The 144,179-nt window shown below is 35.6% G+C and overlaps 1 protein-coding gene and 1 non-coding gene across 2 annotated transcripts; one reads left to right on the forward strand and one right to left on the reverse strand.

The window, feature by feature from the left end:
- Positions 1-29,848: 29,848 nt before the first annotated feature.
- LOC138711770 (glucose dehydrogenase [FAD, quinone]-like) lies at positions 29,849-95,604 on the reverse strand. The gene is made up of 5 exons (XM_069842963.1): positions 95,484-95,604; positions 50,500-50,913; positions 41,175-41,503; positions 37,414-37,852; positions 29,849-31,260 (listed from the first exon to the last, which is right to left on the reverse strand). Exons 1-5 carry the CDS (start codon positions 95,496-95,498, stop codon positions 30,007-30,009), a joined length of 2,451 nt encoding a protein of 816 aa, XP_069699064.1. The 5' UTR covers positions 95,499-95,604; the 3' UTR covers positions 29,849-30,006.
- Positions 95,605-142,155: 46,551 nt separating this feature from the next.
- TRNAY-GUA (transfer RNA tyrosine (anticodon GUA)) lies at positions 142,156-142,227 on the forward strand. Its single transcript has one exon. It is a non-coding gene; the product is annotated as a tRNA-Tyr (tRNA).
- The last annotated feature ends 1,952 nt before the right edge of the window (positions 142,228-144,179 follow it).

Raw genomic sequence — 144,179 nt, forward strand, 5'->3', positions numbered from 1 at the left:
CTCTCTTAAACTGACTGAATATACTGGGAATTAAATCAATGTATTTTCCAAAACGCACTACGAAATGTATCTTATAAAACAATTTTATCTCGAAAAGGAAGCAAAAACGAGGAAAAATTGTATTACACTTTTTCGTTTGAAATATTTTAAGGAATAACCTCCTGAAATTATGTTACCTAGGGTTCCCCTCTCAATAATAATAATAATAATAATAATAATAATAATAATAATAATAATAGTATTTTATTCCTGGTAAATTTTAATTAGTTATTTTACAACGATTTCTCAACTGCTATGGTTATCTATCGTATGAATGAGATGAATGTGAAAATGCCAGCGAAATGAGCCCAGATTTCATCGCCGAAAGTTACCCAGCATTTGCGTTTAATGGGTTGAATCTGGCCTGCAGAACTGTAGCTCTTGAGAGCGACTGCCTTCCTCCCCTCTTTTACCCCACCCACCTTTTCTACCTGTGCGGTCACCGAGTTCTAGTTACGCTCGGCTGCATCAACATTCATTCTCGGGGCGGAAGTCGATCATCCTCAATAGAAGTGGAGTGAGGCTGACGTCATAGTTTCCCTACTTTGCGAGTTTCGCAGGCCTGGTTGAAGGAATACCCCCGAAAAACGTAAACAAGCTAACTTGCCCAACCAGGATTTGACATGTTAACAGTCACTCCACGACGGTGAACATTACTAGTAATCAACTGGACAGTAGGGAAATTGAAGAAAATCATTGGTATAGATTAATACCGACCAGCCCAGCTGAACAGAGTTTAAGCGAAGATCGGAATTCGAACTGGGACAAAGTATATGTGACAGGTGATGGACAATCTGTTCAATTAGCAATTGTGGTGGAAAGTATCTATCATAACAAGATCGTTGATCAGGTACGTGTAGACGACGGAGAATTGGCAGAATTGCAGATCGCACCGGAGGAAGCGAGACAGAACCTGGAAATGCTAGATCAAGAATACAGAAGTAGAAAATTTATGTGAAGAAATCAGATAAGAGCGGCTTAAGTACCACAAATGCAATGAAGTTTAGTGACACGAGTAAAAATTCAAGTGATTTGGGAAGTGATTTAACTAGATTAGTGGGAAAGAAGGTCAGTGGCGAGAGGAGAAGTGAAATTGTTTCTGTGAGTGCAAGAGCTGAAATGGTGAGAAGTGAAGAGAAGAAAAAGAATAAGGAGTTTATAACAGAAAAGTGTGAAGTGGATATTTCTGTCCAGAGACGGCTAAGGACGTAGTAAGTAAAAAAAATGAATTAATTATAGGAGTATAATAGGAAGTTAAGTAAGATGATAGAGATAATGAAAATAGGTGAGGAGTATGGTGAGGAGGCTAGCTAGGATAGCGAAGTATAATACGTAGAAAATTAGTGAGATCTGAAAATGAAATGTACACAAGAAACAGACACAATAACGAACATTATTGGACAATGTTGTAGTATGTTTTAGTAACAAGTATTATTAGAAACAGCGTGTGTTCGATATAAGTGAACTGGAAATCAAGAAAGGACTTGTAAAAGTGTCAAATTTGAGTAATCTAAATTAAATTGTTAGGTATTAAAGGTGGGAATACTGATCAATTTAAATTGAATCGAAAGTTAAATTATAAGAGCGTAAATAAAGGTGTAGACTACAGTGGACTCTCCGAAGTTTCACAGAATAGAATTAAAGTTCTGACCAATAAGGGTAGTGGGTGTGGCAGGTGAAATGAATACAAATTCTTATTGGTTACCCATCAACGAATACAGTACTGTACTTGCATTTCCTGCCCGCCCCGAGACTTGTGTATGCGCTTCTAGTACCACAGTGGGTTTCGACAGTTCCGTCTCACAAACGGCACAATTCTCAAATAGAGAAAGAAGAGTTCATTAATTTAAATCAGTGATCAATACGGATGTCCTAATCAATAAAATATTCTGTTTTCCTTTAACAAAGTATCACTACAAGACACAGGATCAATTTCCATTCAAATGGCAAACCCATTTCTTACTGCCCGTATAGGGGCGTGTCTACGTAAGCAGTCGAACTATAGAATGTCGAACTTGATTTCTATCGAACTTGAGAGCTTCCACTGTATATCTGTAATGAATGTAATTTTATTGTTGCACCGGATACAAAATTGTGAGGTCCACGTTACATGGATGTAAATGTTGACACAGAATATATATCATATCATATCATATCATATCATATCATATCATATCATATCATATCATATCATATCATATCATATCATATCATATGTCGTGTCATATCATATCACATATCATATCATATCACATCATATCATATATCATATCATATCATGTCAACATTACTGGTAATCTAGTACTGAATGTTGCTATTTTTAGTTGTAACTGGATTACGGTTCGATAGCAAAAGAAAATTGGTAAGGTGAAAAGAATTTTCATACAAAGTTGTACAGTCTCACTTTACACACGTTTAATTTATATTGCTTTATTAATTTAGGGGAGAGTCGGGTAGTATCGGACATCGGGTAGTATCGGACAGTGCGTTTCTTTCATCTACCACCATATGGTAGTACCTGAATGACATGGTTACGTTTCTCTATGCGACATCACAGAAACGTAAACCATGTCAATCAGGTACTATCACCGTGTGGTAGATGAGAGAAACTCACTGTCCGATACTACCCGATGTCCGATACTACCCGAATTTCCCCTATATTTTCTTCAGTCGAAAATAATATATCACCTGAATTGGAAGCTGCATATCTTTCGAAAATTATAAACGGTTTACAGATTATTTCAGAATTTTAAGAAAATTAAGATAATTTGTATGCCTTTCTTGACAAACTATATACTAAATGGAGTACTATGGGCCGGTGCTATTCCTTTTTAATCTAACGAGGTTGCCATATTTCCGTAAAATATATAGTATTCGATTAAAACATACAAATATATAGTTACGTAGAGAATTTGAAGCTCCATCTGTTGGCATTAATGAAACATGTCTCTCAAAGTAATTAAGGGTTAAAACGTCAATATAATGAAAATTAACCCCAAATGCAAAATCTTTGCTATACCAAATATATCGTGTCATAACTCCTGTAGTAAATTCGTTAGAAACTTTTCCTTTTTACTGTTGCTAAGACACATTCACTTTCCATGTACGTGAGTTTAAATCTAAATTTGAATGTCAATAAAATGCAGAATGGCTCTTTCTTTTCAGTTTATACTCAGAAAGTTTTACACAAAGCACGAAAAAGTCAGCCAGCGGAAAGCTTTTTTCGGTGTTGTCTATACATGGGGTCAAAAAGCGAGAGAAATGTCCTTCGGAAATGGAAGTTGTTTTTAAAACAATCTCAAGTTTGTAGCTTATCTAGTTCCAGATTTATAATTTAGGAAAGGTGGATATCTGTTGTGTTTCGTTTTGATACGCTGAGATAGATCTTGCAGCTATCGTACTACATACACACATTCGAATTTTGCCTCATGGAGATCACGGAGTTACATATATTTCAATCTTGAGACGATCACGTGCATCGACGATCATATGTAATTTTATGCTCGACCATGCCCAAACGTAGTAATTATACACCTGGTAGCAGATCTTTAATGCATGTCATTAAAGTACACCTACTCATTAAAGGTCAGGTCTTTCAGCCAATGACGACTCATGTTACAACTGTTCAGCCAATGACAGGTCAGCTTTCTACCGTTATAAAACCGCAAGTATCGATTATTCTCGGATATGCAATCGAAAGAGAATTAGCGAAAAGTCGCGGAGGCTGGAAATCCAATACTGTCGCAGAAGGTTATGTTCTGTTACTATAATAATTAGCGCTAATTGTAAATAATATTCAAATAAATTCAATTTGTCATCTCGTTTTTCAATGTCTAATTTAATTTCAATGTTATCTCTGTAGGTTCTTATGGCCTAGCAAGGTCAATATGGATATCTGTTCCTCGGGAAAAATCAATACTTTCGCGTCTGAGCACATCTCACAACATACGGAACATTGCTGAAGGTCAGATACAATTAAAATTAATAATTTCAAGTTAGAAATATGGTCGAGCATAAAAAGTCGTATGAAACTCGCCTATAATGGTAATTAAGAAGCTCGTATGAAAATGATGAAACTCGCTTGCGCTCGTTTCATAAATATCCATACTCACTTCTTAATTACCTTCATTATAGGCTCGTTGCATAATGTACTATTATAGCATATTCAGCAGTGCTTGGGAAAAGTGGCATAAGTCAGTTTCCACAAACATTTTTTATTGATATATTGACAACTTACGAAACATCTGCTCTCTTGGGAAAAGAGACATAAGTATTTCTCCCATTACAATAATTCTTACAGAAGAAAATCAAATCGACATAAACCTGTGTCGAGACAGGTTTTTCCTTCTTCCGTAAAATTAACATTTTTGACTTGTGCCACTTTTCCCGAGCACTACAGAATGTCCAATTTTGTAGAAGTAAGGAAAGTAATTTTATGTGTGTGTGCGTGTGTGTGTTAGTGCTTGTGCATAGAGTTTCTTAAAGTAAAACTTGTACAAGATAAAATGAGATACAGGCTTATAAGATATCAGAGTGTAAAATGTATTCACAAATTAAGAAGAAACGTTTCATAGATAAGATTTATGTAGTTGTGACATTTCACTTAAGCTACTCTTCTGCAGTTGACGTCGCAACAACGCACTCCATAAGCGCTATACTGCAATTTTAGGTCCGATTACTCTATAATTTCGGAGAGTACCATGACATATGTTGGAGAAGCTTGGGCACTAATAGCAAGACAGAAGAACCGCATTAAAGCTGAGGAAATGGATGAGCTACGCCGAAGTCTACGCTTGTCCCGCCTTCAGAAGGTACGAAACGACTCCATAATGCAGAAACTTGACATCAAAGAAAAATTGGTTGATCGTCTGCAATGTCGGAAGCTTCGATGGTTTGGGCATGTCCAACGGATGCCAGAAATACGATGGCCCAACAAGATATTAAATTAGCCTCCTCCAGGATGAAGAAAGAAAGGACGCCCTAGGTTTACATTGAGAGGAGGAGTTGTTGAGGGCATACGAGCCAGAGGACATGAAGATGGTTCCTGGGATGATAGAGATGGATGAGGAATGGGAATCGAAGGCAGCCGCTGAAAGTGCAAAGTCGTTTAAATTAAACACGGAATATACTGCAACGAGATTGAAACCTTAGCACACGTCCTAGGATCCTGTCAGCATGGAGAACTCGTGAGAAATTCACGCCATCATAACATCCGAAAACTAATAGCACAAGCCCTTAGAAAAAGATCCTTCGAGGTCCATAAAGAGGTGGACTGCGTTGCGTCTGAAGGCGGCGGAATTAGAAGAGCGGACATCGTGGCTCTAGACAAGACTAATAGTAAAGGCTTTATACTGGACCCAACTGTTAGATTTGAGATGAGCCAGACCCAACCATCTGAGGTCAACAAAGAGAAACAACAAATTTATTAGCTTACTATTCCGTATTTTCGAGAAAAATATCAGATGAAAGGCACCTGGGAAGTACATGGTTTAATGATCAGAGCGAGGGGCACCATCCCACTATCAACTGTAAACACTGTCAAAACATTTGGAATCCATGACATCATTCCAAAAATAATTACTTCTAGCATTAAAGGGTCTGTGGCAATTCTGAAAAGTCATTTATACAGAATATCATACTCCCCCTCCCTTTCTATTCTTTAGTGTGTGATTGTTGTAATATATGTACAAATTTATTATTTCTTAAATTTTAGCTCCTAGTTCACGTTTCAATTTGACTCATCTATTTTACTGTAATCGCTATTATTCTTATATTTGTGTTATTCTGTGTTTTTGGCAACCCAGGATGCCTGGGCAGACTATTTCTTGGAAATAAATTATATATACGTTTAATTAATTTTGTGCGAGATCGTGCGTGTTTGCTTGTTTTCCGCACAGAACCAATACGCGGTAAGTATGAAATACCACATTCAGTATTCCCGACGTAACACACATAACAATTTCCCTCTTCTTACCGCTTAAGCGCGACATTCATTTTACTGCTTTAGGCTTTTAACATATTATTTTTAGAGACGTTTAACATAGTAACAATTATAAATTGGAAACTTACCACTGCAATTTCACCTAAATTGCAATGTTAATTATTGTTTTTAAATATTTGCAAAAATTAAGTAAAGTCTACTACTCCACGAAATTTATTGCATTCCTGATACAAGTAACATTAAGGAAGCCGTGAAAAAATCAACGAGATTCCAGATGCCGATGTTATTACTGCAATATGTTATATACATAATATTGTTAAAATATTAAAATGAAAAATAAATCATTACATAACCTTACCGTTTGTTTTAAGTTCGCATTTATAGACTGGGGGAAAAAAAAAGACAGACGTATATCACAGCCTGCTGGAGTATAGTAAACACAGAAAACATTTTACAGCAACAATGTTGAAGAAAGATATTTTGGTGTTCCGAAGTTGGCGTCATTAAACAGAAACCAACATGGAGATTTCATTGCAACTAATTATAAATTCGTCTTTCAGGTATGTAATAAACGATCTTCGCACAAAATAATGTACGATACATGAGCGGTATGTTTGTTTTCATGTTCTCGGAAATTAAAAAAGCTCAACTACGTTTCGCTTTTTCAATCTTTTCCTCGACCATGAAAACGTCAACATACCGCTCTTGTAACGTATATTACTATTACGACCTCTTAGTTCGGCGTAATTTTCCTCTTTTTTTTTTTTCAATGTTTCATTTCTTGTTTTCTTAACATTATTGCTCTAAGGGCAACAGCACGCCAGTGACTTGTCTTCACGCCGTTCTGTCTGCCCACGAAAAAGCCTAACGTGTCGCTGCAGAGTAAGAGTAGAATTATGAAGCCTGCGCAAGCTTAAATCTGCAAATGCCTGCGGCATGGAACAATGTGACTCTCTTTGACGGCAGACTGACTATGAGAGAGCTTCGTAACCATTATAGACATTTTTGTCTGTTCTCTATTGTGCGATATCATGTATCCCTTGACTCGTACTCTCGGCGTGGACCTGGCGGGAATTCAGTGGCGTGGAGTCAGCACGACAGTCTTTTCGTGTAAGAGAATGCAGGGCATTATATTGCCAAGAAACATAATGCAATCAATTCCTGTCCATTGGTCCACATCAGGTCTACAATTAAACGGAGATGATGGGTCCACAGTTCTGGAGTAATGATTAGAGTGTTTGATCGTGAAACTAGCGGGCCCGGCTTAAGATCCTATTTTGGACAAGTTACCTGGTTGGGATTATTTCCGACGTTTTTCCCTCCCAACCACTTGAAGTAAAAGAGCTGGGTAAATTCGTTAATCTTCGATGCTACTTACCCATTAGAGTTCTACGACATGTTTATTTGGCCATTTTTCAGTCTATCATTCAATATGGTATAATTGTTTGGGGTGGAAGTACAAAAATTAATCTTAGTCCGTTAAATTTACTACAAAAACGAATAATTAAAATTTGTTTGAAGAAAAAGTTCGATTATGCAACTAAATTAATTTATTCTGAATTTAATGTATTTAATATTGAACAAATTTACAAGTTACGCTGTTAAAATTTTATCATAAAAATCGTAATAAGTTTGTACTACAGACACATAATTTTGACACAAGACGAAATATCAATTCAACATTAGTAGAACATAAATGTCTCACATCTGCTGGTCTAAAGCATAGCATTAATTTTGGCCCTCGGTTGTACAATGTTTTAACTAAATTACACCCAGGTCTTCTAACATGTAACCCACTAACATATAACAAGAAAATTAGAAACGTGTTAATGTCTTCAATTTGATAAAATAAATTTATAGCCTATGTGTATGAATTAATCAACCTATATTATATTTGTATTCCATAATTTTGAAATATATAGTCCTACTTTTCACGTGCGATATTATTCTTCTCTAGTGTTAATATTATATTATATAATTCCGTTGCCGCCGTAATTTAAATTTTAGTTCCTATTTTATTTTACTTATTTATTTTTATTATTTTTTTATTTTCTATATTTATCTTATATTAATATTGTATTATATAATTTCTGTAACTGTAAATTTAATTCTATTTCCTATTTTATTTTATTTTATTTTATTTTATATTCTCTTATAGGCCTATTAATATTATATCTGAACTGCGACCGAACACGAGCGCTGCTCATTCGGTCTCAAATTTTGTTAATACTACTGTATCTCCATTTTATATTGTTTGTATTATTTTTATTTCTATTTCTCTTGTTTGTTTGTAATTATATTCTTTATTCTGTATATTTAAATTTAAATTTAAATACAAACTGGTATTAAATAAAAAAAACTTTCGGCATTTGACCCCGGAAACATTTCGCCTTCATTAACATTTTAACTTCATCTATCAGTTAATATTTGAGGAGAAAAAGTCGCCCCGGGGCCAGGGATCGAACGGGGCATTAGTTCTACGCACCAAGCGCTCTGACCATTGGGTTACGCCGAATTCAATCCACAGCACCGGACCGAACTCTCCTCCTTCAATGTTTCCCTTTGTGGCCTGACTCCAAGTTAGGCATATATGTTGTTTTATGTCCAAGTCAACTGCCATTATACAAGGGGCGCACTCAACTGAGTGACTGTTTGGCCGGGATTCCGCAGTTAAGTGCACAGTAATCTGTACAGAAATATGCACTGCTAGCTATGAGAATATCAAAGAAGCAAGGACCCAGTTTCGATTTCCGATGCCGGATCAAATTTTTCTCCTCAAATATTAATTGTCAATATTACAGGTATTATTCTGTAGGACAAATTAATAAAATATTTAATATTCATCTATCAGGTTCGTACACACTAATCTAGCGAAACTGCTTTAAACTGAAAATTTTGCTTAAAGCATAAACGTTTTGCTGTAAACGAAAACAATTTTGTTTTCCCAAAATGCATTTTGCTTTAAAACCAGAGGTCTGCATCGGAAGTTTTCGCTCGAGCGCCAAATAGTTCATAGCATAATCCGATAGGTAGCGCACATGCATGATGGGTAAAATTGTCACAAGCGATAAATCCTCGAATGGTATAAGCCGAGCGTTAGGAATTCGTTCTTGTTACAGTGATGAACTGTGGAGTAACATCATAGTTGTTTATCATTTCAAAACTTTGCAGTGTTTAACTAACCTCTCCATAGTACAACTACAAAACTTGCTTTAAAATGTAATATAAATGTTGTAGGTAAATGTTTTTTTTTCTCCACACAGGAGTGATTTTAATTTTGCCACAACTGATAGATGTTATTGGATGTAAATGTAATTATTATAAACGGAGAACACAATCACGATAATGCAAGAACTGTATCAAGTTTTCTAATAATAATAATAATAATGATAATAATAATAATAATAATAATAATAGTAATTACTGGCTTTAAAGGAACCCGGAGGTTCATTGCCGCCCTCACATAAGCCCGCCATTGGTCCCTATTGTTTTTAGTAATAATAATAATAATAATAATAATACTTACTTACTTACTTACTGGGTTTTAAGTAACCCGGAGGTTCATTGCCGCCCTCACATAAGCCCGCGTATTTGAAGGATTCGTAACAAGCTGTTTTTTACGGTGATGGGTTGTTAGCCCTTCGCCCTACCCCCAAGCTGGAGGACCACCCCTCATCGGCTGTCCGCGACTGCTTATTCAATATATTCACAGCTACCCTCCATATCTGGAGGCCGTCTCCTCGATCCGCAACCTGAGGACGCCCCATGCCGTGGTGATAGGTACCCACAATACATAGTAATAATAATAATAATAATAATAATAATAATAATAATAATAATAATAATAATCTCTAATAATTAGTGTATCAATCTTTGCGTCTGTAACAGTTGTGCAGCATGATTATTCGTTTTATTATATTTTCTGTGATTTTATCTCTGTACTAATATTGTTATTAAACTACTGCTCTATCAATAATATTTTGTAAAACGTTTCTATATTGTCGCAGTATATAGGTGGAACACTATGTATGGACGTATCATATTATATATGTGGTAAATCAAATATTGAATAATTATTAATTAGCAATAATAACTGTATATCGAAGTTTTTCATACTATTTTGTTTATAAATTCATGTTCCTGTTTTGGTACGTTCCATTGACTGTTCCATTAAACATTTGTCATAAACGCAGAATATGAAGCCTTATTTTTACCGTGCGAGCAAAACATATGTGTATCTTATCTATCGCCTTCCACACAAGATAAGACATGTCGGTGAGTTGACTTTGTACTGTGTTTATATTTATTACGAGCGTATCACGTCCGATCGTATCTCACTCGAGGGTGCGACACTCGACCGAGTCCAAGCGAGCGATTTAACTCTAATGCAGCACTCTGATTCGCAATATTCTTAAAAAATATTAAGTTGGCACATAGGTTCGTAGCGTTCTTTCATGAGCTTTTTTAAGCATATTAGGTACACATAAGAGAAAAGTTAATGATCAACAATATATTCTCCTTCACTATTTACAACAGTCTGTGAATGATGGAGTAGTTTTTCGATTCCACATCTGTAGAAATCACGTGGTTTTCAGTTAAAGAAGTCTTCAACCAATGTTCGGAGCACATTTTCATCCAGAAAGGCTGTTCGATAAAAAGCGGAAAAGGTGAAAATCTGAGGGCGCAAGATCAGGTGAATAAGGTGGGTGCAGAATAACTTCCCAACCCAACTCCTGGATAGTGTTTTGTGTCAGGTTAGCAGAGTGCGGACAGGCGTTATCGTGGAGTATCATCGCTTCACGCAGGCTTGTTGGTCGTTTTTCTTGGATTTCGTGTGCAAGACGTTTCAGTTGCTGGCATAAATGATGCACAATCGTGGAATGGTCACAGTTCATCACATTTGGCTGTTCTCGGGTACACTGACATGGTCCTTGTGAATTAATGTGTTTAACAGTCTTCATCAAAACCTAAAGGTATTTCTGAACGTGAAGTGTCACTAATGTCAAAACGATCCTCCTTAAAACAAGAAAACCATTTTCTTGCCGTGCTCTCTCCGATAGCATCGTCCCCATACACAGTGCAAATGTTTCTGGTCGCCTCCTCTGCTTTCCCCTCTCTATTGAACACAAAAAGAAGCATATGTCGGAAATGTTCCAATTTCTCCACTTGACACTTTATTTTTCTAGCGTCCACGGCTCCATTCACTATCTGCAAAAATGAAAACTTCAATATGTAAACTCAAGCACAACAATTAAACTTCAAATAAAAAATGGCAATCGGTAATAAATCCATGGGAACCGGAGTAGCAACATGCGAAACAAAAAAGGTACGAACTTATGCGCCTATCCAATAAATTGTGAACGTTCTTGCAGTATCTGTAGCAGGTATGCTCATTCTCTGACTCCCGATTACGTTCTGTAATCACAACCTTCCAATGTAGGGCGTGCTGTTCCTCGTTCGAAGCTCGACGGATGACTGCGGAAGGCAGTTCAAGTACTTGGTGACGTACGAACAGTGCTGGACAAAGACAGAGTCAAAACCTTCTGTAAGCAAACGATCATTCCTTACAGTGTGGGAGGAAGATTATTTTTGTTGTACGTTCGGTGAAAACGGAAAGTGATTACTATATTGTAAGGTACTGTCAGGAATACTACTGAGCAACATAAAACTACATTATAGGCTCTGCTACCCAGAACATGCCGAATTGACAGGGAAGCTGTTTTCTGTAATATAGCCTATTTCCATATACCAACGTTATTATTATTATTATTATTATTATTATTATTATTATTATTATTATTATTATTGTGGTGATATTATTCCAGCAGAAATAGATATTTTGATAAAATAATTTTTCAGGGATGCAACGTGCACTACAGCTTCAAGAATTGAAAGCACTTTATGAAAGGCCAAACATTGAAGAGAGTCGAACAATTCAGAGTCTATGTTTTGGAGCAAGTTAGCCTATGTAGTATGTTGGGAATTAGCTAAGGCACTAAAACCCTTCACGGATGGTGAACTTGTAAAGAGATGTATGGTGCCTGAACAAAATATAGTTAATTATGTCTCTGTACTGCAACAGTTCAAATGTGAATTCACAGAACATAGATTTAGTGATTTTAGACGTATGAGAGTATTTTTGTTAATCTTTTCATAAATTTAGTACAATCCGTGAGAGTGCAGTTCCAGGACGAGTTAATTGATTTACTAAGTAACGTAGAATTCAGAACTAAATGCAGAGAATATGACTTGACAAGCATAGAATTATTTAAAAAATGAACAAAACTAAATATTACAAGATGAGCTTATTCGTTGCCACTATGTTAGCTACCTTCGTCTCGACATATGTGTGCGAACAATTATTTTCGAGAATGAAGGTTATTAAATCCAAACATAGGTCCCGATTAACAGATGAGCATCTTCAGCGCATTGCAGTAAATTCGTTGGAAATAGATTCCCGATTACTTGCAGAAAAGAATGCACATGTTGAATAGACCGCAAAGTAGACTATATGGTGGAAAATGAAAATGATATTATCTATGATATTATTATATCATAACTATGTTAAATATAATAAATAATGTAATAACTGAATATTACAGTGTATACTCTTTTCTTTTTAAAATTCAGTTTATTATCCGTATGTGTAAGAGTGTGAGAACTATGCCACAGGCGGTGCTGCAATGTACTTGCGGAGCCCAGTCCGTACACTGTGTGTGTTATGCAGTGCAGCATCATCCGTGTAATCGGGGCTTTTACAATTTTGAGCATACCTGATCTATAGTAAACAAATCTCGTCTAGTGTGGTTTATGTGATGATTTTTAGATTATGAAAGGAATTAGTATATTGATAAAGGACTAATATACATAGTATTACAACGCATAGACGCTGTGAGCACTTCAAAACTAAATTCGAGCTAGTGGGCCCTGTGGCAGGTGTGGTCAGACTTCCTACTTTTGTATAAGAAATGCATTCACATAGGTTTGATTTGTAATGAGAAACTTTACAGGACCTCATAGGACCGATAAATTTTAACCTCCATTAATCCCTGCTTTCATATTTTTAACCACAATCAACGTGATTATATTATTTAATATCTAAATTCAGTTAGTAAATCAGGTAATTAATTAAAACTATGTTCAAATAATCTACATACCTCCAGGAATCGAATCCACGCTTCAGCTTTAAATCTCACACTTATATCACTTAGGGGAGAGTTGGGTAGTATCGGACATCGGGTAATATCGGATAGTGAGTTTCTTTCTTCCACCACCAGATGATAGTACCTGAATGGCATGGTTATGTTTCTGTGATGTCTGTATTAAAAAGAATTAACTACAAGTGAATTATTTTGAATATCAAAATGAAAATTTGTGTATTGCATATCCATGTTGTGCAGAGTTCGTATAGGTCAGTTTCTATCTGATGCTTTTTACAATTCACTGCGGGCTAAAGTAGGGAAATGCACTATCACCTTTACTTTTTAACTTCGCTCTAGAATATGCCACTAGGAAAGTTCAGGATAACAGGCAGGGTTTGGAATTGAACGGGTTACATCAGCTTCTTGTCTATGCGGATGACGTGAATATGTTAGGAGAAAATACACAAACGATTAGGGAAAACACGGACATTTTACTTGAAGCATGTAAAGCGATCGGTTTGGAAGTAAATCCCGCAAAGACAAAGTATATGATTATGTCTCGTGACCAGAATATTGTACGAAATGTAAATATAAAAATTGGAGATTTATCCTTCGAAGAAGTGCAAGAATTCAAATATCTTGGAGCAACAGTAACAAATATCATCCAGTCTGCTGTCCAAAAATCTGAAAGTTACAATTTATAAAACAGTTATATTACCGGTTGTTCTGTATGGCTGTGAAACTTGGACTCTCACTCTGAGAGCGGAACATAGGTTAAGGGTGTTTGAGAATAAGGTGCTTAGGAAAGTATTTGGGGCTAAGCGGGATGAAGTTACAGGAGAATAGAGAAAGTTACACAACACAGAACTGCACGCATTGTATTGTTCACCTGACATAGTTAGGAACATTAAGTCCAGACGTTTGAGATGGGCAGGGCATGTAGCACGTATGGGCTAATCCAGAAATGCATATAGAGTGTTAGTTGGGAGACCGGAGGGAAAAAGACCTTTAGGGAGGCCGAGACGTAGATGGGAGGATAATATTAAAATGGATTTGAGGGAGGTGGGGTATGATGATAGAGACTGGATCAATCTTGCACAGGATAGGGACCGCTGGCGGGCTTATGTGAGGGCGGAAATGAACCTTCGGGTTCCTTAAAAGCCATTTGTAAGTAAGTAAGTATGTACATGTTGTAAGAAAAATGCGATAAAAGTTTCAGATTATTTGCTGTAAAAATGTAGAAATTAGAAATTTCATAGGTCCATTGCCTTAAGACAACAAGCAATCCTCGCCTGCTAAGTTTCAGTTTTGTAGATTAGGCCAGGAAATCAGGTAGAATTACGTCAATTAATGTTTTTAATTCCTACATCCAAGAAGTAAAGAGTTGTGTTTCTTTCAATATTTCTCAGCGGTGTTCATAAGTAAAATGAATTAAAATCAAATGTATACTTTATTACATTATACATCACGGCGATATGATTAACCCATAACATGCTCTGAAGGAAAATAAATGATATTGTTTCAGCTGAAAGTGAATAACTTTAACACAGGCTGAAGCTAAAAGGATAAAAAATCAAGTTAACCCGTTGACAAAAGCAAAGGGGAAAAGATGAAGTTAGTTCTGGTGAGTGTGCACCATGCCTTACAGACTAACAGGCACGCAAAGTTACAGCATCGCTCAAGTTATGGAGATGAGTGGTGACATTTAAGGCCAGGTCCTCTTTGCTCCCTGGGAAACTGGGGGAAGGGGGAGCAAAAAGAATGAACGAAAAAGGAACATATGGCTGCAGACGCGGGGAAAGGCGGGGCAGAGCAAACTAATATAAAAGAGAATATTAAAATGGATTACAGTCGCGTTGTACAGTCGTTATAGCAACAGACTGGAAGCGACGCTGGCTTCCCACAAATTGAGATATTCGACACCAAAAACGGTTAGATAGTGAAGTTAGCTAAAATTTGGGACTCAACCTGTTATAGAGTGATGGAATATGGCCACGTTTCGTTATAATTTACCGTTATTTACAATTTTCGGTGAGAATTTGTCTTCGTGTAACATTTATCAGAGAGATAACTTTAAACAATTTCGTTTCTAACCCTTAGAACTCGGGAGACTTATGCCACTATTGCACGAAAATGCCTAACTCTTCACCAGGGGTTCGTATACCTGAATAATCGGGTAAATTCGTGTTGAGTTCGTTAGCCGACCGGTTTAAGGCGCACAGGATATGTCCGGTCAGCATATCGTGCCTAAGATCGCAGTCAATAGGGATATCTTATGCGAAGTTTTACCGCTAGATGGCAGGAGCGTTCCATGCGGCGCAACATGTTGTAGGGCTATGTTATGTCATATGCTACAGTTGATTACGTTTTCCCGCTTGTTGGTTTTCTGTGCGTGTGAAAATTATATTTACAATTATTTTGTATAACCTAGTATAATTTAATATAATTCAATATCGTCTTACCTCATAATTTAATTTAATTTACAATGAATAATAACGTAAACCTGTATAATATTGAGCGATTGCCAGAGATGGTTGGGAAATCTGCAGTATGCAGAATATAGATACGAGTAAATTGAATGTTCATGAACCTAAACGAGAACTTTGAGAACGAGATGCACGAATAAAAAAATAGGAACTATGTCGTAGGTGAATATTACCCTCTTTAATCATTGGTATTTAAGTAGCATACGTACTCTAACAACAAGATATGCAGCCACCAATGTTTTTTTTATAGGGAAGGGACTATCGAGATTGAATTCCTCGTATTTTTTTCTATGTTGCAGTAAGCTGAAGTACAATGTTCGATAGGTTGATGTGATATGATCGCAGTAATATCACGATTATTCATGTATTTTGTAGGTTAAGGACATGCAGTTTTGAATACTATGTAGGATGATTTTGAAAATTTGAAGTTAAACATGGTTTTAATAATTAGTCTACAGCACATTAAAAACATTATTCACGAAATGGATTTCACTACGGATCGTCCTAGATAATAAACATCCCTGTTTATAGAGAGTTTACTGCAGGCGTAAACTTCGGAGACTCCTACAACTACTGCATATAATTTAAGCTAACATAGCTCGCTGTCGAGATTGCATATGTTTTTATTGATTTTTCTTTTCTCTTCTCCAAAACGAAACTATAGCCAGCAATTCATCACTTGAAGTAGTTACTTTTGTTTAATAGGTAGCACTTTCGAGGCGCAATTTAATTCGTTATTTTTTAAAGTTTAAAGCATACATTCAGAATATTTCGGGACCTGAATGAAGACAAAAAGCTTTCCCTGGTTTTTACATGTAGGAATATAACAAAATTGTGGCATTTTGGGGTGTTTTTTTAAGAGTGTTTAATATACTAATACACTACGTATATCCTCAATGTTTATATACCGAAAAACAAATGCACACGCAAAGCGCATCCCTCAAAGTACACGTGCGCTATCTGTTGGTGCTAGTTCAGGATATTCCTATTCGTGTTGGGTTCGTTACAGAGGTCTGCATCGGACGTTTTCGCTCGAGCGCCAAGTAGTTCATAGCATAATCCGATAGGTAGCGCACATGCATGATGGGTAAAATTGTCACGAGCGATAAATCCTCGAACGGTATAAGCCGAGCGTTAGACATTCGTTCTTGTTACAGTGATGAACTGTGGAGTAACATCATAGTTGTTTATCATTTCAAAACTTTGCAGTGTTTAACTAACCTCTCCATAGTACAACTACAAAACTTGCTTTAAAATGTAATATAAATGTTGTAGGTAAATGTTTTTTTTTCTCCACACAGGAGTGATTTTAATTTTGCCACAACTGATAGATGTTATTGGATGTAAATGTAATTATTAAAAACTGAGAAAACAATCACGATAATGCAAGAACTGAATCAAGTTTTTTAGTAATAATAATAATAATAATAATAATAATTATTATTATTATTATTATTATTATTATTATTATTATTATTATTATTATTATTATTATTATTGCATCAATCTGTACAGCATGATTATTCGTTTTATTATATTTTCTGTGACGTTATCTCTGTACTAATGTTGTTATTAATCTACTGCTGTATCAATAATATTTTGTAAAACGTTTCTACAGGGACATCATTTTATTTTTACTCCAATTCTTATTGTACCTGAGTTTTTGAATGTACTTCACTCCCACCCCTTCTACTAATGAAGTTCAACCGTCTTCCACGCAGATCCAAGATCGCATATACAGTCATACTAGCCTTACCGTCACAGTACGTTCCAAAAATATGTTCGCGTTTTCCAATGACGAAAGAGCTTTCAATATTGCATCATTTTCGCACAGGTACTGTCGTCCATTTGCCTACGTCGCATCCCGGTTTTCCCTCTCTGTAAAGGCTAGTGGCTAGGCTGCCTTAGCTCTTTTCTGAGAACATTAATTCCTGTTAGGAATTGGACATCTACGTAAAATTATACCCATACAACTGTTTAAAACAACTTAAATTAAAGGGCCTCGTTAAGTAATTAACTGTCACGTGATTTCAATCCTTTCTACGACCCTGCGACATAACCACTTGGACGGACAGTAGATAGCATGTCTGAGTAATTTTATCTTTTCGGATCGAGCAGAAGTGAAGATTGAATTTACAGTACGTAAGGTACTCTTTTACAGAGTAGGTACAGAATTATTTCAACATGAGTTACTAGTACGAAGGATGAAACTGGTAATTGGAATTACATACATTAGAACTGAAGCCTGTATCGAAATGAACCGCCACCATTTTCAAAAATGTGTTCAAATATCCATATTATGATTATTTTTCAATTTAACTTCATTCTCTATATTGTACGCTAATGTGCTGTAGACAGTATAATATACTCTTGCATAATGAATACGTCCGTATGGATAGCTCAGTTCGTGAGTAGAAACACTCATTGTTAATACTGTACTGTATTCTGATTAAACAAAAACCTAATGAAAATTATCAAACTCAAAAGCGTGATATTTCATAGTTTACGTAAATGGATGAATTACTTTTGTTCCCTCCTATACCTAGTAAAGTGATTTGTTTGTATATTACGCCATGGAACTCCAGTCGTGGAAGGGGATAGCAACCGTTGATTGAAAGGTATAGCCAGGTTAATATCAGAAATGTTAGTAAAAATAAAATCATGTCCCTGTATGTTGTCGCCGTATATAGGCGGGACACTATGTATGGATCTATCACATTATATATGTGGTAAATCAAATGAGTAGCTTAATATCAAAGACGGACATCTGACCTCAATCGAAATTTAGGTAGCTGTGGTTGCAAACTTTAACACTACATTTATAACATAAATTGTGTTAAATATTACGAAGAACACTGTGAATTAAAACATTGCTTCTAGATCAAAACTATGGAGACGACAGATGTCCGTCTTTGATATTATATATCTATTATGCAAAAACACTGGAGGAGGAGATTTCGACGCGGTGCTGTGGATTGGATTTTGGCGTAGCTGAATGGTGAGAGCCCTTGGTACATAGAAGCAAGGACCCAGGTTCGATCTCCGGCGCCGGAGCGAATTTTTATACTTTAATATTAATTGTTACCATAATAGATATATCCTGTAGGACCAAAAAATAATATTCTTTAGTAAAAAAATAACATGTTAATAGAGACTTTACTACAGCAGGGACTTAGAAATGAAAGTATCTCAAGGATTGAGTTGATCTACTGCCCCAATTACTTGAATCTATGTTGAATTTGGTTCAATTTAAGGATATCTGTGATTCAATTTTAAGAAACCGTAGCTACGTCATAAAATCTTGCGGAACGAGTTTGAAATTAACATATTCAACTTTTATTGGAAAAGTTGAGCTTTATAATTCCCGAATTTTGAAGCGAGTCAGAGAAATCGTTTTCTTTACAGTAGCGGAGATGATGCTCTCGACTTATTATGTACAATTTGAACTCATATATTTTCCTGCTCCTTGAAGCTTCTCTTTCCTTCGCGCTTTTCTTCTGCATTACTTTTTCATCAAAACTAGCACTTTCCACATCTACACCTGGCTCTCATACTTTTTCTGAGAGCGGGAGTTTCGCTACTGATGGTTTGTGTAAGAGGGTGGGCAGGTCTGTGTGCTTATTTGTGAAGGGTGGAAGGGAGTTCTTGGCACAAGTAGAATGGTAAATGACTCAAAGTAAAGCCTAGAGAAGATTGCAGGAGGATGTGGAACGTTAGGTGCTCTCCTTGCGCTGTTTTGCATGGAAATGGGTGTTGCTATGTTGGGGGAAAAGATAAGTGGGCTCCGTGGGCCACCCCCTCTCTCTCCAAGGGGCTACAACAAGTCGGATTGGGGTGGGTTCACATGATGTGTGTATCCCCAATGGTACTACCAGTGAAATAGCTCAGAGAATGGAGGTATTACGCAAAATTGGGAATTCCTTGTTGGGTCGGGAGATGTTTCTCCTTATTTTTATTTTGAAGCTAATATACTGGGTATGTATTCTACAGGGCTTATTTAAAAAGAGATACAAACGCGTTGAAAGCATATGAACGCATCCCCCGAGTGGCTCGATGACACTTCATTTGAGTAGACAGGCGCTTCTCCGCCCCACTCGCTTGCAACAAGAGCTCATGAGTTCGTGCGTGCTATTTTCGCCGTTCTGAGCTGAAGACATTCTCATAATTAATTTTATTATTTTTTTTCTTCTCCTTTAGCCTTAAAGCACTTTAGGCACATAATCATTTCCATTTTGCACTCACGTGAAAGCCAGGAACAAAATTTCATGAATTGACTAGTTTAATATGTTTCAGTGTATGTGAATAAATTTGGCTATTATTAAAAAAACAAAGAAAATTCTCTCGCCAATTAACCATTGAGCAATTTTATTCCACTCATTTCTTTAATGAAACTCCACATTTCTCATTAATAGACTAATAATAATTATTAACAGCATCCAACCACGTTCCCCAACGTGTGAAGACTGGCTGCGGGGGTAAGGGTATTCCAGGCGCAATTATTTGGAATAGCAACACTCTCATTGTAGTATGTTTGATTGAATTCTTGTCTGCACTGAACAAATGTTAAGCTTTGACTATTCCAATCACAGTAATGCAAAAACAAGTGCTTACATAGGTGTACAGTGTTTAATTAATAGTTCATAGTATTTTGTTGTTTAACTCGTAAATAACTCTTGTATACATGTAACTCTCATCTAAATCAAATTGTTGAATTCTTTGTAAGTTCATGCATATGTATATACACTTTTTGCTGGTTGAGTGGAAGAGAAGGCCTTACGGCCTTAACTCTGCCAGCTAAAATAAATCATTATTATTATTATTATTATTATTATTATTATTATTATTATATTATACATTAGCTGTAGCTGCTCTATCTATTTGGACCGGTCACAACTCTTAACATGAACTGCTTATACTACGAGACCGGGCGGTCGCTCACCTCCTCTATACTACCGTACATCGGCAACCTGATTGCATGCTGCGTGTGGCAATTCAACGAAGTCTACTCATTAACAAAATGATCACAGAATTCTTGCCTACTTTTAGCAGCTGTTGAATTATTGAATTCATAGTCATTAAATTAGCGGAGAGTTGGGTAGTATCGGACATCGGGTAATATCTGACAGAGCGTTTTTCTCATCTACCACCAGATGGTAGTACCTGAATGACATGGTTACGTTTCTGTATGCGACATCACAGAAACGTAACCATCTGGTGGTAGATGAAAGAAACTCACTGTCCGATATTACCCACTCTCCCCAAATTTAAGTACATAATATTATATTTGAATCGATTATTTCTAAAACATCACAAGTGATAGACACAAAACTTTTGGGATACTAATAAAAACTGTTTAGTTTCATTACTTTTATTTTTATTGTCAAAATGTATTTAAAAAGTGATATTAGTTGCTAAATATGAGGTTTCTTCACCATTAGTTGTTTTACAATGTATATAAAGTTCCCAAAAATTAAATTCATTCATTCATTCATTCATTCATTCATTCATTCATTCATTCATTCATTCATTCAGTAGATCTTACATGAGCAATGAAGCTTTAAGATGTGGAACAAGTCAAAATTTGACAATATTGCAATTACAATTTTTACAAAATTTTACAATATTTTACAATTTTTACAGTTTTACAATTTAGTAATTTTCTACAATGATGAGGTGACGTCCGAGAATTCGCCAAAAGATTACCCGGCATTTGCCTTTTGGTTGGGGAAAACTTCGAAAAAACCCAACCAGGTAATCAAATTAAAAAAGGATGAAATGAAGTGATGCCGAGGACTCGCCATTAACCATCCGGCTTCAGTCCCACGGCTGGGGAAAACCTCGGAAGAAACCATTCAATGAGACCAAAGGGGGATCCAACCCAAGCCCGAACGCAGCTCCGGATCAGCAGCTCAGCGAGTATACCGACTGAGCTACATCGATGACTCTACTAAAAATATACCATACATAGCCAATCAGATTATTAAATTTACAAACGCAAACGATCATTCATCAGTTGAGCTATATGTATAATACAAAACAAGTAAGTTAATCAAATTCAAGGCATAAATAATTCAATCAATTGTGATGTACAAAAATTGATAATACATATCATGCAAACTACTTCAAATTACAAACACAAACAACTTATCAATAGAGCTATACAAATTGCTATTCAATTTAATGCATATACAATTCATCGGCCAAAACTATACAAACATATACAATACAAAGTAAGCAGATTAATTCAATTTACAAGCATACTTTCATTAAGCTATGCAAATTTGTACAATTAATATCAAGTAGATTAATTCAATTTATAATCATAAACAATTATTCATCAGTTGAGCTATACAGACTACTATACAATTTACAGCATATACAATTCATCAATTGAGCTATACAGACTACCATTCAATTTACAGCACGTACAATTCATCAGTTATGCTAAACAAGAGATTAATTCAATATTTATTTATTTATTTATTTTGCTAATAATTGTAACATAAAATATAATATATACAGAAAAAACTTTAGCTCGCCCCTGAAAGAGTAGAACTCGTGCTCAGGGGCGGATTCCTGAATTGAAATTAATAATTATACAATACAATTTGTCTTATATCTACTGTGCAATTATAGTATATAAATTTAAATTTACAGTTCTTCAATTTTTATAACATCCATACATAACTTTTTTAATTTAATACTAGAACTATTAGAATTGACAAGATTAGGATATTTAAATATAAATTTGTTATATATTCTCGGGCCTAAATTACTACTATGATTAAATACTGTAACAGTGTTGCATTTTGGTTCAAACAATCTTAAAGAATTCATACCTTTTGTTTCATAACTATGAGAACACAATTCAAAATTATTTCGATTTTTATGTATGAATTTTATTAATACAATATAATAAATTTGTCTTACGTTAAGCACATTAAAGTCTAGAAAGAAATTTTGAGATGGAAAATCAATAGGTTTGTGAAGACATATTTTAATTATTTTCTTCTGTAATAAATAAAGTGGATTAAAATTGGATTTAAATGAGCTAGCCCATCCTATAATTCCATACATAATTACCGACTGAAATAAAGTTAAATATATTGTACGTAATAAACTTATTGACAAGTAATTCCTCAATAAAACAAAACAATATATTATTTTACGTAATTTATTACAAAGGTAAAATTATTAGGATGTTATGGGGATTTTCCAACAGACAAACTGAAACTAAGCAAAGCATTGCCTTTTTCCGAGTATCAGAGTGAATGAAAGTAAGTATGAACAAACTTTATAATCTATGTAAAAACTATAGTATAAAATCACAAAAAAATAAACCTTTTTCTGCCGCAACAGATATTTTTCTTATCAGGACTTATTATTTTTCTAGTCTTCTCTTCCACTGCCATTACTATCTTTGTTGGTCGCAGGCCATTTGTAACTACAGTTCTGTGTAGAATCCTTTCACTTCATCCGGTATGTACTGCAAAATCTTCTTAAGGTCCTCCATTTTTTGTAACATTGATTGGTAGCCTCGAGCTGTTATAAGCTAGGTCTTCTAGCAGTTCAAACGGTAAATTTTCAGCACAAATACTTTCCTCAGGAATTCGAATGGTGAATACTTCTGCCGGTACAATGCTATCAATGAATTCTTTACGAAGAACTTTACCTTTTTGTTCATTGCAGTGATAAAACTCATTCACCTTCGAAATTTTAAAATGTATCTTTTTATCCTTTAGTACACCACGGCCATAAAATGAATCAGACATGCTACATAGCTTATAAAATTTTCACCATCAAGCTTTGAAGTTATCCACATCATTAGCTGTGACTCGTTTTACCCTGAACTTAGACGAGTTCTCAACAATCCTCATTAGCAACGTTTCCATCACTTGAACTAACCATCTTGTAACACGATACTCAAAACAGATAATAATAGTAAGGATAACACTTAATCAGCTATAGACAGAACAAAACACTGATCCGGCTGTGACTGAAATTAGCTGTTGGTGCGACAGTGCTGCTCTCAGCTGCTGCTGGCAGACTAGTTTACTTGAAAAAAAAAAACCATATGTGATGTTAGTTGTGGGTTTTTACAATAAATGCATATTTATTGTCCAATTTTTTACATATTACAGTCAAGCTAGATACAAGTTTTTTATATCAAAAGATGCGCATATATATGCTGGCAATCAAAATCCACAAAAAAAACGCATTTTGTAAAAAATATCGGTTGTGGTGGTTTTACAATAAACGATTCATTTCCGTCTGATTGAGGTTCTAGCAGATATGCATATCTATTCATTCATTTACAGTGGTTCTCCCAAGGGCAGGTCTTTCACTTCAAACCGAACATTCTTCAGTCTTTTCTATTTTCTGCTTTCTTCTTTGTCTCCTCATATGATCCATATAATATCTTAATGTCGTCTATCATCTGTTATATTTTTCTGCCCCGAACTGTTCTCCCGCTCACTGTTCCTTCCAGTGCATCCTTCAGTAGACAGTTTCTTCTCAACCAGTGACCCAGCCAATTCCTTTTCCTCTTTATGATCAGTTTCAGCATCATTCTTTCTTCATCCACTTTTTCAAACACAGCTTCTTTTCTTACTCTGTCTGTCCATTTCACACGCTCCATCCTTCTCCATATCCACATTTCAAATGCTTCTCTTCACTTCGTCGTAACATCCATGTTTCTGCCCCATAGAATATAACACTCCACACAAAGCACTTCAGTAGCCTCTTCCTTAATTCTTTCTCCAGAGGTCCACAGAAGATGCTCCTTTTTCTATTAAAAGCTTCCTTTGCCATTGCTATCCTCCTTTTGACTTCCTGGCAGCAGCCCATGTTACTGCTTATAGTACACTCGAAGTATTTGAATCTGTCCACTTGCTCTACTGCCTCATTTAAAATTCGTAAATTTACCGCCTTTGCTTTTCTTCCTATGACCATGGTCTTCGTCTTGTAGGCATTTATCTTCATCCCATACTGCTCGCAGCTGTCATTTAGCTCCAGTAGTATATCCATTACTAACAACTCCTCTTCTGCTAACAACGCCATATCATCAGCAACTCTTACACACTTTATTCTTCTTCCTCCTACTATCACTCCTCCTATATTCTGAAATCAGTTCTTCACTAAATCCTCCAAGTAGATGCTGAAGAATTAGGTGATAAAGGGCATGCTTGTCGTACTCCTCTCTTTATTTCACTTGCTTCTGTCAATTTTTCTACTATCCTGAGTTTTACTGGTTTCATATAAAGAATACTAAACAGCCTCCGCTATTTCCAATCCACGGCAATTTTCTTTAGGTTCCCCATCAGTTTATTCGAAGCACTTCTATTATCAGGCAGTAAATTTATTTGACGATATGTGTCCGGGGAGGAACAAAATTGAAGATTGTGATCCCAAAGCGTGATTAGTCTATTTTTATGAATGGAGAGGTCTACTTATTTTTATCCACCGATCTTCGATCTGACCGAGTTTTCAAGTGACATGTACAATAACACTAACTGTTAGACAAGGATTGGCGTTCTTTTGAAAGAAAATAAATTTTAAATGTAATGATAGAGGCCTAGATAATTTTCCGATTTTTATATTTCCATTTCGTACAATATTCTCGTCACGAGACATAGTCATATACTTTGTCTTTTCGGGATTTACTTCCAAACCTATCTCTTTCAAGTAAAATTCCCGTGTTTTCCCTAATTGTTTGTGGATTTTCTCCGAATAATAATAATAATAATAGTTTCGGTGCTATTTTATGCAGTAATAAAAACGTATTTAAAAACCTCTGTTATACCTGGGTACACTAACAACATTTACAAGCAGAGAAAGGTCCTCTTCTTATAATGAGCAGTACGGAAGCTATAACTGAAACTGAGAACAAACGGGGCACTTGTTCAGGCACAATGAATGGAGTAATTTTGAATTTCCATGCCAGGAATATGTAGCTATAAATGCTACCGCGAGACCATCACGCTAACCTCATTTTTAATCAAGCTAATTATTTACTCCTCGTAGCAGAGTATGTATGAAGTAATGTATGATACACCGTTACAAGTCTGGTTTGCACATTGAGAGCCTAATGAAGTCTTGCAAACCAGACAGGTAGCTGGTATTCAAGAAGAGGAATGCATATAAAGATTATAAAGTATGATTAATGTCAGATTATGCCATACTACCATTATAAACAGGTTGTCACTATATCTAAAATACTGCGTAATTAGCTTATTATAGCACACGTGTTAATAAAAGCAATGACGTAATTGCTATGACGTAATACCGGAACGCTTGCTATCTTGGTTTTCGCTTCTACGCTCGACGTAACAAGAAAAAAATGCAGGACAGAAGGTAATGTATCATTTGTTTCTAGTCTTCAACAATATTGTATCATTTTTGTAATATCACATAAAACAGTTCTGTGGTTCATAGAAACTAATTTAACAAAATAATAGTACATTATACAACAAGCCTATAATGGTAGTAATTAAGACGCGAATATGTTTGTTTATGAAACGAGTGCAAGCGAGTTTCATAATTTTCATATGAGCGTCTTAATTACCATTATAGGCAAGTTCCATAAGACTTTTTATGCTTGACCATATTTCTAACTTGAAATTATGCATAAGTATTCATGTTATGATTATGTGAGGCGCAGAACTGACCTTCTAAATTGTGAGATGTGCGCAGACGCGAAAGTATTGATTTTTTTCCGAGGAACGAATGTCATTGATCTTCATATAATCTAGAGAATAACATGAACATTAGTGTTGATATAACTTTGAAATTGATTTAGAATTGAAAAACGGGATGACAAATTGAATTTATTTGAATATTATTTACTGTTAACGCTAGTAACAGAACATAACCTTATGCGACAGTATTGGATTTCCAGCCTCCGTGACTTTTCGCTAGTTGTTTGTCGATTGCATATCCGAGAATCATCGATACTTGCGGTTTTATAATGGTACAAAGGTGATTTCTCATTGGCTGAACAACTGAATTACAATGTATAGGTGTACTTTAATGAAGTGCATTAAAGGGCTACTACCAGGTGTATAATTACTACATTTCGGCATGGTCGAGCATAAATAACTATTAAGTATTGACATTGAATTGTACTTTAACTTCCTGAAATTATTTATAATCTCAAGGGTGTGATATTTTGCATTTAATAAATATTTTAAATTCTTCGAGAGAAACAGAAGTGGTATTGCCTCTATCCTGAATGAGATTCGGGGGCATTATGTAAATACTTAACACTTTAAAGTGTCCGCCCGCTTGTTTTGATATCTGACTCGAAGAGTTGCTGCAGGTTGACGAGGTTGAACTGCACTGCGCACCAAGAGAGCGGCTTCAATATCACATGAGACGACGGCCAGGCGCTGCATATTGAAGCGGACGACTGCTAACAAGGGGTGTGAAACAGAGCGTAGGAAGCGCTACAGATAGGAGCCTGCTCACCACAGCGAACACAATTCTTGTAGCGGGTAATTCAGGTGAAGAATCCGTTACAAATATGAAATACTACCTGCGTAACTTCTTAATGGGAGAGATTAATCTATGAAAAAGAGTCCATACAATAATATGTACAGTACGTACACAATAACATATATAGGCTAGCTGTATATGAAGTGAGTTTTTTTTAATGGCATAAGTAGGGAGCGGATTTTTATGTAATATCAAGTTGAAAAATATGTACATATTTACGAAAGAAAAATAAGCTGAATATGTACCAAAATATTTAAAATCATAAAAATATTTAATATCAATATCTGGCAGGTATAGGATACGATGAAAGAGTAATGGAACGGAGAAAAATTCTCTCCGGCGCCGGGATTTGAACCCGGGTTTTCAGCTCTACGTGCTGACGCTTTATCCACTAAGCCACACCGGATTCCACCACGTCGTCGGAAGAATCGTCTCAGTTTTAAGTTCCAACTCTTGGGTTCCCTCTAGTGGCCGCCCTCTGCACTACGTCATAGATGTCTATGAACGTAGGACAGAAGTCCACACATGTGCTGAGATGCACTCGTAATGAGTGACTAGTTGGCCGGGATCCGACGGAATAAGCGCCGTCTTAAATCACGAAGTGATTTACGCATATCATATATATTATTTTAATGCACCGAAGTACATATGATATTTCCATGCAGATATTTCCGTCGGATCCCGGCAAACTAGTCACTCATAACGAGTGCACCTCAGCACATGTGTGGACTTCGGTCCTACGTTCATAGATATCTATGAAGTAGTGCAGAGGGCGGCCACTAGAGGGAACCCAAGAGTTGGAACTTAAAACTGAGACGATTCTTCGGACGCCTGGGTGGAATGCGGTGTGGCTTAGTGGATAAAGCGTCAGCACGTAGAGCTGAAAACCCGGGTTCAAATCCCGGCGCCTGAGAGAATTTTTCTCCGTTCCATTACTCTTTCATCGTATGATGACGCAGAATATCTGGATGGAAATATCATATATACTTCGGTACATTATAATAATATATAGGTATAGAATAGGTAAGACTCTCCAGTTGTGATTTCATAGAAAACCTTACTTTTTTACCGCACATTGACACATTACAATTTTCCATCTGTAGCGAAAGCTTCGTCCATCGCAATCCATAATTTTATTTTTGTCGTTAGGGTTGAAGATACAGGGGCAATTTTAGTTAGTTAAAAGCAGTAGATAAACTCACTTGCACTTTATACTGTAAGGACTAAAACTAGAGAACTGAGTGAAATGAATGACACAACAGTACTGCAAGCACTGTTTCGCTTTACTGGATTAGGAGAAAATAAGAGGAGTTGTGGGGCACATGCAATTTAGCTGCTCCCTGTAAGAAACAAAGTACCTACTAAAACCTCAAAGTATAGGCATGTACAAACTGTTGTTTAAAAAGTGACATTCCTGTCTCATTCAGAAGAGTAGGATTATTCCAGCCGAGAACCATACTTTCTAATTGCTCGGAAAATGCCATTTCCGTATAGGTCTACTAAATTTAAAGTAAAGAGGTCAAGCAATGACCTGAATAGCTATTTATTTTAATCTTTCAACATATTTCCAGTTTGTTTCTTTACTCCAGCTTCTGTTCAAAAGTCGGCTACTTTATTGCGGCTCATGCCAGACTTGACTAGGGTTATCCCTGGAAGGATTAGGAAGAGGATGGGTAAGGTTGCAAATTGAATGGGAACGGCTTGTTAAGACATGTGCAAAACAATTATAGTTCGAGACAAATCATGTCCTCGTCCCACTCCACTTCATGGAGGCAACGCTACTTTCTGAGTGATTTTTACAATAGAAGGTAGTTGTATGAGAGAGGTAGCCTTTTGTTCACTCATATTTACAGTGAGCGGTATGGGATGGGTGCCTCTATTATTTTCTGGAACTAAGGACGTTTATGTTTCGTTCCGAAATATATCCTTTCTTGGGTAGATAGAAAGGCTTCTTAAATCTGTATATTTCAAATTGTAAACTTCCCCAGCAGAAGATTTGTTTTTCCTTTTAGAGAAGTAAAAATGAATAAAACCCCTAAATATGTAGATTTATGTAATACCAAGCCATAATATGTAATGTGGGGTAACTATGTAAAAATATGTATATTATCAAATTTTAATATATTAATGGTAATTACAAGGTTCGCAAAGATTTGTTATTTGTATACGGTTAGGTTGAAACGAACATAATAAGTAATTACAAAAAAATCCGGTCCCTAGGCATAAGTCATCATTTTTTACAATTTCATTTTTATCGCTGTTTCGAAAGTACATTGATAAACCCATCGTTTTTTTTTTTTCTTGAAAGGACGACAATAACATTGTTCGTTGGCTAGTTATAGTCAAGTAAAAATCATAAATTGTTTTAAATGGGCCATAATCAATTATATGTATCGTTTTAAAACTAAATTGGCAGTAGTGATTGAGTGGGAACAGCTGAAAACAGAAGTATTATTACAAAACTACTGCTGTTTCTGAATAAAGAAGGAACAAAGAAATAAGATAATCAATTTTGCTATGTGTACTCTATTACACTTTGAGTAAACACATGACAGAGTATCAAAGTATCTGGTAGTATCAATGAATTAGTAACCCACGCATTCTTATTTTGGAACAGCTTCGTTCATGAAACTGTAACAGTCGAAACTGTTTCTTAAAAAGAACAGTCTATCCCATCTCTAGTAGGAACTAAAATACTCTATAATAACATAGCAAATTCCTAGATTTCCAATAATAATTTGTCACGCTTTCAAAAATTAATATTTAATTAATAATATATCACTAATACAAATTAAATATCTTAAAAACAATAATGGGTGTACACAAAATGTAACTTAATATTAACTTTAACTTTAGTCTCTTATGTAGTTGTACTATAAAATATTCGACGCACACACACGCAACGTTACAATTTGTTTCGAGTCTGTGGGTTTGCAACCCAGTAGTTCTGATGTCCATTTTGGTTCATATACCCACTCCAGCTACTGCCACTATGAACAACTGGGGAAGGTGTTTGTGTATTTGACTGTTTGTAATCGAATGGATTTCTTGTATTGCTATTGTAAGTATTACCGTTACACCCACTGCCTGAATAAGATCCATCTGCATTGTAGGTGCACCTATCAGGATATTGGTCATTGTTACTGTATCCTGTTCTGGTATTGTATCCTCCATTGTTGTATGGGCCAGTGTTCTGGTATCTACCATCGCTACCCTCGGGTACTGCGTCAGCATAATAGCCGTTGTTTCCATGTGTGCCTTGGGAGCCGACATACCCTTGATTGTGAGTGGGATGCGATGCAGGATTGTAAGAAGGGTAAGTGTTACCTCTACCAGTGTCGTGTACGGAGTTGTAGCCCCCCTGTCCATGACCTGCACCATAACCGCCGTGTCCTTGATATCCGCCGTATCCCGAATGTCCTTGATTTCCACCATAACCACCTCCGGACTGTGCTGGAGCAGTTACAGTTCCTCCAGAACTGGAACCTCCTCCAAATCGATTGTTTACATCTTCCGACAGCCATCGTTTCTTGATCATATCCGCTCCTTTCTCACCTATCATCATGGCAGGAGCGTTTGTATTCCCTGAAATAACAGCCGGCATAATGGCCGCGTCCATTACTCTTAAATTTTTAATACCGTAAACCTTTAGTTCAGGATCTACCACTGCCATCGGGTCGTTTGAAGGTCCCATTTTGCAGGATCCAGCTTGGTGATTTTCAGGGCCTGTAGCTGTTCTTGCAAAACACTCCCAGTACCCGTCAGTGCCAAAAGAGTATCTCTGAGCACAAGAAGGTAACGGAGTCATATCGAGCTTGAAACCGAAGCGTTCTCTAAGAACTTTGGTTTGACCCAGTCTTAGAGTGATGTTGATTGCATCCAACAAGGTAGCCATATCTGCAGGATCCGACAAGTAGTTGGCGTACATCCTAGGTGGGTCCATGGGATTTGAACTCTTGAGCGTGAGGTACCCACGGCTCTTCGGGTGAAGAACTACTGGAGACACACTTATGCGTCGCTTTTTGTCTGCGTCTGAGTCGTCGAATTCTGCGACGGTTCCACTTTTAGCACAGTTGGCTAGGTAACCTCCGAAGAATAATTGAACGTCAGGATGATCTCCAGAAGCATCCGCGTATTTTGAGTTCAGCTTGGCTGTGACCTGTTAAAATACAGAACATGATTCATTACAAAGAGTGTACTGGATACTCAAAATTATGACGCAATTTTGTGAGAAGTATCCTGTAAGTGAGTAACCCATTAGTAAATAATAATGAAAATCACAGTATAACAATACATTTCCGTAATATAGAAAAATTACTTCATCGAAAAGCTACAGTTTCTCCTTATTCAAACACTCTACAATTTGTTACAGTCAGAGTTAAATCATATGTTTACACTTCCCAACTGGGATCTGTAAGCATGAGTGACTTAACGCGGTGGGTAGAAGCAGTACTATGGTAGATGCTCGCACATGCGCACTCTCTGTTTTTTTACAGACGACATGTCCGCTATGCTTTCAGATTCCAGACGATTACTGTACATGTACGTAGTCTTAATTGACTAGACTAGTTGTCATTTCGGAAGGCGGTTAGCTTCTATATGCGCCATAGCATTTCTGGTATGTGACGTAACAAGCCTGTACAGTAGAACCAATCAGAATCAGTCTATAACAAGCACTTCCTGAGTTCCTTTGTTCACGTGCGATTGTTTCAATACATTCAATAAGTAAAACTAACATTTACTATGTGTATGTAAGGTAAATAAATGGAAGAAGAGACTGTAAAAACACAAGTATTACACAAGCAGGAGCGGAAAATAGTGTTTAAGGTGTATAATTATTATAAAAACGTTAACGAGCAGAACGCTGCCGGCCATCTTGATGCTGGCAGCAAAGTTGCCAACGCACAAGAAACGACTGCAGAAGCATGTGGTGTGGGATTGAGAAACGCGCAAAGAATATTGTTAGTGAAGGAAAGAGGGTTTGTTTGGTGTCATGCTTACAGTAATCAACGGCTAAGGTCATTGTTGTCTTTTGATAATTTAAATTCTCTCCTGCGATATTTGTATTGCACGTGCGTGAAGTACGATGTGGCAATGTTGTACGCTGCCTTGCTCTCTATCTGTCTCTCTCGACGCAAACGCTAGCAGACTACCGCCTTCCGAATTGCCGTGGACTCTAGTGTACATGATGTTGTGCAAATTTATGATTATTACTGATCAGATAGTGTGAATACACTTCAGATCCTTGTGTGTTATATACTACACTTCATTTTAAATTTTATTTTCATAATACAGTTTAGTCCACACCTGTGGAGTAACGGTCAGCGCGTCTGGCCACGAAACCAGGTGGTCCGGGTTCGAATCCCTGTCGGGGAAAGTTACCTGGTTGAGGTTTTTTCCGAGGTTTTCCCTCAACCCAATACTAGCAAATGCTGGGTAACTTTCGGTGCTGGACCCCGGACTCATTTCACCGGCATTATCACCTTCATTTCATTCGGACGCTAAATAACATAGATGTTGATATATCGTCGTAAAATAACCCAATACAATAAATAATACAGTTTATCCTAAACTTATATTTTGATTCGTTCAACTTAAGGAAGCCGGGAAGTATAAATAGCAGAGACACACTCATAATACATCATAATAATTCTCTATTATTGCGATGTACCGAAGTACATATGATATTTCCTTGCAGAAATTCTGCATCATTATATGATGAAAGATGAGTGGAACCCTAGATCATATAAGTAACAGATAACTCCTCGCTACGTTAAAATCGGCAGCACTTTGAAGAGAACAACCGCCAGGATCGCCACCCGTCCGCCGTAAACGAACACGAGATGGCAGAACAGTCGCTAATGCAATTCAAATGGGTATATTACGTGACTCCTTATGTAACAACTAGATGACAGCGTAGTAAATCTGATAAAAGTTGTTAACCTCAAAGCCTATAATCCCGACATATCTGTTACATATATGATCTAGGGTGGAACGGAGAAAAATTCTCTCCGGCACGGGTTTTCAGTTCTACGTGCTCACGCTCTATCCACTAAGCCACACCGGATTCCCATCCCGGTGTTGGATCGAATCCGCTCAGTTTAAGTTTCACCTTCTGGGTTCCCTCTAGTGGCCTACCCTCATGCACTGCGTCATAGATGTATGGCAGTGGCACAATGTCCACACATGTGCAGAGGTGCACTCGTTATGAGTGAATAAGTGGCCGGGATCCGACGGAATAAGCGCCGTCTTAAATCAAAAAGTGATTATTTTTCGCATATCATATATTATTATTATGTACCGAAGTACATATGATATTTCCGAGCAGAAATTCTGCGTCATCATATGATGAAAGATGAGTGGAACGGAGAGATCAGGGGCAGGTATATAAGGAGGTTAATTTTATCACTTGCGTTTTCTAATATTGGAGGAGATTCTTTGAGATTGATTTGTACTATTGGCGAAGATTAATGGAAATTTTGGAAAATACAGTTACTTTGCAATTGGAGTATTAATTCAGTATGAATATTACTTTCCAAATAATTAACATTAAAAGTTCGCTGGATTCAGGTAAAGGTGGGATATGGCCAGTAGACAACAATGTTTGGATTGAGACTGTATTTAACACACGTTTATTAAAAGCGAAAAAAACCTGCAGCCCTCAAATTAACTCTTTCATATTATTAGCGAAATGTTTAACTCTCCGTCTTTCGAGTTCACTAATGTAATCAGAACACCTGGAATGCCATATAATGTAGCCTACTTGGATATATAACAATTTCAAGTGAAAAAAAAATCGAAAAAAACTCTGATAATGAAATTCGCTATAAAACGACGCAATAATAATTCCCGAATGTGTTGTATTCATATCTCGCTATTAGAACTCTATTCCGCTATTTGGCGCGATTGTTTTATCCACATATTATTAATAATAAGCACTTGATTCGTAAAGATTAGTAAAATCTATTGCATATTTATTATATCGTGATTTTAGCGATTTCCATAAATATGAGATGATATTTGACGAAATGATGCCAAGCATTTGCAATGAGATTATCTGATATTATCCTTAGATTTCGGAAAAGGAATCAGATAATAATGAGCAGAATTTAAATCGAAACACTCCAAAGCAGTCTCGAATATCATTTTCTTCTTTAGTATAAATTTATAGATGGAGGATTTATAATACTAATAATTTAATAGAATGGATTTTCGATTCTTTCAGATATACTATACAATAATCACCTCAAAATTAATTAACATTGCAATACAAACTGTCACAACCACAAGAAACAATCACAATACACAATAACACGGGGAGATCTTTGATCTTTGACGCCGTAGAAAACAGATTTAAAAGACCGATGAATGAATCATTGATACAAGCTTTTATCCATCTGCTACAGAATCGATGGAAGAGCTAACTCTCATCAATAGACTGTTTTTTTTACCCTTTTGTTCAAATGGAATACCCAGTGGCAATCTGTTGTATTTTAACAAGAGGGATTGCACAGAATAACAAATGAAAGCATTCAAGAACGCATTTTAAAAGTGTCTGAATTGCTTTTAAGGATCGTCATGGAAACGGCACCACGGTTTTATTCTCAGAAAAGAAATATGTTAACCTAGTTTTATGCTAATAGTCTACTGATTCCAATAATAATTTCTTTAGCCGTGACCATATAGGGTAATACTAATAATATTATTGTAGTACTTTTTGAGAATTAATTTAATTTATTGGTCTGACCCAATATTTTGGGTTTGCCCTGCGACACAGAATAGCTCACAATATAATTTAAAATGAAAAATTATATAAACAGGTTTCAGACAGAAGTGATTAAGATATAAGAAAAAAAAAATAGAACCAAGTATAATTTAAATTGAATGTACGCCATAAAGATGCTGACGAAATATCGCTACAGAAAATTTTATAATGGTGGTGACGATGGCATCTTGAAGATCTCTCGTCAGCTTGTATTTTTCTCTTCACTTTACAAAGGCTTTCGGAATGGTGCCTCTCGCTCCGAAGAAGAGACCGGTAACTGTGATTTTTTCAATGTTGTATTTCGCTGATAGGTACTGATTCGTGGGCTCGTAGATTTTCTTTTTTTCTTCGTTCACTTCAGATGGTTGAGTGGCTGAAATTTCAAATCTGATAGTAGGATAAATTATTTTGGCTGTCTGTTTATTTATTTATAGCTATGATATCGATCCTACGATTGCTCCCACCATCAGCAATGCAATGAACTTCCTCGTGAACGTCTAGATTTTTGAATCGTAGTGCATCTGCGATCATAGAACGTATGGTGTTGTGACGTTTTATTCTGAGTACTTCTCCCTGTGGGCAACTCCCAAGCACATGTGGTAAAGTTTCATACTCACTGCAGTTACAATTTTACTGAGCGAGAGAAGGACCGGTTTTGTGCATAAACTTGTCCATGAACACTCCCTTAATACGCTGACGCAAAAAAAAAGATCTTCCTCTCTCTCAGTAAAATTGTAAAAAATTCTCAAAAAAGAACTATCACAATATTATTGGTATCACAATGTTACCAACCTTTACCCTACATACTAGAAGCGGTGCACATGGTGACAATGTAGATGCCTCTTGTGTTCTAAAATTCTAATAGGCACTTATTAATCAAACATCAGAAGATATTATGACACATAGCATAATGATCACGTGACATTATGTTTATCACGAAATCATAGGTAAGCATGAATATATCGAATGTAATCGTAAACGGAATAGTATATAGTAGAAAATGAAGATAAAAAAATAATTTCCTTTTCGTAGAAATTACATTTAATAAACGAAATTGAAATAATATAGTTTCGGTACTAAAATATGATTAAACAAGATCAGAGTGAAAAAAAACTCCATGCTAGTTATGTTATTGTTTTGGAAATCGCAAAATAATTACAGTGCAATAATGGAAAGTGCATTAAAACATGTTGGAATAAAGTTGCTAATTTTATTTGTTGTGAATAATCTGATATTTTTAATATTATGAAATTATTCTTATGGGTAATACAAGAGGCTAAAGGACATTGAAACACTAGCTAAGAGGGAAATAAAATCAAAGATGCAGGGGCGATTTCTCAGGGCACGCTATGCTAGCTGCGCAAGCCTAATATTTTCGTAGAATGTGTATTTCTCAAAATGGGATTACGTACATTAAAATTTATTTTGATATTTAGAATCTTGTATAGGCGTAATACCATCCGCAGGTTGCATACCGCAAGTATCGCAACGCTTGCTCGTTTCTCGGAGCTACAGGAAAGACGTAGAAACAGCGAGAATATGATGCGCGCGCAAGTGCCTTCCTCCTTAGTCCGTCCTAGGCGCACATGCTTCTGCTATGTGTTGTTTGAAGCTCTGGTCCGAGAGCTACACCAACGACTATTTAACGTTACACAGAGCAGTATTGGCAGCGGGAATGTGCTGTGATTTGCGAGTGCAATGTAATTGTATGAGCGGAATGCATGTGTTAGTTACTGCATGTATTATTAATTCTTAAACATTAATTTGAAGTATTGCAAAGAGTTCGGAATTGTGTGTTATTGAAACCGTATTATTAAATACATTTTCCCGAAGGACTATTCAAGAGAAGACAGACATTATAGAGAATATGTGCGCTCGTTCAGTGCAGCTCAATACAACAATGTGCATTGGTTGGCAGGGTCGAAAAAACTAAATAAACTGTTTTGTTGGCCATGTTTGTTATATTATATCGAACTTCTACATCTGATAAGCGAATATGAACCATGACTCATAATGATTTCATAATTATAAAATAAATTATTTATGTGGGTCTGATTATTTTGATTAATTATGAGTTATTATATCCTCCCATCGTCCCTTATGAATAAAAGAGCAATCCTAACTTTCGTGACTAGCATACAGTAGAACTGATAATTTTCATCCGCGGAATTACGAAGGATATCTACATTAAATATTTTCTCGATATCATTCCACTTAAAGAAAATAAGTAGGCCTACAGTGTGTCCGCAGAAACATTCCGGTGATAGAAACTACTATAATTCTGTCACTATGTGTTTTACAAAATTCAGGAAATGCGTGATTTATCATTTTTGACCGAAAAAAACAGATGGCAGCACAAGAAGAAAGAATAAAACGCCGTTTTCTTTATGTCGCTTGTCATTAAGACATTGTTCGATATAAGCAAATTGTGTTAAATACTCTGAATATAAAATATCGAAATAAAAATTAAGATTTATAACACATGGTTGCTCATGACTTTCAGTATGATCCTCGTACATTGGATTGAATATTCGTGTAATACTCTACCTGAGACATGCCGGTACTGGAAAGAGGTCCTCGTCTTTTCAGCATGTATTCGGTAGCTGTCGCCCAATCCAGGTCGTACGTGGAGTTCTGATTGGTGATGAAGTTTATGAAAACGGCCACGTGGTTGTGTAGGTTCCTACCCACACCCTTGAGGTCATGCACCAGTGGAACTCCGACTTTAGCGAGCTCCTCCTTCGGTCCCACGCCAGACAAGAGCAGGAGCTGCGGTGAGTTAATAGCGCCGGCAGACAAGACTACCTCCTTCCTAGCCCACGCCGTCATCTTCTCCCCATTTTTTACAAATTGCACGCCGTTCGCTGTTTTAGTTGCAGGGTCAATAAGGACCTTCGTCGCAGTGGCGTTGAGGATCACTGTGAGGTTTGGCCGGTCACGTGCCGGGCGTAAGAATGCGCGTGCACTGCTCAATCGCGATCCGTTCCTAGAAGAAAGAAAAATCTATTTTTACTAATCATTATTAGAACATGTCATTAGGAAAGTCCAGGATAACAGAGAGGGTTTGGAATTGAACGAGTTACATCAGCTGCTTGTCTATGCGGATGACGTAAATATGATAGGAGAAAATCCACAAACTATTAGGGAAAACATGAGGATTTTACTTGGAACAAGTAAAGAGATACATTTGGATGTAAATCCCCGAAAGACAAAGTATATGATTATGTCTCGTGACCAGAACGTAGTACGAACTGGAAACATAAACACTGGAAATTTGTCATTTGAAAAGGTGGAAAAATTCAAATGTTTTGAAGCAAACATAAATGACAACCGATGGGGAGGAAATTAAACGCAGAAAAAAATGTCAAAAATGCGTGTTATTATTCTGTGGAAAAGCTATTGTCATTCAGATTGCTCTTATAGAAACTGAAAGTTATAATTTATAAAACAGTTATACTACCGGTTGTTTTGTATGGTTTTGAACCTTCGATTCTCACTTTCAGAGAGAAACAGAAGATAAAGTTGTTTCAGAATAAGGTGTTTAGGAAAATATTTAAGATAAGAGGGACGGAGTTACAGGAGAATGGAGAAAATTACACAACGCAGAAGTGCACGCATTGTATTCTTCACATGACATAATTACGAACATTAAATCCAGACGTTTGAGATGGGCAGGGCTTGTAGCACGTATGGGCGTAGAGTGTTAATTAGAAGGCCGGAGGGGAGGTCAAGATGTACATAACTTTCTCCATTCTCCTTTAACTTCATCCCTCTTATCCTAAATATTTTCCTAAACAACTTATTCTGAAACAACCGTATCTTCTGTTCGTCTCTCAAAGTGAGAGTCCAAGTTTCACAACCATAAAGAACTACCGGTAATATAACTACTTTATAGGCAACAGACTGGATGATAAAAGTTTCTTAACCGAATAGTAACAGGCATTTCCCATATTTATTCTGTGTTTAATTTCCTCTCGAGTATCATTTATATTTGTTACTGCTGCTCCAACATATTTGAACTTCTCCACCTCTTCAAAGGATAAATTTCCAATTTTTATATTTCCATTTCGTACAATATTGTCGTCACGAGACATAATAATAAACTTTGTCTTTTCGGGATTTACTTCCAAACCTATTTCTTTACTTGCTTCAAGTAAAATTCCCGTATTTTCCCTAATCGTTTGTGGATTTTCTCCTAATATATTCACGTCATCCGCATACACAAGCAGCTGATGTAACCCGTTCAATTCCAAATCCTCTCTGCTAACCTGAACTTTCCTAACGGCATACTCTAGACTTAGATCGTTTTCTAATTAATATAAGTTTTCAGCATGTCGCAAATGAGATTTTAATGGATTACTACTCTTTGGATGTAGATACATCGATTTAGATATGAAGAGAACTTTATAATAATAATAATAATAATAATAATAATAATAATAATAATAATAATAATAATAGTGATAATAATAATAATTATTATTACTATTAATATTATTAGTAGTAGTAGTATGTATAGTAATATGTTCAGACTGTCAGTGTTCATTAGGCCTACTGTGCAAGTCATATAACAGGCTGATCTCTTCAATACTAGAGGCCTTTCAGCCCGCCTTGGGGATAAGGAAATAATTTGTCCTGCAGCAGAAAATTTTTTAATACAACAGTACCTACGTTGTTGTCTGCTAGAATTAAGTAAAACACGTGAACTTCGTCTTTTCAGGATTTACTTCCAAACCTATCTCTTTACTTGCTTCCAGTAAAATCCCCGTGTTTTCCCTATTGTTTGAGGATTTTCTCCTAACATATTCATGTCAACCGCATAGACAAGCAGCTGATGTAACCCGTTCAATTCCAAACCCTCTCTGTTATCCTGGACTTTCCTAATGGCATACTCTAGAGTAAAGTTAAAAAGTAATGGTGATAGTTCATCTACTTGCTTTAGCCCACAAGTTCAAACTCACACAACTTAACAATTTTGGTACCAACTTCCCAGCTCTGGTTATTACTCTGAAGGTGTATGATATCAAGAAAGATATTCAGGTGATGGCGTACTAGGGCTGGGGACGGAGCGGTTCGGTTCGGAGCAGTTACTGTGACGTCATTACTCGGTTGAACCGAGTACAGTACCGAGTACAAATTTGTGGCGGCAGATTTAAAATTTAGATAGATTGATTTGATTTTAGAACGTACTTTGAAAGTGAAACCAAGCGTGTTTTAAAAGCGTTGTAGTAAAGCGCTTTCGCTTTGCCAATTGACCAGAAAAAAGTGCTTCTCTTCATTGCAAAATGGCGGTTGCAAATTTCATTTGCGTAATTACAACTATTCGCGGAGTTATTTTGTATGCAAGGCCTATTTAACTTTCTGTGTTGTTGTATATGACGGACGAAATAAAATTGATAAAATAATTTATAATACTAACAGCTAATAAATTAACATGTGATGTAAACGTTAAACGCTGCAGCTAATTAAAAAAGAAGATAGAAAGAAACGGGCTCCATGAAGCGGTGACTAAAACTCTTAAAAATTACACACAGAATTATTTACTATTACGGAAAGTTAATAAAACAATCTATTAAAAACGTGGAATCTTAAACTGAAGAAAGTAATGTTTATTTATTTTATAACATTACTAGCCTTCAATACAACCATGTTCTCTTTGGTGAAGAGTAATATTATTGATAAATTAAAGTAATTAGATAACATAATTCGTAGAAATAAATACAAATAAAATGATGATTGATGAGGTAAGACAAATCCAATAAACAGAAATAAAAGAAAAATAAAATGCACTTCCTTTTCTAACATATTTTAATATTAATCAAACACTCTAATATGATGATGATGATAATAATAATTATTATTATTACTATTATTACTATTAATATTATTAGAAGTAGTATGTATAGTAATATGTTCAGACTGTCAGTGTTCATTAGTCCTACTGTGCAAGTCATATAATAGGATGAACTCCTCTTGAATACTAGAGGCCTTTGAACCCGCCTTGGGGATAAGGAAATAATTTGTCCTGCAGCAGAAAATTTTTGAATACAACAGTACCTACGTTGTTGTCTGCTAGAATTAAGTAAAACACGTGAACTCTGTTTGAACTGACCGGTAACGGCTACGGTTAACCGAGTAACTTCGGTGCTCCGCTGCCAAGCACATAAACCGATAGAACCGGGTAACTCAAGTTCTACTCGCTCCGTCCCCAGCTCTACGACGTACCTTACCATTTAACAGTATTTAAGTCCTAGGAGGCATCACAACAGACACTGGAGACCAAAGAGATGGGCCGTAGAGTTACTAACCTGGAGGTAGTCTGTGCGACGATGAATCCTGTGTAGCTCTTGCCATTGAGGTCGACGTCCGCAGGATAGCCGAGTTCCTGACCTGCCTGAAGAATAGCATCAGCCAGCGGCGGGCGATACGGGAACTGGGTGACGGTGAGCAGGCCCCCAACGCCGTGGAAGCCCCGCTCCATCTCGTTCACCTGCTGGTTGTCTTCGGATTTGATGAAGTAGGGCAGCACATCCTGATAGCTCCATCCAGTGTTGCCCGCTCGAGCCCAGTCGTCGTAGTCTCTTGGGTGGCCTCTGAGGTACATCATGCCATTCAGCACACTGCAGCCTCCCAGGACCTGCATGTGCAGTATATGAATCAACACTAATATTTTCCACCCAATTGTAAAGAAAAGGTAGAGAAAGAAGAGAATCGCAAGTGACTGTTTATTTCCCAATTTACATAAGTTTCCACATTATTAATGACTCCGTAAGGGACACTGTCACTCAGTTTTGGAACTTTTAAAGTTTTTTTATTTCTTTCTTTAAAATTCGGCGGATTTGTTGTGTCTTACTTACTTACAAATGGCTCTCAAGGAACCCGAAGGTTCATTGCCGCCCTCACATAAGCCCGCCATCGGTCCCTATCTTGTGCAAGATTAATCCAGTCTCTATCATCATATCCCACCTCCCTTAAAATCCATTTTAATATTATCCTCCCATCTACGTCTCGGCCTCCCCAAAGGTCTTTTTCCCTCCGGTCTCCCAACTAACACTCTATATGCATTTCTGGATTCGCCCATACGTGCTACATGCCCTGCCCATCTCAAACGTCTGGATTTAATGTTCCTAATTATGTCAGGTGAAGAATACAATGCGTGCAGTTTTGCGTTGTGTAACTTTCTCCATTCTCCTGTAACTTCATCCCGCTTAGCCCCAAATATTTTCCTAAGCACCTTATTCTCAAACACCCTTAACCTATGTTCCTCTCTCAGAGTGAGAGTCCAAGTTTCACAACCATACAGAACAACCGGTAATATAACTGTTTTTTTTTTAATTCTAACTTTCAGAATTTTTGACAGCAGACTAGATGATAAAAGCTTCTCAACCGAATAATAAGAGGCATTTCCCATATTTATTCTGCGTTTAATTTCCTCCCGAGTGTCATTTATATTTGTTACTGTTGCTCCAAGATATTTGAATTTTATTTGTTGTGTCTGTAAGTTTTAATAACAATACAAATGTTATCAAGTGTTATTCATTAGTTTCTTAGATATTAATGTCACTGGTTAACAATGATTTTGTTAAATGTACAATTTCTGCTGTTTCTTTTGTAATTTCATCTGCTGATTCCAAAACTGAAGTCACAATTTTTCTACCATCCACCATTTTTTTGTAATTTTAGAAAAATTGATTTATTTATATTGCCATGTAAGTCCTTACCATGCTAATGGAAATAAAATATTTCAAATATTTAATTTTATTGCTTTAACAATTTTGTTGACTTATAACTTCAGAACATTGTTGCCTGTGAAGTCAGAATTCATAAAAATGAATTTTATTCCTCATAACCCGTGTTTCCATTGTTCTAATTTTTAGAATGGTAAAAGTGCCTTATAAAGTGAAATAAACCTCGATAAACTGTGTAAATCATAAGCAATTTTTGTTACGTTTGTAGTTAATTAACTTTGAAAGCACACTGGTGAATATTACTACAATAGTTAGTTTATGAATGTTCTTTTGTTTGTAAAATAGATGAGGACACGAACTTGACCTTTGAAATCTGGTGTGCTCTATGTACGAGCTTATGCGTAATTCTATTAGCTTAATTGATTGGCTGAAAGGATCCTGTCATATGGCTTTTCCAGTTCCAATGATATACCGGGAACCTAAGGATCATTCAACAGACTGTTACTTTCTAGGAACCACAGATCAGAAGATTACAGAGAACTTGTCAGCGAGCTGATTCAGAACTATAACGTGATGGAATGCCATATATATATATATATATATATATATATATATATATATATATATATATATATATAACTTGGATTCTCATCCATTTTTTTTTCTTTCCTCAAAACCTTCGGGTAGTGAGCGACGAACATGGGGAGCGTTTTCATCAGGATATTTATGAAATGGAAAGGTGCTAGCAGGAAAAATGGAGCTCAAATATTGTGTCAAACTACTGCTGAACACTCAAAAGAGATGTTTACTAAGCGAAGTATAGCTTAAAATTTATTTCACACACATATTGGGTAAGTAACTATGATTTTAGACGAAATATTACAAAATGTCAATACTAGAAAAGTCTGAAGTATTTCATATAATTAGTCACAAACCCTGGGTGATAGATATATTTTGAAAACAGACCTGAAATCAGAATGAAAAATCTTACAAGAATCACCTATTCTTTATCTTTTAACAAGAAATATGTTTAATTTTGTTGGCCAGTGTTTTCAGCCCACGGTCTGCGCGTCTGACCGCGAAACCAGGTGGCCCGGGTTCGAATCCTAGTCGGGGCAAGTTACATGGTTGAGCTTTCTTCCGGGGTTTTCCCTCAACCCAATACGAGCAAATGCTGGGTAACTCATTTCACCGGCATTATCACCTTCATTTCATTCAGACGCTAAATAACCTGAGATGTTGATACAACGTCGTAAAATAACCCAATAAAATAAACAGTTAATTATCAAATATTTTAATGATATTAAATTATGCGTAAAGAACAGTTTTCAGAACATGGGAGGAGTGATAGTAGGACGAAGAAGAATAAAGTATTCGCTGTTGATATGACGTTGTTAGCAGAAGAGGAAGTGGTAGAAAGGATATGCTACTGGAGCTAAATGACAGCTGTGAGCAGTACGGGATGAAGATAATGCAAATAAGACGAAAAGCATGGTGATAGGAAGAAAAATACAGAAGATTAACTTGCGAATTCTAAATGAGGCAGTAGAGCAAGTGGACAGCTTAAAATACTTGGGGTGCACTATAAGGAGAAACATTAGCTACTGTCAGGAAGTCAAAAGGAGAATAGCAACGGTAAGAAAGTTTTTAATAGAAAAAGAAGCATCTTCTGCCGACCTCTGGAAAAAGAACTAAGGAAGAGACTAGATAGACAGACAGACAGACAGATATATAGATATATAGTCAGATAGATAGATAGGTAGGTAGGTAGACAGACAGACAGACAGACAGACACACAGATAGATAGATTAGATTAGATTAGATAGATAGATTAGATAGATAGACAGACAGACAGACAGACAGTTAGATAGATAGATAGATAGATAGATAGATAGATAGATAGATAGATAGATAGATAGATAGATAGATAGATAGATAGATAGATAGATAGATAGATAGATAGATAGATAGATAGATAGATAGATAGATAGATAGATAGATAGATAGATAGATAGATAGATAGATAGATAGATAGATAGATAGATAGATAGATAGATAGATAGATAGATAGATAGATAGATAGATAGATAGATAGATAGATAGATAGATAGATAGATAGATAGATAGATAGATAGATAGATAGATAGATAGATAGATAGATAGATAGATAGATAGATAGATAGATAGATAGATAGATAGATAGATAGATAGATAGATAGATAGATAGATAGATAGATAGATAGATAGATAGATAGATAGATAGATAGATAGATAGATAGATAGATAGATAGATAGATAGATAGATAGATAGATAGATAGATAGATAGATAGATAGATAGATAGATAGATAGATAGATAGATTAGTTATGGTGTACCACAACTAATGTATACGAGTTCCACCATAACTTTCTATTACATATACCTACAATTAGCATGCAATCCCGACACCCTGTTAAACTAATAACTCATCTTCTCTCGCTATTAACTTAACTCGAAACAGTCAATTTCTGCTTATTGATCTTAAATGTCCACCATCTGTTCATTCCGCACTTACGTTCCTTTCAACATTCTAATCTTGCTAATTAAATGTATATATAATTCCGTCTTTCTACATTACATCTAACTCGTAACATTAAGGAAGAGACTAGTGAAGTGCTTTGTGTGAAGTATGGCATTGTATGGAGCAGAAACATGGACATTACGACGAAGTGAAGAGAAGCGAATAGAATCATTTTAAATAAGGATATGGAGAAGAATGGAGTGTGTGAAGTGGACAAACAGAATAAGAAATGAAGCTGTGTTTGAAAGAGTGGGTGAAGAAAGAATGATGCTGAAACTGATCAGGAAGAGGAAAAGGAATTGGTTGGGTCATTGAGTGAGAAGAAACTGCCTACTGAAGGATGCACTGGAAGGAATGGTGAACGGGAGAAGAGTTCGAGGCGGAAGAAAATATCAAATAAAAGACGACATTAAGATATTTGGTTCATGTGCGGAGACAAAGAGGAAGGCAGAAAATAGGAAAGACTGGAGAAAGCTGGGTTTGCAGTGAAAGACCTGTCCTTGGGCAGAATACTTAATGAATGAATGAAATTATGCTTGATTTTTTTAGAGCAGACTAGATGATAAATCTTCTCAACCGTATAATAACAGGCATTTCATTATTTTATGACGTTTTGTCAACTGCTCCGGTTATATAGGTAGCATCTGAGTGAAATGAAGCTGATAATGCCAGCGAAATGAGTCCAGTGTCTTGTTCTGAACGTTACGTAGGTATTTGCTCTTAATGGATTGAGCGAAAACCCTAGAAAAACTCAACCAGGTAACCTGTCCCGACCAGGATTTTAAGTCTGTCCCGTTCGTCCACAATCAGGCATTCTAACCATTAACCATTACTCCACAGCGATGCAAGTTCTAATTTTAACTGCGACATAAACTTCCTTATTTATTAGTCTACTCTGCACAAATTTACTTTGGAATATGTATGATAAGACTTTCTTGTGTTAAATTCTAACGTACCTTGTTTATGTTTCGACCTTTTATGGGTCATCCTCAGAACAGAACAGAACAGAACCAATAACGACCAGTTCTGAGGATGGCCCATAAAAGGTCGAAACATGTAAACAAGGTACGTTAGAATTTAACACAAGAAAGTCTTATCATACATATTCCGAAGTGATACAGTGTTAAAAGTTGCGTAATCAAGATGTATAAATTTACTTTCTTTGAAAAACCTAGTTTGTAATTCAGTAAATATAAAATATTCTTTGTTTTTCTATGATAAATTATCTAGCTTTAATTAGTCAGGTAATCTTTTCGTACTGTGATTTTTATTGTAATTGTAATTGTAAATTTAATATTGTAATTTTATTTGTAATTGTAACTGTAAATCTAATACTAATTGTAAATTTATTCTTCATATTAAAGTTGGAAACTCCTGGTAGAGGGGCAGAGAAAGTCTGACGGCCTTATCTCTACCAGGTTAATTAAATAAATACTAATACTAAATAGTAGTTTGAGCATTCCATTTCATATGATAGACCTACATTTTCTTTCCGTACATTATCATAAACTGTTATAAAGTCAGTGAACTGTCACTATTACAGTACAGTGGTCAATAAAGTTTTTCCACGAATTCAAAGCCTTCATTCTCGCTCTCTCTGTCAGATCCTTTAACCGTTACGCATTAAAACAATGAGACTCAGCATGGCCAGTGACGTGTAATATAACAAAACAACCATTTATTGTTTACCTCTACTTCCTAATCTTTGTTTACGAATTTAACAGAAACCCACTGGGACTAGAAGTCATGGCCAGCCCAGTTATCCGAAACAATTTCATTGACAGTTTTTCTGACCTTACAATAGAGAGTTAAATATCGTATTTTTTCTTTTTGTCTTGTTATTTTAAGTTACTTATTTCACTCATTGACATAAATTCTGTGACCAAACGGTAAAATATAACAGTACAAGAATAGAAAAAAAAAATACAGTAGACCTATATTTCTTTTTCTTTTCTTTTTTTTTTTTCGCATTATATAAGTAGTTTTTATAAAGCCCTGAAACATTGCTTTCCGTTTCCGTGTTGGTCTGATTCTCCCCCCCCCCCCCCAAAGCAGTATAATGCCTCTTCTATCCGCCCGGATTTCCGTCTCTTTGACGTTTCGCCTTCAACAAGTTTTACTGCTGTTAAGTGTGAAGAATGGCATCACAGACTTAAGACAACACAATAATTATAATACCAGAATTAGATCTATGCAATTGAAATTCGTATTGTAAAGGGATGTTCCAGAAGTATAGACCACACACAGATGACACTCACGAGATGGTTACTAAATGTAATATGGTTAGTTTACTGAAGAGTAATACAATATTAATAGGAAAGTGACAATATACGAGAAAACTGTAATACGAGGCCGTCCAGAAAGTAAGTTTCCCTGGAGCCGTTTAGAGAAAGAAAACACAATTCCATTCTCATTATCTGAAAAATGTAACAAACCTCCTACATCTGTATTAAGTATTAAATTATATAATTCTCATTGTTGTCTTATACAGTGTAAATGTCCGATTATTAAAGAGTCCTCTGAAGTTAAGTACTTAGGCATAATTTTCGATCATCATTTAAAATGGAACAAACACATTAATTACCTTTGTAATAAATTTCTTAAAATAGTATATTTTGTTTTATTGTGGAATTACTTGTTAATAAGTTTATTACGCACAATATATTTAGCTTTATTTCAATCGGTAATAATTATGTATGGAATTATAGGATGGGGTAGCTCATTTAAATCCAATTTTAATCCACTTTATTTATTACAGAAGAAATTAATTAAAATACTTCTTCATAAACCTATTGATTTTCCATCTCAAAATTTATTTTTAGACTTTACTGTACTTAACGTAAGACAAATTTATTATATTGTATTAATGAAATTCATACATAAAAATCGAAATAATTTTGAATTGTATTCTCATAGTTATGAAACAAAAGGAATGAATTCTTTAAGATTGTTTGAACCAAAATGCAACACTGTTACAGTATTTAATCATAGTAGTAATTTAGGCCCTAGAATATATAACACATTTATATTTAATTATCCTAATCTTGTCAATTCTGATAGTTCTAGTATCAAATTTAAAAAGTTATGTATGGATTTTATAAGAATTGAAAAATTGTAAATTTAAATTTATATACTATAATTGCACAGTAGACATAAGACAAATTGTATTGTATAATTATTAATTTCAATTCAGGAATCCGCCCCTGAGTACGAGTTCTCCTCTTTCAGGGGCGAGCTAAAGTTTTTTTCTGTATATATTATATGTTATGTAATAATTATTACCAAAATAATAAATAAATAAATAAATACAAAGATTTATTGGAACAGACATTGTTGAGATATTTTTCACATATTCTTTACTGGAATTCAAACATCTGTCATACAGTATCACCAGTTTTGTAGCTCTGAATGATGATAACGGATGGGTAATATTATTATATTTTGAAAAAAATTACTATATCGATGTCACTCTAATCTCTAAACAAAATTGTAGGCTATATCGGATTTTATAGAATGCATCAATTGGATGAGGGGAAAAATCTTGAATAAAAAACACACCCAGTTAACTTGTTGCACACAGAATTTGAACCTGCGCCCGCTCATTTCACAGATATGCTAACCGTTACTCCACAGAGGTGACGGCCGACAGCCATATTGTTAGGTCATATTTTTTTGGTCACGGAATATCACGATATCGTAGAAGTGGGTAAAGTCAATTATTGGGTGTATAATCGATCATTTCCGATTTTTATTGAAAATTATATATTCTCTCAGTTAACTTACCTGTTAAAATTTTGTTCTACTGACTTCATTGTAAATTTAAGCGAGAGGGACAACAAAAAGCCTGTGCATGCCAACAATGGGAACACTGTGTAATTACCGTTGAAGTGAAAATTGTTATTCTCAACTTTTTCTCTTAAACGAAAATAAATTCATACGAACTCTAAATTATCGTCAGCACTGAAAGGAGACAGGAAGTATACGCAAGTACTTTTTGTTGAGATTGTATCCTGAAATAATAGTTTTGCAGTTCGTAAGTGTTAGTATTGAAACTTATTATTTTAAGAAAACTTGTACCTTTGTAGGATTAAGTCGATCATGCCATCGATCTACTCGAAGCAGATAGGACCAGCAGGAAGAATAATTTTTGTCACCGAAATATCTCCAACTAACACTTATAAACAGAAAAACAGAAAAGTGTCACAGTATGGCTTATATTGATGGGATAGTGGGGAAAGAGGAAGATAAAATTATGGTGAATTTCTTGCGTAAGAGAAGCACTGTCAAAGGAACGTGTTTTGTATACCCCTCTGTACCTGACGATGGGAACAACGCAGTTTGTAAAGTGACATGAGGAGGGGAAGATTTCAAATAATATCTGACATAAGAAACGATGAATTGCATTTTAGATTATAATTGAAGTGTGGTATTTCAATGTAAATTTTGAATTCTTAAATCTTTCTTTGTTGGTATGTGAAGTATTAAAATGTGTTGTTTTTTTTTTTTGTTTTATATGTTGGCAATCATGGTATTGTTTGTACAGTGGAGACCTATAGGCCTAATTGTATCGAATTGTATGATCACAGTAACAAAAAAAAAACACTATATAATCCTATAGGCATATATTGTAGAATATTATTGTTTTCTACATCCCTTATAACAAATAAAATATATGTAGAATAACTCTTCTCGGGTTCTCAGCCAGGTGAGTTGGAGATTAGCTTCCAAGCTTTCGACGGCTAGCTCTGCCATCTTCTTCACGTCTAGCCGGTATATATGCAAAAGTAGGGCTTCCCGCTGCGGGCCAATCAGGAGCTAGTTCCTAGTCCCGACCGCCAGGCGCATTCTCGTTGGTGGAAGCGGTAGCCAATCAGGAGCTACTTGCTGGTTCCGACTGTCTGCCGTGTGCTGGTGGTCTAAGCGTATTGATGGCAGGTTTCCATGCCGTACTCAGCTGTAGACCCCCGTCTCTGTTGAAATTATTGCCATCTAGCTGGATTTCGATGGCTTCCTTGATAACTAAGTCCCAGTAATTTGTTTTTTTTAAAACATAAACAGTGATCGACTTTACTCCGCAATATTTTAAATTCTAGCTTAAACTAAAAATTCAATGGTGATCGACTTTACCCTATTTAAACAGGTAACTTCGATCACAAGTCAAATAAAAAAAATCCGTCTTTGATAGATTGTAATTGACGTCTTGTGACGTGCCTTTATAAGTGAAGAATATGACGACAAAATGCTATTTTCTGAGAAACTTCGCTCCATTGCATAACCTCAATATCATAAAAAAATTGCAAAATTTTGATCGACTTTACCCTCTTCTACGGTATTTCCTAATCGCAGATCAGTTGACTTTAGAAAGAGAAGTTCACAAGTGCCTACCTTGCCTCGCACCCATCTGCAGCGCCTCTCCGCGTTGCCCAGGCAAGCGTTGCTCTCCGGCTCGGTCATGTACTTCCAATCCAACGCCGTGCCATGATAGTTTATCACCATGGACGGAACTTGCGACGCCGCGGGTTCATCGCCGCCGGCCTCCAGTAGCAGCACCTTCCAGTCCGGTATCTCCGAGAGTCGACTGGCGACCACGGCGCCTGCAGAACCTCCGCCCACCACGATGAAGTCGTACCCTGTACTGTGCGCCCGGGGGTAACTCTTGACGCGTCCGCACGGGTCCAGGAGGTCGCACTGAGAGCGCAGGAACATGTCCAGCATTCCCATGAACATCATGAAGACGCCTCCCCCACATGTGCCCGACAAGGGCGGCCCAATGTAAGGAGGGTCACAGTTACACAAACTCTGAAAATTACACAATAAGTGACCTAATTACAAGGTTTTCAATAAATACAGGCACTAGTGTTGTGAGGTATTTATTTACAAGGACTACAATTCCACACTTTTGTCCCCTTGAATATATTCCTCGCCCAATAAAATGCACTTGTCCCACCTCCGTTGCCCCTTACGAAAGACATTCTCGAAGCCGTCCTTCGACAAACATTTCAAAATCGCCTCTAAAGCTTTCACTGTCTGGATTTCATCGTCAGAACGACGTCCCTTAAGATTCTTTTTGGCAGGAAATAGTAAAGTGGGGAAACCTGGAGATTAACTTTATATTGAAAGATATCAGGAGAGAAAGATGGTAAGAGAAATCATTTAAGTTGTGTTATGTAATTAAGTTTAGTCGTGAATGATTATAATTAATATCAATATGAATTAATATACAGTATTATTATTTTTATTACTATTATTTTATTATTATTATTATTATTAGTAGTAGTAGTAGTAGTAGTAAGATAATAACAACTGTATTCTTCACCTGACATAATTAAGAACATTAAATCGAGACGTTTGAGATGGGCAGGGCATGTAGCACGTACATATGGACGAATCCAGAAATGCATATAGTGTTAGTTGAGAGGCCGGAGGCGAAAAGACCTTTATTTATTTATTTATTTATTTATTTATTTATTTATTTATTTATTTATTTATTTATTTATTTAATTTATTCTGGTGTAGTTAAGGCCATCAGGCCTTCTCTTCCACAACACCAGGAATACTAATACAATAATAGAAATAAACAGAAACGAAGTAAAGCTACACAAGAAATAAAGAGAGAGAGAAAAAAACACTATAAACAAAGTAAAGCCACACAAAAATATACACAGGTTGCAGGCACACAAACTTTAAATGATTAACTAATTGTATCCTAACTAATTAACTTACATAAACAAGATAATTGCAATTTTTATCTAGATTAAAAAAGAAAAAGAAAAAAAAACACATCAGTACTTCTAGCAATACCTAAAAACTTTAACTAAGACAAAATTTTCCAATTTAATTTTAAATTGTGATAAAGTCCGGCAGTCCCTGACGTCATTAGGTAACGAATTCCAGAGGCGAGGTATTTCTACAGTATAGGAAGATGAGTATAAAGACGTTCTATGATGAGGGATAGAAAGAAGTGCTTGATGTCGGTTTCGAAGAGTTGTAAGAAATTGAAAGCGCGATAACAGATAATTCGGTGTAGAAGTATGCATGATTCTAAACAGAAGAGACAGTGAATGTATTGTTCTTCGTTCTTTCAGACGCACCCATGAAAGTAACTGGAGGGAAGGTGTTATATGGTCAAATTTACCTTTGGGGAGGCCGAGACGTAGATGGGAGGATAATATTGAAATGTAGCCTATTTGAGGGAGTAGGATATTATGATAGAGACTGGATTAATGTTGCTCGATGGGGACCGATTGCGGGCTTATGTGAGGGCGGCAATGAACTTCTGGGCTCTCTAAAATCCATAAGCAAGTAAATAAGTATAATTATCATTATTATGATGATGATGATTATTATTATTATTATTATTATTATTATTATTATACATATTATTATTTATCCTTCGAAGAGGTGCAAAAATTCAAATATCTTGGAGCAACAGTAACAAATATAAATGACACTGGAGGGGGGGGGAAATAAACGCAGAATAAATATGGGAAATGCCTGTTATTATTCGGTTGAGAAGCTTTTGTCATGTAGTCTGCTATCAAAAAATCTTAAAGTTAGAATATATAAAACAGTTTGTATGGCTGTGAAACATGGACTGTGACTTTGAGAAAGGAACAGAGATTAATGGTGTTTGAGAATAAGATGCTTAGGAAAATATTTGGGGCTAAGAGGGATGAAGTTACGGGAGAATGGAGAAAGTTACACAACGCAGAACTGCACGCTTTGCATTCTTCACCTGACATAATTAGGAACATAAAATCCAGACGTTTGAGATGGGCAGGGCATGTAGCAGTAGCATCCAGAAATGCATGTAGAGTATTAGTTGGGAAGTCGGAGGGAAAAGACCTTTGGTGAGGCCGAGACGTAGATGGGAGGATAATAATAGAATGTATTTGAGGGAGGTGAGATATGAAGATAGAGACTGGATTAATCTTGCATAGGATAGGGGCCGATAGCGGGCTTATGTGAGAGCGGCAATGAAACACCGTGTTCCTTAATAGCCATTTGTAAATAATAATAATAATAATAATAATAATAATAATAATAATAATAATAATAATAAGAATATAATATAAATATTATTATTATATATAATACAATAATATAAATATTATTATTATTATTATTATTATTATTATTATTATTATTATTATTATTATTATTATTATTATTATTTAATTTTCTGTTCAGTTAAGAAGTCCAAAGGAGGCTGAGAAATGGACAAGCAAATGTTTCTGCACTGTTTAATAACACAGAATTTAAACATTAGAGTAGATTTAAACTGACCGCTTGCTATATAATCCGCAGAACAGAAACGACATTCTTTAGCAGTAGGCGATATCACTGAAACGAATAAAGTGCAGGCAATCACTTAGTTTTGCCACACATTTCGACAGGCCATGAACAAATTTGTTGCATTACAATTACACTGACTCACACAGGGACTGTTTCGTCCCAGTTGAATCCATTATCGCTTTAGCGTGTAATCTGACGCGTTACACGTTATAAAACGTAAAGTGTAGGGTTGCCAATTGTATCGGCAGGATGTATAAGTACATAAACAGAGGACCTACCCTATAATACAGGGACATCATTTTATTTTTACTTCACTTTTTATTGTGCCTGAGTTTTTTAATGTACTTCACTCCCATCCCCTCTACTAGTAAACTTCCAATCGTTCTCCACACAGAACCAAGCGTCTACAGTCAAAGTCGCCTTACGATCATAGTAAACACAAAAGTACTGAGTTAGTGAGTATAGTACGTTTCAGAAATATATTCGCGTTTTCCAGTGACGAAAGAGCTTTCAATATGGGATCATATTTTCGCACAGGTACTGTTGTCCGTTTGCTTACGACGCATCCCTTTTTCCCCCCACATGCGTCTGCTCGCCCGTTTGTAAATACTAGTGGCTGGGCTGTCTTAGCTCTTTTCTGAAAACATTAATTTCTGTTAGGAATTGGACGTCTACGTAATAATATACAATCATTTAAAATAACTTAAATAAAAGGGCCTCGTTAATTAATTGTCACGTGATTTCTCCCCTTTCTACGACCCTGCGTCAAAACCATTTGGACGGACAGTAGACAGTACGTGTCAGTAATTTTATCTTTTCGGATCGGGCAGAAGTGAAGATTGAATTTACAGCACGTAAGGGAATCTTTTATAGATTAGGTACAGAATTCTTTCAACATGAGTTACTAGTATGAAGGACGAAACTGGTAATTGGAATTAGGTACAATATTCTATAGTGCGATAATATGCAAAAAAGAACTGAAGTCTGTATCGAAATGAACGGCCACCATTTTCAAAATTGTGTTTAAATATCCATATTATGATTATTTTTCAATTTAAATTTGTATATTGTACGATAATGTGCTGTAGATAGTATAATGTACGCTGCATAACGAATACGTCAGTTCGTGAGTAAAAACACTTATTGTTAATACAGTACTGTATTTTGATTAATGAAAAGCCTAAAGAAAATGATCAAACTCAAAATCGCGATATTTCCTACTTTACGTAAATGGATGAACAACTTCTCTTCCCTCCTATAGGCCTACTTAGTAAAGTGAATTGTTTGTATTTTACGCCAGTATTCTATCATCGAACTTTAGTCGTGGAAAAGTAGCAAGCTTTGTTTGCGATTATCAACCGTTAATCGAGAGGTATAGTCAGGTTAATATTAGAAATGTTAGTAAAAATAAAATGATGTCCCTGTATAACAGATAGGCTATGTATATATATATATATATATATATATATATATATATATATATACAACTATCCTATATATCACGTACACATAAATACAATAATCGCTACTACCACTACTTCTACTTAGGCCTATACTACTACCACTACCACTACTTTTGCTAATACTATTACTATTCTAGGCCTACTACTAGTATCAGCAATTTTATTACTACTACTATCATTACTACTACCACTATAGGCCAGCGGTGGCGAAAATGTAATCGTGCGCCGAGCCACTGTGTAACCTGCAATGTGCATAGCACCTATGGAGGGAGGCGGACACCCGAAGGGGAAGTGAAGCAACTGTCTGACTTATTAACGGATTTTCATTTCCCTTACGTCAAGCACTTAAATATAATTTTATACAGTACAACGCTACAAACTAATGTTTAGTACGTGTAACGAAGAAAGAAATGAACAATAAATGAACAATATCACTACCTAAAATTAACTGTCTTCAGAATGTCTCTGCGACAAAGTTTCAAAATCTGGAATTATGTCACTTACTGCCAGTCGTAGTTGATCACGAAGGTATTTGTCTGTCAGTCGTGAACTAAATTAGGTTTTTACAAATTAATTGTTGAAAATAATTTTTCACAACCTTAAGTTGTAGCGAACATGGCTTCAACAGAGCAAGAGAAAGAACGAAGCTTCGGATATTTATTTTTTGGCAAAGATTTGAAAGTTCAACATTTGTCAAGTCCTTACATCTAGCTTTCATTTGACATCACATAGTAAATCAGTAAGTTCAAATTGAAGAGCTAACCGCATTATTCGTAAATCTGCTGAAAAAGGGTCGACATAGAGAGATGATGATGATGATGATGATGATGATGATGATAGCAACAATAACACTTAACCTTTTAATGTTTCATCAGTAACATGTAGTATAATGCCGTTTTATGTTATACAACCGTTTTCCTCGTAATACTTGTGAACAAACCATACATTTATTTAAAGTTCTCATCATATTGACAGCAAAAAATGCGTCCTCCCATCCTACTTGGAACTTTCGTACATGGTTTCGAGAGAGACATATGCCACTCGCAGGTCAGAGACAAATACAAATGGAACAGAGTTTGACTCCAGGGAGTGAGAGGGTGGGGGTTGGCGGAGGTTAGAAGCACAGCTATCACTGCGAGCCACAATGTCTCGCGAGTCACGCTCTCGCCACGGCTGCTATAGGCCATTCGGTATGTCGTGAAGCCTACCTGTATGTCGGGAGAAGAAGAAAGTGGACTGAGAAGTTTCCCTCCTTTGCTACGCTTCCACTTTTAGCAAGCGAGCTCACACCCTTCATAAACTTCTTACTATATGCTACTACGCATGAAAGGATTTGGTTTTACGAGATAACGAATGACCTATACTATTACTACTTCTATAGGCCTATTACTACTACTACTACCACTACTATTACTATTATCTTAACTATCATCAGCTGACTGTTATGTACCAATACTACTGCTCCTACTATTACTTCTAGGCCTACTATTATCAGTACTGCTACTTGTACTACTATTACTACTATCACCACTACCTTGCCTACTACTATCACTGCTATCACTATTAATATTAAATATTACGACAACCACTACTAATATTACTACTAGGCCTACTTACTTACTTACAAATGGCTTTTAAGGAACCCGAAGTTTCATTGCCGCCCTCGCATAAGCCCGCCAGCGGTCCCTATCCTGTGCAAGATTAATCCAGTCTCTATCATCATACCCCACCTCCCTCAAATCCATTTTCATATTATCCTCCCATCTACGTCTCGACCTCCCTAAAGGTCTTTTTCCCTCCGGTCTCCCAACTAACACTCTATATGCATTTCTGGATTCGCCCATACGTGCTACATGCCCTGCCCATCTCAAACGTCTGGATTTAATGTTCCTAATTATGTCAGGTGAAGAATACAATGCGTGCAGTTCTGTGTTGTGTAACTTTCTCCATTCTCCTGTAACTTCATCCCGCTTAGCCCCAAATATTTTCCTAAGCACCTTATTCTCATACACCCTGAACCTATGTTCCTCTCTCAGAGTGAGAGTCCAAGTTTCACAACCATACAGAAAAACCGGTAATATAACTGTTTTATAAATTCTAACTTTCAGATTTTTGGACAGCAGACTGGATGATAAGAGCTTCTCAACCGAATAATAACACGCATTTCCCATATTTATTCTGCGTTTAATTTCCTCCCGAGTGTCATTTATATTTGTTACTGTTGCTCCAAGATATTTGAATTTTTCCACCTCTTCGAAGGATAAATCCCCAATTTTTATATTTCCATTTCGTACAATATTCTGGTCACGAGACATAATCATATACTTTGTCTTTTCGGGATTTACTTCCAAACCGATCGCTCTACTTGCTTCTAGTAAAATTTCCGTGTTTTCCCTAATCGTTTGTGTATTTTCTCCTAACATATTCACGTCATCCGCATAGAACTAGGCCTACTACTAACAGTTTTCCTATTATAACTACCACTATCATTTGTATACTGTCACTACTGCTTTTACTAGTATCAATACTACTTCCATTATAACTATTACAATGCCTACTACTACTACTACTACTACTACTACTATTATTACACCACCACAACTACTTTAATCCGTGTCGCCACAGCCCGTGGAGGACCTAGACCGACCAGCCGGCTGCTGGCCTCACGCCCACATGCCGAAGCAGAGGTGGACGATCATCCAAACAGAATGGAGGTATCGTGTGGTTAGCACGAAGATCCCCCCAACCGTTATAGCTGGCATTCGCAACCGGATTTCGCTACCTATCGCAGCTCTCCAAGTGCATGACGATGCTGGGTGGGCACCGGTCCCATACACTGGCCGAAATTTCATGAGAAAATTTCTTCCCCCATGAGGACTCGAACCAGCGCGCATTCCGTAACGCGAGTCCTAGGCAGGATGCCAATACTACTATTACTAATACTAATAATTCTACTACTATTGCTAGTACTAGTATTTCTGCTACTGTTACTACTAATACTTTTACTATCATTAATTCTATTGTCCTTACTATTACTTCTACTACCACTCCTTCCAACATTACTACTACTATTATCATTATTGTTATCACTACTACTATTATTATTGCTATCACTTCTACTACAATTAGGCCTACTACTAATACCACCAATATTATCAGTTCTGTTGTCACTATTGCTAACTTAATATCACTACTACTACTATTACCACTACTACTACTACTACTACTACTGCTGCCACTACTACTACTACTACTACTACTACATTTACTATACGATCCAAAGTTGTTTTCATACGATTGCTCGGATAAACTCCAGAACACGGACTGCACCCTTTCCCTCTTACTTCAAAATTCCAACCTTGTGCACACAAAATAAATTATTGGCACTGAAACGTGCCTTTTCGTAAATATAATGATGCGCATTCGACAAACGCAGACAAATCTGCTCTTTTTAGTATTTTAAGACATAATTTGGTATGTGCAGTCCGTGTTCTAAAAATTTCCCGATTTCTCAAAAACTGACAACATAGCAATTATAGTATTTACGAAGTAGATTGTGTGCGCCATGCTCTCGGCGATTGGGGAATAAATTTTCAGCATTTTGAGTGAGACTGTCTCCACATAACTGCATTTATAAGCAAGACAAGAAACTCCTCTCACGTAGAGATGTAGTGTTTTCATGACAATTCTCTAGAGCTCGTGATTCACTTGAAAATTACCCTACACAAATAGTGCCTGTCAGAACAGAACAGGTGACAAGACGCACCGATGTAGTACACGCCGGTGAGAAGATGCGGGAGAAAGGTGCGGCACATGGAAGGTAGGACAAGACAGAAATGAAGAGAACAGTGATCAAAGGACAAACCAGAAACGAAGAGAGCAATGATCTATTAGAAAAGAAGATATGAAACAAGGGAGAAGGGATAGGAAATTACATAAGCCTACGGGAAATGGGGTAAGAGTAGGGACACCATTTTATTTTTACTTCAATTTTTACTGCACCTCAGTTTTTGAATGTACTTCACTCCCACCCCCTCTACTAGTAAACTTCCAACTGTTCTCCACACAGAACCAAGCGTGTACAGTCAAAGTCGCCTTACGGTCATAGTAAACACAAACAGTACTGAGTTAGTGAGTATAGTACGTTCCAGAAATGTGTTCGCGTTTTCCAGTAACGAAAGAGCTTTCAATATTGAATCATATTTTCGAACAGGTACTGTCGTCCGTTTGCCTACGTCGCATCCCGCTTTCCCCCACCTGCTTCTGCTCGCCCGTCTGTTAAGCTAGTGGCTGGGCTGTCTTAGCTCTTTTCTGAAAACATTAATTTCTATTAGGAATTGGACGTCTACCTAATATTGTACAACTGTTTAAAATAATTTAAATAAAAGGTCCTCGTTAAGTAATTAACTGTGACGTGATTTTTTCCCTATCTATGACCCTGCTACAAAAGCACTTGGACGGCATGTCTGAGTAATTTTATCTTTTCGGACCGGGCAGAAGTGAAGATTGAATTTACAGTACGTAAGATACTCTTTTATAGAGTAGGTACAGAATTATTCCAACATGAGTTACTAGTACGAAGGACGAAACTGGTAATTGGAATTAGGTACAATAGACTATATAGTGCGATAATATGTAAAAAAGAACTGAAGCCTGTATCTAAATGAACGGCCACCATTTACAAAAACTGTGTTTAAATATCCATATTACTATTATTTTTCAATTTAACTTCATTTTCTATATTGTACGGTAATGTGCTGTAGACAGTATAATATACACTGCTTAACGAATACGTTCGAATGGATAGCTCAGTTCGTGAGTAAAAACACTTATTGTTAATACAGTACTGTATTTTGATTAAAGAAAAACCTAATGAAAATTATCAAACTCAAAATTGCGATATTTCCTAGTTTACGTAAATGGATGAACTACTTTTCTTCCCTCCTATACCTAGTAAAGTGATTTGTTTGTATTTTGCGCCAGTAGTCTATCATCGAACGCCAGTCTTGGAAAGGGGTAGCAAACGGTGTTTCCGGTTCACAACCGTAAGGTATAGCCAGGTTAATATTAGAAATGTTAGTAAAAATAAAATGATGACCGTGTATAAATATAATAATGCTTAAATTTAAAGGGAGTCTTTTGAACAATATTTACAAAAGTGAAATACAGAGAAAAATGTATAAAATAAGTGGGATAAGTAGTTTCAAGCGATTGAGAAAAGAATGGAATAAAATTTAAGTTCAGTGTCGTATCGACTCGAGCGCAAGGAAGCAAGGGTATGCTTTCAGTAATGTTCTACCACCATCATTATCATCATCATAACAATAATCATCACCGCGACCACCATTGACGTCATCATAATACTACACCATTAACACAATTACGATGTACAAAATCCGGCTAATTTTGCTGGCAATCTTTACCTTGGATATCTATGTCACTTTCATGCTCTTCAGGGTTTTTTTTTATTATAATTCATTCATTCATTTAGTGTTCTGCACAAAGGAAGGTCTTTTACTGCAAACCCAGCTTTCTCCAGTTTTTCCTATTTTCTACTTTCCTCTTTGTGTCCTCATATGATCCATATTATTTTAATGTCGTCTATCATTTCATATCTTCTTCTACCCCGAACTATTTTCCCGTTCACCATTCCTTCCAGTGCATCCTTCAGTAGACAGTTTCTTCTCAGCCAGTGACCCAACCAATTCCTTTTCCTCTTCCTGGTCAATTTCAGTATCATTCGCTCTTCACCCACTCTTTCCAACACGGCTTCATTTCCTATTCTGTCTGTCCACTTCACACGTTCCATTCTTCTCCATATCCATATTTCAAATGCTTCTATTCGCTTATCTTCACTTTGGCGTATTGTCCATGTTTCTGCCCTATATAATGCCACACTCCATACAAAACACTTCACTAGTCTCTTCCTTAGTTCTTTTTCTAGATGTCCGCAGAAGATGTTTCTTTTTCTATTAAAAGCTTTCTTGGCCATTGCTATCCTCCTTTTGACTTCCTGGCAGCAGCTCATATCACTGCTTATAGTACATGCCAAGTATTTGAAGCTGTCCACTTGCTCAACTACCTCATTTAGAATTCGCAAGTTTATCTTTTGTACTTTTCTTCCTATGATCATGTTCTTCGTCTTATTTGCATTTATCTTCATCCCATACTGTTAACAGGTGTCATTTAACTCCAGTAGCATATACCTTAGTATCATTTCCTCTTCTGCTAACAACGCCATATCATCATCGGGCTTCTTGTATTGTTCTAAAGCGCCGAGTTGCGTGTTTTTCTCTTGCAACTTGGATTTTTATGAAGCACCTTTAGGGCAGTATTGTTTACTGCAAATCAGAAACAGCCACTATAGCCACTACTTCGAGACTTTCAATATTTAAGATTTATGAAACAATCGCTACTCTATTACGTAGTACAAGATTTCAATGATCACCGCTAGGAGCTCTGATTTACAGCATTGTTGCCATTATTTATCGAATGCCTTGGTATTTACAATACAAATTAACAACATTGGACAAGAGCTAATCGATCCACAAAGCTCTCACATGTTTTTTTCTAGCAGCAGAGATTTTCATACAGAGAGCAATAATTTAACATGTTTCAAAATGTTCGCTAACATGTTCTGAGGTCAATGTTGAAATGAATGACCTTGTCTGGAATGTCACGGCTCTGTAACACTCTCTCTACCGCTTGTGTGCTATTTTATGCTGGAAACGTTTGCACGTAAACACCAGAGGTATACACATTCATTTGCAAACTGATCCAACAAGGCAGATGGCATGCAATTTCGCTTGTGGAGCAACATTAGCACTTCTTAACTCGTGCAGTGTTCATATCCTGAAGGAACTTGCCACACAATACTTCATCGCGTTGATGACGGACTATGATTTATTGCAGATTATCAACTTTTCTTTCTTTCGTTCTTAAAATCGCAAATATATTTAAAATGATTAAACATTTCAGTTTTCCGTTACGAGTGACTTAGTGTAACCCAATAAATATCTATTAAACTTCGGTATGATGTCGACATGGAAGTGCAAAATCATGTCTCTTACAGAAATCATTTTGTGTCAATATGTCTTTTAGGCTTAATTGAGGGGTTGGCTGGAAGAATGGCATAACTCGAATTGCGGCGTTTATCCGTAAAATGGGTATATACCTTCTATGACGGCAATTCTAACAACCACCACAATATTATGCCTTTATTTCCGTCTTCCATCTCACTACTGTGATTCGAGGACCGGCGAAGGTATAACCAAAGCCGCCGTTTTTGGCGAGTGAAATAAGTAATGGGAACGCTAAGAGCGAGTATCTTATCTTTGCCGCAGTGTGTAAGCGAGAAAGCTGACAACTGTGATTAGCAGATTGCTGAAGTGACTTGTGTCTAGAAGGTGGTGCCCACTCTCAGCTGAATTGACAACAGATGCCATTGACTGGGCACTGTACACAAGGACACACTCCAGAAATGCAAAGTGCGAATATCTTGCCTTTGCTGCAGTGTGTGGGCGAAAAGACTAACGATTATGATTGGTAGATTGCTGACGTGACGTGTATTTGAATTGTACCATTCTCAGCTGCACCGGCTCGCTGACTGGGCTTATACTGAACGATACGCGCCGAAAACGCTGGCGCTGCCTATAACTGCATGGGTGTTCACGTTGCCTGACAAATGTACTGATCTATCCTACCTTTCGCCTAATGGAAGCGAATATAACATTTCTGATGTTGAAAATATCAGTGAAAATGAATTACATACGGGAAGGTAGAAAACGGAATCGATTTAACAAACTATGAAAGAATAATCTAGCAAGCGACGACAAAATTACAGCAAAGCTTACACAAGTAGGACAGGAAAAATGGTGAAAAAAATACAGTATTACTATTTATTTTTGTCAATTGAGAATGAATATAAGGTACTAATAATATAGGCGTATGCAGTGCTATACAATGTTACATCCAGGCTAGCAGTCAGTCATTTAGGAACGACCATATTTCTGACAAGTTAGCAGCAAAAAACATTTAAGCCAGTTGCTGCCAGAAGAAATATAAGATATCTACAGAGGAACAAACCATTTTCCATTGAGGATTTTGGAAAACAGGAATCAAAAACCAACAGGATACATTTCTTATGGGATATTTAGAGAGGAGAACCATTCAGCAACGTGAAACAACTGTAAAACCACAGAACCAAGAATGTTCTTGGGTACACAGTATCATGACTGAGAAGAATATTTATGCAAATCCTTTATTCTGTCGCTGTTTAAAATATCTAAGAAACGAGCGATAACTGTACAAAATATAGTGAAACTAGATGATACTGTAATGACAGATATGAGAGACAAACACTCCAATAGGCCTCACAAGATACTAGATGTTGTTTATGTTAGGTTATTAGATTACTTAAAGTGATACAGTGTTTGTAACATATGTCCTAGGTACTTTCAGTTAAAATGATAACGTGAAATAAGTGAGATTAATTATTTTAATGATGTGATAAATAAACGAACACACACACACATATATTGTAATTATCTTCATTATTGTAGTTTAGACCTATGTCTAGCCTTTCATATAAAATAGAGAAAAGTTAACAGTATTGCAGTATTTTCAAGTCTCTTCTACGAAAGAAGGGCGTAATTAAAAAAAAATGAATGCTTCGTTCTCGTACAATATTTAAACATTAACCATGGAACTCATTGCAATCACAAGAGAGCGTATTATCCTACAATATATACGAATAGAATCATATTCCAGCAATAGATTCAGGGTAACGGGCCACTAGGCCCAATACATGCAAGGATGATGAAGATGATGATGATGATGAAATGCAGGGCACAGATAGTTTTTGTTGATTATCTCAAAACTATTTCTTCTGGGTTACGCCCTTCTTCCAGGTAACTCCTCAATTGTATTTTAATTGATTATTTAACGACGTTGTATCAACTACCTCTTGATATAGCGATTGCACGTGATCATATGTCTCATGTGATAGTTTATTATAATTTTTTTTGGACTTTCTTCTTCAGAATTCTCTAAAGTTTCTTCAAGAGAACGGTAAAAAGCGCAATGGGTCAAGTGGTCATAGGCCTGGAACACACATATGTTCTTCCTTGAAGTTCCACATTCCTTTCCAAAGACACAGGTCCACAATCGAATAGCTTTTAATTATTAATTCTCCTCCCATTTCCACTTCTTCCAATTCAGGTGCTTGAATTGGGTATGTTGCATTAAACAATGTTTGTAAAACATTACCTGCATTGAGTATCATACTTTATCTTACCTTCATTAACTTTCATGCGAATACGAAATGAGGTAGTGGAACAAGCGCAAAGTTTCAAATTCTTGGGGTGTATTATCAGTGGGGCTAGATTTCTTAGGTAAATAAATATTATATTTCCACTGTATTAGAAAGTCGAATTGTGTTTTAAATTCCGGACAAGGTCACCAGAGCATAATTATATTTTTAATTGTATCTCACATAAAATTTAAATTTTTGTCAAATAATTTTCGACAATATCCCCATTTCAGATTAATCATCACCCAAATTTTCAGTGCAGTTGCTTAGGCGTGCCAGCTGGAAACTGTTTCCCGGAGTTGCCTACCTGTGGACCTGTGGAACTGCGGTTTGTTCTCTTATCACAAGCGATAAGAGCTGTCAGCACTAAAAAAAATTATTTTAACTAAGGCACATAACTTCGCTCTAGAGTATCCCATTAGGAAAGTCCAGGATAACAGAGAGGATTTGGAATTGAACGGGTTACATCAGCTGCTTATCTATGCGGATGACGTGAATATGTTAGGAGAAAATCCACAAAAGACTAGGGAAAACACGGGAATTCTACTTGAAGCAAGTAAAGCGTTAGGTTTGGAAGTAAATCCCGAAAATACTAAGTATGTGATTATGTCTCGTCATCAGAATATTGTACGAAATGGAACTATAAAAATTGGAGACTTATCCTTCGAAGAGGTGGAAAAATTCAAATATCTTGGAGCAACAGTAACAAATATAAATAATACTCGGGAGGAAATTAAACACAGAATAAATATGGGAAATGCCTGTTATTATTCGGTTGAGAAGCTTTTGTCATCTAGTCTGCTGTCAAAAAATCTGAAGGTTATAATTTATAAAACAGTTATATTACCGGTTCTTCTGTATGGCTGTGAAACTTGGACTCTCACTTTGAGAGAGGAACAGAGATTGAGGGTTTTTGAGAATAAAGTTCTTAGGAAAATATTTGGGGCTAAGAGGAATGAAGTTACAGGAGAATGGAGAAAGTTACACAACGCAGAACTGCACGCATTGTATTCCTCACCTGACATAATTAGGAACATTAAATCCAGACGTTTGAGATTGGAAGGGCATGTAGCACATATGTTAGTTGGGAGGCCTGAGGGAATAAGACCTTTGGGAATGCCGAGACGTAGATGGGAGGATAATATTAAAATGGATTTGAGGGAGGTGAGATATGATGATAGGGATGCTCATGATAGGGACCGATGGCGGGCTTATGTGAGGGCGGCAATGAACCTCCGTGTTCCTTAAAAGCTGTGTTGGAAAGAGTGGGAGAAGAAAGAATAACGCTGAAACTGATAAGGAAGAGACAAATAAACTGGAAGGGCCACTGGCTAAGAAGAATACTGCATACTGAAGGATGCACTGAAAGGAATGGTGAACGGGGAAAATGTCTGGGCAGATAATCGACAATATTAAGATATATGGATCTTATGCGGAGACTAAGAGAAAGGTGGAGGGAAGGGAACATAGGAAAATCACAGTCTACTATATACAGTCGCGAAGCTTGAGGTGTTTTTTTGCAAATCTCGTGATAAAGCGCTCCAAGTGGTTAGCAACTAGAAACAATAGACTGTCCATGGTCGAATTTGGACTGTGTCGTATTTCTATCGAGTGCTAGGTCGTTGCGCATTTCACATGAATGCTTGTGAAATGTTCGTTATTGGTTGTAATAAAAATGTTAATGGCTAAAATATAATAATTGGAATAATAATAAGGGACAAGGAGGAGACGTTTGTAGTGCTATAAATTGTAGCAACAGTAAGAGAAAGAGGCCAGAGTTATCCTTTTCCGATTTCCGAAAGATTCAGAAAAGTTCCTGGGTTTCCACAAGAATGCTGTGCAGAAACAAAATTCTTAATTTTGAAGTTCTTTGTGACTGGTAGAATACATTATATCCTTAAATTTCACAATGAAATGTTTCAGTCTAACCGAAAGGACATTAGATACCGGTTAAAGTTCTGCTAAATGTCCAGAGAAATAAAGGTTAGGTCCACTTTTTTTTTCAGAGGATATATTTTTAATTGTAGCTATTAATTTTGTTACTATTTTTATGTTATTTTACTAAAGACGTAGAAAAATTAAGTTTGTTTTAATGAAATTTATTGATCACGTTTTATTTTCAATTCTGGTGGGATTATTATTGCTTAGGCCTACTTTTTTTTTCAAAGAACATGTTTTTAATTATAGCTGTTAATTTTGTTGTTATTTTTATTTGTTGCTTTACTAGAGACGTAGAAAAAGTCTGTTACAATAAAATTTATTGATCACGTTTTATTTCCAATTCTGGTGTGATTATTATTGATTAACCTCATCCCACTTTGTTAACTACGTAAGCCTACACTACAAGTACCGGTACACGTAAGTTACTCCATTAATTCATATTTCCATTATTATTGTTGTAAAGGAAAATGCAAATTAATATTTATTGGTTTCATAGTTAATTATCGCTATAATCTTGAATGAGTAAATATATTATAGTAAATTTCAGTTCGTTTTGCACAAACAAAAATTATATTAACTTATTTCTTGCAGGTATCTTCGAGTTTATGGTGGAATTTAATAAACTTCTTTAAAATTATAAATTAACTTTATGCATTTAATATTTCAATAATGGAAGGAAGGTGTTAATTTTTCCAAAAGAACACGAAAACGAAAGTGTAACATACTTTGTCGTCTGCTAGGAGAGAGATCTGCGAAGATGAGGCGATAGTAGCGATCCTAGTGTTGGGCAACTATCCATGTTTGCATTTTTACTACATATTGAGCTTCGCGACTGTATATAGTAGACTGTGGGAAAATGCTGGGTTTCAATTGAAAGAACTACCCTTGAGCAGAACACTATGATTGAAACCTTTACAACTAAGTAAACAAATGAAAACAGCCAAACCAGGTATTTAGCCGAAACCGGATTCGAGCCCACTCCTAAATGCCTCCTCGGTGCAGGGAACCATATCTTAATTATTACGCAACGCTCTTTGGAACACCTTGTGTTTGCCATGCATCTACTTCCTAAGACAACTGCAGACAAATTAAAGATTACATCAACTTTTCTAATGCATTATAAATAACTATTGGAAGTCGAATCTAGTACCGCTTTAAATTCAACGAAAGACGTAAAACAATGTTTTTGAAACATATAGTAGATCAGAGAAAGATTTGTAATGTTCGCATGGTGTGTCGATTTATTACTTTCTCTTTATCTAGTTAGATATTCATACCCAATAAAATGTTGGTCAGCCTACTTTATTATTGTTAATCTCTGCATTCTGCTTTTCACTAATATGACGTCATAGCAATGATGTACACGTGTGTGTCTATTTATAAGAAGTACCGCGTTCCTCTCTGTCCTGAACCGAAATCTTGCTGCGGTGACACGATTTCACAGCAAACCGGTGAAGGCTGAAGAGAAATCTCTCTCCCACTGCAAGAGATGAGTAAGATGTGCTGTTATTTAAGTCTGTAGGAAATATATTGGACCTCAGATAACATTAATTATATGTCTCGTTTCCTGTGCGGAAAAAACACACAAGACGGTCATAAGCTGAAAGTACGTATAGACGAATTACTATTAAGTTCTTACATTGGTAGAAGAAGCGGAGATAGCAGCAATAGTAACCATATAGAAGGACCACTGAAATTATCAGTAATAGTGGTAGTGCCGCTTTGGTAGCTCAGTTGGCATAGAACTAGATTAAGATAACTACGGAACCGGGTTCAAATCCTGGCGATAGAGGAGTCGTATTTGCAGTAGAGAAAACTAAGTTTGTTGAGAGTTTTCTTAGACGTTCTTCCGTTTTCATCCATCACTTCACTGTCACTTAACATTTCAATATTTATAATTATTTATTATTATTTATTTTTTTATTCTGGTGTAGTTAAGGCCATCAGGCCTTCTCTTCCACAACACAAGGAATACAAATAAAATAATAGAAATAAACAGAAAAAGAATACACTATATACAAAGTAAAGCTACACAAGAAATAAAGAGAGAGAGAGAGAGAGAAAAAGAACTATAAACAAAGTAAAGCCACACAAAAATATACACAGGTTGCAGCCACACAAACTTTAAATGAGTGATTAAGTATCATAATTAATTGTATCCTAACTAATTAACTAACATAAAAAAACTTGCAATTTTAATCTAGATTAAAAAAGAAAAAGAAAAAACACAAATCAATACTTGTAGCAATACCTAAAAACATTAACTAAGACAAAATTTAACAATTTAATTTTCAATTGTGATAAAGTCCGGTAGTCCCTGACGTCGTTAGGTATCGAATTCCAGAGGCGAGGTATTTCTACAGTATAGGAAGATGAGTATAAAGACGTTCTATGATCATCATTATCATAATTTCAGAAAGCAGTTTTAGAGATCTGAGGGACGGAAGACCGTCACAATCGAACCGTACTATAGGAACGGTAGACTGCAGAGGAATACGTCATGCGGCAGATGACTCAACCAGCTATGGTCCGTCTCAGGGATCTGTTGAATGACTAGGCGCATAAGGGGGCGGAGTCTTTGTGCCGGAGTGTATTGCGGGCAGCATCAACTCGAGGCCGCTAAGGGGTAAAGAGTTCAGATAGAAATGATCCCCTCTCTGCAAGGATTGGTAGTTTCGTTCAACCAATGCCTCCTCCTAGAGTGATTGGTCCTAGCGTCTCACATATCACTTGCGCACAGATCTTATTTCGTCTTTCTACTTCAGATTCCTGGGACGGACCATAGCTAGATTCGTGCAATTCGCATTGACTATTTCTACAATGGTGAACGTACAGTAAGCTTATTTGAATTATACTCTTAAGGAATAATCCAATCCAACAATATAAAGCGATAACCTTGCAACCAGAAGATAATTATCAGGCGACTTGGAGACATTATGTTCTTTTATACATAACATCGGTCTCCCATAACCATTATCAAGCGCATACTTAGGGATGACAAGGGACTAGAAAAGGTCTAAGTACACATAGACCTCACCGTCTCTACCACACCATCAAAACAATCATCGTCATAACGCATTAATCATAAATCGTTCATCTCAGTATCCGTGACAAATAATTGTAAACTTCATTCGCGATACTCATGTCCATTATCGCGAGCTTCTTTTCCTTTACTACATGTTTGAGAAATTTTAGATCTCGGTGCCAGTTATGGACATTCCCTGTCGTTATTCGTTTCCTGAACATTGTTAGAATTAGTCTATCCCACGAATACAACTAAAGGCAAAACTATATTTTACAGTAGTTTATCGTTTGTCAGAATATTGTACGAAATGGAACTATAAAAGTTGGAGATTTACCCTTCGAAGAGGTGGAAAAATTCAAATATCTTGGAGCAACAGTAACAAATATAAATGACACTCGGGAGGAAATTAAACGCAGAATAAATATGGGAAATGCCTGTTATTATTCGGTTGAGAAGCTTTTGTCATCCAGTCTGCTGTCAAAAAATCTGAAAGTTAGAATTTATAAAACAGTTATATTACCGGTTGTTCTGTAAGATTGTGAAACTTGGACTCTCACTTTGAGAATAAGGTTCTTAGGAAAATATTTGGGGCTAAAAGGGATGAAGTTACAGGAGAATGGAGAAAGTTACACAACGCAGAGCTGCACGCATTGTATCCTTCACCTGACATAATTAGGAACATTAAATCTAGACGTTTGAGATGGGCAGGGCATGTAGCACGTATGGGCGAATCCATAAATGCATATAGAGTGTTAGTTGGGAAGCCAGAGGGAAAAAGACCTTTGGGAAGGCCGAGACGTAGATGGGAAGATAATATTAAAATGGATTTGAGGGAGGTGGGATATGATGGTAGAGACTAGATTAATCTTGCTCAGGATTGGGACCAATGGCGGGCTTATGTGACGGCGGCAATGAACCTCCGGGTTCATTAAAAGCCAGTAAGTAAGTGAGTTATCGTGGCTTTCTGCACCAACTACTAAGGACGATTTCGAACCATGTGAAGTTTTGAAACGATGATATCTAAGTATTTAAGTAGGACTATCCCGAGAAAGCGTTCCATAATACTGTGTTTTACTCATATATCACAAATTCTCCATCAATTTTCCCGAATTTGAATGCAATTTCAGTACAGAAAAAACAAGCATAACTACACATATATACTTAATTACGTACTTGTACACAGCTGTAGAGTAACGGTTAGCGCGTCTGGCCGCGAAACCAGGTAGCCCGGTTTCGATTCCCGGTCGGGTCAAGTTACCTGGTTGAGGTTTTTTCCGGTGTTTCCCCTCAAGCCAATATGAACAAATGCTGGATAACTTTCGATGTTGGACCCCGGACTCATTTCACCGGCATTATCACCTTCATCTCATTCAGACGCTAAATAACCTAAGATGTTGATAAAGCGTCGTAAAATAACCTACTTAAAAATATATACATACATACATACATACATACATACATACATACATACATACAGTCCACACTTGTGGAGTAACGGTTAGCGCGTCCCGAGTTCGATTCCCGGTCGGGGCACGTTACCTAGTTGAGGCATTTCCGGGGTTTTCCCTCAACCCAAATATGAGAAAATGCTGGATAACTTTAGGTGCTGGCACCGGCATTATCACCTTCATCTCATTCAGACGCTAAATAACCTAAGGTGTTGATAAAGCGTCGTAAAAAATAAAAAATACATACATACATTACATACATACATACATGCATGCATACATACATACATACATACATACATACATACATACATACATACATACAAACATACGACTTGTGCTTGAATATGAATTCCGCTTAGCCTGATTTCTGTTATGATTTTTGCCTAGGTCTTCTTTAATGTTAAGAGAAATGTTAGGTAACACTACGACCAATCCTGGGAGTCATGCCTAAGCACCAGCTCGCTATTATCAATATCTGCGATGGTATAGCGGCCTCGCTGATATTTCAGCAATGCCTGGGAAAAGTGGCATAAGTCAGTTTCCACAAACATTTTTTAATGATTTATTGACAACTTACGGAACATCTGCTCGCTTGGGAAAAGAGACAGAAGTATTTCTCCCACTACAATAATTCATACAGAAGAAAGTCAAATCGACATAAACCAGTGTGAAAACAGTTTTTTTTCCTTCTCCTGCAAAATTAACCTTTGTGACTTGTGCCACTTTTCCTGAGCACTACAGATTTCGTATTTCCGACGTGGCTCCTCCTCTTTGTTTACGTCTTGTAGCACATTCTATATCCTGCTTGCAGCCGAGCAGGACAGTATTTTAACAGCTGTTTACTAACGTGGCAGCAGTTGAAGTGCATAACGTCATCAGCGGCCAATGACAAGACGCGCACGTTTAAATGTAGCCGAGCTGCAACGTGATTGGCTGCCGTAAATAACAGCAACGCGGCTATTGCGCAGTTGATACAGCGTCTTTAAATAACTGATTGTGAGTGTTAAACCTTTCGCTCAGTAGCATCATTATATTATCAAACTTGCCGTACCCGTGCGCTCCGCTGCACCCGTTAGAAATAAATATAAAGTAATTATATAATTAAAATAGGACATTTGATCCAGGGAACATTCGTGTTTGATAGAAGGATAAATCGTTTATTATGTTACTTGATTTAAATTGTATTTAAAAAATTAAAATGCGATCATTTTGATCCAGAGACCACTCATTTGGTCATAAAAATTATTTTAGGAAATACAGGAAGCGAATGCCTATCAAGTTTTTCTGTGCATAAGAAGCTATTTTAATATTATCTGTCCTCGATTTAGTCAGAAGTTACTGTAATAATATTATAGTATTATGTGCATCTAGAGAAACCACACTTTAATTATACAAATCGGTTAATTTAGCTTCCGATATTACTTCATACAAACACAGAAACATTCTCTGTAGGCTAACGTATGCTTCATAGCTTTCAATTGTTGTTGTACAAGGCCCCTTATAGACGAAGTTATTGTTTTTTATTTCATTACACCGCCTTAGATGGCGTTGTTATTGTAATTTTGAAACCCATTTAATTAAATATCAGTCCTATGAAGATTTTGCATGGAATAAAAGTTATCGGACATTATTTTTAAAGAAACTTTTGTTATGTAATATTTTTCTTGAAAATTAATAATAAGGGATATATTTCGATTTATTTAATTCAAGAGCTCTTATAACCCCCCTTTCAAATAAAATATTTTGAATGCCATATAGCCTAAATTCTAAGTTACAACGAACTTAATTTATATTACAATTTTCATATAAATCGGTTCAGCCATTATCGCGTGAAAAGGTAACAAACATACAGACAGACATACAAACAAAAATTAAAAAAAAGCGATTTTCGGTTTCAGGGCGGTTAATTATATATGTTAGGACCAAATATTTTTGGAAAATCGAAGATTACCAGAAACATTTCGGCTACAGATTTATTATTAGTATAGATATACACATATACTGTTAGAGATGTCTATAATAATTAAATCCAACCGATTAACATCAGCTGTCAACGTAAACAGAATCTAGGCCCTATCATCGATATATAAATTCAAGAACAGTAGGCAAAGGTATAACGTCGCGTCATTGCGTTAGCTACCTCCTTGTTGCCCGCAGGGACATTGTGAAGAAACAAGTCTTATTAACAGTATGTTTTCTTATCGCAAGAGACTCTCAATTTAGAATATTACGACCACATGTTTGAGATTCTTGCTTGCTTCTTGTGTCTCAAAAAAGTGATTCCAGCAAGCTTGTTTATGTTATGATCTGCCTTCGTGTAACATTTATGGATCCGTGCTTTTTATCACTAAAGAGAGGGACTTGCTACGTTCGTTCATGTATAATCTCTTGTCCGTACTAATCCAGTAACGTGATTAATGCCTTAAAGAGAAGAAGCGAGTCGTAGCTTTCAGTTATCTCTAGAATGTGGAAAGTTGTAAGAAAGTATAATTTATCATGTTGTGCTTCTGCGCTATCAAGATTCCAGACGAGATCACTAGAAAGATCTTCAAGAGGCAATACGAGCACAGACAGACTCGGGAGTTGCTAGTGTCAATGTCAGAGTCGGACCGAAGGTCTCGTCTGAAGGAGAAAGTAGTTCAACCATAGCACATTGAGTCGCTTGCGTGCTGAAGAGTTAAATAAGCGAGTAAGAAATTATTGAAAATCTACTTTAATCCGTAAATAAATTACATTCTAATTAAATTATTGGATGAAGTTTTAGTTCGGTATTGCTAGTATATGGAATTGAAAACAAACACTGAATATACCTTAGTTTTGTAGTGTGGAGTAATACAGGGACATCACTTTATTTTTACCAACATTCTTAACATTAACCTGGCTATACTCGGAAACACTGTTACCCCTTCCATTACAGGAGTTTGATGTTAGTAGTCCAATATGTAAACAAATCATTTTTCTAGGCATAGGAGGAGAGAAAAGTAGTGTATCCATTATGTTGTATTGAAATACGATATTACGATTTTCAGTTTGATCATCACTTTTACGGAATTTATCAAAATACAGTAGAGTAGTAACATTTTTATTTCTAAAAACTCAACATTTCAGGCGGCTATGTTCGTTATGTAATGTCTACTTTATTTAGCATATTAATTATTGATGTTAACATACAATATAGAGAGTGCATTTAAATTGAGGGGGTCATAAGTAAAGGGCTGTAAGTGCACTTAAGTTACTTTTGAGAAAATGGGGTTTAAATATTTAAGCTTTCGTAAAATCGGTGAAATTTTTATTTAAATTTTAATGTGTGATGCGATTAAGATATCCCTTTGCCACTAAAATTTTAGATACTTTTGCTTCCACTGGAGGCACTTAACTCATGTTATTACAAATGCCACTAGCATTCCTTTGCTTCTAGCCACCTCAATTCAAAAAAAGGTAATCTGAATTTTTAAACAAGTTGCTGAAAATGGTTGCCGTTCATTACAATGCAGGCTTCAATTCAGTACGCATATTATTAAAAACATTTTGAAGCATATTATCTGAAATTGAATTTATCGTTTCTTGAATATAATTTTTTAGTACGATTTATTAATATAGGTTCTTTCTTCTACAGAAAACGCAACCATATTTATGAAACACACTATACACTGCAGTTTACTTCACTGCTTGAAGACTTCGAATGCAACAGCGGCCGTAAGTTTGTGTGTCTGACGGGAGTAAGGATATTAATGAAGTGGTGAGAGTGAAGTACATTCAGAAATGCAGGTACAATAAAAATGCAAGTAAAAATAAAATGATGTCCCTATAGAAACTCGATGTGATCACTGGGAAAGCTGTGTTCCCACCCAACCCGCCCTAAATAGGTTCCTTATTTATATAGCAAAATCGTCGTACTTGAAGGAAGAAGGCGGCCATATTTCGTCGTTGTGACGTTATTTCAGGTGGAGTGGGAGAATGATTGCAGTGTCTCCAACTGTGGTTGGTAACTATTCATATTATCTTACACACCTAACAAAACCTAACCTAACCTAACCTAACCTAACCTAACCTAACGTACTACACACCTATTGTAACATTCCTAACGTTTACCACACATTCCTCACAGTTTCATTTCGTTTGCCGATATTGGCATCCCTGCTACACCTGTACCATATGGTCTGCTGGAATTCTGAGTCATCTAGTGGAAGTGAAGTGAAACTGCGACTCTGTTAATCACGTTTCCGAAGTTGTTTCTGTGTTATCTGCAAGAATTATTGTGTCATTGTAGTGATAATTGCATGTATATTGTACAATAAAAATTGAAAAGTGTCGTGGCTCAGATAAAAATGTTCTAAATTGATTTCCAACGCCACAATCCCAGCGATAAACGTGTGAATATTCGTTAGGAGTCCGTTGTAAGTGGCCGTAGGGTACTAAAACTTGACCAATTATTGTACCCCCGGCCTCATCTTGTCAAATACCATTTCGCTATCACCAATTACATCAATAATAAATAATACAGTAGTTGATAGAGCGTCATTGTGTAACAGAGTAGGAAAAAGTTATTGTACTCTTATCAATCAAATAATGAATACAAAACAACAAAACTAAATTATTCTTAGTGCGGAAATGAACAAACGACACAGTTCTACTTCCTTTTTCCCGTACACCTCAATGCCGAGTAAACAGAATCTTCAACTTCCTCTCTCTTATCAATGTAGTGCGTACGTGGTTATCCGTGAATTCGTAACACGCTGAACCATCACTGGAGTATTTATGTCAGCAATGTCATATTTAAAATGCTTAAGGCTTCATAACCAAGTTATCATACTTGAAGACTATAATGCTACCTAGAATCGGCTGTAATTAATTACTCCGAAATGGTGTACTGGCAGCAGAGGAAGTGGCAGTGTACCAGGATCTTTTGACAAAAGATTTGTTCAATTGTAGGTTGACAGCATGAGAAGCTGTAGTGTCCCAAGATAACTTGACACAAAACTGATTATAATGAGATATGAAAGGAGTTGTGGAATGACAGCAAAGGAAGCGACAGTGTTGTGAGATAACTTGCCAGAACAATACTGATAATGAAAGAAGTTGTGGAATGACAACAAAGGTAGTGACAGTATTGTGAGATAACTTGACACAATACTACTGACTATGAATTATGAAAGAAGTGGTGGAATTCCAGCAAAGGTAGCGACAGTGTTGTGAGATAACTTGACACAATACTACTGACAATGATTTATGAAAGAAGTTGTGGAATGACAACAAAGGATACGACAGTGTTGCGAGATAACTTGACACAATACTAGTGATAATGAATTATGAATGAAGTTGTGGAATGACAGCAAAGGAAGCGACAGTGTTGTGAGATAACTTGACACAATACTAGTGATAATGAATTATGAAAGAAGTTATGGAATGACAGCGAAGGTAGCGACAGTGTTGTGAGATAACTTGACACAACAATACTGATTATGAATTATTAAATAATTGTGGAATGACAACAAAGAAAACGACAGTGTTGTGAGATAACTTGACACAACATTACCGATAATGAATTATGAAAGAAGTTCCGGAATGACAGCAAGGGAACCGACAGTGTTGTGAGATAACTTGACACAACACTACCGATAATGAATTATGAAAGAAGTTTCGGAATGACAGCAAGGAAAGCGACAGTGTTGTGAGATAACTTGACACAACACTACTGATAATGAATTATGAAAGAAGTTGTGGAATGACAGCAAAGGAAGCGACAGTGTTGTGAGATAACTTGACACAACACTACTGATAATGAATTATAAAAGAGGTTGTGGAATGACGACAAGGGGAGCGACAGTGTTGTGAGATAACTTGACACAACAATACTGATTATGAATTATTAAATAATTGTGGAATGACAACAAAGAAAACGACAGTGTTGTGAGATAACTTGACACAACATTACCGATAATGAATTATGAAAGAAGTTCCGGAATGACAGCAAGGGAACCGACAGTGTTGTGAGATAACTTGACACAACACTACCGATAATGAATTATGAAAGAAGTTTCGGAATGACAGCAAGGAAAGCGACAGTGTTGTGAGATAACTTGACACAACACTACTGATAATGAATTATGAAAGAAGTTGTGGAATGACAGCAAAGGAAGCGACAGTGTTGTGAGATAACTTGACACAACACTACTGATAATGAATTATAAAAGAGGTTGTGGAATGACGACAAGGGGAGCGACAGTGTTGTGAGATAACTTGACACAACAATACTGATTATGAATTATTAAATAATTGTGGAATGACAACAAAGAAAACGACAGTGTTGTGAGATAACTTGACACAACATTACCGATAATGAATTATGAAAGAAGTTCCGGAATGACAGCAAGGGAACCGACAGTGTTGTGAGATAACTTGACACAACACTACCGATAATGAATTATGAAAGAAGTTTCGGAATGACAGCAAGGAAAGCGACAGTGTTGTGAGATAACTTGACACAACACTACTGATAATGAATTATGAAAGAAGTTGTGGAATGACAGCAAAGGAAGCGACAGTGTTGTGAGATAACTTGACACAACACTACTGATAATCAATTATAAAAGAGGTTGTGGAATGACGACAAGGGGAGCGACAGTGTTGTGAGATAACTTGACACAACACTACTGATAATGAATTATGAAAGAAATTGTGGAATGACAGCAAAGGAAGCGGCAGTATTGTGAGGTAACTTCAAACAACACTGCTGACAATGAATTATGAAAGAAGTTGTGGAATGACAGCAAAGGAAGCAACAGTGTTGTGATATAATTTGACACAACGCTACTGACAATGAATTATGAAAGTAGTTGTGGAATAACAACAATGGAAGCGACAGTATTGTGAGATAACTTGACACAACACTACTGACAATGAATTATGAAAGAAGTTGTGGAATAACAACGAAGGAAGCGACAGTGTTGTGAGATAACTTGACACGACACTATTGATAATGAATTATGAAAGAAGTTGTGGATTGATAGAAAAGGAGGCGACAGTGTTGTGAGATAACTTGACACAATATTGATGATAACGAATGAAATATATTGTAGACGGACAGCAGACGAAGCGGTAGTCTTATCAGAACTTGACATAATGTAAGGGAGGAAGAGTTAAATTAAAGCAAAGAAATGAGAGTACACCTCTGCTGTGAAGCATTGTACGAGTATTATAGAATGTAAATACAATACAATACAATTCCTCCGCTTTGTCGATCAATTGATTTATTTATTTGATTCAATTGAAATTATAGAAATTTTATGATGAATTATAGACCAATAGCTGGTGTGTTTAGACCTAACACTCAAATACTATCTTTGTTTGTCACAAATGGCATTTATGTCTATATTTCTTTTGCATATCGTTAAAGTACACGCTCTTGATGAATTATTTCCGTCCCGGTAAAGCATTCATTGTATTGTAGATTGTGTCCCGTGAAATGTACTTCACTGAGAATTGTATGGTTTTACTATCCAAGAATATTGTTGCAACTACATTATAGTGTCGGTTTGGTGTGCTTAATGTTGAACTGGTTGACATGAAATCTCCCTCACGACGGAAACAGACCACTGGCCCCAAGGGATCAGACCTCACCCTCTGTATTCTTTGCAAGAGGGGGACGGACAAAGCGAATTACCACCTCGGTCGTTCTTTGCTTCAGGCAAAGTAGCCAACCGTTTTACCTCCATTTTTTTAATTTGTGAAGTCATGGTTTCACCCATTCCAAGTTAGGGGCACAGAAGATAATTCTGTGTAGTCACGTGACTCTCTTCCACTCTGTTACCCCCGGGCTAACCGTATAAAACGGGGGATTCTACTCGAGGGAAGCTAGTGGTGTCTCAGCCACTAAACGGGGCAAAAGGTCCCAACAAGATTTTTGGCACCGACCCATCATCATTCCGAATTTTTTTGGCTTTTAATTTATCTCGGACCTCTCTACGTCGGCCTATCGAAGGCAGAACCTCGGTTAGATAGTCCAGACTAGGAGAGCCCCATTTACTTTTCATCCTTCTGTATTGCCCGTCTTTACATTGAACCCACAAAAAATATCTGTCATATTTTCACCGCGACAATTCCACTTCCCGTACCATCTGAGATAATGCACTGTTAGTAATTGGACTCAACAAATCAATACGGTATTTCAATAAGAGTGTCTTACTTTCAACATTGGCACAACACACAATCACTTGTATAATACTATGTAATTTTTTTTCACTTCATTTCATTACTCTTCAATGTATTTTCATCTCATGTTTCTGCGAAATCAAATTGTACTTTATTTTTAAATTTATCATTGTTCCGTATTCTCTCCGCAATCATATTGTATTTTTCATTTAACCTCTGCTTTGTATTCTGGATCCTAGTGGTCAGCCGTTGATTTCGGCCAGATGTCCCAAATTGTGGATTTTGTTGTTGCAGCTGCCGTGTGTAAGAAGCTATAGTAGTCACATTTTCACATGGTTACAGTTAATATTGACAGATAATCATGGAACATTACACCACTTCATTGCCAAAATGTTACCGTCTGGTGTGGATTTTGGTACGGCGGAATCATTGGTCCATTTTTTTTTTCAAGATGAACGAGGAGAACCCTGATTGTCAATTGAGAAAGATACCGGGCTATGATAAGGAATTATTTTTGTCCTCAATTGGAAAGAATTGATCTCAGAAACGTCTTGTTTCAGCAAGATGCTGCCACGTGTTATACTGCTCACGAAACAGTCGACCTTTCAAGGGAGAAGTTCAGAGGCTTCATCATTTCGCGTGGTGGTGATATTATCTGACACTCGAGATCATGTGATTTAACACCGCTGGATTTCTTCTTGTGGGGTTATTTTAAATCACGGGTTTTGTGAACAAGTCAGAAACAGTTAATGGCCCAGGGAACGATATCACGCCCGTTATTCGTGAAATTGAGCCTGGTTTATGTTTGTCTGTCATTAAAAATTGGAAGACCAGTATACGCGCAACCCAATGAAGCCGCGGCAACCGTTTGGCTGAATTTCTCTTACATTAAGTGTGCTTCAAAATAATAATAATAATTAATTAAATATCACATAATCACAAAAGAACATAAGAATACAACACAAGCACAGGAACACAAAAAAATACATCACACTAACATACGAAAACAAAAACACACACAAGATTGCAACCTCATTCAAGAAATTAAATTACAACATTGCATACAGAACAAATAACACTCTACAATAACATCTCAACACACAAACAACATAAACAAACAAATACAACCACACAGGCGTATACAAACTCAAATGTAACGCCTGCAACAACTTCTACATAGGACAGACAGGCAGATCATTTCAAACACGTTACAAAGAACACATCACAGCCACAACAAAATCACAAAACACTTCCACATATGCAGAACACATCACAAATGCTAACCACACCTACAGAGACATCAACACAGACATGGAAATACTACACATCCAACCAAAAAGCCAGAAAGTAAACACACTAGAACAATATGAAATATATAAACATACAAAACCACACCGCAATGAAATTCTAAACACAACTCAATTTCAGAACACACACACTCTTTGACTTCACATTACACTACACAAACACACCCTCACAAGAAACAAAACAAGAGGTGCCAAGAGCAGCAACGACCAGTACTGGAGAAGACCAATAATAGGTCGAAACATGTAAACCACGTACGATAGAATTTAACACAAGAAAGTCATATAATACGTATTTCGAAGTGATACAGTGTTAAAAGTTGTGTAATTAAGATGTAGAAAATAAACAAACCTCTTTCGTTTATACTACAATTTGTTTCATTTTAAAAGTATGACACTCTTATTAGAAGACACTTTACATTAATTAAACGGGCTTTCCTATTTCTTTACCTATCGTCACTCTGCAGCTTTGGTCCCCCGGTTCCTAGACCAACTCGAATACCTGAATAACACTACGGTAGGAATTTGAAAATATAATAACGAAAATGTACGCTATTTTTACTACATTCATTTTCTTTATATTGCCTGACAATACATTTTAGACTAAAGCTTTCATCCATTCCCCGTAAAATAAGCCAACTCCATTATCTCTCCCCCCTTGGTCTTATCTAATACGATGGAATTATGAGATAAAATTTTGACATTTACCGACAATATCAGCCTGATATTTAGGTGTTACGCGTTTCGAAGAGGATTTACTATTGTACGAATAAATGGTCGCCATTGCTAGTTTTATTCCTGCGTTTTAAACTCCATCCAAATAAAGCAATTCTGTGACTGTTAGTAATAGAATTAACTAAAAATACACAAGCCACATTGCTTTACAGTAATGCGTGTTACGCCTACAGTAAAAAAAAAGACAGATAATGATGAAAACAAAATGTTCTGTAAGGGACATTACCTACAGAAGTCACATGTCCTCACAATGAACAACATATCTCATTTCCACGTGCGATCTTGTTCCATTTCTGTAACTCTAAAAGGTATGCTGATCGCATAGGGCTAGAATATTAAGAAAAGCTAAATAGATGTTAGATTAACGGCTCTTATATTAAAAACACTAAGTTAACCATACAGTGCTTCGACAATTCAGAATTCATATCTTCAGAGGACGAATATTATTTTTGATATATCATTTAGTCTCTACTACACATTTACTAGTTATCGGAAGTAAGTTCTAAAAAAAATACGTCTTTATAAGTGAAAGTACAAGCTAGGAGCATGGCTACTTCTAGAGTTAACGGTACTCTACTTGAAAAAATCGACAGGTGCATAGCTTTACTTTGCAGTAGCATGTCTTTATGGAAAATTACGTGTTATTTTTCATTCCTGGTGTTCTCCTTCTCTTCTCCCTGTATCCTCTGTCTTCCCCTTGTTTCCTCTGACTCCTCCATGATTTTTTTCACTGCACTCGCCTTCTTTTCTTTTATGTCTTGCCCTTATCTCTGTATTCCCCATGTTCTCCTTGCCTTCCCCTTGTTTTTCTCGCCTTTCCCTTGTTATCATCGCCTTCCCTTTGTTTTCCTCGTCTTCCGTTTGTTCTACTTGTCTTTCCGTTGTTCTCCTTGTCTTTCCCTTGTTCTCCTTGTCTTTTCCTCGTTTTTCTAGTCTTTCCCTTGTTCTCCTTGTCTTTCCCTTGTTTTCCTTGTCATTCCCTTCTTCTCCTTATCGTTCCCTTGTTCCCTTTGTCTTTCCCTTGTTTTCCTTGCCATTCCCTCCTCATTGTCTTTTCCTTGTTTTTCTTGTCATTCCCTTGTTCTCCTTGTCTTTCCCTTGTTCTCCTTGTCTTTCCCTTGTTCTCCTTGTTTTTCCCATGTTCTCCTTTTCTTTCCCTTGTTCTCTTTGTCTTTCCCTTGTTTTCCTTGTGTTTCTTTTGTTCTCCTTGTCTTTCCCTTGTTCTCCTTGTCTTTCCCTTGTTCTCCTTTTCTTTCCCTTGTTCTCCTTTTCTTTCCCTTGTTCTCTTTGTCTTTCCCTTGTTCTCCTTGTCTTTCCCTTGTTCTCCTTTTCTTTCCCTTGTTCTCTTTGTCTTTCCCTTGTTTTCCTTGTCATTCCCTTCTCCTTGTCTTTCCCTTGTTCTCTTTGTCTTTTCCTCGTTTTTCTAGTCTTTCCCTTGTTCTCCTTGTCTTTCCCTTGTTCTTTTTGTCTTTCCCTTGTTTTCCTTGTCATTCCCTTGTCCTTGTCTTTCCCTTGTTCTCCTTGTCTTTTCCTTGTTCTCCTTGTCTTTCCCTTGTTCTCCTTGTCTTTTCCTCGTTTTTCTAGTCTTTCCCTTGTTCTCCTTGTCTTTCCCTTGTTCTTTTTTTCTTTCCCTTGTTTTCCTTGTCATTCCCTTGTCCTTGTCTTTCCCTTGTTCTCCTTGTCTTTTCCTTGTTCTACTTGTCTTTTCCTTGTTTTTCTTGTCTTTCCCTTGTTCTCCTTATCTTTCCCTTGTTCTTTTTGTCTTTCCCTTGTTTTCCTTGTCATTCCCTTGTCCTTGTCTTTCCCTTGTTCTCCTTGTCTTTTCCTTGTTTTTCTTGTCATTCCCTTATTCTCCTCATCTTTCCCTTGTTCTCCTTATCTTTCCCTTGTTCTTTTTGTCTTTCCCTTGTTTTCCTTGTCATTCCCTTGTCCTTGTCTTTCCCTTGTTCTCCTTGTCTTTTCCTTGTTCTCCTTGTCTTTTCCTTGTTTTTCTTGTCTTTCCCTTGTTCTCCTTGTCTTTTCCTCGTTTTTCTAGTCTTTCCCTTGTTCTTTTTGTCTTTCCCTTGTTTTCCTTGTCATTCCCATGTCCTTGTCTTTCCCTTGTTCTCCTTGTCTTTTCCTTGTTCTCGTTGTCTTTTCCTTGTTTTCCTTGTCTTTCCCTTGTTCTCCTTATCTTTCCCTTGTTCTTTTTGTCTTTCCCTTGTTTTCCTTGTCATTCCCTTGTCCTTGTCTTTCCCTTGTTCTCCTTGTCTTTTCCTTGTTTTTCTTGCCATTCCCTTATTCTCCTCATCTTTCTCTTGTTCTCCTTATCTTTCCCTTGTTCTTTTTGTCTTTCCCTTGTTTTCCTTGTCATTCCCTTGTCCTTCTCTTTCCCTTATTCTCCAACTCTTCCCCTTGTTCTCCTTGTCTTCTTATTGCATTTGTTTCCTCTTGTCCTCATTATCTCCTTCTTGTTTTCCACTTGTTCTCCTTGTATTCTCCTTGTTATTTTTATTCCCCTTGTTCTCCTTGTTTTCCCCATCTTCTCCTTATTTTTCCTTCGTTCTCCTATTCTTCCCCTTGTTCTCATTGTCTTCCCCTTGTTCTCCTTTTTTCCTTGTCTTCCCTTTGTTTTCCTTATCCTCCACTTGTTATCCTTGTCTTTCTCTTGTTCTCCTTCTCTTCAGCTTCTCCTTGTTTTCCTTGTTCTCTTGTTTTCCCCTTGTTCTCCAAGTCTTCCACTTTCTCGGAAAGTCTTCCCCTTGTTCTCCTTGTATTCTCCTTGTTCTCTTTATCTTCCCTTGTTCTCGCCTTGTACTACTCTTGTTACCCTTCTAATCTTCTTGTGTTTTAGCGGCGAAAGAGAGTTGTCTTTTTATGTAGCGGTCAGTAACCAAGTTGTCCGCCAAACTTCCCAAAATTAACAACAATAATATTTTATAGTGTTTCAAATTGAACTGTCGATGTTTCTTGAGTGAGACTTTCAAGCTATCCATTCTGATCCTTGACAAATGCCATGCTTACTTTCAAATCTCTCACTCTACAACCCCTATGAAAGCTGCTCTCCTCAATAATACCAACTTTACACCACAAATATCAACTTGTGATACCTTTATTAACGTGCAACTTCGTCTTTGGTGTCTTTCTCTGCCCTAAACTTCACTTACAGGTTACAGATCTGAGACGCTAATAATTGTCATGGTTAGAGATGTTTTTGAATTAAAGAAAAATGATCCTCACCATTGACTCAGTAATACAGCGCAAGCTTACCACTCCGTAAACTCGAGTTGAATCCCCACATTGATTGGAGCGATATTTGTAATGAACAAGATTTGATATGACTGTTTTCTCAGATATAAATTTATCTACTATGCTGTCAATGGTGATGAATTTTCGCTCTGTTTTTACAGTAGAACGAGAAAAAAAATGTTGGAAAGGTGCCTGTGAAAAGAGAGTGATCCCCATGATTTTTTGACAATCAAAATATCGAAGTTAACACGACAATGAGGCCGGTTCTCTCTAACAATCAGCCCAACCTTGCGCCCGCATCATTATCTAACCGTTACAGCTGCAATTCCAGCGTTTAGTAGGCCACTGACCCATGATTTACACACTCAGCCTTGTAAGCTGAAACTCGATCCTTTCGTCTACTTATGCGTAGCTAAAATCAAAACAAATACCTTATGAAGATTGCAAAGCCATTGAGAAAGAGTATCTTGTTTTGTAGCGATTGTCACGGCTGACTGTGAAAGAGAAATATAAAGCCGTGTTATCAAGGTATGTCACTTGAAGCGTGCCGATGCTGTTTTGTCACAACATAAGGGGCCCGGAAATGAACAGGCGTTTTAAACACGATAATCGCACATGCCGATGTCTCGTCGTGTCTCCTATAGATTGGAATTGTTGTTTTGATGCTTCACTTTTACAATTGGCTCTTCCAAATGTGGAAATATGGAGTCTAAGTACCTATGGGAGAAGTGGGGTACAGTAAGACAGGGAGAACAGTGACACATTTTTTATTAGATGGTAAATTTTGATGTTGAAATGTTTGTAACAGTGGAGTATTTTCATACTCGATTTGATTCTAATTATAAAGATGAGTGAAGAAAAATAATTCGTAATTTTTCATTCTAGAAGTAAAACTTTGGCTTGTGTTTAATGAAGATTATATTGGATATACAAATGAGATATAAATATGAATGTTTTGTTACCTAATAGTGTGGTATTTTAGATTATGTTTGGAAAAGTTTCGTCTTTCTTGTTTTAATTTTGAAGTGATGGCGTCATTTTTAAATGAACTATGCGTAAAGGGAACAGTGAGACATGCCATTGAAGGGTACACTGAGACGTCTGCTTGTTCCCATGTACCGATGATTTGCAAAAACAGACTGTAATTATATTAAGTTTACCAGCAACTAACATTAAAAATGAACATACTAGTTACCAATTTAGGAACTGTAGCTTAAAATAATGGATACATTACATTTTAATGGTTTCCGAAATAAAAAAAATTCACAAAATTAAAAAATATAGATATATATATATATATATTAAAAATAATAAAGAATTAAATTAAATTCTTATAATTATAAGCTTTGTTGTCACCAAAATGAGATATAAATATGAACTATGAACTATGAATAGTGAGACATGCCTTTGAAGGGTACACTGAGACGTCTCACTGTTCCTATGTACCAATGATTTGCAAAAACAAACTGTAATTATATTAAGTTTACCAGAAACTAACATTGAAAATGAACGTACTGGTAACCAATTTAGGAACTGTAGCTTAAAATAATGGATACATTACATTTTAATGGTTTCATAAATAGAAAATTATTCAGAAATTTTAAGAAAATGTTAAAAAATAATAAAGAAATAAATTAAATTGTTATCATTATAAGCTTGGTAGTCACCAAAAGTTCATTTCCTTTTTTTCACAAAAGTTTGAACTGTCATGGAAAATCACTTTTCCAAATGTTCCAATGGTTTCGAAGTCAGACATCAAAATGATCCTAAATAAGCCTACAGAACATGTCAAGATAAAGAGACAGCAAGCTTCCTTTCTTTTGAAATTAATGTAAATCATTTCAATGTCCGTTAATAGACACTGTGGTGTCTCACTGTACCCTCCTGAATGGGAACAGTGAGACATTTGCATTTTTTTGAAAAATACGTAGTGTATATTATGTCCTTTATCTATTAACATTTTTGTTTATGTATTATTATACTCCATATTTTAATGTCTATTTCTATTGCACTTGATTTTAAAAATACTTGAATTATCACTTGCATTATATATGTCTTAATATTTTGTGTCTCACTGTACCCACTACTCCCCTTTGTGATCGATGCTTACGCTAACCGTTTGCATCTCGAAATGGTTTACAAAATTTCTCAATCGTGGTGGAGTTCAGTGTGCCTAACTCCAGATACACGAAATCCGCTACAGTGCTGCCAAAATTCCGCTACGGTTGTGGGGACTGAATAAATACGGAGGAATTAGATTATGTTAAAGAATCACAGACATAGGTTTTATTGTGCTTCCTGGCATAATTTATATTATATTAAAATCAGACCTGTGAATTACAATAATTTATTTCATTTTTGAAGAGTCCACTGCAAGAATGATGGATGTCACTTTCTTGCCGAAAATGAACCAAGACTGTCAATGCATAGCTTAAGACATACATACTGTACATAGAGAGTTATATGGCATTAACACTGATAGTCATTGTCCAGTAATGATCGGAAAATCACAGTTAAGCTTTGTGCGCTAAGTATTTTAAACTTTCAATTGCTTCTTCTGCAAAATGTATTCCAAATGTAATCCATCATTCTTGCAGTGGACTCTTCATTTATTTATAAATTCTTAATCTTTAATAAAGACATTTTGTGAGCAGAAATATAATTAGGTTAATAGGGCCTATGCCATTATTTTTTAGAATATATTAATTAATTTATAAAGAGAAGTCTAAAAGCAAGAAGCATTTCTTGTTTTTCTCCATGTAATCACTAGGGCTGAAGAAAAGTATTGGTCTCAGGGTAGTAAATAATTTCCATATATTCCATAATTTCCGTATAGTTGTATTGTATTTTATTGTATTAATTATGTTATATTCATAGCAATGTAGTAATTTTCTATCATACTGGTTGAGTGGAAGAGAAGGCCGAATTATCATTAAATAACTCTATTGCTATTGTTAGCGCTTATGGATGCAGAATGCAGGAGTTACGCCATTGATCCCAGGTTACCACATGTAACGCCAACCTCGGTTACCTTAACATCATGTACTTAAGAGCCTCGCCCTTATCCGGCATCGTGCCTTAGAAACCACCAGTACTGATAACGCCGAAGATAGTGTTAGGTGTACCCAACATGACTATTTTTTTTCTCATTTCCACAAACTGATCTTCCTACGAATTTCTAATTGAAATATTATACACTAGAAAAAATGAATCAATTTTAACGGCAGAATTTAATTGTTGAGATAAATGCTTCAGGAAATGGAAATGTAATTCTGGAACGCACTTATTTCGTTACGAAGCTAGTGTTTTATTTGAACTGAATTGAACCGTTAAAACTCTTGTAGACCTAATGTCTCTAAAGCAGTCTCTTTAGTACTACATTCAACATATCTGTTCATGATTTCAATTGTATTATTTACATATTTCAGCAAACATTCTTATAATCCCAACCATGCTCAGGATAACAATCTTGGACAGTATAAACCTTCATGGAATTATAGAAAATCGATAAATCCCATATCACTTTCCTTTAGAAGTTTATTTTTTCCTGTAGGACAAATATCGGGTAATCCCAAGGAGCGATTCCTGGATTCGTCATGCCAAACACCAATTATATTTACGTCACTCTCAACCTGCAGAAAAGTATATTCTATTATTCATGTGCTAAAAAGGATAAATGTTCGCTATTTTGACTATGCTGACATTTTACTGACTGACCTCTCCAGCGACAACAAAACGAAACTTCAGCGTGCTCATAATTTGTGTGTACGTTTTGTAAGCAATGTTCGTAAATATGATCATATTACCCCATCCCTGGAAGAATTAGGTTGGCTTAAACTAGATAAGAAAATAAATTTACATTCACTTCTCTTTCACTTCGAAATCTTGAACTTTTCTATTCCTTCGTACCTGTCGTCTCGCTTCACTTACCTTTCTTCCCACCATAATCTGAACACACGCTCTCGTCATGAAACAATACTAACAATACCATCCCATCGCATCTCCTCATACTCATCCTCTTTCACAATAGCCCTGCCAAGACTCTGGAATTCGCTACCTGCTAGCATCAGGGACTGTCGAAATAAAATTGAATTCAAACTCAAACTTACTAGGCACTTGGTCAGTAATTGATTTCTTGTAAATAGTTTCCTTAATCTGTCACAAAATATTTCAATATCCAGTAATCTCATAACTATACAATTTTGTTATTCTAGGTTTAATTTGTAATTCAGTAAATATAAAATATTCTTTGTTTTTCTATGACTATTACACTTTTACTACGTCATACTACTTTTGACCAATAAAACGGTACGAAAGGACGTCTTTCAACCAATCATGGCTGCTTATCGCACAATTTTATCGCGTCCCTAGCATTTGTTTATTTTTATCACTACCCTAGCATTTGTTTCTTTGTTTGCCAACATTTCAAACTGCACTGGTCTGGACGTCAAAAAACAGAAAATTACAAACCACTCCAGTCGATGCACAGCACTTTCAAATATGACTCGCATTGGCATTCAAGAACAAGAATTAATAAAGGTCACTGGTCATAGGTATGCATCTTCCCTGAAACCCTATTTACAAATAAATGAAGAGCACCATTCGAAAATCCTGAATAAGTTGAGGTATACACCATGTACATCACCGAGTTCACTTCTTTTACGCACACATCCAATATAACATCAACTGAACCACCAACCACTAAAACATTGAAATTTGAAAATTGTACTTTCAATAATTGTTTCTTTTAAAATTATTGATGTTTATTTTTTATTTCATCATCGTTAATTAAAATGTTTCTTGTTTATTTCATCATCCCTAATTAAAAATTTTCTAACACTCGTTTATATTATTTAGGTTATGTTATAGATTCTGCTATATGATATTATGGATAGTCACATATCAGAGATCGTTTAATACTAAGATTTATTGAAAATCATCTGTCAAATGACGTTGATTACTGGGATCCGGATGATTGAAGTGGAATGCAACTGTTTTAATAAAAATGAAACTGAATCAACAAAGCCTTCTTGACCAGTAACCGGCCACAGAGTTCAATGAAGATTCCATAGTTGGCACAACTGATAAGAAAACAGCTATTCATGACACACTATTGCCATCTATTTGCGTAATATTTATAATGTTGAGATGGTACAAATTTGAAGACAGTTTTGTATTTTCGTAAGTCAATTAATATTTTATTGTATTGGAGTAATTCGTTACTTCTAATCTTTATATACTTTCTTCTAATTGTGTAATAGTCAATTAAATCCCACTCGAGTTTTGATTTTCTCTAGATAAATCAAAATCTCTATTGAGATAACTGTTGATAAATTATCTAGCTTTTATTAGTCAGGTAATCTTTTCGTACTTTGATTTTTATTGTAATTGTAATTGTAAATTTAATACTAATTGTAATTTCATTTGTAATTGTAATTGTAAATTTAATACTAATTGTGATTTTATTGTTCATATTATAGTTGGAATCTCCTGGTAGAGGGGCAGAGAAGGGCTGACGGCCTTATCTCTACCAGGTTAAATAAATAAAAACTAAATACTAAACTGTTACAAAGTTATGTAACCGATAAAGAAAAAAGGATGATAATTTTTAGAGAAAAAGAGTTGAGCGACTCGTCACCTGCATGAAGAATATAATAATATTTGAATTACCTAAAACGTGTTAAGAATAAAACAGGCAAATAACGGACTGTGTTATATTAATAAAGAGTGGAATCCGAATGCTGCATTTTCCTTTTTTTAAGGAGAGAATACGTTTAAATGGGTCGTTAATTTACTTCATCCACTGTGAAAGTGACTACCTAATAGTCGTATGGTTTTCACACAGAAGTCCATTGCCATTACGCCCATTAACAAACTTTGCTATTATGGCACGCAGTTTTCGTAACGTTATTCACGAAACCACTGCCTGCTGGAAGAAATGCCTTCTATATTCTCCTTCCTTACATCCTCATACAACTTCATGTTATTGTTTCATTTGAGCTCACTACAATCTCTTTAACTTAATTGCCGTTAAAAGACTAATAAAACTTTAAGTACATTTCTTTTATTTCGATTTTAATATATTCAAAATTCTTATTTATCTCAATTTTCAATATTCCAGTGAGATAGAAGTTCAGAAATGGGAAAAATATAAACAGAACAAATGTCAATAATGCTTTCTTTTAGCCAGAAATCTGAGTTGTAAAAGAACTGGACATATTTTGCGATTGGATAAAAAAGAAAGGACTAATTTTATTGATCCAATGAGAGGCAAAAGAAATCTAGGAAGCTAAACATGGAAAAGACGAAAAAACTGAAGATAGTTTTGTAACATGAAGAACGGAAAGATACCAGTAAGTACACTCAATAGAAAAAAGTCGAAATTTTATGGAATCACTACTCGGATAATACTGTATATAATACAGTAGAGCAGTGATGTCAAAGCAAGCGCATTTTTCTGACCTTGACGTCGTGCGCGGGCATCAAGCGCTAAGTTTGCAAAGAGGAAGGGTTGTGTATATGAACAAGCAGCCTGTTGGATTAAGAAAACAGTGGTGCACAAACTTCAAACGGAACGTGAAATTTTATGTCGTTATTTTTATATGGCTTCTTTCTGTTTGATATTATCTATATTGTCTGTAAAACAAAAGTACTAATACCAATTTCTTAATATTGCAGTTGTGTTTTAAATGTTAATAACATAATAAAGAATTAAGAAGAAATATTCACATAAATTGCATAGTAGTACAACTATACTGTACTAAATGGATGAAATATATCAATCATTAAGAAAGTATCCCAAAAAGAAGAGATTGGGTATGACATGATAAGTTGGAATTGATACTAATGGTACCTTTAGCCTTATAAAAGTAATCAATAAACTAATGAAAACAAAGTTACAGTACAAAGCAAAGTTACCTATGTGCTGTATCTGTTTTAAGTGTAACTAATATTATATAACAAAACTCTTATCGCATTACGTATGCTTTTAAGGTGATATTGGTTAGCAACTTCCTAACATCAGAATATTAAATTATTTTCTCAAAATGTCCTCAAGCTATAGAGCTTACATTTTTACAACACATTGGCACATATCTTTTGCTTATGATGTAACAGTAGTTGCTTTGTAAATTCATTTCCTTACAAACAATTTCCATGCGAATATTTTAAAAATTTTCAATACATTATCTTCAATAATACGCATGGATATAGTTTTAATAAGTTCTCCTCCCTTTATCATTGAATCAGAGCTGGCCATCCCTGAATATAGCTCGACCAAGCGGCTATTACTACCTCTCTCGTCTGTCTCTTTCCTTTCCGCTGTAAAGCGCTCAGGCTCTCCTGAGCTCTAAAGCGCGCGCTTGCTCCTATGGGCATCGATTGACATCACTGCAGTAGAGCATCGATTAACCGAAACAATTGGAGACGGGGGGGTGTTCGGATAACTGATTTTTCGGATAACCGATTACGGAAACAAAATGTACCGGTGTCATAGGAGCAGTATGAAACAAAGACACGCTGATATTAAACACAAAACTGTACATAAAATATATATATATATATATGTATATATATATATGTATATATATATATATATATATATATCGTATCACACGTCTTACAAGTAACAGAGAAAATTGACTAGCCTACGGTCATTAAAAATAGGCCTACAGTTTAGGAAAAGAAGTCCAAACTTTTCTTTCTGTTTTCCTTCAGAACTGAGACTCGTTTTTTTTTTTGCCGCTAAATCTCGCTAAGAGCGCTAGCGAAACTTCAACATGGCACGCACTCAAATTCAAATTTTCCGACTATAACGCTTTCGGTTGATCGGTATTCGGATAATCGATACTCTACTGTAATAGCTTATATCACTTTACTTGAATGCAAGATATCTTTGCCCCTTTTCGTAGCCAATAATAAAAATTACCTCATTTTCAAGTTCATATGATTAGGAGTAAATGTAAATCCCACATTTAATTTCATACACTATATTCAAATATTTTCACATATGACTGATGTTGAAAACAGTAGATCCTAGAATAAAAAATGTAACTACACTTACATACACAGATCCATAGAAATCTACATACTACATGAAATATATTTGCAGCTTTAGAACTGAGGTATAAAAATGAAAATGAATTGCTAAAAGTTAAACAAAAAATAGAATACTTATACATAATTTTTAGTCATTGTTTCGGTCTGATGTTGTAAGAATGAATTTTTAACTACTGCTACGAGAAATGAAAATTACACGGTAACGATAACCATTAAGAATATCTATTGCAACGTTTTCGGCTTGCCTGCCGATCCGAAGTTGCGCTCGGGCGCGGGTTCAATTCCCGCTTCGGCTGATTACTTGGTTGGGTTTTTTCCGAGGTTTACCCTAACCGTAAGGAAAATATCAGGTAGTCTATGGCGAATACTCGACCTGATCTCGCCAAATATCATCTCACTATCACCAGTCCCATCGACACTAAATAACCTCGTAGTTGATACAGCGTCTTTAAATAGCCAAGTAAAAAAATGGTAACGTTTTCTCTAATCGCTTACCTTTTATATCATATATAATGGAAATTATAATTAATTCTCTCAAATACTACATCTGGGCTGTTATATTTTGAAAATTAAGACTACAACGTGTGCATAATGCGTGCGTCCGTTATATTTGTAATATTCGTAAGTATGATCATGTTTCCCCGTCTTTCCAAACTCTGTCTTGGCTAAGGCTAAGCGATCGACGAGCCCTGCATTCTCTTGTTCTCTTATTTCAAATTCTGCGCACCGCTACCCCAATCTATTTGGCTTCTCGTTTTCAAAATTTATCCGCATATCATCAGCTAAGTACAAGATCTCATTATAACAATTTACTCATTATACCCTACCACAAGACATCTTTATATTCTTCATCTTATACAGTTTCAGTTGCTAGAAAATGATCTCGCTACCGAGTGATGTAAGGGGTTGTTGGACAATAACTTCATTTAGGTCAAAATTACATAAATTCTTACTTAACAAATTAATTGCTGATTAATATTTATTACTTATAATGAAACTAACATCTGTCCATTGTTTTTATTATCATCATTAATTTCTCTAAATGGATTTACAAAACCTCTAATGGCAATTACATCAATATTCTCATTATAGAAATATATTTTAGATTTATATATATATTTTTTTCTCCCTGTAACATAGTTCTAGCAAGCTTATATTAAATTAATTTTCACCATTTTACTAGCTATGTCAAATCTCAAATTAATTATAATTGATTGAATTAAATTAGCTCATAAATTAAGTTACTACTTTACTTTATTGATTTATCTAAATTTAAATAAATATGTAGTCTACTAGTCGTTAAAAATTAACTGAAGAATATTGCTGGAGAACCTCTTAAGTGTGGCGTAAATATTCGTAATTTAAATATGTTTTGTATTGATTAAGGCTGATTGAGTGGAAGAGAGGGCCTTATGGCCTTAACTGTCCCAGAGAAAATAAAAAATTATTATTATTATTATTATTATTATTATTATTATTATTATTATTATTATTATTATTATTATTATTATTATTATCACTGCGAATTGATTGTGAAGAAAAATTTGTGTTCTTCGGTTATGTGTTAGATAGATAGACAGATTTATTCGTTCTATTATATTCTTACATTTGCTTTATAGCATAGAATAAAGAATATGTCCAATTCTTAAGTTTAACAATAAGATGCAATACACATAAAATGCAAATATGAAATATGTAGAGAATTAATGCCTTAATAACAGTAAGATTTTATACAATGTAGTATGTTTACCATTTAATAGTATTATAATATTTACACAGTACTGTGAAATGTCAAGAATTCATCTACAGAATAGAAAGTGTGAGATATTAAGTAATTTTTTAGTTTTACCTTAAATAATGCAGAGTTTTGGCTATGATTCTTAATGTCTTCAGGAAGACTATTGAACATTTTTATCGCCATGTAACGTACTCCCCTTTGAAATCATGATAAATTTGATGATGGCGTATGAAAATCATTCCTTCTGCGGGTATTTATACTATGTATGGCTGAGTTAGTTGGAAAATTTTCTTTATTACATAAGAGGAAATTTATTGTACAGTATATGTATTGATTTGTTAAGGTTAGAATCTCTAATTTTTTTTTAAATAATCTACATGATTCTCTAGCCTTTGCTCCAACTATTATTCTAATGGCTCTTTTTTGTAATAAGAATATATTTTTACTATCTGCAGAATTTCCCCAAAATATTATTCCGTAGGACATAATGGAATGAAAATAGGCAAAATATATTGTCTTTAAGATACTGCCGTTTAGAAATTGTTGTAACGACCTAATTGCGAAGTATGCTGAGCTAAGTTTGGGGGTTATTTCTTTGATATAATTTTTCCAATTTATTATATTATTAATATGCACACCAATAAATTTGGTTGTTGATGTTTCTTACAGAATGGCTTTTAAGGAACCCGAAGGTTCATTGTCGCCCTCACATAAGCCCGCCAGCGGTCCCTATCCTGTGCAAGATTAATCCAGTCTCTATCATCATACCCCACCTCCCTCAAATCCATTTTAATATTATCCTCCCATCTACGTCTCGGCCTCCCTAAAGGTCTTTTTCCCTCCGGCCTCCCAACTAACACTCTATATGCATTTCTGGATTCGCCCATACGTGCTACATGCCCTGCCCATCTCAAACGTCTGGATTTAATGCTCCTAATTATGTCAGGTGAAGAATACAATGCGTGCAGTTCTGTGTTGTGTAACTTTCTCCATTCCCCTGTAACTTCATTCCGCCTAGCCCCAAATATTTTCCTAAGAACCTTATTCTCAAACACCCTTAATCTATGTTCCTCTCTCAGAGTGAGAGTCCAAGTTTCACAACCATACAGAACAACCGGTAATATAACTGTTTTATAAATTCTAACTTTCAGATTTTTGGACAGCAGACTGGATGATAAGAGCTTCTCAACGGAATAATAACACGCATTTCCCATATTTATTCTGCGTTTAATTTCCTCCCGAGTGTCATTTATGTTACTGTTGCTCCAAGATATTTGAATTTTTCCACTTCTTCGAAGGATAAATCTCCAATTTTTATATGTTTCTAATAGAGGTATATTGTTGATAGTTGTGTTAAGATTTAATACCTCCTTTCTGATCTAGAAAAAATCGAAGCTGATGATGGAGCCTATAAAACTTTCAAAACGTCAGGGGTAAGGTTAAGAAACTTAAATTTCCACTTTTATTTATGGTATAAAATAAACTTGTGTTTCTTTTACTGAAACCAAAACAGCATTTAATATTAGGATAAAATTATTATAATTTAAAACCATAACTGTTGTGTTAATTTAGGAGACGAGTTTATTATGAATGAATAATACGATACAAGTCCCATATCAAGATAAGAGCGAGTCTGTAACCGCACGCGCGAATGCTTTACGCACGCTCACCTGGAGAGTAGACATGCTGACGTCACACTGCCGGCCGATCTGAGCTTCGAGCGTACCTTCGCCACAACTGAGCTCGAAACGCGGACGGCGCTAGCATTTAAATGCAGTATTAGGGAAGTGAGGAAGCTCGCCGATGTGATGTCACGCTCAAGGATAAAGAGGGGCGGAGCCGGCGAGGAAATCCCTCCTTGCTCGTGCTCGGTGACCGATCTGGCTCTTCCGATTAGATTTCGTAATGTTACATAGCATAATATAGTAGCGGTAGTAGTAGTAACAGTAGTAGAAGCAACAGCTTTCCTGTTGGAAAGTAAATCATTCGGTGCTTCTCGCTTATCAGAGTCTCTAACCACTTTTAATTTTACTTCTCTGACATACAAACCCTGTTTTACTTAACTTAACCAAAATAACGGTGGCTCAGTGGTAGCGCGCTGGGCTTAGCTGGGAGGACCGGGTTCAAACCCTGTTTATAAATGATCTTGCCCCCCTAATAAAAAATGTAGGTCAATTACAGCCAATAACTCCAACACATTCCAATGAGGAAATTCTCTTCACAAATTGTGACTGGTTCTCAGTCAATAAATTGGTATTAAATTGTAACAAAACTAACATAATTCAATTTAAATCCTGTCCAAATTCAACCTCGCAAATTTCTAGCGCAATAATTAACAATAGATCCCTATTAGAAACAACAAAAACCAAATTTCTTGGCTTAAAAATCGATAATGTGTTAAACTGGAAAAATCATATTAAAGAAATTACCTACAAACTAAATTCAGCTTGTTTTGCTGTTAGATCTATGCAAAAGATAGTAAATATCAATATACTTTACATAATTCCACTCGGTAATGAGTTTTGGAATAATATTCTGGGGAAATTCCACAGATAGTAACAGTATATTCCCACAACAAAAAAGAGTAATTAGAATAATAGTAGGTACCAAATCTAGGGAATCGTGTAGGACTATTTTCAAAAAACTACAAATAATGCCCATGGCTTGTCCATATATTTTTTAATTAATAATCTTCCACATATGTAATCATGAAAACTTTGTAACTAATTCAACAGTTTATAGCATAAATACACGTCAAAAAATGACTTTCATACTCCATCGGCAAGTCTATCGTGCTATCAAAAAGGAGTGCGTTATATGGCAGTAAATTTTTTTAATAGCCTCCCTATCTATATAAAAAATGAAACTCAAAACATAACATTATTTAGGGCCAAACTAAAGAAGTACCTAATTTCTCACGCCTTCTAGTCTGTAGGTGAATTCATGACATTCAATAACACTTCATGAAATTGATACTAAAACTATGTGTTGTACTAGTAGACTATATTGTAAATCTCGTCTGTATATATTTCATCTAGACTGTGACTATAAACTAAGACTTTGTAATAGTATTAAGTTTTTTGACTTGTTCCATATTCTAGCTGTAAAGCAATGTATGAATACCATGGAATGTTAATAAATACAATGCAATACAATCCACCTTGAATTTACAACTTTCTCGTGCAACACAGGGGTCTCTCCTAGGTACTCCGGTTTCCTGTGGCATCATCAATTATCAACATCATCATCATTCACTACTAGTGTAATGTACACAGGTATAGTCGCCCTGATTGGCGCAGTTGGTATAGTGCTGGCCTTCTATGCCCCAGATTGCGGGTTCGATTCCGGACCAGGTCGATGGTTTTTAAGTGTGCTTAAATGCTACAGGCTCATGTCAGCAGATTTACTGGCATGTAAAAGAACTCCTGCAGGAGAAAATTCCGCGGGACGCCGACAACGCTGATATAACCTCGGCAGTTGCGAGCGTTGTTAAATAAAACATAATTTAAAGTTTACACAGATAGATCCACCGCTTGTGGTGAACTCTGGATAGTCTGGCGGAAGAAGAAGTGTCCGCTTTTTGGTACTAAAGACATATGGTTTATTACCAGAGACGTAAACGATGTAAAAATATACTCAGAGAGTGATCTTATACTCAGAGAAGGATCCGTACATAATAAATTCACATAGATAAATTACAATAAAAAATCAAAGTTATGATTCACTATTAATAACGAAGACTATATAGTTCTTTCGATCATCCTGAAAAACCTCTAATGCTCAAAATTTCAGGAAATCACCCACCTGAACCAAACCAGCGAATAGGGATTATAAAGAATGGACACTTCGCGTCGGTACCTTTTATGTAGCCGGACTGATTTTAATGACCTTCAAGCCAGCTAGAGCGTCAGATTCTGCTTTCTCCCTAGAGTTGGCGCTGACATCACACCAACTAGCAGTCGACACAGCGGAAATATAACACATACAATAATAAATCCTTCATTAACTGTAATGTCTAGACTCTAGAGTTCCTTTATAATGAGACTTGAGACGTTGACTCCAACAACAATTAAAATATGTAATGATTTGATAGCGCCGAAAATGGAAAAACAAAACTCTTACGAGAAGTAAAACCATATACCTATATTATATTATTATGCAAATATTAAACGAATTCGATACTTAATTTTATAATGTATTATATTATTTTATAATATAATGTATTATATTATTTTATAATATAATGTATTATATCTGAAATATAAAATATTATTATTACAACTAGTTTGTCACTGAGAAATAAGGAAAAGCTGTTAACTTGAATTTATTTGAAGCAAAGCGTTACTGGATTATGCAATAAGGTAGGCGATGTTTGGATCCTGTGCCTTAATTCTATTCTCAATTATTATCTTAGCGTATGCTCGATTACACTACCTCTAGCGCTTGAAAGTGGAACTAGCCGCTGGCGCACAGAGAAACAAAACACAGGAAAATTCGCTCAGTGTCCATTCTTTATAATCCCTATTCGCTGACCAAACTTTCGAAGGTTGAAAAGGAAAAGTCATACAGAGATTGTTGTATAAATTGTATTAGTATCGGTACCAACACAGGATGGCTTTCCTAATACATGTTCCATGTGTTATTATTAGAGCCAGGAAGTTCATGCCCTAAAAACCTACTAAATATGCATGCAAGTACGTCTTTAAAAACCTTAAAATAATCGAATAAAAGTGCACTAATAAAATTCTGTATTTCTTGATATCAATAATAAATAAGTATCAATAGTAGTAATAATAATAATAATAGCAATAAAAATACTTTTGTGGAGGCCGAGACCTAGTTGGGAGCATAATATTAAAATGGATTTGAAGGAGGTGAGATATGAGGGTAGAGACTGGATTAATCTTGATCAGGATAGGGATCGATGGAGGGCTTATGTCAGGGCGGCAATGAACCTCCGGGTCCTGTAAAAGCCATAAGTATAAATAATAATAATAATAATAATAATAATAATAATACTAATAATAATAATAATAACCATGTATGGTGGGTCCCTATCACCACGGCATGGCGCGTCCTCAGGTTGCGGATAGAGGAGACGGCCTCCAGATATGGAGGGTAGCTGCGAATATATTGAATAAGCAGTCGTGGACAGCCGATAAGGGGTGGTCCTCCAGCTTGGGGGTTGGGCGAAGGGCTAACAACCCATCACCGTAAAAAACAGCTTGTTACGAATTCCTACAATAAGCCTCGGAATAGGACTGATTCTCTGGCACGACCACAGCAAAGGAATAAGGTTTTGAGATTTGGCACTTGGAACGTAACTAGTCTTTATAGAACAGGAGGGGTAACATTAGTAGCAAAAGAACTAGCTAGATATAGAATAGACTTCGTAGGAGTACAAGAGGTTAGGTTAGATGGGAATGGCATATCACAAATAGGAGATTACTTGTTGTATTATGGGGAAGGAAACAATAATCACCAATTAGGAACAGGATTCTTTGTACATAAAAGAATAAAATCAGCAGTAAAAAAGGTCGAATTTATCAGTGACAGGTTATCATATTTAGTACTTAAGGGTAGATGGTGCGACATCATAGTTATAAATGCTCACGCCCCTACAGAAGAGAAAGACGACTATATAAAGGATAGCTTCTATGAGGAATTGGAACATACTTTTGATCAGTTCCCTAGATATCATATGAAAATTTTATTGGGGGATTTCAACGCTAAAGTAGGACGGGAGGATATTTTTAGACCAACTATTGGAAAAGAGAGCCTACACGCAATTAGTAGTGACAATGGAGTTAGATTAGTCAACTTTGCCACATCGAAAAATTTAATTGTCGAAAGTACAACATTCCCCCATAAGGATATACATAAATATACTTGGACTTCTCCAGATGGATTGACACACAACCAAATAGATCACATCTTGATAGATAAACGGAGACATACTAGTATAGTAGATATTCGAACTTTCAGGGGTGCAGACTGTAATTCTGACCATTATTTGGTGATTGGAGAATTAAGAGAAAGATTATCAGTAGCCAAGCGAGTAGAGCAACAAGTTAATATTACTAAATTCAATATTTTGAAATTAAAGGACGAGGAAGCTAAGCAAAATTATCAGGTCGAAATTTCGAAAAGGTTTGCCACTTTAGAAAGTTCCGACGAAGTTGAGAAAGAATTAGATGTTAATAGCGTGTGGGAAAATATCAGAAATAGTATCAAAATTGCAGCTGAGCAGAGCATAGGTTATTATGAAACTAAGAAAAAGAAACCGTGGTTTGATGAAGATTGTTGCATGGTAGTAGAAAGAAGGAAACAGGCAAAATTGAAATTCTTACAGGATCCAGTTGAGGAGAAGAGAGATAATTATTTCAATGAAAGACGGGAAGCAAGTCGTACACTTAGGAATAAAAAGAGAGGTTACTTGAAGGAAAAACTGAATGAGGTAGAAACAAATAGTAAGAATAAAAACATTCGAGATTTATATAAGGGTATAAAGGAATTTAAGAACGGATATCAGCCAAGGGTAAACGTGATCAAGGATGAGAATGGTGACTTGCTTGCAGACTCTCCATCAATCCTAAACAGATGGAAAAACTATTTTGCGCAACTACTAAATGTACATAGGCCAAATAGAAATGATCGGGAAGAAATTGAAATACAAACTGCTGAGCCATTTATACCCGAACCCACGCTTTCAGAAGTCGAAATTGCGATAGAAAATCTGAAAAAGTACAAGTCTCCAGGTATCGATCAAATTCCAGCAGAATTAATACAAGAGGGTGGAAGTGCATTATATAGCGAAATTTATAAACTTGTACTTGCTATTTGGGAAAAGGAAATTGTACCAGAACAATGGAAGGAGTCCATAATTGTACCTATTTTTAAAAAGGGGGACAAAACCAACTGTGGCAACTTTCGAGGAATATCACTTTTGTTGACGTCGTACAAAATTTTGTCCAATATTCTTTTGAGGAGATTAACTCCGTACGTAGATGAAATTATTGGGGATCATCAGTGCGGTTTTCGGCGTAATAGATCGACTATTAATCAGATTTTTTGTATTCGACAGATAATGGAGAAAAAATGGGAGTATAAGGGTACAGTACATCAGTTATTCATAGATTTCAAAAAGGCTTATGACTCGGTTAAGAGGGAAGTATTATATGATATTCTTATTGAATTTGGTATTCCCAAGAAACTAGTTCGATTAATTAAAATGTGTCTCAGTGAAACATACAGCAGAGTCCGTATAGGTCAGTTTCTATCTGATGCTTTTCCAATTCACTGCGGGCTAAAGCAGGGAGATGCACTATCACCTTTACTTTTTAACTTCGCTTTAGAATATGCCATTAGGAAAGTTCAGGATAACAGGCAGGGTTTGGAATTGAACGGGCTACATCAGCTTCTTGTCTATGCAGATGACGTGAATATGTTAGGAGAAAATACTCAAACGGTTAGGGAAAACACGGAAATTTTACTTGAAGCAAGTAAAGCGATCGGTTTGGAAGTAAATCCCGAAAAGACAAAGTATATGATTATGTCTCGTGACGGGAATATTGTACGAAATGGAAATATAAATATTGGAGATTCATCCTTCGAAGAGGTGGAAAAATTCAAATATCTTGGAGCAACAGTAACAAATATAAATGACACTCGGGAGGAAATTAAACGCAGAATAAATATGGGAAATGCGTGTTATTATTCGGTTGAGAAGCTCTTATCATCCAGTCTGCTGTCCAAAAATCTGAAAGTTAGAATTTATAAAACAGTTATATTACCGGTTCTTCTATATGGCTGTGAAACTTGGACTCTCACTCTGAGAGAGGAACATAGGTTAAGGGTTTTTGAGAATAAGGTGCTTAGGAAAATATTTGGGGCTAAGCGGGATGAAGTTATAGGAGAATGGAGAAAGTTACACAACACAGAACTGCACGCATTGTATTCTTCACCTGACATAATTAGGAACTTGAAATCCAGACGTTTGAGATGGGAGGGCATGTAGCACGTATGGGCGAATCCAGAAATGCATATAGAGTGTTAGTTGGGAGACCGGAGGGAAAAAGACCTTTAGGGAGGCCGAGACGTAGATGGGAGGATAATATTAAAATGGATTTGAGGGAGGTGGGGTATGATGATAGAGACTGGCTTAATCTTGCACAGGATAGGGACCGATGGCGGGCTTATGTGAGGGCGGCAATGAATCTTCGGGTTCCTTAAAAGCCATTTGTAAGTAAGTAAGTAAGTAATAATAATAATAACAACAATAACAATAAAAATACTTTTGTGGAGGCCGAGACCTAGTTGGGAGCATAATATTAAAATGGATTTGAGGGAGGTGAGATATGAGGGTAGAGACTGGATTAATCTTGCTCAGGATAGGGATCGATGGAGGGCTTTTGTCAGGGCGGCAATGAACCTCCGGGTCCTGTAAAAGCCATAAGTAATAATAATAATAATAATAATAATAATAATAACAATAACAATAAAAATACTTTTGTGGAGGCCGAGACCTAGTTGGGAGCATAATATTAAAATGGATTTGAGGGAGGTGAGATATGAGGGTAGAGACTGGATTAATCTTGCTCAGGATAGGGATCGATGGAGGGCATTTGTCAGGGCGACAATGAACCTCCGGGTCCTGTAAAAGCCATAAGTAATAATAATAATAATAATAATAATAATAATAATAATAATAATAATAATAACAATAAAAATACTTTTGTGGAGGCCGAGACCTAGTTGGGAGCATAATATTAAAATGGATTTGAGGGAGGTGAGATATGAGGGTAGAGACTGGATTAATCTTGCTCAGGATAGGGATCGATGGAGGGCTTTTGTCAGGGCGGCAATGAACCTCCGGGTCCTGTAAAAGCCATAAGTAATAATAATAATAATAATAATAATAATAATAATAATAGCAATAAAAATACTTGTGGTGAGGCCGAGACCTAGTTGGGAGCATAATATTAAAATGGACTTGAGGGAGGTGAGATATGAGGGTAGAGACTGGATTAATCTTGCTCAGGATAGGGATCGATGGAGGGCTTATGTCAGGGCGGCAATGAACCTTCGGGTCCTGTAAAAGCCATAAGTAATAATAATAATAATAATAATAATAATAATAATAATAACAATAATAAAAATACTTTTGTGGAGGCCGAGACCTAGTTGGGAGCATAATATTAAAATGGATTTGAGGGAGGTGAGATATGAGGGTAAAGACTGGATTAATCTTGGTCAGGATAGGGATCGAAGGAGGGCTTAAGTCAGGGCGGCAATGAACCTCCGGGTCCTGTAAAAGCTATAAGTAATAATAATAATAATAATAATAATAATAATAATAATAATAATAATAATAATATTAATAATAGCAATAAAAATACTTGTGGTGAGGCCGAGAACTAGTTGGGAGGATAATAATAAAATGGATTTGAGGGAGGTGGGGTATGATGGTAAAAACTTAATCCTTAATCTCTGTTGCTCTCTCAAAGTGAGAGTCTAAGTTTCACAACCATACAGAATAACCAGTAATATAACTGTTTTAATAAGTTCTCACTTTCATTTTTTTAGAGCAGACTGGATAACAAAAACTTCTCAACCGAACAATAACAGCCATTTCCCATATTTATTCTACGTTTAATTTCCTCCCGAGTGTCATTTATATTTGTTACTGTTGCTCCAAGATATTTGAGTTTTTTCATCTTTTCAAAGGATAAATTTTCAATTATTATATATCCATTTCGTACTATGTTTGGTCACGAGACATAATCGTATACTTTGCCTTTTCGGGATTTACTTACAAACCTATCTCTTTACTTGCTTCAAGTAAAATTCTCGTGTTTCCCTAATACAGGGACATCATTTTATTTTTACTTCAATTTTTATTGTACCTGAGTTTTTGAATGTACTTCACTCCCACCCCCTCTACTAATGAAGTTCAACCGTCCTCCATACAGATCCAAGAACACATATACAGTCACAGTAGTCTTACGGTCATAGTTAACAGTATGTTTCAAAACTATGTTCGCGTTTCCCAATGACGAAAGAGCTTTGAATATTGAATCATTTTCGCACAGGTACTGTCGTCCATTTGCCTACGTCGTATCCCGGTTTTCCCCACTAGCTTTTATTCGCCAGCTAGTCGCTGGGCTGTCTTAGCTCTTTTCTGAGGACATTAATTTATGTTAGGAATTGAACGTGTACATAATATTATACAACTGTTTAAAATAACTTAAATAAAAGGGCCTCGTTAAGTAATTAACTGTCACGTGATTTCCTCCCTTTCTACGATCCTGCGACATAACCACTTGGACGGACAGTAGATAGCAAGTCTGAGTAATTTTCGGATCGGGCAGAAGTGAAGATTGAATTTACAGTACGTAAGATACTCTTTTATAGTGTAGGTACAGAATTATTTCAACTTGAGTTACTAGTACAAAGAACGAAACTGGTAATTGGGATTAGGTACAATTGTCTATAGTGCGATAATATGCACATTAGAACTGAAAGCTGTATCGATATGAACGGCCACCATTTTAAAAATTGTGTTTAAATATCCATATTATGATTATTTTTGAATTTAACTTCATTCTCTATATTGTACGCTAATGTGCTGTAGACAGTATAATATACACTGCATAATGAATACGTGTATATGGACAGCTCAGTTCGTGAGTAAAAACACTTGTTGTTAATACTGTACTGTATTTTGATTAAACAAAAAAATAATGAAAATAATCAAACTCAAAAGCTCAATATTTCCTAGTTTACGTAAATGGATGAACTACTTTTCTTCCCTCCTATACTTAGTAAAGTGATTGTTTGTATATTACGCCAGTATCATCGAACTCCAGTCGTGGAAGGGGGTAGCAAAAGGCGTTGATCGAGAGGTATAAGCAAGTTGATATTAAAAATGCTAGTAAAAATAAAATGATGTCCCTGTAGTTTGTAGATTTTCTCCTAACATATTCACCTCATAAACAAGGAATTCAATTCCAAATCCCCTGTGCTATCCTGAGCTTTCGTAAAGGCAAATTCTAGAGAAAAAGTTAAAAATTAAAGGTGATATTGCATCACCTTGCTTTAGCACGAAGTGGATTGGAAAAGCATCAGACAGAAACTGAAATAAAGTGGACTCGGTGATACAATAAGGGACTGAATCAATCAATTGCTGTTACTTATTTCGTATTCTAGACTTAGAAAATATCGTGTGGCTACTACACCATCCACAAATGTACTGTATTGGTACACTAAAATGTAAGGACTGCAACAATCTAAGTGAAGTGTTGAATCAATTAGTAACGGATCTGAGTTTGTAAAAGGACCAGCAATAAATGTTCAAGTTCCGTTCTCTTTTACCAAGCGCACGCATTGATAATATTTCTTAAGAAAGATCCCGCGTCATCACAAAGCGTTGTAATATTCTCTTTGATCTTCTTGCGAATCCAGTCTGTCACTTCTTTTATTTAATTACTCCTCGGAAACTGCTTTGAACATTGGCTTTGGTGGAATGTTACAATTCAAGAATATAGAGTGAAATGAGAGTTAGAAGTGGTCTATATTGCATGCAGTCTGTAGATATACCAGCAAGTATTTAACTGGCAAGACGAAGATAAAAATCCGTGCGGTGCACCAGATGTTACTGTTGTTGTTTCCATTTTCAGGAACTCCATCGACGAATAGTATTTGATTTGATGTCTCTTATTCACGTTATAAGGGAGTGACGTATCTAAGTACCATCGTAAGGATGAGTGTGGTGATCAGAAATGTAATTTATTTTCTTTTATTTCCCATATAATAATAATAATAATAATTTATTTTAGCTGGCAGAGTTAAGACCGTAAGGCCTTCTCTTCCACTCAACCAGCAAAAAGTGTATATACATATGCATGAACTTACAAAGAATTCAACAATTTGATTTAGATGAGAGTTACAAGTATACACGAGTTATTTACGAATTAAACAACAAAATACTATGAACTATTAATTAAACACTGAAATAAACTGTGTAGTAGAATTAAACTAAAATACATATAATGTTAATATATTTCAAATAATATTAGATAATAGAAAGAGATTATTATGAGACAATTTTGAAAATACAGCACAATCAGGATGATGTCTAAAGAAAAAAGTAACAATGTAGTCAGTGATAGTTTAAATCAGCAGGATTGGAGTGAAATGCTAATAAGGTTATCTTTTAAGCTGTTCTTAAAGATGTTTGTTGTCTTGCAGCCTCTAATACTTTGTGACAAGGAATTCCATTGACGCGAGGTGGATATTGTAAAAGATGATGAATAGCAAGATGTTCTATGAAGAGGTATACTTAGCGTGCCACAGATAAGTGATCTGGTATTTACGTCGTGGTTAGAGTATAGATAAGAGAAACGAGAAGAAAGGTAATTTGGTGTTAAGGTGTGCAGAATTCGAAACAGTAAAGACAAAGAGTGTAAAGTTCTGCGTTCTTTAAGTCGGAGCCACGAAAGACTTGCGAAGGAAGGTGATATGTGATCATATCGTCGGATGTTGCACAAGTATCTGACGCACATATTCTGAGCTCGCTGTAACTTGACTGACAGTTCAGAACTTAGGTCACTTAACAAAACGTCACAATAATCGAAGTGCGGCATTACTAGGGTTTGTACTAGGGTAAGTTTTAGTTGCTGGGGCAAGAAATTTCTCAAGCGACTCAAACAGTGAATGGAGGAACAGATTTTTTTTTATCGTTTCTTTAACTTGAAAATTCCAACTTAGATTATTATCAAAAAAGAAGCCAAGATTTTTTACGACAGATGAATAAGGGATTAGCGTGTTGTTAACGGTAACAACTGAAAGATTACTGTTATTAAGGGAGTTAACTAAACGCTTATGTCCAATAATTATGGCTTGAGTCTTACTCGGATTAAGTGCGAGTCCGTAGAACGCTACTAAATTCCGACAATCTCTGATGTCACCGGGTAGAGTATTCCACAAGCGCGAGAGCGAGATTGTGTATGATGATGAATACGATGATGCCTTATGTGTTGGTATGGCTAGTATGCAGCTATTTAGCGTGCGTGTGAAGATATTATGATACAGAGTGTTCCATTTATGGACCAGTTAAAGTTAATGATAAATGGAGATTTAGGTATAATATATTGGGTAGTGATATTTATTATTTTATAGTTCAAGTTAAAAGACACAATTATCCCTTTTGCTTCCTGTGTTAAAAACCTTGGAGTTTATTTTAATACGTATTTAAACTGGAATAACCAAGTAACCAATATTACCAAAAAAGTGCTTTCCATACTACATTCCTTAAACAGCATTCGAAAATTCCTGCCGCTATCACTCAAGAAAATACTAGTGGAAACACTAGTAATGCCCCACTTCGATTTTTGTGATTTTCTACTGACTGACCTCAATGTCAACCAGTCGCAAAAATTACAACGTGTTCATAATTCTTGTGTTCGCTTCGTCTGCGATGTCCGTCGCGCTGACCACATTACCCCATCCTTCCAAACTCTAAACTGGCTACGGCTTAACGAACGTAGAAATTTTCATTCTCTTGTTCTCCTTTTCCAAGTCCTTCACACCTCTACATCTACCTACCTTGCCTCCCGTTTCAGTTACCTGTCATCATATCATAATCTCTTCACACGCACCCAAAATAGCCGCATACTAGCCATACCAACACATAAGACATCATCGTATTCATCATCATACACAATATCGCTCTCGCGCTTGTGGAATACCCTACCCAGTGACATCAGAGACTGTCGGAATTTAGTAGCGTTGAAAAGCAAACTTATTAAGCATTTTCTTACTGCGTAGAGTAGGTTTAATTTGTACTTAATCAATAAAAGAAATGCTTCTCTCTTCTTAACTTTTACAATAAACTGTCTAGCTTTTATTAATCAGTTAATCTTTTAGTACTTTGATTTTTATTGTATCTGTAAATTTAATATTAATTATGATTATAATTGTACTCTTAATATTGTAGTTGTAATCCCCTAGTAGAGGGGGAAGAGAAGGCCTGATGGCCTTATATCTACCAGGTTAAATAATAAATAAATAAATAAAATAAAGTACATACAAGTAATCATTTAAACCCTTACAATACACACTTTATAATTTTACACAAAGATGTACTGTTATTTAAATACAATTCCTACAATTTAAATATTTAATACCGTACACAAAAAGTTTTGTTTTATCTTGCACTTGCGTATAGTTTTGTGCAAGACTCAACTCATTCTAGTATGTTGTTACAATCACTATGTGTTCACCTTCCTAAGTTGTACTTCACGTTTCAATCTGCAATGTGCAGCTAGCATATCTAAATCGTCTCTTATGATAGTATTTTCCATACCTCTTTCACTACAGAAATACTTATATAGTTCTTATAAGCTCTCTCTTATTGTTGAAAGGTGCTGATTCATTGATTCTCACGGGTTAGGTCTCTCTCTCTCAATGCTACAGCTTCAACACCCATAAACGCTGGCAACTTTGATTGTCACGTGACGAATCGCGAGATGCAGCTGATGTAATCTTGGTTCTTCCCCGCAACGTGGAGATCTTTCACTCCGACCCGACTAGAGGCAATTGAGTTTTATAATTTTGTGCCGACAGTTCTTGTGAAGCAAATGAGACTGTAGTTTTTACTGGTTTTAATATATTTTATGCTCGACCATGCCGAAATGTAGTAATTATACACCTGGTAGCAGACCTTTAATGCATGTCATTAAAGTACACCTACTCATTAAAGGTCAGGTCTTTCAGCCAATGACGACTCAGGTTACAACTGTTCAGCCAATGACAGGTCAGCTTTCTACCGTTATAAAACCGCAAGTATCGATTATTCTCGGATATGCAATCGAAAGAGAATTAGCGAAAAGTCACGGAGGCTGGAAATCCAATACTGTCGCAGAAGGTTATGTTCTGTTACTATAATAATTAGCGTTAATTGTAAATAATATTCAAATAAATTCAATTTGTCATCTCGTTTTTCAATGTCTAATTTAATTCCAATGTTATCTCTGTAGGTTCTTATGGCCTAGCAAGGTCAATGTGGACATCTGTTCCTCGGAAAAAAATCAATACTTTCGCGTCTGCGCACATCTCACAACATACGGAACATTGCTCAATGTCAAATTCAAATAAAATTAATAATATCAAGTTAGAAATATCGTCGAGCATAAAAAGTCGTATGAAACTCGCCTATAATGGCAATTAAGAAGCTCGTATGAAAATTATGAAACTCGCTTGCGCTCGTTTCATAAATGTCCATACTCATTTCTTAATTACATTCATTATAGGCTCGTTGCATAATGTACTATTAATATATATTTAAAAAGTGTTAGGTTTCACAAAAAAATTGTGGTAAAACGCTTAGGTGAAATTTTCCACACCTACAATTTGCCAGAAAATGTAGTGTCAGTAATAGGATCGAGTGCAGTGTATTCACAATCAGCTGTTCCCACACCTTCCACCTCAACATCACAGCCGTCAACAATACAACCAGACTCTGCAGAAGAGGGTGACACCGAGGAAATGTTATTTTCTCCGCATATGTATGTTTTTCTTATTTTTATTTAGTGATAATATAATTTTTAGCGAAATTTCTGGGGATATTTTAAATGACTTTGGAGAGATTTAGCTACTTTTTATTGAAAAGTTAGCGAGATTATAGGGCGATATGTTGGCAACAGTGCCTGCGTGGCTAACGAGAAAAACGGACTTCGGCACGAATCGGAGTCACGTGGTTATCATGGACTAGTTATGGCCATCTTGACAATCGCCTAATATACGTGTTCAAAGTTGTAAAAAAACAAAGGAATTGCTATATTAAACTCATGTTAAACGTGCATCTATAATAATAATAAATCTGTAGCCAAAATTTTTCTGGTAATTTTTGATTTTCCAAACATAATTGGTGTTAACATGTATAATTAACCATCCTGAAACCGAAAATCGCTTTTTTGAAATTTTGTTTGTATGTCTGTCTGTCTGTCTGTCTGGATGTTTGTTACCTTTTCACGCGATAATGGCTGAACGGATTTCGATGAAAATTGGAATATACATTAAGTTCGTTGTAACTTAGATTTTAGGCTATATGGCATTCAAAATACATTATTTAAAAGGGGGGTTATAAGGGGGCCTGAATTAAATAAATCGAAATATCTCACTTATTATTGATTTTTGTGAAACATTTTGCATAACAAAAGTTTCTTCAAACATAATTTGCGATAAGTTTTATTCCTTGAAAAATTTTGATAGGACTGATATTTAATGAGATAAATGAGTTTTAAAATTAAAATAACTGCCATCTAAGGCCGTGTAATGAATTAAAAAACAAATGACTTCGTCTATAAGGGGCCTTGGACAGCAACAATCCAAAGCTATGAAAGATAGCCTACAGAGAATATTTCTGTGTTTGTATGAAGTAATATCGGAAGCTAAATTAACCGATTTGTATAATTAATTATTATTTCATCATTGGAAGGTGTAGTTTCTCTGGATGGACATAATGCTATAATGTTATTACAGTAACTTACGAGTGAATCGAGGACAGGTAAAGTTAAAATAGCTTCTTATGCACAGAAAACGTGATAGGTTATTCTGTATATTCATTTCCTGTATTACTTAAAATAATGTTTATGAACATATTCATTTTTATCTCAGAGAATTAACGAACAACGAGAGTGTATTGATTTAGTATGCAGTAATAGTACGTTAGCTTAGCAATCCATTATTGTATAATTCAAATTTTAACTATGCTCAATTGAATCGTGTTAAAATATATACAATATATATGCAATAAATGCAATGCAAAAATATTGGGTAATGAGCCAAGCAGATTATGTTACGCTGTTGTAAAAGCTGTTCCTCCTGAGATTCAAGAGCTCCCACAACAAATTAAAAACTCTCTAATTCGAGTACATCCGTTATCAACACACTTTTAAAATAATATAATATAATATAATATAATATAATATAATATAATATAATATAATACATAGTATAATAGTATAGTATAATATAATATATTATAATATAAACATAATAATAAATCTGTAGCCAAAATTTTTCTGTTAATTTTCGCTTTTCCCAAAATAATTGGTAATAACAATTAAGAAACATGTTAAAGGAATTGTCATTGCACCAAATGAGTGGTCTCTGGAACAAAATGATCGCATTTTAATATTTTAAATACAATCTAAATTAAGTAATATATATTAAACGATTTATCCTTCTATCAAACACGAATGTTCCTTGGATCAAATGTCCTATTTTAATTATGTAATTACTTTATATTTATTTCTAACGGGTGCAGCGGAGCGCACGGGTACGGCTAGTTTGTATATAAATTTGTTAAATGTTGGGCATGTTGTGACTAAAAATGTGACGTAGAGCCGTATGGAAAACTCAGTAAAAATATGTAAATTGACAATAAAAATGTTCTATAGGCCTATTAGTAAGAAAGAAGGGAGATAAACAGCTGCGAGAGCTAATACAGTTGTTGCAATAATTCTCAGAAATACTAAAACACTTACAGGTAAATGAGAGTTCATTTTATAAAGGGAAATAAACGGAAGGTTTCATAGTCCCCTGTTATGAATTAAAGTGGGACAGACATAAACTATCTTATATATAATAAATGATATTTACAAAACTTACTTGAGTGCTGTTGATACAAACCCAAAAGACTTCTGAGAGAATACTAAAAATTGCAAACAGATTGATATCATTTTAAGAGGTAATTTAAATTCATTTAAAAGTACTAAGGCTCTCGGGAACTACTGTTTTGTATCCTAGGGTTCACGATATAAGTATCTGAATTAAAATTTAAATAATATAACACTACTCCGAAAAATAAGTACAGGGACATCATTTTATTTTTACTTCAATTTTTATTGTACATGAGTTTTTGTATGTACTTTACTCCCATCCCTTCTACTAATGAAGTTCCAACTGTCCTCCACATAGAACCAAGGTCGCATATAGTACTGAGTTAGTGAGTATAGTACGCTTCAGAAATATGTTCGCAGTGACGAAAGATCTTTCAACATTGAATCATATTTTCTCACGGGTACTCTCGTCCGTTTGTCTACGTCGCATCCCGATTTCCCCCACCTACTTTTACTCTCCCCTCTGTAAAGCTAGTGGCTGGGCTGTCTTGGCTCTTTTCCGAAAACATTAATTTCTGTTGTAATATTATACAACTGTTTAAAATAACTTAAATAAAAGGGCCACGTTAAGTAATTAACTGTCACGTGATTTTCCCTCTTTCTACGATCCTGCGACTTAACTACTTGAAGAGACAGTAGATAGCATGTCTGAGTAATTTTATCTTTTCAGATCGGGCAGAAGTGAAGATTGAATTTACAGCACGTAAGGTACTCTTTTATAGAGTACGTACAGAATTAGTTCAGCATGAGTTACTAGTACGAAGGACGAAACTGGTAATTGGGATTAGATGAAATAGTCTATAGTGCGATAAGATGTACAAAAGAACTGAAGCCTGTATCGAAATGAACGGCCACCATTTTAAAAAATGTGTTTAAATATCCATATTATGATTATTTTTCAATTTAACTTCATTCTCTACATTTACGCTAATGTGCTGTAGGCAGTATAATATACACTGCATAATGAATACGTTCGCATGGATAACTCCGTTCGTCAGTAAACACACTTATTGTTAATACTGTACTGTATTTTGATTAATTAAAAACCTAATGAAAATTATCAAACTCAAACTTGCGACATTTCCAAGTTTACGTAAATGGACGAACTATTTTTCTCCTCTCTTATACCTAGTAAAGTGATTTGTTTGTATTTTACGTCAGTATCATCGAACTCCGTTCGTGGAAAGGGTAGTAAACGGTGTTTTCTGTTTTCAGCCGTTAATCCAAAGGTATAGCCAGGTTAATAATAAAAATATTAGTAAAAATAAAATGATGTCCTTTTAGATGGCCTTCATTAATATTGTAAGTTTTATTAGTAACAACAATGTAATTTATTCGTCACAACAATAATTCCTTTCTACAATTCACCTTAAACGCTCTCGTCAACAATTGGATCTTCACTCAACACAGTATTCGTTATAGCACTCCACCGACGACAATGACAGTTTACTTGGACTGTTACGCACAACAATGAACTGTTAATCTTAACTAATATTTACAAAGCACTATTTACAAATCAGAACTACCAGTTCTCAGTTCACAGTTCTTCTATCTCAGTCACTCGAGTTCACAGTATCTCGAACCACAGACCTTCAGAGACAGTTCACTGCACTCGAACTCAGGTCCCTCCAACTGCGGTCCACTGCATTCGAACTCAGGCCTTCGGATGCTGACGCAGATGCGGACGCACACTCGAGTCGAACTCTGGCTTGCTTGCTCTGGCTTACTCACTGACGGAATAACTGAAAACTCTGAAACTAGTTCGCTGGCGCTTCTTCTTTTATAGCAAAATCATAGTTGCGAGAACCTTCTACAGGTGTGTAGAGAATTATCTGGATATCTCCACTTCGACGCATTTTCTGGAAGGGTCGGGAAGGTCCATTCCCCCTTACTCCGCATGCAGCAGTTGCGCGTGCACTCTCCCCTCGTCGCGTGGGCCTTTCCCTTTCCCCTCGTCGCGCCGTCCCTCATGCTTCATGAAGCCCGCGCGATATGCTCTCTCTCGCGGGACGCTGGTCGTGAGTTCGAATCTCACGTCGCTGTCACAATATGTTACAACGTGTGAAACAAAACAATACTCTAGTTTCAAAACATTCTTTGCATAATATTCTTGTATTGAAAAGGAAATCAAGTATGTTTTTAAAAGTTTCTCTACTTCAGTGTGAATGATGATACTTTTTGCGTGTTTAAAATCACTTTATATTTAGGATCAATGTTAGTTATCTTCAATCTCAAGTCTCTTGCTGTATTTACTCGGTTTCTTTTAACAGTTTTGATACACGAGAGAGTAGAAAATCCCTGCTCGCTCAAGTGAATCGTGAGAAACGACATTAATGATTCAAGTCTCTGAGAGTTCTTTATGTCCCGCATAAACTTTCAGCCAAAAATTAAACAGCTAATATTCATTTTAACGTTTTTCCAAACTGTGTGGCACAATTACTCAACATGTCAACAAGCTCGTGTTTCTCCTCTCTGGCGAGACTGTGAGAATCCATGATGATAAAGAGAATTTAAAGCCACATACAGTATTGTTAAGATTAGGAACTGCAATAGTACATTATGCAACGAACCTATAATGGTAGTAATTAAGACGCGAGTATGTTTGTTTATGAAACAAGCGCAAGCCAGTTCCATAATTTTCATACGAGCGTCTTAATTACCATTATAGACAAGTTTCATACGACGTTTTATGCTCGACCATAATTCTAACTTGAAATTATTCATAAGTATTCATGTTATGGTTATGTAAGTGAGGAGCGGAACTGACCTGAATTGTGAGATGTGCGCAGACGCGAAAGTATTGATTTTTTCCGAGGCACGAATGTCATTGACCTTGATATAATCTAGAGAATAACATGAAGATTAGTCTTGATATAACCTGGAAATTGATTTAGAATTGAAAAACGAGATGACAAATTGAATTTATTTGAATATTATTTACAATTGAGGCGCTGACATGGGAAAGGTAGTAACTGCCAAAAACAAAATTTTTCAGGGGGAGCAAAAAACAAATTTATGAACACTTTCTCACTTACATTATTACAGAAACTGCTTTAAATGAAAGGCATACACTCATGTATGTGTTACATATGAAATTTGAAAAGTCTTGCACAGATTTATCTGTGAAATCCTATTTTATGAAAATGCAACATTGAAATCACTCCTAGCCAAACTGAGAATTAACGTTATTTGTACATTATGCACAAAGTTTTCGGTAAATGCATGATACTTTTCATCGAGGAAGTCTAAAATAGATAACAAGTCTCTCTTTTTGGTATCAGGGACGACTGGTCTTCTTTCAAGGCGTTGCAAGCACTGCAAGTTAGTGATTGACGTTAATGACTGTCCTTTCTTAAAAATCCTGCGCTCTGTCCACATTTCAAGGTCATTAAATGACTGTCTTGTTGTTATTAGAGGAAAATCAGCTCTTGAGAGTCTAATCCAGTTGAGGGTGCTGATTTTGATAGGAGTTGTATTCAAAAACCTGTCGCATTCTGCAGAAAAGTCGAAGAAATCCTCATCCTTCATCATTATTACATTATTAGGCCTTACTCTTCTGGAACCATGGTCTTGCATCTTTTTTTTTCTTTTCTCTATGATGCCAAATTCCCTATCACGTGGCATGTAGGAATGTTCTGAAACCGTGAATTTCATGTCCACTGAATCAAAATGTTTCTTGGCAATAATGTAAATCAGGACCATTAGAATCATCAGATTCTCATTCTGCCCTGCAGAGTTATCAGCCCATATTTGTCTAGACACATTCTGATGTTGTAAAAGGAGTTACTACCTTCTCAGCTGTGCACATAGAACTTACAACATCTAGTGACTACGTTTCCAACTTCGTTTCATTACATACGGACATACTACCTTCTCTGTGCCATTGGCATGGCCATTTACTACCTTCTCAATGAAAAACCTAAAAATTTGAATTTTTGGCAGTTACGACCTTTCCCATGTCAATGCCTCAATTAACGCTAATTATTATAGTAACAGAACATAACCTTCTGCGACAGTATTGGATTTCCAGCCTCCGTGCCTTTTCGCTAATTGTCTTTCCATTGCATATCCGAGAATAATCGATACTTGCGGTTTTATAATGGTATAATGGTGATTTGTCATTGGCTGAACAACTGAATTATAGTGAATAGGTGTACTTTAATGAGGTGCATTAAAGGGCTACTACAAGGTGTATAATTACTACATTACGGCATGGTCGAGCATAAAATAATATCTGAATTCATCTTGATCCGTCTTATGATGGTGTTTAAGACAATGATTGATTATAGAAAAAAATTTATAAAATATTTGTGGTTATTTTGTTTAAATAACAGTCTCACATTCTTAATAACTTTAATAGAAACTAAGACTAATTCATTCATTGATTTATAGTGTTCTGCCAAATCTTAATGTCGTCTGTCATCCGATATTTTCTTCCGCACCGAACTCTTCTCCCATCCACCATTCCTTCCAGTGGATTCTTCAGAAGGCAGTTTTTTCTCATCTAGTAACCCAGTCAATTCCTTTTCCTCTTTCTGATCAGTTTCAGCATCATTCTTTCTTCACCCACTCTTTCCAACACAGCTTCATTTCTTATTCTGTCTTTCCATTTCACACGTTCCATCCTTCTCATATCCACATTTCAAATGATTCTAGTCGATTCTCTTGACTTCGTGATAATGTCCATGTTTCTGTCCCATAGAATGCCACACTCCACAAAAGCACTTTACTAATCTCTTCCTTACTTCTTTTCCAGAGGTTCGCAGAAGATGTTCTTTTTTCTATTAAAAGCTTCCTTAGTCATAACTAATAATAATAATAATAATAATAATAATAATAATAATAATAATAATCTATACTAATAATAAATCTGTAGCCGAAATTTTTCTGGTAATTTTTGATTTTCCAAAAATAATTGGTCCTAACATGTATAATTAACCATCCTGAAACCGAAAATCTCTTTTTTTGACATTTTTGTTTGTATGTCTGTCTGTCTGAATGTTTGTTAACTTTTCACGCGATAATGGCTCAACCGATTTATATGAAAATTTCAATATAAATTAAGTTCGTTGTAACTTAGATTTTAGGCTATATGACATTCAAAATACTTTATTTAAAAGGGGGTTATAAGGGTGCCTGAATTAAATAAATCGAAATATCTCCCTTATTATTAATTTTCATGAAAAATATTATATAACAAAAGTTTCTTTGAAAATGATTTCCGATAAGTTTTATTCCATACAAAATTTTGATAGGACTGATATTTAATGAGATAAATGAGTTTTAAAATTAAGATAATGCCATCTAAGTCGCTGTAATGAAATAAAAAAATGACTTCGTCTATAAGGGGCCTTGGACAACAACAATCGAAAGCTATTAAAAATAGCCTACAGATGGCCTACAGAGAATGTTTCTGTGTTTGTATGAAGTAATATCGGAAGCTAAATTAACCGATTTGTAAAATTAATTATTATTTCACCATTGGAAAGTGTAGTTTCTCTAGATGGACATAATGCTATAATGTTATTACAGTAACTTCTGAGTGAATCCAGGACAGGTAAGATTAAAATAGCTTCTTATGCATAGAAAACTTAATAGGCTATTCTGTATACTCATTTCCTGTATTTCTTAAAATAATGTTTATGATCACATACATTTTCATCTCAGAGAATTAAAGTGTTAACACGTATAATTATTCATCCTGAGACCGAAAATCGCTTTTTTTTAATTTTTTATTGTATATATCTCTGTCTGTCTGTCTGTCTGTCTGGATGTTTGTTACCTTTTCACGCGATAATGGCTGAACGGATTTCGATGAAAATTGGAATATAAATTAAGTTCTTTGTAAGTTAGATTTTAGGCTATATGACATTCAAAATACTTTATTTAAGAGGAAGGTTATAAGGGGGCCTGAATTAAATAAACCAAAATATCTCGCTTATTATTGATTTTTGTGAAAAATGTTACATAACAAAAGTTTCTTTAAAAATGATTTCCGATACGTTTCATTCCAAGCAAAATTTTGATGCGACCAAATTGCACCAAAAACGGATGTTCTCTGAACCAAATGATCATATTTTAATTATTTGCATGTAATAACAATTAAGAAACATGTTAAAGGAATTATCATTGCACCAAAAGAGTGCTCTCTGGAGCAAAATGTTTGCATTTTAATTATTTAAATACAATTTAAATTAAGTGACATATTAAACGATTTATCCTTCTATCAAACACGAATGTTCCCTGGATCAAATGTCCTATTTTAATTATGTAATTACTTTATATTTATTTCTAACAAGTGCAGCGGAGCGCACGGGTACGGCTAGTAATAATAGTAATAATAATAATAATAATAATAATAATAATAATAATGTCGATTAACGCAGAATCTACTTCGTAATTGAAATGTTTTTAAGCACATTGAAACAAAGATGCTATTTTGATGAACTGAAGAATGAGGCTGAGCTGGCAAACCTATAAACCGTTGAATTGCAAAGCTTCCAATACCATATTCAATAAACGAGCACGCATAATTCAATTGGATTTAAACACACACTTTGAAGTTCTGAGGGCAACCAAAAGCGTGGCGATAATTGGACTGTGCATGTAACTCTCTGGTCCGAGTCGACCAGTGCGAGGTCCACTGTGGATGGTTTGTGGATGATTTAAACCAAAATAGGGTTAATTTACTCTACAGAGGGCTCAGCGGCGCTGTGGTCCATTTTTTACGTGCATATCTATATTGTAATAACACTGAAATGGAAGTACCAACTCCACCTACATAAAGAACATCAGTAACTGTAACAATAATAATGATATTAAGAATAATTGAAATGATGATGATAAAAATAATAATAATAACAGTGATAATAATAATTATGGTGGTAATGAACTAATAAACTACAGTTTTACTTTCAAGAATCTAGTAGAGCAGTCTTGCGATGGTTACTAATAATTGCGAGAGAGAGCTATTTTATGCCCGCTGCGCGCGCGCGGAGCTCTTTTACCTGTAAACATTGCTAAAGGATGTACAGATCTTAGAACACAGCGTATCATGACGGAACGGAAGCGCTTGAAGCTTTCGAGGAAGAGTGGAATATACAATATTTATGCTTCGAACATGGTGAAGAAGTCCAGTGTTTGTTGTGTAAAAAAATATCATTTGCAAAAAAAGCAACATAAAACGGCATTATGAGACGCAAGATGAAAAAATACAGGCATTATTCAGGAGAAGAGAGAAATAAATTCATTTCGGAATTGACATCGAAGGTAAATTAATTTACATTTGGGTCAGTAGATAGTATCTAGATTCCTTTTATTTCTTTATTTTAAATGTATTGTTGATGTTTTATTTGTTGCTTGTTTCTGGATATTTACTTTTATTAGACTACGTGTTTCTTTAATTTAGAAATAATATTTTATCTTTGATTGCACTTTAACTTATACTATTACTAAGCTCAAAATGCTAATTCACTTTTATTCCAATAACTACTTTCAGGATTTTTAGTAAATATGAACTAACATTTTGAAAACTTTGATGCAAGGAGCTTTTTTAGTAACGTCAATATAATAATAATAATAATAATAATAATAATAATAATAATAATAATAATAATAATATTGAACTGCCCCCCATTGAGGGTAACCCTTACCGACTCAGTATATCCTCAAAAAAAACATTATACATATGTAAAGTTAACATATGTATACTTAAAAATATAATTTCAAAACTACCGGTATTAGACCTAATTGCACCAAATTTTGTACAAATGATATTATTATAGATCTGTTTATACAGTTTAAATTTCACAAATTTTGGCCGAAATTGTGGAAGTTTTAAAAGTCATACATATCCCCGTAAATGATTGACCCCAAAAATTACGATGGCTCTCAATATCTTAATCTAATCAATTTGTTGTTGTTTTTTTTTTTTTTTTTTCGTGTTACATGCATCTCACAGATCACTCTAAGAAAACTCTACATAATCACGACTGGAGAGTAAGGACTACATTTTCACAATCACACAATCAATGTAGTCTATTTCAAACAATATTGTCATTATTATTTTTTCAACAAATACTCAAAAGTACTTAGAGATCACACACGTCGAGCAGGTAGACCCTATTAGTTTCTCCTAACCAATGAAGTGAAGTATTTACATAATAAATAATTGCTTTTAACAATAAAATGGTTTACATACAATTAACTTTTCCTATTCCTCTTTTTGTTCCTAAAAACACTTCCCTTTGCGATTTGTTTATATATATATATATATATATATATATATATATATATATATATATATATACATTTTATTAAATAACTTAGTAATTAGTTCCATTACATAGCCAGAAATTTAATAACGCAAGTTATTGTAATAATTGCTCTCTTCATTCGCTGCATGTGTATGTACATCCCTGTTGTCTACGTTACGACGCTACGCCGTGGATGCGCTATGCGCTCGTGATCAAGGTCGAGCTCTTCTACCATGATTGGGAGCTAATATCGTCTCATCCCTGCTGTAGAGGCTATTTGTTTCAGTTTTATCGTTAATTGCAAGGAAATATTGAAATATACGATACAAGAATTCGACGGAGTTACACAATAATAGACCAACCGACAATTTGAAAAAAAAAAAAAAAAAAAAAAAAAAAAAGGAATAAATATATATTTACACATATCTGTTGATGGCAAGCTAATTTAACTCGGAAAAAATCAAGAATTATATATCTGAATTTTGCTGCTATTTATAAGCAAAAATTAGTTTATTGAATAAAATTAATTTATTTGCCTTGAAATATTAATTCAACTGCTAGTCTCTTATTAAAAATCGGTTAGCCTTTTTTTTTTGGTATTATTTGTGCTATTTTTTGTAATATTATGAATGTTATATATAGGGAAGAGTTGGGTAGTATTCGACATCGGGTAATATCGGACAGTGAGTTTCTGTCATCTACCGCCAGATGATAGTACCAGAATGACATGGTTACGTTTCTGTGATGTCGCATACAGAAACGTAAGCATGTCATTCAGGTATTACCATCTAGTGGTAGATGAAAGAAACGCACTGTCCGATATTACCCGATGTCCGATACTACCCAACTCTCCCCTAATAAAAAAATAATAATAACCACAACGGTTGCTGCTCTTCAGTAAGTGTTGCCAAAAGACACAGCTTACTAAACAAATAAAAAGAAAATTAAACAATTGTGTTATCAGTATTTATGATTATTATTTTCAAATGGAAGTTACCCTTGAGAAAGTACTTTTATTCAATAATTACACTAGTCTGCGAATTTCAACTTTGTGTTTGTTGCCTAAAGTAAATATATATATATATATATATATATATATATATATATATATATAATATATATAATGTCCATGTGCTGAATTCGAATTTTCAATCCGTTTACTTCTATCACGTCAGGTTTGCTTGTAAATTCACTTTAAATGTATTGTATAATTACGTGAATTTCATCACAAACTTTTTCATTTCACTTTTTTATTTCAACTTCAAAAGCAATATTTAAAAGACACAACTTGCTGAAACTATGTGTATGGTTGTTCATACATGTCACTAGAGTGTTTTTGCTTTCTTTTGTCTTGTTTACTTCACTATTGGATGTATAAATTAGCATAGTATCACATAAAAAATTACACCACTTGCTTCTTAGTTGAGAAAGTCCTCCTGCTCCTCTTTCTTTTATTTTTTGTCTTCAGATATTTTACGCTTTAACATCCAACAATAATGATAATGCATACTGGTGCTCCATCGTCCCTGGTATCTCCTTTCGAACTCCTGCAGATCCTTGTGAAATCGTTCACCTTGCTCTTCGCTCAAAAATCCTAGAAATAATCTAGGTGAGAAAACAGAAAATGAATTTTGATACTCATATTACAGCCAAGTTCCTTGTATGCTTCAAGCATGTTAGCCACAATGTTTCGGTAATTAGGACCCTTGTTGTTACCAAGAAATTTTAAAACAAATTCACAGAAAGATATCCATGCTGCTTTCCCCTTTTTATCCAGAGTGTTTTTAAATGCTGCATCAGACATCTGTTTTTTTAGTCAGGACCATTAAATATGTTTTCTTTTATTTTGCTTCAGATAGTAGTGGAAATTTCTTAGATATGTATTTGAAACAGTCTCTTTCCTTATTTAAAGCCACGTTCTGCAGCACCCGACTCTGGTAGATAGTCACTGTCACTCGTCACAATTTTCCTCACCACTACATCAGACTCAGATGAAAACTATTCAAGATTTTCTAGTCGCACAGTGATTGGTACATCAGGCCCATGGGGTACAGGTAAAATGGCTGATCGAATAACTGGATACACGATATGCTTTTTAATTTTAGAATCGTACCCCTTCACATCACACGAACAGAAGTAGCAGTCATTACTATGGTTCCACTGCTCTCTCCAAACCATAGGTACTCCAAAAGATAGCAAGTCTTCTGCCGTTGATCCAATGATGAAGTTCTTCAGTGCATACTCTACATACTTTGTGTGGTGTCCAAGCTTTACTTTGGTCTCCAAGTTTGATTCCAAAATAGGCATGGTATGAATTTTTCACAAAATCTGTAAAATTACGCCTCTGCTTAGGCAATGTGTATATCCTACATAAGTTATATAACAAAAATGGTATGGATTATTTATACACTCTCGATGCGACATGGTAAATACTTTCTTACTGAACTAAAAACTCTCAACTTTCTACTCCACAATAAAGCTTCAAAAACTGATTTCGTTTCGTTTCCAGGTGAAACACAGACTATTGAAATGTGAGAGGAACTAGACGAGTTGAGTTCAGTCTCTCACTAAGGAATGGCTCACATTTCTATCTCCCACAAATAAAGATAATGGCAAGGCTGCACGTTATTTCACCCTAACTTCCTTATGCGCTTGCACTCTCTATCTGCTAAGAAACATCTGTTATCCTTGATTTTCAATATAAACATCTTAAAAATATGTTGAATATATTTGGTTTTCATATCTTAACATACTAAAACTACAGTTGCTAAAGTATTATAGTTTAAATAATTACGCTATAAATTATCGTAATATATTATAAGAAAATTAAAATAACAAAAAAATGGTACGTGATAGGAACTTTCTGGCTTCGAATTTGATTTCAGCATGCTAAAAGTACCCTAAAAAGATTCAAACTTTGGAGGCAGTAATTTCATCGCAGACTAGTGTTATTAGTAATCAGATAGAATACAAAGACATTTAGGTGTACAGGTGATTACGTAAAATCTGAACAGAATATTTCATTACGTCTATAGCAATCATATTCAAAAATTTTAAAGGAATTCCAAAAGACTTAAAACATTCAACTGAGAATTTTGGAATTGTTCCCCTTGCTCCGAACAATAGACCAAATATTTCAATCTGTCCTTGTATATGATAATAATCTCTAAAGTATTGAATTGTAGGGTCATAGATGGTCTTCTTTTCTTCATGTACTGCTACAGGTTGTTCAACTGCAGTTTCAAAGCCCACGGTGGGATCGATGATAATTGCTCTGTCATTTCCTCTATCAATGGCAATGATGTCAACTCGACGAGAACTTCCATCTTTTGCAAGGCATGGACTTCTTGGTGAACCTCGTAGAAGGAAGGAAGACTTTTAGCACTAAGTTCTCATATTGCATGGTGTCTAGTATTCCGGATGAGAGTTCCATGTTGGCAGAATAATAAATAATATATAATAATAATAATAATAATAATAATAGTTTTATTTTCCCTGGCAGAATTAAGGCCATCAGGCCTTCTCTTCCACTCAACCAGAATCAAATCACATACAGAAAAATACATACCGATATACAAATATTAACTTAAAAATAATAATAAGCATAATAAAGTAAGAAGGAGAGATTGAATACATACACACAATCAGTATTAACTTTAAAATAATAACAATAGTAATAATAATAATAATAATATATAATATATATATATATAAAAGGGACTGAATACGTAATCACAAACAGGAAAATACATTCCAGTATACAAGTATTAACATAAAAAAATAATTCATACATATGAATATAATCTCACAACTAAAGGAATAGTACAATAAGTATGATCAGCACAGCACGTGTTACATTGAGACAATGACAATTACCTAGATATTAGTGTTAATGGAAAAATAAAGTAACGACTGTGTAAAATAATAGTAATAATAATAATAATAATAATAATAATAATAATAATAATAATAATAATAATAATAAATAAATAAAAATTATACCTAAAAACTAATTCTGTGCATTTAAAATATTTCTAAACAACCTAATTTTATACAACTGAGGACTAAGACTACCCCTGATTTCCAGCGGCAGCGAATTCCATGAGCGGCCATGGCTATTGAGAAAGAACTTGAGTATAGAGATGTCTGATGACGTGGTATTGATGGCAACAGATTGTGCTGTGAACGTGTATTACGAGTCTGATGTGAAGCTAGGACAGTAAACCGAGAGGCAAGGTAGTTGGGTGTGGAATCATGTATAATTCGATATAGCAGGCAATTCCTTCTTGCACAAAATGTTTTACAAAAACAGATTTATTTCAATGGCCAATATCTCGGAACAGGTTTTTGGCGCTTGGTCTCTTATTGCGTAACTCCGTCCAGTTATAACTGGGGTAAGTCCAGGTATTAACGCCATTAAATAAAAAAATGGGTTACAGAAATACGGATAATAATATTGATTTTTAGATATTGCTAATTTGTAGCTTTTCCTATGGAATGTAGGTTTCAAAAGTTGTAATTGTGACGAGGTTTTAGGCCTACAAAAATACAAGTAAATAAAAGTATGACGCATACTGGAGATATTACCTCCAGTGAAGGCAAACGCCACTTATGTTTTTAGAACAGAGAAACATGTTTATAAGCAGAATTGACAAATGTAAGATTATGTTATAGAATTAAACAACTGTAAATGTTTTGGGACAACAAAAAGTCTCAATACTCATTACCACATAACTTAAAAAAAAAATTCAACAAGGTCACTGTCATTCAGTGGTGCACAACCGTCTTCACATAGTGAAGAGTTTACTTTTCTTTGTGCTATTCATGTCGCAGGTTTCGTGGTATCCAAGTCAGGTTGCTTATCCTTAATTTAGACAGTACTATTTACTTCGGAATATGTATGATAAGACTTTCTTGTGTTAAATTTTAACGTACCTTGTTAACATGTTTCGATCTATTTTGGGTCATCTTCTGAAGGTAGGTTAAAACTTAACACAAGAAAGTCTTATCATACATATTCCGAAGTGATACAGTGTTAAAAGTTATGTAATCAAGATGTATGAGTAATATTTATTTTAGAGTCGATTAAACTAACTGCTAGTATTACATACCGAATCAAAGTTTATTCTCGCAGCAAGATGGCGTTATTACCTGCAGTCGCAAATTCTATTTTAAATTAATAATACAGGGTGGACCGCTCGAATGTACTTAATTTCAATTGTATGTGACTCGTGAACGGTTGAAGATAGAACCTTACGGTAACGTTTATATGAAAGGAAAACTCAACAAGTTTCGAATCCTGTCGGTAGATGATGCACAGACGCGGTTTCTTTTCGTAGACTATATCGATTGTCAAAATGGCGACACCGCAGATGAAAGAGAAAACTGTGTTGTGGTATGCAGAATCTAAATCAATTGTTAGAGTTCAAAGAGAGTATCGGCGAGTATTTAACCATGATGCTCCAACTGCAAAAAGCATTAAGAAGTGGCACGATACATTTTTAGCTACAGAATCGGTGTTGAAGTAGCATGGTGGTGGTCGTAGAACATCCGACGAAATGGTTGCAAATGTTCAAGCCGCGTATGAGCGAAGCCCGCTGAAATCATTAAGAAAAGCTTCGCGGGAAAACTATGTGTGGTACTACATACCTTGACATGCTGGAGCAGTTCTTCTTTCCACAAATTGAACACCAGCAGCGTAACATCCTTTTGCAGCAAGATGGCGCTCCTCCACTCTGATTTAATGACGTTCGTACGACTTTAGACAACGTATTCCTTAGCCGTTGGATTGGTAAGGGAGGACCGATCACTTGGCCCCCTATATCTCTGGATTTAACACCGCTCGATTTCTTTCTCTGGGGCTACGTCATAGATAAAGTATGCGCCACCTCAGTCAGAGATCTTCATGATCTTTGGGAGCATATCATAGAGGCTATTGAGAGCATTCCAGAAGACATGCTCCATCGTGCTTGGCAAGAAATCGTTCATCGCCTCGATATCGTCACAGTGACAGCTGGAGCTCACGTAGAGATACGGTGATGTGCATATCGAAACTTGTTGAATTTTCCTTTCATATAAACGTTACTGTAGGTTTCTATCTTCAACCGTTTATTAAACACATACTAGGGTTGGATAAAAAGTAATGGCAACAGTTCGATATTTCTGACATGGCTTTATTCACAGGGGTACAACATTTACGTACCTCCTATATATTCGCCCCCCATATTTATTAACTTTTGCCAAATGTTTGGAAGGCGTCGTACACCATCAGCGCGTCCATCTTTGTTGATGTTCCGTATTGACCGCCCTAAAGCACGGATAAGTTCATCTCTGGTATTGTACCGGGTCCCTCGCAGTGGTTCTTTCACTTTGGTGAAAAGATCGTAATCGCATGGATCATATCGGGTGAGTACGGTGGATGTTCCAGTAGTCCGCGTTTTCCGTCTGCCTTGGAGGTACAGCGTGGTGCAGTATTACCCCATCAATGTCATACGCCACAATGAACATCTCCTTCACAGCACTTTGTGTAGGGCGCACTTTCTTTGGACGAGGAGAACCGGGATGCTTCCATTCATTTGATTGGCGTTTCAAGTTTGGTTCATACGAGCGAGTCCAGGTTTCGTCCATAGCGACGATTCGTCCAAGAAAGTCGCCACCTTCCCTTTGGTACGGGTGCAACAAGGCCTTCCCGGAACGCTTTAACCCATCGTGCAACTGTGCGATATGTCAACGCTGCATCGCCACATGCTTCACGCAGTCCCTGAAAACATTCTTGTGCACTATGACCTCGTGCCATTTCAATTTTGATCCAGGAACGTTGCTCTAGTTTTGTAAGGATGGTCTTAGGGCTCTCGCACTATCCCTATGAAAGTGAACGTTCTACACACTGCAGTAGATTGACAGAGTACTGTCGCCGCTGGCTGCACTAACTCATCTAACAGTCCTTGTTCATGTCCACACAGCTGGCAGCTCTCGAACGTACCATCGTCACGTGACAGCACTGTTGCCATTACTTTTTATCCAACCTATGTTTAATTGAAATTAGGTACATTCGAGCGGTCCACCTTGTATTGTATTATACATTTTTAAAACAACACCACTCCACTAAAGTTAAGAACACATATAAACCAATTTCTCATCAAATTGCATCATTCACTATATTTCAAATTCAATTATCTGTACTTACTTTATGCAGAATACAATATTCACGTCACTGGACGATTAACTAAAGTGCGAACTTCTTCACTTAAAAATTGTTAAACTTGCACTTTAGTCTGAAGAACATAATAATCCCAAAAACATCAAGCTCACTCCGTACGTGTATAACCCAAACAACCAAATGTACTAGCAATAGAACCACACAATTTGACAATTGATGTGTAAGGCTTGCTAATAGTCATATCATCAACTTACTATTAGAATTCCACGTAGGCTACACTTCAGAAGCCCTTGAATGCCTGAACATCAGTAATAACACGTAGTATACGATAATGTAGGAAACTGCTGTTGTATACGTGCAACAACGTCCGAAGATTCTTCAGCAAAACAATATAATGAGTCACAGTCAGCAAGGAGACGTAGCAAACACAGTTCATTGAACTTGGCTTTGATATAGCCTACTCAAATTCGTGAATTTAAAAATCATTAGAAACAAATAATAATAATAATAATAATAATAATAATAATAATAATAATAATAATATAGGGTGATCCATATGGGTATGGATGAAATAAAAAACCGTAAAACATTTACTACTGAACTTCATTTCCTGAAACACTGAAGTATGAGATATTTCTCAGAGCACCCTGCACAACTCACAACGCTGATGCAATTCAGCTCATTTCCGTTGTTACATAAGGTGGGTGATTTGTTGAAAAGCGTGAGTAATTTTTACTCTCAGATCATCAATGTGTCTGGGTTTCTGTCAATAGATAATGTCCTTAACAAAATCCCACACGAAGAAGTCTGTAGGGATTAGATCTGGTGAGTTTGGGGACCAAGCCTAGAGATAGCTGCTTGTCGTACTGGGTTTCGCCTGCGACTTCCTGCAAGTTTTTTTTTTTTTTTTTTTTTTAACACAGAACCTGTTTCTACAAATGTTCGATACTAAAACATTATGGAATCGTATTTAGGTACATTACGCACACCATATCCACGTCGAAATTTCCTTTGAACTCTTTTAACACTCTCAAATTTAACATACCAAAGAACACATTGTGCCAGCTAGTAATTTGTAGTAGCTATTATAATCATCTACGATTTTCATTTGTCCTTTCAAATAATGCATTGTTGATTATCGTATATGAAAATATCCATCTTTTATTCATAATATAAGCGGCAAGAAATTTTTCCTACTTCCATAATAGCTTTATAATAATAAATTAATATTATATATACCCAAACGGATCAGACTAGTAATAATAATAATAATAATAATAATTATTATTATTATTATTATTATTATTATTATTATTAAATGCTTGTTTTAATTATATTACCAGTAATTAACTTTGTTCATTCTATTACATTACTAATATTACATCATTGTTTTAAAGCTGTAACACTATTATAATATTTGTATTATTTGTTTTTAATAAATTACTGTGCTGCACTATAATTGGCCAAAGGTTGTTGACCAGCATATAAATATCAATAAATAAAATAAATAAAAAAATTACATATATTTTTAAATGACACTTTGTACTCATTATAAGTAGCTATTTGCTAATAAACAGATGTCAAGCATATAGAGAGTTGTGCAAAGGTTACATAACGCAGAGCAAAACAGGCGTACTGGTAATTTCTCAGAAAGTTCGCGGAACTAAATCTGTGCTTAGAAGTGCCGTGTGCCTACTTCAGATTCTACCGTTATTTGGTACTACTAACTGCAAACAACATTGTTTCGTCTAAACCGATCTAAGAACACTTAGCAAAACGTGAAGAAAGCGCACAGTAGTTATACAGGACTGCAGTTTATGCTCTTTACAGCAACCGAACAAACCTTGCATCCTTATGATGAGTGTGTATATGAGTACTTCCAACGACTTCTTATTCATGAATATTTTTTTTCCATATCTGGCACACATTTATTTTTCCTGATATTTCTACGTATTCCGGGCGGCTCCTACAACTATACTGTTTTCGCTGTAAGAAAAATTGTAGTATAAACATAAGCACGTTGCTGTCATACCCGTGATTGGCTCCCAGTCGAAACACTCACATGACGCAGGAAAATATAGTTCGTACTTGGAAACCACATTCGTGTATTATTTGAAAATAAAAAATTGAATTAAATACAATTAAACATTTAACTTCACTCAAGTGTAAAACGCTGTGTAAAAGAAAAGCTACTTTTATGTTTTGTTATGTACTATGAACGCGGATGGATACCAACAGTAATACCGAGGTAGTCTGTTCTTGTAACAAGCTGGCGTCACTTTAACTCGTAGTTTTTCACGTAAGCACGTGGTACTCAAGTATGGCTTCTGCATCCCCGGTGTGTGTTGTTATTAAACATAAGAGTGGAAACCTTCTCAAAAGCGGAGAAAAACAAATAGTCTTAAATGTATATAATAACTTCGGAATATGTATGGTAAGACTTTCCTGTGTTAAATTTCAACGTACCTCGTTTACATGTTTCGACCTATTTATGTGTCATCTTCAGAACTGGTCGTTGTTGGTCTTGGCGCCACTTGTTCTGTTTCCTGTGAGGGTGTGTTCCTGTGGTATAGTGTAGAGTCAAAGAGTGTGTGTGTTTTGAAGTTGAGTTGTGTGTTGAGAACTTCGTTGGGATGTGTTTTTGTGACTATATATTTCCTATTGTTCTAGTGTGTTTAGTTTCTGGCTTTTTGGTTGGATGTGTAGTATTTCCATGTCTGTGTTGATGTCTCTGTGGGTGTGGTTAGCATTTGTGGTGTGTTCTGCATATATGGAGGTGTTTTGTAATTTTGTTATGGCTGTGATGTGTTCTTTGTAACGTGTTTGAAACGATCTGCCTGTTTGTCCTATGTAGAAGTTGTTGCAGGTGTTACATTTGTGTTTGTATACGCCTGTGTGGTTGTATTTGTTTGTTTGTGTGTTGAGATGTTTTTGTAGAGTGTTATTTGTTCTGTATGCGATGTTGTAATTTAATTTCTTGAATGAGGTTGCAATTTTGTGTGCGTAATCAAGGTGTATATAATAAGTTAAGTGAGTTTTAATTACAGTAATTATAAAGTATATGTTTTCTAAGCAAATGAATGCATAGTATTGACGTTAGGCCTACTTGACGAGTGACGGGAAATGTTTAACCTGAAACAGAATGTACATCAGTAGGCGGGAACACGTACTGAGAATCTATGGCGCCAAACAGCGGCCAATGAAGCCTCACTTCAGTCACGTGCTATTGTTTATATTAGGATTTTTCTTACAGCGAAAAGATTATACCTCTCTTGTCTTTTAATAGAGGGCAATACCTCCGAACGTTTAGTGAATCAGATGGTTAGTGATATATAAAGTGTGATGATTAAGTATTCTGCATTATTCCTACGTAATGAAATATCAGTGACGTAATTTGTATTTATTAAATATTAAGTCTGAGTCACCGATGATGTCTCAAATTTCAGTCTCAAGTACTTTGTCTTAAAATAAGAATATTTGAGATTGAGTGAAGAAAAATCTTCTCTACCGCTATGGAGTAGTGGTTATCATGTTTTGCATTGTATTGTATTTATTATCATCCCATGGTATTCATACATTGCTTCACAGCTAGAATATGGAATAAGTCAAGTTGTCCCAAATTGTGGAATTAGTAGCATAGAAAAGTCTTAATTTATAGTCAAAGTCTAGTTGAAATAAATACAGAAGAGGTTTACAATATAGTGTACTAGGACAACACAAATTTTTAGTATCAATTTCATGAAGCGTTGTTAAATTTCATGAATTCTCCTACAGAGAAATTAGGTAGGCCTACTTCTTTAATTTGGCCCTAAATAATCTTATGTTTAGAGTTTAATATAACGCACTTCTTTTTGATAGCACGATAAACTGGCCGATGGAGTATAATAGTCATTTTTGACGCGTAATTATGCTATGAACTGTTGAATTAGTAACAAAGTTTTCACGATTACATACGAGGAAGATGATTAATGAAAAAATAGACTGACATGGGCATTATTTGTAGTTCTTTTAAAAATAGTTCTACACGATTCTTTAGATTTGACACCTATTATTATTCTAATTACTTTGACTGTGAAACGAAAGGGCTCGGGTTAAAATCCTGGTTGTGATAAGATACCTAGGTGAGGTTTTTTCCGAGGTTCTTCTTCTACCAATTGAAACAGAATTGCTGGGTAACTTCCGCTGTTTGACTTCGGAATCATTTCGCCATCATAATTACACTTCCCCTCTTTCATTATTACAGTGAAACCTGTTCAAAACGGAAGTGACACGGTCCTAATTTTTTTTCCGTTGTGGACAGGCTTCCGTATTATTCAGGTGTGACATTAAAATGGAATATCTTATCATTCATATATATGGAAAACAAAATGGCATGTCCCAAACTGCAAGAAGTACAAAATAATCCATTTAACACTCATCACATTAAATCAGCTTACTGTCGCGTATTACGTTGGTAAATCATCTTGATTAAAATCTCATTTTCTGTACAAATATTATCGTAACTCACTCATTAGTCATTAAACATTACTAAAGTTTACTAATCTCATTCTATTTAATATCTAACACTATACTCTAATACTGTACTGCATATCACTGCACATTATTAATTAATTGGACTAGGAGCCATCTATTAGAAGCCTTGAATTCTGGTTTATTTCATTTCTTTCCCAGTTCAATAGCTTGCTTTGCAGAATAGATCCAGAAATTGGCTTGTTCTTTGAAAGGTCATGAAGAACCCACTCCCACAACAGTTCATTTATTTCCACATAAACAGTGATCCTTTCTGGTTCCTTTTGTGTCACCAACATCGGTCGCACGCCACTCACTCATTATGAGCTTTATTTTTTAAAGTGTCACACCTGAGTTTTCCACAATATTATTTCACATAGACTTTGTTTCTAATTTTCCTTTATCTCGATAACTTTTACTTCATCACTTAATGTTAATGCCACATTTTATGCAACTTTTTTTTTACCTGGAAATCACTACGCTTGCGCTCTGTTTGCCTACGACAGTATACGGGTGTGAAGCATTGAAAATCTTTGAAGGGACTCGTCTGCCTAGTCAACAGGGTAATAAAATTTATGACCGACAGGCCAACACACCCTCGTACCCTCTAGAATTTTGCAAAGAAAACTAGTTTTTATCTTAGTGACCTACGTATATTCCTTGAAATTACACGCTGTTTCAAAATATAGTTACAAAATATAGTGTGTCCAAAATATTATTTCCGTTTTGAACAGTAGCAGACAGTTTCCGTTTCCGCGTTGGACAGTTTCCGTTTTATTCAGGAAAAATTACACATAATACATACAAATTTCGCCGGGACCAATAAATTGTTCCGAAATAGACAGGATTCCGAATTATTCAGGTTGTGATTTGAACAGGTTTCTCTGTATTATTATTAATAATATTATTATTGTAAAGCTTATTTCCTCTTCTGTAACATTTAATATTTTGTTTATTATTTTCTTAAAGCGATATTTTATGTTTACTTTGTCGTCAATAGTAGTGATGCAGTGTTGGCATTTAATTTGAAATCAAAATATCCCTCACTTGGTCGCCACTAATTACCAGCGTAATGATATGACGGTTAGTTTACTCCGAGATTAGAAAGTCGTTAAAACATGAATTAATTTTACGTTCTGTTTATGGCTTTGAGAGTAAGTTAGCATTACAGGTACTTAATTTGACGGCAAGCTCCATAACCACATAACTTACACTTTATACTGAAACTTCCACTTTAGAGTCTGTAATCAACTTTGGGCCACATATTACTCATGCCTTGTGCCATACAAGTTATTTTTGCTTTTCACTGTGTGTCGTGAGCTGCGTTTCGGTGAAAACTTTGACGGCTAAACACATGGTGTACTCGGGTTCGATTTTACCGGCTTCATCTGTCCAACGGAGACAGTTTCAAGATTTCTTATCCCCTGTCACTGAAGAATCATAATTATTTGTTTCTTTTCAGGCTTTCTATGATTTTTTTTGTTTTTAATTGTAGGCTATTTTTATAACTGACCACACACACTTTACGGACACATGGTAGGACTCCCATGGTAGTCGCGTAGCGTTAGGATGGATATCCCTGTAGCATAACACTTACTTACTTATCTACTTACTTACTGGCTTTTAAGGAACCCGGAGGTTCATTGCCGCCCTCACATAAGCCCACCATTCGTCCCTATCCTGAGCAAGATTAATCCAGTCTTTATCATCATATCCCTCAAATCCATTTTAATATTATTTTTCCATCTACGCCTCGGCCTCCCCAAAAGTCTTTTTCCGTCTGGATTCGCCCATACGTGCTACATGCCCTGCCCATCTCAAACGTCTGGATTTAATGTTCCTGATTATGCCAGGTGAAGAATACAATGCGTGCAGTTCTGTGTTGTGTAACTTTCTCCATTCTTCTGTAACTTCATCCCCCTTAGCCCCAAATATTTTTCTAAGCAACTTATTCTCAAACACCCTTAACCTATGTTCCTCTCTCAAAGTGAGAGTCCAAGTTTCACAACCATAAAGAACAAGCGGTAATATAACTGTTTTATAAATTCTAACTTTCAGATTTTTTGACAGCAGACTAGATGATAAATGCTTCTCAACCGAATAATAACAGGCATTTCCCATAATTATTATGTGTTTAATTTCCTCCCGAGTATCATTTATATTTGTTACTGTCGCTCCCAGGTATTTGAATTTTTCCACCTCTTCAAAGGATAAATGTCAATTTTTTTTATTTCCATTTCGTACAATATTCTCGTTACGAGACATAATCATATACTTTGTCTTTTCGGGATTTACTTCCAAACTTATCTCTTTACTTGCTTGAAGTAAAATTCCCGTCTCAACACACAAACGATACAAACAAACAAATACAACACAGAGGCGTATACAAACTCAAATATAACACCTGCAACAACTTCTACATAGATAGACAGGCAGATCGTTTCAAACACGTTACAAAGAACACATCACAGCCATAACAAAATTACAAAACACCTCCACATATGCAGAACACATCACAAATGCTAACCACACCCACAGAGATATCAACACAGACATGGAAATACTACACATCCAACCAAAAAACCCAGAAACTAAACACACTAGAACAGTATGAAATATACAAACACACAAAAACACACCCCAACGAAATTCTCAACACACAACTCAACTTCAAAACACACACACTCTTTGACTCTAAACTATACCACACGAACACACCCTCACAGGAAACAGAACAATTCGCGCCAAGACCAACAACGACCAGTTCTGAAGATGACCCATAAATAGGTCGAAACATGCAAACGAGATACGTTGAAATTTAACACAGGAAAGCCTTACCATACATATTCCGAAAAAATTAATATTTCATACCAAATAGAAAAAAAAATACTGTCCTCTGCTCTTAAAACTGCAGTAATACTTAATCTCGTGGCCTCATGGGACAAAGTACGATTCCTAATGATGATGTATGTCATCTTTGGCGCATCTCCGGTCTGTGTAGGTTGTATTTTCATTGTGACCCAGTTTTTTTTAGTTTGGGGAAATCCAAATTTAGTGTTAGGAGTACAGAGAAATCTAGCGGAATGTAATGAATAGGAGGCCGGCACACATTGTAGAAGGCAACAGATTTGTCTTGTCTGTGTTCGTTATAAAATCAGCAGACCTGTTTCCGCTAATCACCTGCATTGGAAATGTGCGCAGTCAGCATGACGTCACCGAAAGCGTTGTAGCAAGTGCAGCACGGCGTTTTATCCGTGCCACTACTACGCGACCTTTACATAACACTCGACCCTGGTTTATCCCTCCGTGTTCGCTCGGCGGGGAACTTTCTTACATAGCCTTACATTTTTCATTATCGTTTGTGAGTAGTAATTTCTAAATAGAGTTCTACACTGTGGTAAAAGTGGTCTCTTCTCCAGTCACAAAACCAATGCTACCGGATTCGATACCCGACAGGAAAGTCACATATTAATTTTTTTATTTATTTATTTATTTATTTATTTATTTAATAATGACATATACATAAAAACGTTACATTAAAATACCCCGAAAGAGCAAAGCTCGTGTTCGGGGACAGTTCCGTTACATAGATACACATACTTTGTAGACAAAATACTTAAGAAAAAGCTCACATAAAGATGATAATAACATTAGTAAATAATAATACTAGTAATAACTGAGTGGAAAAGAGACGATGTTTAGATTGATGGATTAATATTAAATTATTATTAGTAGTATAATTAGTGCAGGTCATGTTGATATAGTAACCAAGATAAAATAGAAAAATACACTTAGGATAGAAATAAACTTGTTTTACAATACATGGTACATAATATATATACAGGGAAATCTGTCATATAATTTTTAAATTCTGGATCTGAAAATTTCATTGCTTAAAGTAGTCAATTCTTGATGGAATTTTATTATCGAATTATATAGCCGTGGACCATAATTTGTACTGTGTAGTAAAGCAGCAGATGTGAAATATTTAGGTTCAACTAATTTAAGATTTTCATTTCGTCTTGTATTATGAGCATGTGGCTGAGCTACAAATTTCATTTTATTTTTATGATAGAATTTCATTAAAGAGTTTTTATAAATTTGGTCAATTCTAAAAACATTCAATTCAGAATGGATCAAATTTGTTGGATAATCCAGTCGCCTTTTCAAACAAATTTTGATTATACGTTTTTGCAACATAATTAGAGAAAAAAGATCAGTTTTTGCAATGCCTCCCCATCCAATTATACCATATTGGATAACAGATTCAACTATAGCCAAATAAACCAAACGTAATACATGAGTAGGCAAGTAATGGCGAAGGTTTACAAATTTGTAAATTGTTTTACGTATCCTATTACATAAAAAGATGATTTGTCTATCCCATTTCAAGTGTTGATCAACAATAATTCCCAGGTATTTCACATCTACAAATTCTTTCAGGCAAGGGCATTTACAGGTTGTAGAGAGTTTACAAAATGAGTTGTGGATTATTAATTTTAAATGAGAAAGTGATTTCAATTTGTTCAATCCAGAGACTGTTAAAGAAAATGGCACCAAAGTAGTTTTAGTTATATTTAGAGATAGCAAATTTGCATCAAGCCAGTTTTTGATCAAATTTATACCTACATTGGCATGTTTATAAGTGTCCTCCCAAGTTAAACCACTGAAAATCACCACCGTATCATCAGCGTAAGAATAACAGGAGCCATTATGTACTTTGAAATCAATGTTTAACAAATCATTAATATATATATTAAAAATATATATATATATATATATTATCTGAGTATGTCTGTTGTTTTGTATGCTTTTCTACGTCGTTTCAATGGTATCCTTTGTCATATTGATCATATGGTCAGGAAGTGACCCACATTGTAATTATCTGCTCCTAGTCATCTTCGCAACCTCCTTACAAACCTTGGAGTACGTAGATGATAATTATGATTAGCCTATGATGATTACGGATTTGAAATAATCAAATGCCTACAGTTACTCTATTTAATATTCGGCCACTTAGGTTTGTGACCAAATCAATTTTATTCTGATCATCTTAACGACAAATACAGGGACATCATTTTATTTTTACAAACATTTTTAATATTAACCAGGCTATAGCTTTGGATTAAAGGTTGACAACTGGAAACACCGTTTGCTACCCTCTTCCACGACTGGAGTTCGATGATACTGGCGTAAAATACAAAAAAAATATCACTTTACTAGGTATAGGAAGAAAGAAAAGCAGTTCATCCATTTACTTAAACTAGGAAATATCGCAATTTTGAGTTTGATAATTTTCATTAAGTCTTTGTTCAATCAAAATACAGTACAGTATTAACAATGAGTGTTTTTACTCACGAACTGAGTTATCCATGCGAACGTAGGCCTATTCATTATGCAGTATGTATTATACTGTCTACAGCACATTATCGTACAATACAGAGAATGAAGTTAAATTGTAAAATAATCATAATATGGATATTTAAACACATTTTTGAAAATAGTGGCCGTTCATTTGGATACAGGCTTCAGTTCTTTTGTACATATTATCACCCTATAGTATTACATCTAATTCCAATTACCAGTTTCGTCCTTCGTACCAGTAACTCATGTTGAAATAATTCTGTACCTACTCTATAAAAGAGTACCTTACGTACTGTAAATTCAATCTTCACTTCTGTCCGACCAGCACAGATAAAATTACTGAGACATGCTTTCTACTGTCCGTCCAGGTGGTTATGCCGCAGGATAGTAGAAAGGGGGGAAATCACGGGACAGTTAATTACTTAACGAGACCCTTTTGTTTAAGTTATTTTAAACAGTTGTATAATATTACGTAGATGTCCAATTCCTAACATAAATTAATGTTTTCAGAAATGAGCTAAGACAGCCCAGCCACTAACCTTTACAGACGGGCGAGCAGAAGCGGGTGGGGGAAATCAGGATGCGATGTAGGCAAACGGACGACAGTACCTGTGCGGAAATACGATTCAATATTGAAAGCTCTTTCGTCACTGGAAAATGCGAACATATTTCTGGAACGTACTATGCTCACTAACTCAGTACTGTTTACTATAAGCGGCCTTGGTTCTGAGTGGAGGGCAGTTGAAACTTCATTATTAGAAAGGGTGGGAGTGAAGTACATTAAAAATCTCAGATACAATAAAAATTGAAATAAAAATAAAATGATGTCCCTGTATAAACAACAAAAAATATAAAGCCAACAATTCCTCTTTCAAGATACTACTAAAAAAATAATCAGTCTAATCTCCTACTAATAAAAAATCTGTAGCCGAAATTTTTCTGGTAATTATCAATTTTCCAAAAAGAATTGGTCCTAACATATATAATTAACCACCCTTAAACCGAAAATCGCTTTTTTGACATTTTTGTTTGTATGTCTGTCTGTCTGTCTGGATGTTTCTTAACTTTTCACGCGATAATGGCTGAACGGATTTTCGATGAAAATTGGAATATAAATTAAGTTCGTTGCAGCTTAGATTTTAGGCTATATGGCATTCAAAATGCGTTATTTAAAAGGGGGGTTACAAGGGTGTCTGAATTAAATAAATCTAAATATCTCGCTTATTATTGCTTTTCGTGAAAAATGTTACACAACAAAAGTTCCTTTACAAATGATTTCGGATAAGTTTTATTCTTTGAAAAAATTTGATAGGACTGATATATAATGAGATAAATTAGTTTTAAAATTAAAATAACTGCCATCTAAGGCGGTGTAATGAAATCAAAAACAAAATAATGACTTCGTCTATAAGGGGCTTTGGACACAACAATCGAAAACTATGAAACATAACCTACAGAGAATGTTTCTGTGTTTGTATGAAGTAATATAGGAAGCTAATTTAACCGATTTGTATAATAAATTATTATTTCACCATTGGAAAGTGTAGTTTCTCTAGATGGGCATAATACTATAATGTTATTACATTAACTTCTGATATATAATATAATATAATACTTACTTACAAATGGCTTTTAAGGAACCCGAAGGTTCATTGCCGCCCTCACATAAGCCCGCCAGCGGTCCCTATCCTGTGCAAGATTAATCCAGCCTCTATCATCACACCCCACCTCCCTCAAATCCATTTTAATATTATCCTCCCATCTACGTCTCGGCCTCCCTAAAGGTCTTTTTCCCTCCGGTCTCCCAACTAACACTCTATATGCATTTCTGGATTCGCCCATACGTGCTACATGCCCTGCCCATCTCAAACGTCTGAATTTAATGTTCCTAATTATGTCAGGTGAAGAATACAATGCGTGCAGTTCTGTGTTGTGTAACTTTCTCCATTCTTCTGTAACTTCATCCCGCTTAGCCCCAAATATTTTCCTAAGCACCTTATTCTCAAACACCCTGAAACTATGTTCCTCTCTCAGAGTGAGAGTCCAAGTTTCACAACCATACAGAAGAACCGGTAATATAACTGTTTTATAAATTCTAACTTTCAGAATTTTGGACAGCAGACTGGATGATAATAGCTTCTCAACCGAATAATAACACGCATTTCCCATATTTATTCTGCGTTTAATTTCCTCCCGAGTGTCATTTATATTTGTTACTGTTGCTCCAAGATATTTGAATTTTTCCACCTCTTCGAAGAATAAATCTCCAATTTTTATATTTCCATTTCGTACAATATTCTGGTCACGAGACATAATCATATACTTTGTCTTTTCGGGATTTACTTCCAAACCGATCGCTCTACTAGCTTCAAGTATAATTTCCGTGTTTTTCCTAATCGTTTGTGGATTTTCTCCTAACATATTCACGTCATCCGCATAGACAAGAAGCTGATGTAACCCGTTCAATTCCAAAACCTGCCTGTTATCCTGAATTTTCCTAATGGCATATTCTAGCGCGAAGTTAAAAAGTAAAGGTGATAGTGCATCTCCCTGCTTAGGCCGCAGTGAATTGGAAAAGCATCAGATAGAGAATGACCTATACGGACTCTGCCGTATGTTTCACTGAGACACATTTTAATTAATCGAACTAGTTTCTTGGGTATACCAAATTCAATAAGAATATCATATAATACTTCCCTCTTAACCGAGTCATATGCCTTTTTGAAATCTATGAATAACTGATGTACTGTACCCTTATACTCCCATTTTTTCTCCATTATCTGTCGAATAAAAAAAAATCTGATCAATAGTCGATCTATTACGCCGAAAACCGCACTGATGATCCCCAATAATTTCATCTACGTACGGAGTTAATCTTCTCAAAAGAATATTGGACAAAATTTTGTACGACGTCAACAAAAGTGATATTCCTCGAAAGTTACCATAGTTGGTTTTGTCCCCCTTTTTAAAAATAGGTACAATTATGGACTCCTTCCATTGTTCTGGTACAATTTCCTTTTCCCAAATTGCAAGTACAAGTTTATAAATTTCGCTATATAAAATATAATATAATATAATATAATATAATATAATATAATATAATATAATATGTAATATAATTTAAGTTATTTGAAGGGTTCAGAACCATAGTGGGCCAATCGTCATTTACTGAATACGTAGAAAACAAGGGTTAAAATTAAGTTATTACCATAATTCAATGGAAACCTATAACAAGTAAAATAAAATATACACATCAAATCTAAATGATGTCAATCATCATTAAGCTATGGTTACATGTAATAAAAATTAAGAAACATGTTAAAGGAATTGTCATTGCACCAAATGAGTGTCTGTGGACCAAAATGATCGCATTTTAATTATTTGGATGCAATTTAAATTAAGTAACATATTAAACGATTTATCCTTCTATCAAACACAAATGTTTCCTGGATCAAATGTCCTATTTTAATTATGTAATTACTTTATATTTATTTCTAACGGGTGCAGCGGAGCGCACGGGTACGGCTAGTGAAGCATAAAAATAAATTCATAACAAAATTGACAATTATCACAGTCATTTAATATTCGGCCACTTCAACTTTTAACTAAATTCATCTTCTGTAGAAACTAAACAAATAACATTTAGTGATTTGTAGCATATCCTCTTCTTCTTAAAACCTCGTCAAGCGTTGTGGCATATTAGAAATGTATCTCTCAATGTTTTCAGTGGGTATTTTGGGCCATTCCTTCTTTATTTCTTCTTCTAATTCACCTTTTGATTTTGAGTGTTTTCGTCTTCGTGATTTCAGCTCAGACGAGAGATTTTATATGGGGTTCAGGTCAGGGCTTTGGGAATGGGTGGCAATAACTTAGAGACAATTATACAGGAACCAGTTCCTCACAAGATAGGATTTGTGTTTAGGGTCGTTATTCTGGTAAAATTTAAATGTGTCCTTTATGCCCAATTTGTTTGCACTTCTGTGTAGGTGTTTCTTCAGTATACGAAGATAGTCTTCCTTCTTCATTATCCCCTCGATTTGTATCATCTATCCAACTCCTGCTGCAGAGATGCAACCTCAGATCATGATGCTGCCTCCTCCATACTTCATAGTGGGCTGCGAAGTCATCATTTCAATCTTAGAATGTAGGCTTCCACGGACGGCGTTGATAGGATGTGCATTTTCCGGGCTAGAGGGTCGTGGTCTATCGGTGTTGCAACCACTACTCCGGTGGACATCTTCAGTGGCGTGGTACACGTTACTGCTTATAGTACACCCCAAGTATTTGAAGCTATCCACTTGCTCTATTGCCTCATTTAGAATTCGCAAGTTTATCTTCCTTATTTTTCTTCCTATGACCATGCTCTTCGTCTTATTTGCATTTATCTTCATCCCATACTGCTCACAGCTGTCATTTAGCTTCAGTAGCATATCCCTTAGTGTCATCTCCTCTTCTCTTAACAACGCCATACCATCAGCAAGTCTTATGCACTTTATTCTTCTGCCTCCTACTATCACTCCTCCCGTGTTCTGAAAACAGTTCTTCACTAAATCCTCCTAGTAGATGTTGAACAGGGTAGGTGATAAAATGCATCCTTCATTTACTTCTCTCCCAATTCCACTTCCTTCTGACAATTCTTCTCTTCAAGGAACAGTTTAAATTTATTACATTTCTTGATGCGTCTTATCAAGCGTTTCATAGAACTCCAAGACTTAAGGTGTTTCAGTGATTTATAGAAATAAAGACCGGACATAAAAAGGCTGTAATTGCCAAAAGGAAAAAACCCAGAAAATATGCTTTCTTGTGCAAATAATAATTTGATATACGTTTTGCACGTCTAGTAGAGAAGCTTGGCTGTAAACGAAATTGCAGTGGGGCTTGTAATTTTTCTTAGTGGATTGAGCTAGGGATATAGACTGTTATATTACAAAAACTAATTTTCAAAGATATTGCCGTTTTAAGCCCTTTTTATGTCCAATCATAAAATAATGTGCTATTGATGTATTTGAATATGAAATGCTGGTATACTTCAACATTTCTTTTATAACTGCGAAATAAATCATTTCAGTTTATGGGAAAAAAATATATAGCTGAAATACAGATCTTATAAAAATAACATCGAAATATCGACACAGAATATATAATTGATTCCTCAATAATAGAATCTGAGTGTTCGTGTTATAAATTCGATCTATTAGGTATTCAAGATCAAACATTTAATAACCCATATATATTATTTTAATGTACCGAAGTACATATGATATTTCCATGCAGATATTCTGCGTCATCATACGATGAAAGAGTAATGGAACGGAGAAAAATTCTCTCCGGCGCCGGGATTTGAACCCGGGTTTTCAGCGTCGGAGTTGTATCCGGTGTGGCTTAGTGGATAAAGCATCAGCATGTAGAGCTGAAAACCCGGGTTCAAATCCCGGCGCCGGAGGGAACTTTTCTCCGTTCCATTACTCTTTCATCGTATTTAATAACCCGTTAAAAACATTAGACTAATGTTTGCTAATTATAATTATGTTTATTTTCTAGATTAGTTTACTCACGTAGGTTTACTCTAGTTCATTAGCGTGTGAACATTTAATAAAGGTAGCATTGACGTTATCTACAAACACAGTACAGGCCTACCTTCGGATGTAATAGGTTCCTGTTTTTCGATGAAGAGTACAATAATAATTTTTACTATTTATTTATTGTAAATACTGCTGTGCTAATCGACAGCGGTTAGCCAATGAAGGTCTTCCTTTTAGCACAATAGATGCATTGCATCAATATAAAAAGAAAACAAAAATTACAGTAATAAAATAATAACAACAAAATTTTATGTAATTAGGTCTGTTCGTAACAAAAATTTATACATTAATTTTATAAATTTAAAAATATGTAGGTATGTGTGCAATTTTTTATTGGGTTATTTTACGACGCTGTATCAAAATCTAGGTTATTTAGGGTCTGAATGAAATGAAGGTGTTAATGCCGGTGAAATGAGTCCGGGGTCCAGCACCGAAAGTTACCCAGCATTTGCTCATATTGGGTTGAGGGAAAATCCCGGAAAAACCTCAATCAGGTAAATTGCCCCAACCGGGGTTCGAGCTCGGGCCACCTGGTTTCGCGGCCAGACGCGCTGACCGTTACTCCACAGGTGTGGACTCTATATATGTATGTATGTATGTAAGTATGTGTGTATGTATGTATCCAGTGCCTATTCAGTTTACTTTACGTAATTTGGGTTCCGCATATTTCGGATAAATGGCAGGACTGTGACCGATTTTCTAGTTGTACACCACTTTGGCGGGCCACACTGTACATGATGTGTATCTGTGGTTAGTTATGTCGTCTACTAGGGTGAGTGTATGTGTAAGTGTAGTGTCTGGAATGAGCGATGATGATGAAGATGAGGAAGGGAGAAGAGGAAACCCGGTGCTGGCACGTAGCCTACTCCTACCAAGGGGGCCAGCAGGCTTAACGTCCCCGTCCGACGGACGAATCACTATCAACAGTGACATATTGCTTCTCTTCATATGCACTGCGGAGAGATTTAGGATTTAATCCAGGCATATTGGTGCTCAATCTAGTGATTAGAAGTTGTGCACAGCCATCTCTCCTAGTCCCGAAGTAGAAATTTTTCATGAAAATTTCTGATCCCTGCGGGAATCGAACCCGGGCCGGCTAGTCCGGAAGCAAACATGCTGCCACAGAGCTAACTCGGCTTAACAATTAAAAAATATAAAACCACATCATTGATGCAAAAAACAATAGTAAATAGTTTACAGTACATACACATAACAGTAAGTAATGTTATTCATACGAGGGAGATATTATTTGAGATAATTCAAACAAAAGAGTTTAATAAAATTCCGCTCGTTTTTGCTTCGTTTTCGAGATAAAAATTATTTTATATGTGGGAGGGTGGGTGGGTGGGTGGATGGATTGATTGATGGATGGATGGATGGATGGATGGATGGATGGATGGATGGATGGATGGATTAGTATCTAAATATATAATGGAATGAAAGAATGATTAAATAAATAATATTACATTGAATTATATAAGTTAACAAATTTATACACACATAAAACACAATTATATTCACGCAGGTTGTAAGATGTTGAATGACATGTGACAGTAAGGTCACAGTATAAATCCTGAAGATAAATGGAATAGAAGTTCCCTTTGTTATTCTGCTCTATTTATTTATTTGTTTGTTTATTTATTTATTTGTTTGTTTGTTTATTTATTTATTTATTTATTTATTTACTAGCCGTACCCGTGCGCTCCTCTGCACTTGTTAGAAATAAATATAAAGTAATTACATAATTAAAATAGGATATCTGCCCCAGGTTCGTGTTTGATAGAAGGATAAATAGTTTAATATGTTACTTAAT

Source organism: Periplaneta americana, chromosome 13, assembly GCF_040183065.1.
Source record: "Periplaneta americana isolate PAMFEO1 chromosome 13, P.americana_PAMFEO1_priV1, whole genome shotgun sequence".
Lineage (NCBI taxonomy): Eukaryota > Metazoa > Arthropoda > Insecta > Blattodea > Blattidae > Periplaneta > Periplaneta americana.

Bases quoted from the DNA above. Each gene is read 5' to 3' on its own strand.
- LOC138711770 (XM_069842963.1), bottom strand. The intron at 41,504-50,499 runs GTAGGCACTTGT...CTGCACATGCAG, and splicing joins GCAGATGGGTGCGAGGCAAG to GTCCTGGGAGGCTGCAGTGT. The intron at 37,853-41,174 runs GTTAGTAACTCT...TCTTTCTTCTAG, and splicing joins GTCGCACAGACTACCTCCAG to GAACGGATCGCGATTGAGCA.